This window comes from Solea senegalensis, linkage group LG1, assembly GCF_019176455.1.
Source record: "Solea senegalensis isolate Sse05_10M linkage group LG1, IFAPA_SoseM_1, whole genome shotgun sequence".
Classification (NCBI taxonomy): domain Eukaryota; kingdom Metazoa; phylum Chordata; class Actinopteri; order Pleuronectiformes; family Soleidae; genus Solea; species Solea senegalensis.
Genome location: NC_058021.1, coordinates 11,022,762 through 11,165,567, shown reverse-complemented (window position 1 = coordinate 11,165,567; position 142,806 = coordinate 11,022,762). Strand labels below are relative to the sequence as shown.

The following is a 142,806-nucleotide window of genomic DNA, read 5'->3' as shown; positions in this document are numbered from 1 at the left end:
TTTCGACATCACATAACCTTTCTATCAGCTGAGGTGAATTGGAAGAGGCCTCTTTCAGACCTTGCAGTTGGGGAGGTGCGATTTTAATGATTCATGAACTGATTTGCCATATTGTGAATATAGCACTTGAACACTTCGCAAGAATGAAGCGTTTTCCGGAGGAGGTTTAGAGGCGGCTTTTTTCTGAGGCTGATTCAGTAGCTTTTTAAAGCAGCAGTTTTACCTCTCACTACATTCGGTATACCTGGAAGCTTTTGGCGAGGGTAAAATGGGGTCAGCCGCAGCCTAGCTGTAGTGAGGTCACCTCTCTCTCTCTCTCTCTCTCTCTCTCTCTCTCTCCACCGTTCACCCCATCTTACAATAAGAACCTGAAGACCCTGACCCCTTTTAGAGTCACATTACTGAAAACACATGCACAGGCTGTACTTTGTCAGTCACACTGTCTTACAAAACATGTTTTCTTTGCTCTCTTTTTCTCTCTCTTAACCGTCCTTAGCCCTTCAAAGTTGTCCTGACAAGGTCAATATGTCCTCACAAATCAAAAATGTGCCCTCACAGCCTACGACAGACATGCACACACACACACACACACACACACACATACAGAGTTAAATGGAATTGAACGGATGACACATTTCCAGAGAACAGCCAATTTCTCTAATTTCAATATTTTTAAACCTTCTCAGATATATACATATATACACAGTATATATGTATATATATATATATATATATATATATATATATATATATATATATATATATATATATATATGTATGTGTGTGCTGTCTGAAAGAGCATCCATCTTGACCGAGCCCTCGTTGTACTAGTGTCACATGATCGATGTTTTCCCTGGCCTCCCGGCATCCTTGGGGGTCACATGGGTCTCTGTCAAGCTTGGTTAATTTTGCACTCTCAGCTTCACTGCTATTAGCATATGAATATCCTCATAGCCATACATATTCTACAGCCATGCAATGGGATTTCAAAAAGTGGCCCTTTTTATGGGGGGAATTTGAAAAGACCGGAGGGGACGAAGAAGGGGAAGGAGTGGATGGGGGCTTGGCAGGATGTTTTCACAGCTGTCATGGTGATGAATTAGGCCCTTATGATTAATCTGTATTTAAATGTAACATTTCCATCTCCAGACAGTGCGACCCGGCCCATTTTCATTGGGATGTTGCATTCCGACAGCGAAATATGTTGAATATGTTGATTACAGCCAGTACATTGTTGTCTTCTAGAATACGATATAGCAGTCAACTGAATTTTCTACTTTCAAAAGGTCTGTGAAATGAATTTCGGTGAATCTCAGCCTCATAATACCTGTGTTGTAGTGAACTGGAGAGAGGGTTGAATGGATCGCTATAAAGGTTTCCTCACCCATTGACTCTGTTAGGACAAACTCTCCTCCCATCTCTATTGTGCATCGACATGTCAGCCTTTTCGAGCCAAGATAGCGTTAAAGCGAGAGCCGGGCTCCACCCCTGCCATTTCGTTCCCACACGACCTTGTGCAGATGCAAAGGCAGCCACGCCAAACAGCTGCCCACTGGGGTGATAGATTTATGTGGGGCTAAATCAAACCTCTTAAACTTCAACAGCTGACCTGAGAAATAAAAATCACCATGTGCATATTATTGCTCTTGCGAGGCTCTCGTCCTCTTCCATTGAGCTCACTTTCAGCTTCAGCTGTCATTAGTGTTCATAATAGAAACTTTCCCATGTGCTTCTGTCCACAGATGTTATGATTGGGACATAACATGTTATGACTGGTCATTTCCAAACAATGTCAGGGGTCAAGTGAGGGACAGCTTTAGAAAGATTGCTTAAGGGAACAAGTTGCCAGTAAGCCAGAGAGTTGTGGTCACAGATGCTGACAGAAAGCAAACATGATCTGATATTAACTGTGCTTGGCAGGCTGAAGTGACAGAATGTCTACGCTGACTCTGCCTTTTTAGGTCAAAGTGAGAAGGAAAAAGGTCTTACCCTGGGGCTTTTTCATGAAGATCATGCCTGCCACAGAAGGAATAGTTTTTGATGCCTATGTGCGGGCCACAAGGTTGGTGTTGTGGTTAGCACTGTTGCCTTTGCAAAAAAAGACCCGGTCAGAACAAGGGTCTTTCTACATGGAGTTTGCATGTTCTCCCCATGTGTGCATGCACATGTATTCTCCCCATTCTCTGGCCTCCTCCCACAGTCCGAAAACATGCAGAGGTTAATTGGACACGCTAAACCAGAGGTGTCAAACTCAAATGAACTGGGTGCCAGTGAGTGTCTAGTCTGGTCAAGAGGGGGGCGGACTGGAGAAAAAAAGTGGGACTGAGCAATATGATCTTAAAAGTATAACACACCATTCCATCACCATAAAGTAAAAGTCTTTGTTTTGATATGGAATGATGCATACTTCACAACAAAAACATGTATATGACACCAAATAAATCTATTAATGTGAAATGAAGTAAATAACAGCATGGACAGTTGTAATTAAAACACTAAATAAGCTTATGTATAGAATGTACTGCTGAATGTAATACATTTGATGGACGGTGTACCTCGTCAGCTGGGATTTGGCGCCTGCGACCCTCATGTGCAGGACAAAGTGGTCGACAATGAATGAATTAAATAATTCCAAACAACCTGTTAAACTGAGCTGGTCGTTTTCAGCGAGGACATTTTCGTTTCTCGGTAAAGAAAAACATTTTTATTATCAAAGAATATTGTACTGAATGTATCAAGAGTCATCGTATACCTTCAAGGCAGTGCCCTGCTAATAACTAACCAGTGCCATAAACATGTCCCGTTAACACCGGTATACTGTATATAGTCCTTCATCTGATGCCAAACTAATCCACAGGCTGTTTTTACTGGTATTGTTTATTTTGCCTCTGCTGGATGTTCTTCTGACGATTCCTTATTGCCAAGCACCATGAAAACCATCTGCTTTGCAGACATCCTGTGGCATTGTATATCACCTTGGGGGTATTTCAGTGTTGATGAAATTGCTGCCATTTACTGTATTTGTGAAATGAGATGGTCAGACCCACTTCTGAATTTGTGGCCATGAATTTACAATGAGTTTTGAGTCATCTAAAGGTGCCTGATTGAAGGGTCCACAGACAGTCAAACTTCCTCTTGGCTGAGCTGATAGGAGAAAGGGAGACCAGAATGGCAGTCATGAATGTGATTAATGGTTGGTATGGGTACCCATCTCATGCAAACCAGCAGATACTGTGTAAATTAGGCTTAAAATACAGTATAAAACTGTCTGCGAAAGGAAACAAAACAAAATTTCTGCCTGAGGCGCTGCCTGTTTTTACTGTGCAATTGTGACATCAGAACAGAAAGAGTGGGAGTGATTTGACAAACATGTGGCAGGTGGATATTTTTTAAAGACAGGAGCGAAGAGAATGGGACACATTTTGACGAAGCCAGAGAGTCTGTACTGTATGTGGCTCAGGGAAAAAAAAAATCAGATATAAAGTCACATCACCCTACTTTGAATTTCCATTGACTCACCGTGAATGCCGACATTTTCTGACCTTGCCTTTTATTCTTCATGCTAATTTATACAAATGTAAGCATTTTCTTTACCCTTCATGCTCCATCACTGGGGTTTGTTCTCTGTTAGGGTGGGTGGAGGTCTTGCCTTTAAACACCCAAATCTCTTCCCCTCTCTCACTCTTTCCCATGGGAGTGTGGGGGGGGGGGCTCATACGCAATTAAATTAACCAAAATTAAAACTTAACATCTCACTGCCTCTTCTCTTAAATTAAAAAAAAAATATTGATGCATTTTGTGACAAATCCTTAATGCTTTGGTAATTGGAGATGGGCAAGGCGTAGTCAAACATTGAACTGCACTGTATATTAATGAATAAAAATGTAAACAATTGACCGTCGTTGTATGTAATTGAGTACCTAAGACAATATGAAGGAGCGAAGAAGTGTTTTGCATCGGGTGGGTGGTCCAAGGACAATTTTGTTTCAATTTGATTAATTGATTCACTGTCCAACTCTATTGCCGTCTGCAGACCCGAAAGAACATCCATGAAGAATCCCTGCACAATATTAATTAGCTGTGTCTCTAACATGTACAGGTTAATGAGAAGAAGAGCTGTATGTGGCCTGTATACGTGATGTAACCATATGGTGCAATTCCTGGAAAGTCCAACGCGACAGTGTTTCTTAGAATGAGCAGTGGTAATGTAGAAAAGATGAACACTTATATGTAGAAGAATTATTACTGCAGAAGAAGAAAATAAATACATAGAATGGGAAATTCCTTTACTTAAATGTCTTGTGGGCTCTCATCTCATAAAGAACTTGTTGAAGCACAGAATAAAGAGAAACACAAATACCTGGCAGATGTTAATGCAAATGGAAAATGATCATAGAACCTCATTAAATAAGGCTCTAGTGTTCAACAGAGTGCTGAAGGAACAATAGCTGCTATTCTTCTGCATTTTGTGTGCAATATAATGTGTCTGGGCATACAAGCTAGAAACTGAACTCCAATCACAAAACAGGTAAGAAAGAAACAAAGCACAATAAACACATGGACATGTTCATACATTCTCCAGCACTGGTTGAAAAAGCAAGCATTCATTTGTGGAATACCTCAAAATTAGCGGCGGAGATGAATGAATGAGCAGTGGAAGGGAGGAAGCAGCCGATAAGATGCTACTGCTCTGCTTCCATGTCGAACCACGTCTTCACCAAGCTGCCCGTGACATCAGGCAGCAGCAGATGGCAGTGACAGGTCTGCATTGGTTTGAGGCCACAGAGAGAGAGCGAGAAAAACACTTATCACATGGCTGTATGGTTACAGAGAACATGGACGACTGTGGAGAAAGCGCCTAATGTTTGGCAGCTGATGACAGTCACACAATAGGTGGTTTGGATAAATGTACAGATACCAGTATGAGCAGGTCGACCCTGAGACAGTAGGTCCTGTTAATGATGGACACATTAACGGTTGAACAGACATCTGTTTTTACTTAAACGTGTCATTGTGATTTTAAAACTGATTCCACAGTGTAATGTAGGACTGAACCATTTAGGGGAAATATCAAATTGCAATATTTTATTTCTGTCAGATATTTCAAATGCAATGTGATTTTTGGTATTCAAGCTTACCTTCAGTATTGAAATACTAGTGCCTTGTTTCAAATTGGAATTTTTAATTTGAATGTCTCAGCCGTCGAGCAATGGCAGTACAAAAACATCATCATGTTATTCTCCAACTAACCAGGATGGTCTTTATTTTTTCAGTAAAATTGTGAGTGGATTGATAGTACAACAAAACTATATTAAAACACTATATAATCAAAACACTGCAGAAAATATTATTCACATCATATTTACACGGTTGCATTTTTTATGACACACCCACATCAGCTCGAAGGAAACGTAGCATTTTGCTACTGCTGTGTCTTTACAACGGGGACCAAACAGAAACCACTTGAGACATGGAAGTTGTCTATTGCACATATTACATATATCCCTCTGAATAGGAATTATTACCCTTGAAATCATACAGCAACATTTACTTGTCTCTGTACATTTAAAGTCTACTCAAGGATGAGATTCCTTTTTTTTATTATTTAAAAACCCCAGAATTGCGGCCCCTTTCTCTGCAGACATTATGGTGCTGTTGGCTTCATCAGGCCATGACCTTCAGTGCACAGTGGGACACTTTGCAGCAAAGTGTGAAGTGATTGTGATGAGTGTCAGCACCTCCAAATCTGAGGCCATGGTCCTCTGTCGGAAGCAGTGGAGATTGCGCCCTCTGGTTTGGGGCTGAGTTGCTGCCCTCAGTGTTCAAGTATCACTGGATTTTGTCTTTAAGTGAATGAAGGATGTGGTCAGAGATGAACAGAGGGACTGGGCTTTGTACCAGACTGTTGTGGTGGTGGTGGTGTGGGGGCTGCATAAGAAGGCAAAACTTTAAATTTACCATCCGTCTTTCTGCATATTCTGAGTTTGCATGTTCTCCTTGTGTGTGTGTGGGTTTTCTCTGGGTTCTCAGCTTCCTCCCAGAGTCCAAAAATATGCAATATGGAGATGAGGTAAATTGGACACTCTAAATTGACCATATGTGAGTGTGAGCGTGAATGGTTGTTTGTCATTACGTGGCCCTGTGATAGACTGACGATCTGTCCCCCGCTTATCACCCTATGTCAGCTGAGATTGGCACGGCGCCCCCCCCCCCCACGACCCTCATGTGGGGGATAAAGTGGTAGAAGATGGATGGATGGATATTATGTACCCCATCTGCCTTTAGAAGGTTTCAGGATAACGCAGGAGCTGGAGATTGTTGCTGGGATGAGGGACATCCAGAATTATCCAGAATCCATCCAGTTATTTTTTTTTATTTTTATCTTGCAACCGATGGAGGATCTGACCTCAGATTATAATATATTACACATCACTCAATTACTTGTGTTTTAAAGTAATAAGCTGTTGCAAAATAACACTTTACATTCCTCTGCAAAACACTGCTTACAACTCATCATGCACGTCTACTTCACAGGAAATCATTTAATTTGTAATTGATTTCATTTTGTTACACATTTAGTGTTTATTAATATGACAACTGTAGACCTTTTTATACTCACCAATAAAGGATACCGGGAAATGTAAGCGTTTGGGGGGAAATCAGAGTTGAATGAATATTACTGAAACATTTGACAGCCTGTAATCTCTGTAACAGAGAATACACTAATCCATTCATGAACATTTTATCATCTGCAAAACAAGTGGACAGTTCTGAAAAAAAGACCACAAAAGCATCATCCTCTGTGTTTTATACTCCCGTTGATCCGTCGTTATTTCAGGGTTGGATGATATGATGCATCCTGAACCCGATACTTTAATATCATGTGAAATGAATGAACAATGTTTTTTGTGAATTCATCATGGTCATCACGTAAATTGAATAGTGTGTAGAACCTTCTTCTTTATCTATGAATCGAAATCTCTCACTGAGAATATCAGGAAAATAAAAAAATAAACAGGAAAATGACAGCGGTGTTTTGGGTGCATTTTAATCCCAAAATTATTTTTTTGTGACCCTGAAAACGACACTGAAAACGTCATGCTCACTAACTAACCTACAAAAAACAACCCACTATACTGTTAGATGAAATGCAGTAACACATTCTTCCTCTATCCATGATCAGAGTCATAAGCTCCCAGCATTATTGCAAATTATTATTAGTGGGAAATCAATTATCAGAAATGTTGGCGAGTGCATATCTCACCTCAGAGTGTTTACTCCTTGTTCTGGAGTGGAGTGGGAGGATGGACCGTTGTCATGTTGCACAGCAGCTGTAGCACTTTCCCTGGGGATTTTTTATTATATATTTATTTATTTATTTATTTTCTCCCAAGCATGCTATGTACAGCACATAGCAACTGCAATGTGAGTCACGATGCTCGCATACAGGCAGTCTTGCTTCAGTCAGACGATATTGATTCATTCAAGGGTGAGGGATATTGCACTGGGTCCCAACAGAAATAGAGAGACAGCATCATTGCATCTTTTTTTTTTTTCTCTCTCTCACCATTTGTGTGGGTTTCATTAACACTGGTAATTTTGTTACGTGAAAAAGACTCCTCGCATCAGATTTTAAATCAAGAGCCATGCATAATTTATTGAATGGAAATATTAAAATATACCCTTTGCTGCAATGTTAAAGAAGGTGGGTAAACGTAAACAAACAAACAATGGTGGTAGTAGGGGCTCCATGATTAAGATAACTAATATTTGATGCATTTACAGAAGACGTTTATAGCACGTTTTTGGAGATATTACGTTTGAAATGTGCTTTTTTTGTTTCCTGCAATGACAAGACTATTGTTCTAGAGAGAATGTGTTTGTTCTAATAAATGTATTGGGCCACAGAAACTGATTCAAGCCAAAAAGTGAAGATTACAAATGCTGTTCATTTATACTGTAGGGGGATTAGAGTTAATGTAAATACATGTTTTCTTTAATTCACACCAAAAATGAAAGATAACAAGGTGGATGCTGCAGTTATTATGTCGTAAAGTTTGGCACTATGGTCAGACACTGCTGTGCAATTTCAATCGGCGATATTTCATCCACATACAAAGCATAGCTCATTACCACTCGCCTCTGTGGATATCCTGTTTTGTTCCCTTGATTTAAGGGTCTCAGCTCCAATTAATATCTTAGAAGGCGGGCATTTGAAAGGAGGCTCCGTCCTTGCTTGTTTGGAGCACACTGCCTCATTTAATGAAGGTGTATAAACAGGAATTCCTTGTGTGGAAAGGTAGATGTTTTTCTTTGTGTGAACAGCAGGTCTGCTTTATGATAAGGTACACAAAGTGTTATTGATTCATTTATTGCAGTGTTCTGTTTTAACTATACCTTTTTAACATACTGGATATGAGAAACCTGGTATTCCATTACAGATATCAAAAATTAGGTTGAGAACATTTGAGATTTAAAAGACAAAAGTGAATTCATACATAAATAAATGAAACTCTCTCTCTCTCCTAATGTAGCTTAAGCTGACAGTGCTGTTTTAGTGATGTCACGCTGGGTCACACATGTGATGCTTTTTCACCTCCCCCTTGCGCCAGGCCCAACAGGTCATTTAGCATTTCAGACAGGGCTCTTGTGTTGCTTTGCAACCAAGCACAAGGGTGCTTAGGGATGTCATCTCCTCAAGGCTAATTACTGTGCCCTTCTTGCAACGAAACAAGCCCAGGAAATAAATAACAAATGTGCCCCTCGGTACGCTCATTAGCTAACTGCAAATTTGCTGTTGCACAACTTTTTTGCTCTAACCATCTCACTCAATTTCAATCTTCCTCTTTTCTCCAAACCCACCTACCACACACACACAACCACACCACTTGACTTCATTTAACTTCAACTCCATTTTTCCTTTGTCACATTATTTCTTTCCCTCTGCCGGAGATCAGCATAATGAGGACATTAAAGAGTCTTTCTGCAATTCCATTCAGAGCCATTTAAAAACAAACAGCTCCATCCGGTAGACACTAGATCTTGGTATCTGTTCTTGACATTGACGTTAATAAAGTCACTGAAATGTGACGTTGTCTTTATGCAGATTTCAATAATTTATGCACATGCCATGAATTGTAAGAGCACAGATAGTTTCTCCCTCTCATGAAATTAATGGTGAAAAGGTAAACAGGCACCTTTAACCTGCCCTGGCACGTCGTATGAAGTGGTTTGTTTTGTGCATACTCTCACCTTTACATAAACACCTCTGGGCGCGCATGGTCTTAATCAGCCAAACATGATATTGTTGATTGTGTACGTAAGGAAAGGACAGATTTTTCAACTCAGAGGTCCCCACGGTAACCTCCTTTCACTACAAACGACACAGGTTGCTAATTCTGCATGTAAATGTTGCAGGAAATAATGCCATCATTATTATCAGTTAACCAGTCAGAAACCAGGGCTGACGGCAGGTATTGTTTGTTTTAGGTAAGTATTAGACATATGGCTCTAACAAACACTTTTCCTTAAAAGGAAACCAGACTCATTTTATCAGGAAATGTGCAAGAAAAATTAAGACTGATTTTTGAACTACTAAGAAAGAGAAGTATAAAGCAAGATAAAGGTCTCTGGCCCTTTTTTTCCCTTGAATTTACCTTTTTTTAAGATGTGCTAGCTGTTTCTCTTAAATGCAAATTGCCTGATCAATTATAGGAAAATATGTTCTGCATGAGTAGATTTAGCAAAACCTTTTCTGTCTTGTGATACAGAGAGATTTTTAATAAGTTTCTCTAGGAAAGGATTAGTTCTGCACCAACCTGTAATTTCTTTTTTTTCTTCTTTTTTTTAAAAAAAACCTTGTACCTAGGACATGTAATATGGTTAGTGTCGCACAGATTTGCTGTGCACAGGGTGAGTCTGTGATACTCAGCCTGTAGTTTGTTTTTTATTATTATTATTTATTTGCTGTATGATTATGTGGTGTGGGCGACCGGACAGCAGAACAGGGAGTAGACAGACAAGGGAAGGGAAAGAGAGACAGATAGATAGACAGAGTCAGGGACAAAAATGTATATCTTGCCATTGAACTGACAGAGGTCAGTAATGGGAACCTTAAACCTTAAGGGCATTAATTATGATACTGTTCTGTTAGTGTAAGGTTATGTGAAAGCACTCACAGTCCAGAATGTTCCACAGTGTTCCCCCCCCCATGTCTTGCAAGGTTAACAATAGTTTTTTATAAAACCCTGAACCACATCACTGCCAAAATGATTTCTTCCTTGAGCCATAAGCTGCATCCCTGCAAAATGTAATCAATATCTGAATTGTAACTGAACTGCGCTCCTCACAAACAGACATACACTCCTCGCTGGCCGTCATAACAATAATAATAACATTCAATATACTGTATAAGCATATGAGTGTGCACTTTCAGCTATAATGCATATGGTTGCTGTTAATGTAACCTCACAGGTGTTTATGTTTCTCTGTTTAACAAGTGTCTGTTGTTTTCTCATGATACAGTTTTACGATTTATCATCGTAATGAGTTTTATCACGATAATACAAGTTTTCAGTATGTTCAGCGAGTCTCTCCCAGTTCTCCTAAGATGGGCTGAATGTCCCTCTGTATCACATCTGTGATCCATCCATAACTAGACTGTAAACCCATGGGAAAATGTGAACTGATTGGTTTTGAAAATTGTGAATCTGTGGAGTAAAGTCTGGCTTAAAGAGCTCAAATCTAAGATGAGGGAATACGTCTACCTAACCCTGCAAATAGTCAAATAATACTGTATATCGCGATGTTTGATTTTTACTACAATAGTAATGCAGACCTTATGTTGCCGGGACATTTTCCATTAATGATAAATCATCAAATGGAATGACTCGTGAGTATAAACCCTACAATGTCACCTTATAGTTATCCCTTTTATATATCTTTCTTATTGTAACCCACCTCAGAAGCATCCTTGTGTTACTGGTAAGTTTAACAATGAAAATGTCATACACATACACACCAGCACAAAGAGTAAAAGAAGATAAGAGAGCATTACCTAAAGCACAGGTCCCAGTGGACCGTGTGTTCGTGTAGAGAGTAGCGGGATTCTCTCAAACACACCTCCTGTGGGAAAATGGAATAATGTAAATATGTCTCTGCATATCAAAGCACACATTCCTACCTGTAGTGCACATTTACACAGATGGACACACACTGCTCTCCAATGGGTCCACATTCGGCTAATGAATTACTGACAGACAAACATGAATCCCCATTTGTCGCTAATGGCTAACTTTTAAAACACAACCTCAGACTACAATCGAGAAAAATATTGATTGCTTAAAGGGGAAAATGTCTATAGAATTAATTCTCTTGTTTGGATCTTGTCACTAAAGCCTGACTAATGTCCTATTTAGCTATACAGCATGTAACCTGCTTTCAGAGACCATGACAATGAGGAATGTCCTGCGTGACACAGCAGTGGATGTTGATTACTCATGTTCTCGAACTCCAGGTCAGTGATGTACTAGGAATCAATAGAAAACCTGTATCAGCGTAGTTTAGATTTACCGTGCACATGGTGAGGCTGAGCAGTTTGTCTCAGGTAATGGTAGGAGCCAGACCATTTTCGGAATTAATTTTTCAACTCAAACCTAATCAGGGTTTTACAATGCTTTGCTTTTATGCATTTCCCGCAATCTCACTACACACACATACACAAACACACACACAGGTTTGCACAGCTTTTCTACTGAGGACGCTGCACTGACTTCTGTTCATTTGGACATGCCTTAACAAAGCATTTCCCCTAACCTTAACAGTTTATCACTAACCCAAACCATAACCTAACCATAATTCAAACCTTAAACCAATTCCTCAGAAATGTACATATGTATTAAATGTGTTAATTTATTTTATCTTTGAGGGTCAGTTTGATTCCAGCTATATTCAAATTTACTAGTTAAGCCTTATACAACACACCAAGCTACAGCTTGCCATTGATTGGGGCCACACAGCCACGTTTGCCAGGCATATGTTTTTTTAAGCATTCAGCAGATTCAGCATGTTGCCTTTGGCGGTACTCTGCCTATGGATTTAATTGGTTTTCATTGGTGTGTGGTTTCTTCCTAATTTTACTCAAAAGCAAACAACAAATGTGGCCCTGACAACATTAGTTTTAATTATATTAAATTGTTCTACATCTGCAAAGGTGCTCCTGCATGTTGGTTTGTGGATGTCAAAACAACAACCCTCCTTTTACTATCTTTTTTTTATGTTATGTTTTTAACACAATGTACAGAACAAATCAATAAAGTTGCATACCCGAAAAGAAGTACCACAAAGAAATGGCAGAGAAAATATTCAAACAATATGCAAACAAAATGTACAGAACAAATAAATAAAGTTGCATCGTCGAAAAAGGAGTGAGACAAAGTATAACTTATTAGCTCCCACCCCTACTCCATGAATTATTATGCAACAGAAATAGTCTGCTTCCTCTCAATTACTGTCAATTTCCCAAGTAAATGTGTAACATATTATATAAATGTACATGTGTTTTCTTCAAAGGCGCAGCAAATAATTGATCTCAACAATTTAAAAGTCCAGAAACTGATTACAACAGCAGCTAATTTGCCAGGTACATAATTTTTCTTCAAAGAACACATTTGCAGGTGAATGTCATGCTCCCTATTAATTTAGGAAAAGTTATTATGGAGAAAATCAGTATGTAAATGATGCATTTGAAAACAGTACAAATGCGTTTGACCCTGAAGACATTGAGGGTTCACGGTGGAGGGTTCACTCACTGTGTCTTTGCGACGTGTTGACATCAACTTGGTGTGCCATAACTTGACTATATATATATATATCTATATATATATATAGATATATATATATATCAAATTTCAATGATGTGTTGAAATTTGTATGGATGGATGTGGAGAGTCAGGAAATGAAAACACATTTTTGCAGCAGACTTATGCTACTGGCAATGTTCAAGAAAACATGTCTTTTCAAAATCTCATTACACTGCGAAACTAACTAAGAAAATGCACTCCCTCTGTGTATAAGACATTTAAATGGACCACTTTGACTTGCAGCCCAACGAGAGCCAAAATTGCTAAATCTCTAAAGGGCAGCTTTCTTATCCTGCCAGTAGATACCATCTTCTGTGTTCTGCTCTTGAGCTTTTTGTCATACAATGTATGGCCACTTATTTACAGCCAGGGCTGCTGAGATACATTTAAATTTGTTTTTCTCCTCTATAGGCTCTCAAAGGTAAGAGGGAGTTGTGGTTGTATTGTCAGACTGGAGTGAGTCGGGCCACTCTGCAGTGCAAAACGGAGTTACAGACTGATGTCTCCCATTGGAAAAAGCTTATCTGTCTTGTTTGAGACAGCCAGAGTCTGTATTTTGTATCTAAAGGCATCATCGACAAAATCTTTACTCTATCTGTGTCTGGGTGTTTGAAGAAAAACTCATGAGAAAGAGATTATCACTCTGTGAGACCAGTCAAATCAATTCTCCAAAGAAACACAATTTCATACTTTTAATTTGAATATTTTTACGATTCCACATTGGATATCTGAGAATTAAGAGTAAAAAAAGAAAGTACATATCACTCCTCATGAAACACTAGACGTCTGTAAACATCCCACGAAGACGGGATACATAGAATTTTTGTCCCGGGGGGGAAAATTATTTCAAAAACACCTCCATATTATTTTTCAGAACATGAAACACATGTCCAGCAGGTGGGGAAAAAAATTTGGGTTAATGTTACGACCCTGCCTCGCAGTATGTTTTTGAGAACCAGCGAGGACAATGGCAACCTGTGCCCACCCTAATATTAATGCACATAATCATACACTCAAGCCACCAGAGCTACCTGTCAAAATCAGGAACCAATCTGCACAAGTGATTAGTTATGCCTGACTGAGTTTGCTGAACATTCTCCATCTGCATGCACTAGTTGTATGTGGAATAAGCAGAGCTGGTAATAAGGTTGGAGACTGACAAGGTTAAGCTGATGCAGATGAAGAATAAACAGCCTGGTATATGGACAGAGGTCACTGAGGTTGAACTTTTCTTTTTCTAGGAAAATAACAAAATGGCCAAATACATGTCATACTGTCATGGCTGAGCTGAAGCCCACATGTTCTGTTGCGGCTTCCAAACACAAACCTTTTAGCCGCTGAGAGTCTATGAGGTTTGGGTCCTCAGGTACGTAGATTTGTAACGCGCTATAGTAGATTATGATAAAGATACGCTGAGATCCAAATATGCTTAGGTGCATTTATTGTAACAAACAGCGCAGCAAGGATGGATAAACATAAAAATGAGACTGGCGGATTAAACAGGAAAAAAGGGTGATAAATGAATGAATGAGTAGCGGTAGCGGTCAACAAAAATTACGGCTACTCCCAACCCTGACTCTCTCTCTCTCTCTGCGTCACCGGTGAGTGCCCACCTTTACGCACACACACTTCCGCACCGTGCACACGCCCACTCCCAGGTGAACCATGCCCTCTGCAACACACACACACACTCTAACACACCGTGCTGCTCATCTTCAGCCTGTATGTCTCTTACACACCAGCCCCTAATTATTAGGTCTCACATAATAATTCACATTTCAAAACACAATAGGAGACATAATAAATCATCATATCAATTTCAATGATAATGCAAAAATGTCTAATAAATTGCTCAAGTCCATGAAGTCATTACAACGAATAGTCCTTCTTCTGGTCGTCATGACCGATTAGTGCAAAGTCCATCTGACGTCCGAAAACACAAAGTCCATATAGAGGTCAGCAACGTCCTCATGCTGCCTCCTCCTTCTCCAGCAACAAACACACCTTGGATATGGGTCTGTCCAAGCAACTGGTTCTTGTCTTAATCCGAATTTGACGCACAAATCCCTTGCGATCTGGAAAAGTTTGCAAGACACGTCCCATAATCCAAGAATTACGAGGTGCAGTACTGTCCATTAGCAAAACTAGATCTCCTGCGACAAGGTTTCTCTGGACTCCAGTCCATCTCTGTCGTTCCTGTAACAGAGGCAGGTACTCCTTTGTCCAGCGCTTCCAGAACAGATCAGCCATGATGACCACAGGTTCCCTCCTGAACCTGGTCACAACTCCAATCAGTGAGCTGGTTAGATCGGGCCCTTGCAACAGCTCTTCATTCAGAGATTGTCCTTTGTAACTGGCACCACAATCAAAAACAACTCTGAGCTTTCCCTTTGTCGGGTGGTAGACACCATGGTGCGGTATGTACCAGACCCTGCCATCACTTCTTTCCAGCTCTGCATCAGGAACCTTTTCAGCATAACCTTTACCAAGTAGATCGTTAATAAAGGTGTTATACTCCCTGTAAAACACTGGATCCCTCTGGAGCCTCCTCTTCAGATGGGTTTGACGCTGTTCCACCACTTTCCTGTTATTTGGCATGCTGACGTTTGGATTTTTCAAAGGCAGGGCGACCTGGTAGTGACCATTGACATGTTTGGCTGACTTTGTGACCATGTCCATGAACCTCAGATCTTCCCTGGACAGACCCACTTGTTCCTCCACAGCAGATTCTGGAAAGTCCATCTTAAATTGCTGTTGCCACAGTTCATCCAAATTTACAATGGACACACGGTTCACAGTTACTGGCTGCTCACAGTAATTGGCCTCTCCACCGTTTCCTGTCAGTGGTCCATTTACCGTCCAGCCCAGCGCCGTCCTTATAGCGTAGGGTCCATTGTGCTCACTGCGGATAACTTCCAGCGGTTCCATGGCTCGTGGAACATTCGTTCCAATCAGCAACTCAATTCCAGCCTCAATCTGTGGTAAGGAGATGTGTTTTAAATATGGCCACCTTGTCAGATCCTTATTTGTGGGTATGTTTGCTTTGTGGACTGGCATTGACAACTGAGTATACGCTTTTGGCAACTCAATGAAGCTGTCATCTTCAAGTGCTGCCACCTCCAGCTCTGGCACAATGTAGCTACTGACCACCTTCTCCTGCCCCATGGTCCTGAGAAGAATGTTGGCTCTCTTCCCAGACAGATTGAGCTTCTGCTTCAGACTCTCAGTACAGAACACCGCAGTACTTCCCTGGTCCAAAAAGGCGTATGTCAGAATGATTTTATTGCCCTTCTTCGCCTTCACTTGGATCGGCACGATAGGAAGCTTGCAATCCATCTCACCAGCCCCTGTAAGCCCACTGGAAACCAAGGTGTCGTCCACTGTAACCTGGATGCTTCTCTCAGCTGGTTCTGCCGTTGCCACACTATCCTTATGGAGCACAGTTGGATGTCTTAGGCCACACTTTGAGCAGGAAATCTTCCTTTGGCAATTTTTGCTTATGTGTCCTATACACAGGCAGCGAAAACAAGCACCATTTTCCTTCAGGAAGTCAATTTTCTCTTTGTGTGCCATTTTTTCCAACCGCGCACACACATCCAATGTGTGTCCTCCGGTGCAGCAGGGACAGATCTTCTTGGCTGGTGGTTTTATGTATGTAGCTTTCACAGGTTGAGCTGTTCTCTCCACACGATTCACTGTGGTAGCGAAGCTGGTTCCTCTGATGCTGGAGCGAGGGGGAGGTTTGTGTTTCATTTGTTTCGTTGTTATAACAGTGTCCTGAATGTTTCCAAACACAGGGTCTGTCAAGATTTTTACCTGTTTTTCAACAAAGTTGGCAATATCCACAAACCTTGCTCTCCTATTGTACCTTTCCTGCAGGTCACATGCGTCGCACCTCCAGCGGTCTCGGAGTTTGTACGGCAGTTTTTTAATGATTTCCACCATGTTTGTGGGTGTGTCCAGATCACTTAAATACTGCACATCCTCCAAAGCGTTGCAGCATCCACGCAGAAAGAGGCTGTACTCCTGGAGGGCTTTCACATCTTCTGTTTTAATAGTGGGCCATGACAAAGCTCTCTCCATGTATGCTGCTGCCACCTTTTGCTCATTGCCATAGTGCTCTTTCAATAGAGCCTTCGCCTTCACATATCCTCTACTCGACTCAATGTGCTGACAGCTCCTCACTAGTCCCTTTGCATGCCCTTTGGTGTATTGTTCAAGGAAGTAGAGTCTGTCACAGTTGTTACTGGTGTTTCGCTCAACTCCATTTTCAAATGCTTTAATAAACGAATGGTATTTGAGTGGGTTACCATCGAAAATGGGAATTTCCCTTTTTGGGAGTGCTGAGAGGCATTGTTGTTGCATCAAGAATGTTGAAATTTCATTTTGTTTTCTCATTATGTCCAGCACACTGTCATTTTGTGATGCATCAGTTTGTGTGACATTGGTCACAGGATCTTCAGGAATGGTTAGATAACGTTGGAGCATGTAAGAAGGACCTGGGAGATGTTTTATGTCAGGTAAGTGAGTGACTTTAGGCTTCACAACTGTCTGTGTGGTTTCAATTGCGTTGGATTTTAGTTTAACTGGCAGTGATGGGACATATTCCATAGCATTTTTGTTAAGTTGTTGTTTTGAGCATGTCTTTTCATAGTATGAGTTCATCCCATCTGAAACCTTTGACTTTGATTTACTGCCAACACTGCTTTGTGATTTTATAACACTTAGTTTTGCCATTTCCTCAGCGATTTCATTCTCCAGTAAAAGCTGTTCTCTTCTTTTGCGTAGCTTTAACTCCTCTTCATCCAATGCATGTTTTTCCTTTAATGCCTTTTGTTTTATTGCCAAAATTGCAAGATTTGTTTCAGTTTTTAAGCGAGCAGATGAGCGTGAAGCCAAGGATGAGGAATGATGTGAGCGTGATTTCTTGGTTGCATTTGAGATGCTGTCACAGGGCTGTAGTTCATCCTGAGGATCTTGTCCAGTGGAAACAGATACTGGAGGGTCAGCAACAGACAAATCCTTACTTTTTTCGACAGGAATTTGTTCTGCATAATTTATTTCCTTTGTTGGTTGCTCAGAAGTATTTGTCTGTAGTGGTAATTCATTTGAGTTTTCATGCGGATTTTCCTTTATCCATTTTTCCACTTGTTCCTTGAATGCATCACTGTAATCCATAATGCTAGAAAACCACTCTTTTTGTTTTTTATGTTCATCATCAGGAAGAAGTTGCAATACTTCGTTGTGCAGGTCAGTGGCCTTTTTACACAGTGCATTCAAGTTATTCAGTTGTGAGGGGATTTCAGTTACATTTTCTTTTGATTTCATGTGCGTTTTTATTTGCGGAATAAGCTCTTTGATTTTATTAACGGCACCTTTGCGCTCATGCTGCGACCGTTCAATTTTATTTTCCATTGCTTTGGCCGTCAGTTTGATTTCCCTCTTTTCACGTTCCATGTTTGAACATTCAGCATCAGCGTTTATTTGACTCATTTTCGTTAGATTGTATTTTTGTATGAAACAACACAATCACATTTCATTCAAGAGCGTATTCAAATCCATCCATAGACGTGGTATTTAAATTCATTGACAGAGCGGATTCGATCCAAGCACATCAACAACAGCAGAATGGTTGTTTAACAGGGGAAAGTAAAGAACAGTTCCTGTTTGATGATCTTCCGTGGCACCTTTTTAAGCTAATGAGCTCCACTGCAGAAATGAACGCTGTAACTGGAGAGAGAGAGAGTCAGGGTTGGGAGTAGCCGTAATTTTTTGTTGACAAATGTTGCGGCTTCCAAACACAAACCTTTTAGCCGCTGAGAGTCTATGAGGTTTGGGTCCTCAGGTACGTAGATTTGTAACGCGCTATAGTAGATTATGATAAAGATACGCTGAGATCCAAATATGCTTAGGTGCATTTATTGTAACAAACAGCGCAGCAAGGATGGATAAACATAAAAATGAGACTGGCGGATTAAACAGGAAAAAAGGGTGATAAATGAATGAATGAGTAGCGGTAGCGGTCAACAAAAATTACGGCTACTCCCAACCCTGACTCTCTCTCTCTCTCTCTCTCTCTGCGTCACCGGTGAGTGCCCACCTTTACGCACACACACTTCCGCACCGTGCACACGCCCACTCCCAGGTGAACCATGCCCTCTGCAACACACACACACACTCTAACACACCGTGCTGCTCATCTTCAGCCTGTATGTCTCTTACATGTTCTATAATCGTTGTTGTGGATTTTTTTTTTTTCTGATACAGAGGAGTCTCGACAGTGGAATGTGGCAGCAGCTGTGGTGACAAGAGCGTATGTTTTCTGCACTGTAAAAGTTTGAGTGTGAGTGCACAAAGGCCAGACAGATGTGCACTGCTGGGTCTACGCAAATATAAATATAAATATAGATATACATAAATATATATATATATATATATAAAAGATATAAAAATGAAGTGTGAATCAAAAAGATGTAAAAGGTTACTTTTAAAACCGTTGTATGATCAGTAAAGATAAGTTACCCAGTCAAGCTTAGTGGAAAGGTCACCACGAAAGACACTTGTTTTAAAGTACCTCATTAATGGTCTCTGCCTCAGATTTAAACACCATAATATTCCACATTTGTAAAACTATCATGGTGTTAGTTATTTATATTGGTACTGATTGGTTGAGAGTGAACTCCTCCACTGCAAACTATTTTTTATTGGCAATTCTTACTATGTACCCTGCCTGTCGCCCTTTGTCGGCTGAAATTGACACAACACCCCTTACGACCCTCCTGTGGAGGATAAAGCGGTAGAAAATGGATGGATGTATTTTCTTTTTCCAGTGTAGTACAATTTGCTCCTCCACAAACCAATATAACCAATATGACAGTCCAGGGATTGGTTTCCCTGATAACCCTTTTATGTGAACAATGTATATGGTTCCCAAGCCAGCATGTCCATGTGGGCCCCATACGGGTTATATTTGTCCTGATAATATGGGTCCCCATCTGTGTTTGCACTCATGGGCTCTCCATGTGGGGCACATGTTGATAAAACCATATGGGGCCTGCATAATTTGCCAACTTCAAGCCCATTCCCACTTAGTACGCAGGTAGTCTGGAAAGGTGGGTATGGACTTGAAGTGGGCAAACATGGATGAGGTCACCATGGACAAACCCTCTTGGGACCCATATTGTCAGCCCAAATATAACCCTTATGGGGCCCATATGGATGTGCTGGCTGGGTTTTATCACCTGTAAATTAAAACAAATAAATGTGAATATTTTGCCTCAGGGTGTGTATGAGCTCAAAATGGCAGTAGAAGCTAAAGCTGTAACATTATAGTATGTTAATTCTGCTTTATGGCGATGATGATAATGATGATGATGATGATGGAGTCCTTTTATAAATTTTATAAAATTTGATCTCTCTGAAAACCACATTGATAATTGGGTGAACTGAGGAATCTCGTAGCTGAAAAGCAGAAATGTGAGAGAACCACCATCTCCCTGAGTCAGTAAGAACAGTACCAATAGGAAATGACACATGAGATGGCCACATACTGTGTCTGCTTAGTGGGTTAAAGGAAAATGTTTAAAATCCCCTGCACCTTAATATGATTTGCTTTAAACTGCAACAGGCCTTTATGGCACATAGGAATTACTTCAGGATTGTGGTGTCCAGGGATGAGGACTTCTCAGACCCCAGACTGTTAGGGAACCCTTTGTCAGTTGTCAGTCAAAACAACCCAGACAAAGATATTGATCTACAGTGTCCAAGGCTCTGACACTCCCTGTGCAATCATTCACAAGGGGAGTCTTGTTCACAAAAGCGGTGATTTTGTAAGAGTTGTTCCTGTTAGACGACATTACGACGATTATTATTGTTGTTATTATAATACTACTACTACTACTACTAATAATAATAATAGTAAATAGCAACAGAACGGAGGGCAGCTGTAATTCCACTTCTTCTGGATCCAAAAATTTAATTATCAATTGAATTGACAAAACGACAAAACCTCTTTGAACAGCACGCAGATATAACCAGCGGTAGCCTTGCAGTCGACCACCAGCCATTTCCTCCCCCACAAAAGAGATGAGAGTCTGTGTGATTCTTCCTTCGGAACAGACTCAGTCTCTTGCACAATCTTTTCAGAGTCCTGATGCTAATGATAATGTGGTGCTGATGTGCCAAAAGATTCAATATTTCCTCATTTGTGAAGCCCAACCCAAAGTATAACTTCACCAAATTCTCCATGGTGCTCATCTTGAATAATAATTCTGACTTTATTCTCGCAATATTATGACTTTATTCTCATAATGTTAAGACTTTTTTGCCTAGCTGAACCAGCTCATCATGAGAGCAACACAGTCAGACCTTGGCCTCACGAAAGTAATTGGGTTGAAGCAAAATGTAAGCGTATTTTCTCTTGCTGAGTTGACAAAACTGACTTGCGCCACTGGAAATGTCAATAATTAAACACTGGCATGGCAAAAACTTCTTCATTCACAGCTTGCATCTTCATTCTGTTTGATCTTCAAGGCCGGTGCAGTCTGGCATCGTCAGTCTTTAATGTGGGTTCAGAGTGGATGCCGGGGACTGAAGCCCGTCCTCTAAAGGCTTTCCGTCTTTCCAGTTTATTCGCATCGGGCCTAGCAGGAGGCTGAGATTTGCCTTTTGCGTCAAGCCTCTGAAAGTGCCCCCGCACTGAACGTATTTCTCCTGCTGTGTAGAGACACCTCAGGGCTTTAACCACACATACAAACACACCAATGAGCACCAAGCAAGTTTATTTTTGCCTGCATTTATGCATGCGCACTTTATAGTCTCGTGCACTCATGACACCTGTGCACATATATTTACATGTTATTATCCTAAAAAAATAACAAACAACATAGCCTAATGCTAATCAGCCTGAGAAAGGGAATCTTTTATTCAGCCATTCATTTTTACAATTACAAGTTCTTAAAATTAATTGATTGATTGACTGATTTTTTTTCATGATCATACAAACAAAAATTAAATGTATATGTGGGAAGGAAATGACACAAAAAATCCACACTACCCTTCAACAAAGGACTATCTTATCTTATCTTATCTTATCTTATCTTATCTTATCTTATCTTATCTTATCCATCCATTGTCTAGCTAAACATGACTACTAACATAATAACAAATGAATTACACTGAATATGGTCTTCATAGATTTATGTATGTCACTGCAGTAGGTGTGTGTCTGTGTGTGTTTGTGTTTGTGTGTGTGTGTGCGCGTGTGTATTGGCAGCCATTATGTATAGCTGTGTGGGGAAGAACAGGTGATTCAGTAAACAGGAGAGCCAGGCATGAACAACTAGATGTGGTTAACCATCTCCACTGTGCCAACGGTGTAATCATGTGGAAAGTCATTAGAAATGTGGCCTCATTTGAAAACTGTGCACAGTAGCAAGTCGTTATATAAAATCAAAACTAATCGATAATTCCACAGTGTCTGACCCAGCCAGCTGTTTCACATGAAGATAATGCCTTTTGCTTTTAAATGATGGCTCATTTCTATGAGGGAGAGGAGGAAAGCTGTGGGATTTGGGTGAGAGACATGCTCTGTGCCTTTTCTTTGTTTCCCCAGTTTTGCTTTTTTGAGTCCGTTAATCCCCTGGCAAACGCCGATGAGACTGCAACTCCCTGGGAGAGCTAACAGCACATCAATAATACATCCAGTCCAGCTGCATCCACTTAAGACTCCACACACACATCTCAGACATGCATGTTGCATCTCCCTCACACGTAAAGTACATAAGATTAAGATTGCAGTAAACTTGTCGGGAGCCTAATTGTGACAGATATTTTAGTAAATTGTTAACCTACGTAAAACTCCATGCCATTCCAACTAGGAATGGCATGTTGGGAGATTATTAATTGGGGCTTCCAGGCTGTAAATGGTATTTAATGGTGTATTGTGAAAAATGACTTCAGGACTACCATTGAAAGAAAAATAACATAAGAGTACATGTTGTGTTTGACAATATGCCAAAGTGGATAAGCTGTTTGCCACTGGAAAAAAGTTGGTATTCTTTGTTGGTATATTTGTGCCTAACAAGCAGCTTTCACAAGAGCACAGTTTGACAGAGACAATTAAAGCAAGGTTTGTGGAGAGCGAGTAGTTATTAAGTGTTTGCCTTTTTGTTGCACTTTATCTGCAGGCACTGGACAAAATAAAGTTTTGCCTTTCCGATTCTATCGTGCTTTCTTTAGGCAATATTCACTCCTAACTGTTCATTGTTAATGCACGTGATATTTGACTGTATTTATCTATGAAGCTGGATGATACAATGTAAATCTTGAGAAAGAGATATGGCACTTTGCCACTGTACAGTTCTAGCGCAACTTGGCTCAACTCGATGTTAGATTAGAATTCTTAAGACTTTTAATTTGATCTACAGTTCGGCATTGTGCGGTTTGATTCCTGTGTCGCTCTTCACGCTCATGACTCTTCCAGTGATGACACTCTCTGACAATCAGTGGCCGGCAGTCTGTTGATGTCACATTTTCGTATCGGCTCGCTTGGATCCTCGTCAGAGCAGCTGCCTGCCTTTTATTTACTTGTTGTGCTTGCCCTGCCTGAGAAAAAATTCTATGTAATTTATTTGGCTTCACATCACTGGAAATGAAGGAGTCTACTGCAGGAGCTAGACAGCTTCTCTACATTTAGGCTTAGGCTTCAAACTATCCTCTTCGGTAAAGCTTATAGTCACTGTGTAGAGCCCTGAATCATCCCTTAGTTTTGCTGCTATGTGACGAGGCTGCTGTGGGAACTCCCATCATGCACTTAGCATTTCACACTTCTCTAGTTTGTTGTTTTCCTCTGCGACCTCTCTTCTGTGAGGTCACACCACTCTCTTTCATTCCATCTCTCATCTCTCACTCTCTCTCTCTTTTTCATTTTGCAGGTTCCCGGCTGTTAGACAGGAGTATTTCCTCCCCACTGTCACACCGTACTTGCTCACAGTGTGAACTGTTGGGTCTTTCTCACTAATATTGTAATATAGTAAGGGCTCAACCTTACTCTGAAAAGTGCCCTGAGATAATATGTGATGGATTTGGTGCTATACAAACTAAACAATTGAAATGAATGCTCCCTTCAACCATGGCTCCACTCCTTGCTGTTACTATCATATTGCATCATTTATTCATTGCAGCCCCGAAATATGAGCTAAACTTGTCCGGAGAGGCACTTTGTATTGGCTGCTGTGTCATTCAAGAACAGACAAACTGCTTACCCTGAAAGGAAAGTGACAAATTGTGTTTATTCTTCTTTGTATTACACTGCATATGCACTGTGGTGAATTTCTTAAGCCTCTACAAGTCGACATCAGCAAAGTGTTAACTTAGCAATATGGCATGCTGCAACACAAAGAAATATTTATTTCCCTGCACACGGTATTGTTTGACACAGTTCACTGTCAACTGAGATTATTAGAGCTGTTATTGCAAGTCTGGTGAACAATGCGAAGAAATTGCTGAAATAATGTGTATTAGACTTTAGACACTGGATGTCTCTTAACAAAGGCTGTGTGTGTTTTTTTTTGCAGACAACATTTAACCTGTATTTGCTATCTTAAAATATGTATCTGTGGCTGTTACATGACAGGGAGCAAAGCTGTGAATGCAAAATCTACCTTTTCTTGTTATTCCATCCAGCAAGGTCAAATAAAAGTCAACTTCTCACAGAAATGCAGTGGCAACTATCCAAATTAACTGTAATTCCTTTCATTGCATATGGTAAGTGCATCTTTTGTCTAGTTCTGACGGTTTATAATTTATGGAGACCATAGTCAAGGTCATAGTGGAAATAGCTAATTTTACTTAACTGAAACCCAATTATTCCACTCCCAGTCTAGGCATTTGCTTCTCCTTGCAACTGAAACCAAGGTTGAAAATAAAACAAAAGGACGTTGTTAAAACAAATAAAAAGTATGCATGTTCTCATACAGCCTGTGCTGTCAAAAGACATAAGAACACGTAGTCAAAGAGGCTGCTTCTGATTTCTTCTTCCACTTCAAAGCAGCCCAAATCAACATTAACAGTATTACATTAGACAGTAAGTACATGTAATTGTGTTAATCAATTGGATTAATCAAGTTATAGTCCTTAAAACTGTGAAACTTTTCAAGGCTATTTTCCACAGACAGCGTTTACGGAAATAATAATATAATGTCTTGCACATCTGATTGATGAAATCTATCAGATAAACATGTTGATTGATGGGGCTGTTTATGTCTTTGCACAAACAAACCTTTAAGTGTTCTGCTTGAATAATACCTGAATCATAAATATAACCCCACAATCTAATTTAATCTTCTCGGAAAACATTTGCTGATCTTTTTCATTTAGTTGCTTTTCATTAGTCCGTTTACAGATAAAAGGACTCATTTTAAAGACAAAAACAACCAAAACCTTTGGTAAATACATTCTTTTCCTCCCGCCCCCCCCGTTTTCATCTCTCATTGTTCACACATTTTAAAAATATCAATGCAGCACACAGTTTAAGAAGAAAAGAAACCATCTTACAGTAATAATAACACGCTGACATGAGACCAACCACTTTACTTTTCCTTTCATTGTAAAGTTTTTTGCAGTGGGTTAAAATAGCTTGTTTTTTAAAAAAAAAAAAAAAATGGCTAGGAAACCACATGGTAATGAAATTGTCATTCTTAAAGATGATGTGAAATAGTTTGGTTAATGTGTTAATATTAATCAAAATAGCACACATTACTAGAACATGAACATCCCCCCCCCACACACACACACCTCATCCACAAGGCAAAATATTTTGGATTTATTATGTGGCCATATTTCACTTATGTCAAAAGTCATAGGTATAGTATACCGCCCAAAACTCAGTCAAAAAATTCATAGGTTAGTATGTCGTCCAAAATGTGTCAAAAAAGTCATAGTATAGTATGTCGTTCAAAATGACCCAAAAAAGTCATAGGTTAGTATGTCGTCCAAAATCAGTCAAAAAAGTCATAGGTTAGTATAGTAGATTGCAGTGTAACAAAAAGCTCAGTCCTCCCTTTCCAAAGTGTTTAAGGGAACTATGGTGGCCTCTCCTTCTCTACCTACTCATTGGCCCTCTCCTTTGTACTCCAGTTTATGCGTCCTGTTAATGTGGGCAGAGCTGGTCTTCAGCCTGCTGTAGGAACATGGCTTTAAACGTCTTTGTTTCCCTTCTATTTGTAGCCCGGCGATCACACCGGTACCGACGACACCACCACAATCAGCACCATGAACGCCACAGCCACAGGAGACATGGAGGAGGAGAGGGACACAAGGCCAGAGAGGACACACACAGCTTCTACTGAACCAAATAACACAACGTCTGCAATGCCTAGGTGCTAACCATGGCCTTTAAAGAAAGACAGTCGTTTATATCACTCGCTTTTCTTTTCCCGCTTTATGATCATGCTCTCCGTTTAACCGATAACAGGTTTTCTTACTGTCTCATGACGTTTATCTCTACAATCACACCACTTTGGGTGTTTTGATGCTTTTTTTTTTTGGTTTGCGATCTCTCTTCCTTTTTAACCAAGGTCCATGCGAACACTAACTCTTAGCACTAACTCAACTGAACGCCGTATGCATGTAGGAGAGAGACATCTATAAGTGCTGAGTCACTTTAATTTCTAAAAGTTAACCTCTTCTACATTAAAACCCGACTCACATCCTAGTATTCTGTTTACAAGCACAGATGTAATTGATGCAAGACAGCATTCAGTCCTTGGTAGCCCTGTCTCTTTTTTTTGTACGTGTACTGTAGCTGTTACTTCTTTTTTGTTTCCATAGAGTAACTGAATAGTTGTTCTGTCTTAATCTTACTGACATTTGCTGTTTTTTGTGTACTGTTACTATTTATTATTGATCATTTGCAAGTGAATATGCTTTATTAACTCCAGAGGAACCAATGTAACATCTTTTTCTATACAAGTCCAACAATCAATCAGTAATAAAAATTAATCATTTGATTGCCTCTAATCTCTGTATTGTAAATATTGTGGTGTTTGTTATTGGCTGATCTTGGTCAATCATCGTGTCCAATCCAATAGACGCCCTCTAACTCCATATAAAAGCACCCTCAACTAATACATATAATCCAGGGACAGTTAGTTTGGATGGGATTATACTCTACTTTCTTGAGGTAACTACTTGATTGTATCTGAATTGCTAAATTCTTTTGATCTTTGCACGGCTATATTTACATGATGGGTAGAATGTCACACTTTTTTTTGTCTCTGGTCCTTTTTGATATTTGATGGGTCATCCACTATTTTGGTGTTCTTATGACTTTTTGTCCTGCTGTTGTATTTCATTCTTAATAAAGTGAGAAAAAAATGAACACGCTTACCGTTTATTCTTCATTTGCCTTGAATTTAACTAAATGTCTTCAGATGAGCACCAAGGAGAAAAACTGCCCGGACCAAGCATGGCTGTAGCGCATCATGTGACCATTTGTGTTGCAGCAGTGTGTCATCGCTCGTCTGATCCCTGGTTCACTGCTTATCAGTTTGACAGCAGCAGCAGTTCAGTGCACATAGGGCACAGTGATATCACCGGATGACAATATTGACTTCTGCAGAAAGTGTGTCATCTGTCGGTTTCATACATAATTATAAAACCTTAAAGGTTCACATATGTTCAGAGACTCACAGATATTGCAACATTTGGTTTTATTTTTACAAAATAAAAACTACAGCAGACACAGACACAACCATTACTTAAATTAGTCGAATCAATGGACAGAATTTTTAAGTCATTCATCAACCAAAAACACAGAATCGTTTCTAATTTCAGCTCAATGAAATCTTAAAATCTCAGGTAGATGTAGCTCTAGTGGCAACATGTGCAACCAGACACTGCACAGTTTCAGTTTCACCAGCTAAACTACCATTTTCCATGTCACAAAGTCTGAAGTTATTTATTTTCCGGTGAAAGTTACTGGTTGTGTTCATTTATCCTCATAGTTTTGGATCAGTAAAAACAAAGTCTAAGCTGTCCTGACTTTATTTTCCAGCAGTGTGTTGTCAACCTGTATATTCAGGTAGTTTGTGAAGACACCATCTGGGTATCTATATGAGTCACCTCAAAGCTGTGCAAGATGATCACAGCCCTCAACTTCATCTACTGCTTTCTTATCAGAGTCCAATAGTCCATGCAGGGAGTGCTGTTCGTCGTGATTGATGCTTTGAGATTTTCTCCGGGTTTTACGGCCAAAAATGTGTGTTTTTGAAGCAGTTTGTGCACTAAAGAGAGTCCCCAGAAAACATTAGCCTTGTCATGGTGTGAGGTATTCTTTTAGAGTCTGCGGCCAGTGTACCGTTCAGTCTTTCTTCTTCTCGTTGCTGGTCTGGCCCTTGGGAACAGGTTTCATAAAAAAGGCAGGATTGGTGTAGCAGCGCAGGGCCAGCAGAATTGGCACAGCAGCAAGCAACACGTTGAGGGTGATAACAGGCCACCTTTTGTCGACTGGGACCCGGTACGTGTAGGGAGTGCGTGAGTGCAAAGATGCACCAATATGACACCACTGGCTCTGAAGAGAATAATGGCACAAGCAGAAGAAAGATAACATCAGACATTTTTAAAATAAGGTTTTCAAACCCCATTTCTTTTTTCTTTTTTTGAAAAAACACTTTTAAACTGCAATTTCACTTCTTTTTTTTAATTTAAAAATTTGAAATTTGATTATTTATTTGTATAGGACAATAAAGCTCCCATATCTTGTATCATGAACAAGATTACAACAGCAAAATCGAATAATAACCAGTTACCTGAGCCATGGCTCCGGCAAAAAAGATAGTCCAGTCCAACATCCAGCTGCACCCAGGTGTTTTCAGACCATAGATGAGAACAGCCAGCAGGGGCAGAGCATAAAATAAATACACCAGCATCTAAAAGAAGTGTGCAGAATGATGAGCAAGAATATACAGTCCATTTTAAATATATATAGTATTGTGCAAAGGTCTTAAAGCACCACCAGACTGTCAAAATCAGTGTTTATTGGCATATGGATTTGAATATGGATTTGATGTGACTGAACGTTGGTCTTATATATATATATATATATATATACATATATATACATACACATACTGTATATACACATATACATACATGTATATATATATATACACACACACACACACATGTGTATATATATATATATACATATATATATAAGCACAACATGTGTATGAATGGCTAAAGCATGTCTTGAACACACTGGTGAAATAGACCTTTTTCACAGCAGATGTTTTACGGCATGAAATAGTAGGACAAACACAGGATTTTACAGTAATATTAATTAAGATTCCACTCATGTCTCATGCTATTGTTTAAGTCTGAGGGGAGGTCACACTAAATACTCGACACTTTAACCCGTTATTTAAAAACTGCACACACGTTTCCCAGAATTTCTGGATGTGTTCCAATAAAGTGATTGAGAAATAATTATACAGCATCGCTAGAAACACTAAAACATACCGTAACTCTGGGGAAGCCAACTGGGTCTTTGAGATATGGCTCATACTGATAGATGTAGGTGAAACAGGTGTCCAGAGGACAGTCGAGCACCACCTGGGGCAGAGCATGTGGAGAGACACTGTATTAATGTCATACATGTTCACTAATATCAGCGTGACTTAAGGCAGGAACACTTAAAAAACGCTGACTCGGTTTTACTCACAAAGCCTCTGAAGACAGAGAAGGCCATCGCTCCCATCAACAGAAGAGAGAGGAGCAGGTCGACCGGTCGGGACAGCAAACCTTTCTTCTGCTCTTCTGCAACCTTCTCAACACACAGGCATTCTCATTTAATGTGTAAAGTGGGTTTAATACCATAAAAGTGATTCATGCCAAGGTAATACATCAAACGGGCAACGATTGATTTAGCAAATATGTTGTCAGTCACAGTCCAATAACATGATTTATATGTGTGACAATAGAAAAAAAAAAACATTTTTGATGTACCAAAAATCACTCTTTTAGGTGATATTTTTAATCACAGAAGTTAATACAAAATCTAAAAAGGGGGAAAAGGGTCCAGACCTCTATTCAGATGTTTAGAATACTGTAAACGTCTCTAAATTTGTAATTTACCTTGTCTGCTGTGATAACTGGCATCTCTCTGGGTCTGGTAAAGAGCAGGGAGGCGGCCCAGAAAGGCACCACAAAGAATGGCACGTTCCTCCAAAAGGCTGGTCGAATGTCTGAGCCATATTTACCTGCACAACATGTTTACACCATCAGCAGACATGGTCTCAGACAAGACTCCGTGATCTACAGTACATCCACACTTCAGGCAGCTCTCACCAATGACCACTCCGGGAATGAGAACAATTTGATGGGCGATGGAGGAGCCGGCCCACAGCAGGCCCAGGCTCCGATACGACTTCCTGAATAGAAAGAAAATCAACACATTTTATTAAGAGCGGACTCGAGACAAACACAGACAGAGGTCATACCACAGCTTACCCTTTGAACATGCGATGGATGATTGTTTGGAAGAGGACAAAGTGGACAATTCCTTCCCAGTAAGACATCATAACAGCGTAGGCAGAGCTCAGATGGGGCTCACCCTGAAGAGATGGCAACATATAACAAAGACAACCTTTACTTTGAACCCAGGGAGAAATCTTTTAGAAGCGTGCTGTAAGTTATCTTACCATCTTTAGATAAAAGCCCATGAAGCCAGAAATGACGCCGTCCTGCTCTAAAGCGTTGGTCAGGCCGACCATGCAGGTGAAGGAGAACTCTGCAAACACTGCAGAAACACACAAAACACAACATTGCTGCATCTTCACGCCACCTTCACACTGCTGATAAATGTGTCTGTATCTTACTGTACCATAGAATAAAGGGTCCACTTTGTTCTTGTGCTGCACGGTGACGAGGAGGACGAAAAGAACGGACCCTAAAATGACCATTCCCATCCCCAGGATAGGTAAAGGTCTGAGGAACGAGAGTAAGAGTTCATGTGGACACTGCAAGAATTTAACTCAAAATAACTCTGTCAAGGAGGTCATGTTTGTGTTTGTCTGTTTGTGAGCAGCATGACTCCAAAGTCATGGCAGAGGTTTGAAAAAATGCATTGGTGTGAAAACAGCCAATTTCAAGACACTCCCAGTTATGAGACTCTTCTAAAGTCTATTAAGTGGATCAGTGGATCTATGGTGCAACGCATCCAGACAGCAGGCTGACTCAGTGGGAGCACACGCACGCACGCACACACACGCACGACTTCAGAAGACATTACACTGACTGGCATTCATTTTTCTGGAGACTTACTCTAACCCTGACCCCACATCCTCCTGACCATACAACATGTCTTTTGCTTAAAATGTAATATTTTATTTTTACTTGCTGTTTGTCCTTATAAGGAAGACAAGTCCCCATAATGTGACTTTGTAAACATATTTAGGTTTCTTCAATATAATACCATAATACCTGGAACACACACACACACTTACTCCTGAAGTGCAGGGATGTTGTTCAAGGTGTATAAAACTCCAGGAGCCAAGAGGGAAATGAGAAACACGGAGACCTCCACCGGCGGGATCATTGTTCAAACTTATTGTCTGACCTACTGGGGGGTAAAAAGAGAAACGTCCAGAATAATATTCCCAGGTAAACGACGCGCCTAAAGAGGCATGTTGGAAACCAGCGTCCTCTCCGCCACTGCTCGCCAAAGGAAGGGGACACTTTAAAGGAGTGTCAGCCCCGTTGGCTTTTGATCTGTGATGAAACAACACACTGCTGCTCCAATTTTCTGCTATCTATCAGGTCTCAAAGTTCAACCGTGCACTTGTGTCTGACTGCTGACGATCTAAAAGACACGTGCGCAAAGTGCAGGTAATGATTGCCGATCCGTGCGTAAAATACGCATTTATCTTTCTTTGATGGATTTAATATTTGGTTACTGTTGATTACCATTAAAGTCCACAACAGGAGACTCCACGTGTTGCTGGTGAATCCTCTAGACCACTAAGGATTATTCAGCATTCACTTTAGTAGAGACTGCCCCCTGCTGGAGGCGCCTTTCTACCCCTGAACCATTTTTTTGTGCTTTTGTGTTTTAGCAGCCTTCACTATTTGGATTCTAGGTACCTGATGAGTCTGTTAAGACTTTTTTCCCCCAGCTTTTTTAATCATTGCCACATTGCATAGGTTGGATTGTTGTCTCCTGTGGCCCCAGGAGTTCTTTTAAGGAGCCATCTGTCCTGTTTGGTGTAAGATTAAGATTAACTACTCCATCTGATGTCTCTGGTCTTTAATTCTGGATTATATTATAATTATGTGAGAGAGAACATACATATCAGACCAAATATTGTATTGGATTATGTTGTTGTTTGGCTAGTGTGTTGTTTAAAACAAATCATATCATATAAATTTATTGCATTAATAGTGGCTGATGCCACTGCAGATCATGACCACGTGCATTATGCAACAACATCTTATGGATGAACAACATTTGTAAAGCAGGCCTTCATCTAATGCAACTTTATCTTCTGTAACAAAGCGGCTGAAGAGGATTATGCTGCTGTAGCCACAGAAACTTAGTGACCAGTGGAAAGAGAGAGCAGAGGGGTGGGGACTTCACAAAGAGAGAAGAAGCTCACTGATTCAATCAGACGTACAGATAACCCTTGGCCCACACAGCAGACAGCTTTTTTAAATTGTCATCTTATTTTGCCACGATGCTGCACCCTTTAATCATCGGCATCATGACAGTAAACACCTCTCTAACCGTCGTCTACTGGATGTTCATCCTGGGAGATGCTTACTTAAAGTGGGTAATGGAGCCAGAAGACAAACCGAAGAAGGTGGTCACCCCGGCCTGAGGGAGTCACTGTCAATATGGACCTACTTGACTGAGTGACTAGGTGTTATTTTGCTTAAAGCTAGTGCAGCTTGTAGTGCTTTTCTGAAGAAACTCTAGAACCCGACCGTGGACGTGAATGGATGGTACAGTAAATAAGAAAGCAGTCCTCATCACAGGTAGAGTCTGGCATTCATTTAAACCTTTTACACACGAGAATATGTTGATGATTTATTGTCTGTGAATTTGTCTTGTAGCAATATTCTTGGCACCAGCTCAAACAGGTCAACAGGTACCTCAGGTGATGGTACTGTAAATGAACTCCATCCTGTGTTTTGCTGTTTGCTGACTCTGGGAAAGGGTGTTGCTTATGACGGTGGCATGAGTCAACCAAATCCTTCCAAGGATTACCATAGAAGATACAGCCTTATTCTCCTGACCATCTCCGTCCTGAGACACCCTCAGATACCTCACTGCTTTACCTTCCGTCGCACACACATTCATCTCATTTGTTTTTCCTTCACCTTGATTTTCTTCTTCAAACGTACCTCTTTTTTTTAACATCGCTCAACATGACGCATATCTTCTACTACGGCCTCCACCCAGTCTCTTGGTTCATTCTCTTTGCGAATGTAGCCATCACCATCGTAGAATGGCATTTCCTTGTTTCTCAGTTTTTGCAAATGCAAAAGTCTACAAAGGAGGATGAGTCTAAATCCTAGAGAGAGAGCGACCTATGGCTCACCACGATGCTCCACCAACAGTGAATGGATGAAAGTGCATTTTAAAATCAGAATTTACTTGTAGCGCAAATCATTGATGGTGGGTTTTATTTTTCATTCCGGGTATGCAGTGAGAGAGCACCTTCTACGGTAAGCCTTTTGTGTGCATGACCTTAACCTTCTGTCATGTTTGTGGTTATTTCTAGAGCGATCTGTGTACAACACATGCTAAATTGAAAGTCCTTGTCATGGACAAGTCAAAGAAAAAAGTAGAGGAGCTGTGTCAAGTCTTGACTTCAAGGTAAGGAGGTTTTTTTGTATTTGTATTGAAGGGCTGGTTGCCATATTTCTCTTTATTAATGTCATGTGACTCTTTCATAAGTGGAAGATATATACACACCCAAGGGAATATTTACTGCCCATCTGTTCTGTTACAAAGCAAGAAATGAGCTGTAAAAATCTAATTTCATACAGTATTAGTGAAATGATGTGACAGGATATTTATGGAATGTGTGGTGGTTAAAGCATGTGGTGTAAAATGATGTCAGTTTAAACCCAAGAGGAATGGTTTTACTGTAATATGCTGTATATATCCTATGTATCCATATGCAATATGGTCATGGAGGACCATAAGCCTCTTTGGCATATTACTGCCTACCTCTCCTCACTCATATCTCTAATCCCTGCAGATGGAAAGCTGATATAACTCTGTGACAGACTCAATCCTATTAACTATGTCTGTCCTATATTCACCTCTCCTTCATCTCACATTCTTTGCTCCACTGGATATTTAACTAAGAATCCCCCTTTCTGAAAATCTTATAGGGGGAGTGCTGGGATTTAAGTCTAGACGCCAGATTATGAGAAGTGGCACACTTATGCTGTGAGATTCTTCTTGTCTGCTGAACTATGCATTGGTAGCACTCTTCTGTGACATTCGCACCTGAGAGACAGTATGATAGCTTTTTAACAATAAACACTTTGTCATCCCTGCCATTCTTTTCAAGTTCCAGAAAATGTTGTAAATCTTCTAATACTCAGTTCCTCTTCACCCTCCTCCTCCTCCTCGTCCCCTCTGATGCACCTGTATCACCAGTTTTCCACTGATGGAGCTCGGATCTACTACAAGACAATGAATCGGAGAAAGAAATGAATCTGGTGTCACTCAAAGAAACTGCCCTAAAGTTACATCGTAGTCATAGCCAGCCTCTCCTTTTAAAAGGAGCAGCTGACCTTTTAGTCAAAATCAACTCTACCAAATAACCCACAAGCCAACAATCAGTCATGTCCCTGAACGCCTCGGGAGGAGCTTCACTTTTGAACCTCACACTGATGGTGTTTGAGCAGCGACGACTCCTCCAGCTGCCCAGAGGAAAGGAGGAGGAGGCCTATTTTGTGGACTACATCCCCCCAGCAAGAGACGCTGTAACTCTGCCACAGAATGTGGTCTATGTTCTCATTGGGGTGGTGTTGGTTTTAGTGGCCACTTACGCAATAGTGGGACACCTGATTAAAGATTTGATGCATGACCTGGCAGGTAACCCCAGGCTGTGTCTTCTCCTTCCCACTGCCCCATGTTGGTGTCCGTGTTTGTGGCGTCACCAAGACCTTTTTCTTACTCTATATCGTGGAATCAAAGTGGTGTGAACATTTCGTCTTCCCATTTTTTGTCCTTTTTGGTGACCGTGTTTGTTTGATGACTTTCCTTCAGATTTATCCTGTTTGTGTGTTAACGTGTTAAAGTTGCCCTACCGTTTCTCTGTCATATCATTAAGATACATAATAAAACAAAGAGTGTACAATCATGTTATTATATTAACTGTTGTTTTTCATTACCCAGAATTACCCATTTTGACCACAATGTTTTTACAGTAGCCCACAATAGAAAAAAACTAAACACGTTTAAGCTAACTGAAGGTTCTCACTTGGAAGTAAAGGGTAAAGTGAGGGATATTCAGCTGCAACGTTCACCAATTAATATTACTAAATTTCACACACTGTACCTTTAAGCAACATAGACATGCCGACATTTCATCGAAGATCATTTATTTCCCCAAATTCAATTAGATATTTCTTGCATACCAAAGTGCTACATTCTTGCAAACTCGTACATACTCATACATTTGTGTAGCATAGAAAATGGGATCTAAATGCATGTTTAGACGACATCATTATTTTACTTCCAGAGCCACAGAAAATATAAAATTACATATATATATATCTATATATATATAGATATATATATACATACATATATGTGTATATATGATTCTTTACAGGCTTCACACAATAATTGAATTAAACTTCATGTATATTTAAAAACATTATTATTAACTGAGAAAATTCTCTCTCACAGACTGGATTCTTGGTCCCAAACCAGTGGAGGATGACACAGAGGAAGGCAGAGCAGACAGTGAAGAAGAATGACGACTGACTATCTCTAGTGCACTAATGGGAAAAGACATGCTGAGGATGGAGAAGGAAAAAGATGGGCTGCTGCCCAGTTTCCACCTGGGAGATGGAGAGTTTCATCATCCATCCACTCACTCCTGCTCCACTGAGAAGTGCCATCTCGTCATTGTACCCTGGAGAAAAAAGGATATCTCATAGCGTGACCTTCACCTGCCCTGTGGCTCCTTATGTCACTTCCCTCTGAGTTTTTAGTGAATCAAATTTAGTCACAGACGTAGTTGACGTGCATTTTTGTCACATCTTATCCCGGTGCAGTGCACAGTGTTGTCTCTTTGCCGTAGTGATGCTGAAGCTTGTTGTAGTTTGTGCTGAACTGACAAGAAAATGTCGTCTCCTAACGACATCGTCAATGAAAAAGTTGATGAAACCGCGGTCTACTGTCAATCGTCTCATTATCATGCATTTGATTTTGAGATTGTAAATCTAAAAATTGCATAACTTGAAGGCACTTCAATGGATGGGAAAAATCTGTAACATATTAATCATTTTAATTATGAAATTGAATAACATTTCTGTCATTTAATCGTGTTCATGCTTGTTGCTGTAATGTGTTACCGATGATAACGTACATGTGTTTTCCTGTTCTGATTTCTGGATCAAACTTTCTCTCCAGTAAACAACCCACTAATACAGTTGTGTCTTGTCCGCTTTCATTAATCCATCTTACCTCACTCTAAACCCTGGCTGAGTCAGCGGCAGTGACCTTCGTTCATATATGCCAGGGATTAGTCTATATCAGCCATATTAAACACTGTCTGTGTAGATTCTCATTCACCCAGGTCATCGTTATCCAAAAGTCATCTCCAAGAAAAAACTTTTGAGTCCAGCTGCTATCGATTCAATGTGTTTTGGATGTCCAGTAATGAGGCACACAGAGACAGCATTCGTAGACAGACAGATAGATGTTTCTCTGTATCCTTGGAAGATGCCTCCGCAGCCATTCCTCTGACCTTGAATGACCTCAAGCCACTGCAGCTAATCTTTTTTTTTCCAACTGAGCAGCTCGACATGCAGACAGACTGGCAGAGAAACAAAATGAAAACACCATCAGGGTGAGAGATACGGATGTACTTTCCTTAGAAGGTTAACTTAAAGACAGTTAATGAAGTTGGTTATTCATGTTCTAGTTACCTGAAGTAACAGGGATTTCCAGGGAAAGCTTTTGTGCATGGCGTCTTACTGACACGACAGTGATGAAACAGAAATATTAAGTGGATATCCCACTGGCTGACTGTAGCAGACTTCTGAAGACTACCACGCGACGATGGACGGGACGACGGAGAGCTTGAATATTCTTTACAAGGAGGATGACGGGACCGTGTTATTTGAGTCGTATATACCTCCATCTCGGGACGCCATCCACCTGCCTAAATATGTCCTCTACCTGCTCATGGCTGTCTTCATCTTGCTGGCTGTTCTTTATGCCATCATAGGGCACCTCATCAAGGACCTCTTCCACGACTGTGCAGGTTTGTTACTCAACCTGTGTGCTTCAGTGCATTCATTTGACATTTATCCCTTCATTTCCTTATGTTTTCTCTCCTGTGTATATGCATGTTGGTATAGATTATATGTACAGGAGTGTATATGTCTGGTTTTATTTATATACATATATATATACTGTATATATGAGTAAGAATTATGTGATGAAATGTTGATGTCAACAGGAAGCCACATTTCAAGGAGAAGGGGTGAAATGTTTTAAACTTCTTCTCACTCCTTTTCAATCATGAGAAGAAGCTAATGAATGTGAATGATTTGATTTGTATGTCTGCTTGCAAAGTGAGCATTTGCTCTTCATTATGTTCAAAATAAAATAATTCTTCTTCTTCTTCTTCTCCTCCGGCTGTGTTCCAGATTGGATGCTTGGAGAACAGCCTGAGGAAGTGGTGGTAAACTATTGTGAGGCAAAGGATAAGTTTGTGGCTGACTGGTGCCCGGAGACCTCGCCTGAACTGGAGGCGATGGCTCGGGCTGAGGAGAACAAGAACGTTGACAGGGACTTCATTAAAGCCCCTGCCATCTGGATCATCTCCACCGAGCCTCAGGTGTCCAGGACAGGACCCCGAGTGGCTTTTGGGAGGAGTACTCAGTGAAGAAATGAATGAGGAGGATCGCATTTTTTTCAAAGACTTGTTGTTATCTTATTTGCTTAATCTGTGATAAATACATTATTCCTGTGAGATTTTTCTATTGTGTAATGATGGTCAGGTTATTCCGCTCATGTTGGGGCTAAAGCTTGGTCTTAGAAGGACATCTAGTGTTGGTTGTGGTAACTGATTTACAACAGCACAGTAATCATACTGTAGTATATACACACACACACACACACACAGTGAGCAGTCTTTGCCATTACATCTCAGATTATTTCAAATCTCATCACAATCTTGCATAAATATGTGTAATGTACATCTGTACAGTATGTCTCTGTAGCATCTATTCATGCTCATCCTAAGAATGAATATGCACAGTTGTAAAAATCAGTACAATTATATACAATACGGTTAGAAATACTGCACTAAAACAAACATAAAAGGAAAAACAAACCCATTTAGCTAATGTCATAATAATAATAATAATAATAATAATACAATACTTAATTTTATATACATATGTAGCATGGATGAATCCATTACACATATTCATGGGTCAAATGTATGAATATAAAACATGTGTAATAATATATTTTAAATATATCAAATGTCCACATGTTGCACATCAGATTGTTTTACCAGCATTTTGGAATGATTCTTTAAAGATGTCACACTAGAGGACGTGTCTGTACAATATCATTTATAAATGCAGTAGCATAGAATGATGAAAAGATATTAAACTGATATTGATTTTAATCACAGTATAATAATGATGACAATACTACTGCTGCTCATGATAATAATAATAATAGCCTTGCAACTGGACACACACACGGGAGAGAAGGAATATGGTAAATATGATTTAAACCAGCAGAGGGCAGTATCTGAGATCCCAAGAGTCTGCTTCAGTCTCTGTAATAGAATCCATTCCAACTATTTGGATATTTGGGGCATTTGAATAACATTGTGAACCTTGACCCTGTCTCAAGAATGGCATAAAACAACCCTAATGAGAACAGTTAGCCCTTGTTTGTGTACAATAATCATGTCATAATATGGGGTACTGTGGTTCATAGAGGGCTCGTATGTTTCCTGCAACCACAGCTGAAACAGTAAAGGAAATACAGGGATCTTTTCACATGTACAGTATTTTCTCTTTCATAAAAATGATTCATTCTCGAGACTCATGTCTGAGGCCTTCGTCCTTCTTGTCCAAAGCTGTTTCTGTCTCGTCTTAAAGACAAAACACACATTAGTTCTTCTGTGGCTTCTAACATGATTATCAAAGCAACTGTTCACATCCTCGGGACAAATTGTTACTGAGTGTAAGGCAAACAATGACATAATCTTATTAACTTTGTCCCCCTAGAGCACGACCCCTGAGTTGACTTCACTACCTTCACTTTGATAAAAGATGAAAGATGTTGGAGCGACCAAAAAAAAAATACATGATCAAAACCATAATGGATCTTGAGATAGCATCAAAACAAATAAAATCAACAAAACCTCCCAAACACATGAAGAGGCACAAGAGGAAAACCCTTTGGAAATATTAAAAATCATGATAAGGAGCGTGTGTTGTTTAATTCAGTCAATAAAGAAAAACATGCTCATCTGCTTGCATGATTTAAGACTGGTGGGATTTCTAATGTGAGAAAGTAAATAGTACCAACATAGAGATATATATTCAGAATCTGGCTGTTTTGAGATGATGAGGATTGCTGACTCACCTTGTAATTAAAATGAAGAATAAACTTAAAATCATTATGATGCTGCCGTGTTTGTTAAATTTGACCAAATTTGACATTTGTTCAATTTTTTTTATTTTATTCTATCAGATCTTGTATTCATAAAACTTGACAGAACACACAACTTCCTCTGTTGACATGTGTCTCAGGTCCCACTGTCTGATCATCAAATAACACACTTATCTCTGGAAATGAGTAAAACAGTGTATTTCTTTGGGCTGAAGTGGCCCTTTAAGTTAGTATGTTTAAAAGTGTGATGGTGGTTATGACTGAGCTCAGCAGCAGCAGCAGCTCTGCTCTCTCTGTTCTGATAGGAAGGGGAGGGGGGACTTTCCCTCTCCATCCCACTGCTGTTTCAGGGGCGCGCATCCTCACATACACACACACACACACACACACGGCACGGCAAACCTGCCCTGAGTGCGCGGTGTGCGGTGCGTCGACGGCGTAGACAATGTTCCTGAGTGGTCGTGTTTGACCGTGATGATGGCTCCGTTAAGATGACTGATACACGGGTGATTTGAAGGCTGCGGCTCACCGGCATGGATGCCCGTTGTCTGAAGAATTAGCCTTTATGGATTGGAGCTCGTCATCGGCGGAGCTGACCTGGGGACAGTCAGAGAGGTGAGGAGAGGCGTGCGTGCGTGCGCGTGTGTCGCTCTTTGGGCATTTTAACATAACCATCACGGTTCGATCTTTGATTCGAGGTAATCACACACACTGTGTTGATGTTAATGCCACTTGTGTGTCTAACAATAAGCACTAACAATAAAGGCCTTTCCTCCACAAAGGACGTGACTGTGTCAACACAGTGGCCATCTGCAATTCTCTGCATGCTTTACAGATCAGTGAGAGCCATGAAGCCATGATCGGTGATTTCGGTTCAGACACCGAGTGTCGTAGTGCGCCACATGCACACTATTTTTACCCTCGTGCTTTCATGATCGGATTTTCCTCTGAGGTGTAATTGCATTCAAAGAGGCTAATTTGACCCAATTTGCGCTGAAGAGCACTCCGCAGTACAGTGACACACGTGTCCAGTTGTGTGTGTGTGTGTGTGTAGGTGATTGTGTCAAGGAGACACTTAACCAGAGCCGGACCAAGACTTTATGGGGCCCAAAGTGAAAATGTGATTTGAGCCTCTTTATATTGAGTACATGACGTTAATAACATTAATTATTGTGTTAGACCAACTAAAACCTGACTTCAAATACTTGTACAGTTAAACCTGTGTGAGGATAATTGGCCAGATTTCGGTCCCCGTCTGGACCTTCTGACAATCGTGGGTGACGGACGATTTTAAGATGATTTGAACAGATTATCTGGCGAAATTATCCTGTAGTGTCAGGGGTTAACGGTCATTGGACGCATCTGAGTCTTTCCAAATTCAAATTGTAAGTATTAAACATGTTTTGATCAGCGTGAGCAGAACCCCGCGTCGTTAACTTTGGCAAGCTCACCGATGAGATGCTTTTGTTTAGAACTATAACTTGTATAAACCAAGTTGACTCTGTCTTCTCAGCCATGACTTCATCCACAGTTTTTTTGTGTTTCTCAGCATAAAACATTGCACCCACAACAGCTATTATTAACTGATGACGTCTACAGTCCGGGTTTCTGTGAGATCCCAAGTCTCCTCCCTGATATTATTTGATTAAATGCCAAGTGTGTTCGTCTAGTCTGTTCTTTCTCAAGATTAAAACAAAATCTGTTACAAAGTTCGTTGTGTCTGTGGTCTCCCACGATTTTTAAAATCTAGTCAGATTTGAAAATCTGGGACAGGCTTGAGTCAGACTGAAATTTTACTCGAAGTCAGACCCAAAATAATCTGTTGGGAGTCATGTTCAAGCCTAGTCACTCCATCCCAGGCTTTGACCAGGAACCAGGAAGTCCATCCATAGAATAATAATACTAGTGAGAAAAACAAACAAATCCAGACTAGTGCATTTAGGTATTTGTTTAAATTTATTGACATTATATTGCATCTTTGTATGATTATTCTTATTTTTATTCTTATTATTAATAATAATAATAATAATAATAATATAGAATAAGGTTAGCCCTGCTGCCTCACAGCAAGAAGGTACAGACTCCTAGTCTGGGACCATCCTGTGTGATATTTGCATGTTCTCCCCGTGTCTGCGTGGGTTTCCTCCCACCATCAAAAAATTGACGTTAGAATGTTGGACACATGTGGTCAGGTTGGTCCCTTAGGACAGTGCGCTCAGTCGTCCTCCATCTGACCTAGACATTTCGGTTGTATAAATATAATTTCCTTCTTTAAGTGCTCTTGGGGGCCCCATTGTGGCCACTCAGGCCCTAAGCAGCCGCTATGTTAGCATGTGTGTTTTGCTGACTCTGCTCAACACAGAGGGCCCCGATGTAATAAGGTAAGATTCTGATCATAAAATCATCATCATGTTTTGTTCCTCTCCCATCATCATCTATGTTATTTTGTTGCTTACTGTGATACAAGGTTACTTGTTTTGATTCAGAGTTATGGCGTCCTCACTCGACTCAAACTCTTGACTCAGACCCATGGACCATGTCAGATATGTGGAGTAAAATATAGAGTACTGGTACTGCACCCACCTGGTGAATATTTAAATCTCTGGCACGCAGCAACAACTGTCTTTACATTTTGTGTCACAGCAGCTGACAGCAGGAATTTACAATGTGCAGAGTGTGGAATGAGGAGGACTGATGGGCAGTAAAGCAGCAATGTAAAAGACGCCGTGATATGGCAAAAATAGTGTTTCTCTAAGGCGACGCATGGTGTGGTCCTTGCACTGCCCTGTTTTTGTATGCTCTCGCTTTAAGGTGTTAATTTCATTATTGTATTGTTTTGTGTTAAAATGCTCTCTCAGAGCAGATTAAAGGATTAAAAAACATTCCACTGATAAGAATCTTACTTGAGAGACAGACAGTTGGGTAGTCTGTAGCTGACCCCCTGCACCCCCACCTCCACACAATCACCCTTCACTGATGTGACCCCCATTCTCCCACAGAGATGCAAATTGAATGGTGCTATTACAGTGAAAAGGTTTTAGTGGCTTTTTCCAGTTAAAGTCTCAGCTTGCAGGAATGACAAAGGCAGTCAGTGGGTGATTTTGTGTGATATTCATGCCTCTAGAAATGGAAAGGATAGGCTGCTGTGGGCGTGCGATATTTGTCACAGGTTTATTTCTCTCTCTCGCTCACTCATGTGCTAAGTATATTGATCAGTACCTTTTTTTGTTTCACTGGACAGCGCTGTGGAACAGGACGTTTCATCCAAGAACACAGGTCACATGACAGGTACATAGCTCTTATTTGAAATTTGAAATAGATTGTTAATTCTTTTATATCTGGCAATTTATTTATACATATATATATTCTCTCCTCTGTTTAGATTTGTGCAGTGATGAAACAGGCAACTCCCTTCCTCTCCAGCTGCACACACTCAAGGAGTTTGAGCAGGTAAGAGCCTTTATTTTGAATGATCACAGAGTTTGATGTCAGTGGCCCAGTCTGGTCCTCTGGTATGATAAACATCACTGTGGCTGAGTCTGATTATGGGCTCCACAGGGCCATCTTGTGGATACACGTGTTACTACATGATTTGATGACCTGATTCAGTGACGTTGCATTCAGACGCCAGAAAACACAATGACGCATGCTCAGTATGTGTCTTTAATAAAATACTGTGCTGAAAAGGAGGATGGAAAACACCCTGGACTGTCCTGGTGGTTAAAGTCTGCTTCTGGCTACAGCGTGGCCTAATTTCTCATCAGTAAAAATAAAACTGTGTAGCGTGGTTGGAATAAAAACGGTAGCTAATGACTCCCGAAAAAAATTGACCTTTTACAAAATACGTTCTAGCATGAAGATAATGGATATATGTATAGTAGATGTGCATTTGTGTCAAACAACTCATTCTCTCTAATTAACACGCTCTAATCATTGAAACAATTTGTGGACCATCCAAATTGGTTGTGGTTTTAGTTTTAGGTTTTAGTCACCTTATAATTCAAACCTATCTTAGGTTTTTTAGTCTACAGCAGTATATATAAACATTATGTGTGTATATATAAGTTATACACATATATATACAGTATATGTATAGCTTTTTACTTCTTTTGCCATTTGAAGACAACCTTCACCCCTTGAGTCCACTGTCCAGCAAAGGTCCAATGAGGAGCATCTGCCCTCTTTGTAAAAAATAGTGCCATTAACATAAGGCTGATTATCTCATACAGTCAAACAGTATGACATTGATCACCAAATCAAACACACTAATCTTCAATACTAGGGATTAAAGTTCTCCATTGCCCTGAGACAGACCGTCATCAGACGGATTTCATCTTCATGCTGGAGGGGAGGGAGGTGTGGCACTGTGTGTGAGCCCAAATGGCTGTTTAAAATATTAGATGCACAGGGTAGTACATTTTGTACAGCTTTATCCTTCGCATGAGGGTCGCTGGTGCAGACATAGGGCAACAGGCGGGGGAAACAAACACAGAGTGGTCACACTGTGAAAGCACAGTGGCACCTGCCTTTTCTAAAAACAAGCATGACAGTGTGAACATGCAGAGGCAATCTGAGTCAGGAATACCTGGATAATCCTGGTGGGTTGATAAATCGGGCGGCTGGTTGACTGTCAAATAACACTGCTTGTCTTTGTATGCCTGTCATTCAGTACTGGACTTGTCAGAATCACTGTGTGTCGGTGTTCTAGTTGTGTGCAACAATGTAACATGTAATCAATCCCCCACCAACCAAACCACTGCATCCCACTCGGCACCGAGTCAGAAGATCATTCGCTTTAATCGCTGTAATAGACACCTCACTGAACTACTCCAACTGCTGCTAACGTTTCAGACAAAGAAGTCGCGATTAAAGGTTAGATTAAAAGACAAAAGCTTCCACTGAGTCATAAGTAGTTCAAAAACACACTTTATGATCATGACGTCATGTAGAGACTGTGCTTGGTGCCCAGCCTATCTTCTCTTTGAATTATTTAGCAGCAGCATGTAATGTGACACTTTAATAGCCACACTCACGGAGAGCATCCAGATCTAATAATGACATAACCGCATGTGTAGGTTACATGTCTCAAACACATTAATGTGAGACATGATTTTAGTGAAGATGAAATCGTTTATCATGGAGCCTGTCTCCTTTCTGATTCTCTTTTGCCATTCACTCATCTCTGAGGAACATTCTGGGATTCTCTGCTCTGTGAGATTCAGGACAACCTTCCTATTAATAGCACCATGGCTCAGTGGTCCCAGCCAGCTCTCCTATTTCATCTAGCCTCTCACCTGTCTTCCCCACTCCCATCACCAGCTCTGATCACAGGGAGAATCAGTGACACATATGACAAATCCACTAAGGGACTCGGGTCTGGCAGCAGGCATGACCATGGAGGTCACCACAAAATACAAACATTTGATTTTATTAGATTATATGAATATGATCTGTGACTTGGGGACTGTATGATTTTGTGAGCCATTCTGATTAATGACAGCCATTTTGTGTCTTTCCATCGTTCCGTCTTCCATCTTCTACCGCTTTAGCCTCCACATGAGGGTCGCAGGGGGTTCTGTGCCAATCTCAGCTGACATAGGGCGATAGGCGGGGTTCACCCTGGACAATAGCCACAATATATATACTTCTTTTTTTTCATTTTACCATCTCGAGTGCCTCAGATTTTGTTGTTTCTCAAACTAAAGAGCACCAGAGGGACATATTATTCAGCACACTTGAGTAGCACTTCTCGCATGTTGTATGTTTGTTTATTGACTGCACTTATGGTTGGATTATAGTTTGGTGGACTAGTAATATTGTGGGTATAATGTTATGCCATAAAATAATGCATAGATCGTCAGTTCATCACAAGGCAAACTTACAGAAATAAACACACCTACAGTCACGTGGCTAATGCACGTAACCTCTGCATGTTTTTTGGACTCACGCACACACTGGGAGAACATGCAAACTCCACACTAAAAAGGTCCTGTGGGATTACTGTATGGCCTGGATTATTGTATAGTATCTCCGGAAAAAATGAAACCTACATAAGAACTGTGTTTCCTGGCTTGATACATTTGTTTTAAGCAGCCCAAGTTAGTTCTATTACCAGAATAAAACAAATATAATGGAGACAGTCATACCCTCAATGTAACTGAGACTAAATGGCAGTAATTGAGTGTTGAGGTTACATAAGATGGAGGCTGAGACTCTCAGCTGTTCCCTCAACAGGAATCAATCCTCAGACTCAAACAAAAATTTAAGGGGGGATAGGGTCATTTTTTAAACTGGACACATACGATTCATTCTCAAGAGAAAGTAGACAACATGAAAACATCAAAAAGGGATCTTCTTCCTCTCTCTTCATTTCTTTACCTTTCAACAGCTGTGTGTTTTGCACACAGTGAGATTTGCCTTCATATCACAAGTGCTTGTGAACCCTGAGCCTTTTTACACCCCCTCCCTCCCTCTCTCCCTCCCCCCCTCTCTTCTCCCCTTCCACCCATCATGTCCCTTGGCAGTCTGAAATTCCAGGGATGTCTCCTCCAGTAAGATAAGCCGCTGTCCGGTCTCATAGTAGACCAGATCTCACCATGGAGCTGACATGGCTGCATCTCTGACCGTCCGGGCTGCAGAGTCGCCCTCTGCACTGCAAACGCCCTATTAGACTTTAGTGTGTGTGTGTGTGTGTGTGCGTGTGTGTGTGAATGTCTTAGTTTTTAAGTGTGTGTAAACGTGTGGTTTTGTAGATGGTATCTCAACGGCCTGTTAGAAGCTGGGATGCTGCTTTGTAAATATTTGTACAGCATCATGCTCTTTTGGAGAAGGAGGTAGCATGTCTAACGGTTACCTGGCTCTAATACAAGGACATGGCAGGACAGTCAGTGTCCTTTAAAATGGACTCTGTGTGCCCATACAGTACGGAGACGTCGTCAAAAACGACGACCGTTTATTTCTGACCTATACATACGGACATGTGGAGAAGTGTCAGTGCTCTCTGATGGACATGTCTAACGGTTACCGAACTTTGTCACAGCACCTGAATGACCTGAAGAAGGAGAACTTCAGCCTCAAGCTCCGCATCTACTTCCTGGAGGAGAGGATTCAGCAGAAGTACGAGGAGAGCAGTGAGGATGTTTACCGCACGGTGAGTACAGCTCCCACGATGTATGAGGACGTTAATGTCAATCTGATTGATTGATGGTGAATGAGATTATGCTCTTCAGTAACATTACCACACTCACATGGTTAGCATTAGTTCATTTGTGCTTTGTTGAACAGCCGAGTAGGTACTTTGGTACCTTCAGATGATAACTTTATTAATACAGTCCAAAAGAGGCAATCACCCACTTTCACTGTGTGTTGACGCAGCTGAGGTGGTGGGACCCGTCGGGTGTTTGTTTTACCAAGTGCTTGCCACTAGTAAAGGACTACACAACTTTAAATCACTTTGTGCGTGTGTGTGTGTGTGCTTGGTTTCCAGTCACATTTCTGTGGCAGTGTTTTGTCGTCTTATACTGAGGTTTATGACAATTGAATGTCCTTTATTAAGACAGACATAAAGGATTTCTCAGACAGACTGACATGTGGCAGAAATGATTAAAAACATGTTTTAATCATTAAACATGTTAAACATGTTTAAGTACCTTTTATAGCTCTTTCTTTATAGGTTAAGTCAATATTATTTTATATTTAATAGATTACACAGTTACAGAAACAATAGTTATACTTTAAAAAAAAGTTACAGTCCTACATTTTTCATATTTATCTTTAGTAATGTCCCTTTCCAACAAAGATCCTACTGCTCTATTGAAATACATACATTTGTTCCAGTGTGATTTTTATATTATATCTCTGCAACGACCTCTGCTGCCAAACAACAACACAACTCCATGTTTGGAGCTTTTGTAGAGAGGAGTGTGGCAGAAAAATAGGGCAACATTTCTGCCTTGAACAGTAAATAGAGCTGAGTGTTTGAGTGTGTGTAGTGTGCACCGACAACAAGGTGACCCTGCTCAGCTAATGTCTGTTTACATGAGCCACTCGGAGCATTTCAAACTCTTCCCTCCTCCCTTCATTCCAAATCCCTGCAGCTAATTGACATGGTATGAGAAAATGAAACATCAGCTGAACAAGTCCTCGATGTCCAGACTCTTAATGTCCATAGTTACTGTTTATCAGCACTGACTATGTAAAGTGCATGGAGCATGAAAAAATAACTCATATGGTGCTGCTAGTGCACTTTTTTATATTTTATCTACAAGATCTACAGAGAACTGTTTTCTGAGCCAGGCAGAAGTAGTCGAACTGACTCAGATCTGTAACCAATCCTGCTCTAGACTGAGCCCCAGACCCTCCTACTTCATTTGCATAGGACACAGAAATACCAACATAAATACATGTGTGAATAAATAAATGAGTAAGAGAAATAAATGAATGAATGAATAAATCTAATTATTTCAGTACTTATTTATTCATTTTGAGTATTTATTGATTTGACCCTAACCCCTAACCCTAACCCACAGTGGCTGAACGTTAATCATTGTAATCACTTTTTTTTATTGGAGACTTAATCATTGCACCATTGTGTTATCAGACCTGAGCTGCTCGTAGGAACATAGTGATCTCTCCCCGACACTATTTATAGAGCCGGCTTGACTCCACTGATTTATTTAGCACATGTATGCTTACGAGGATCAATATGACACAAGACACACTTTGTTACGTGTGTGTGTGTGTGTGTGTGTATCCTTTCACTGTAGGATGTATTGCAATGGCTTATTTTGTAAATTCAGTCAAATCACTTCAATACTCACATTACGATTTAGGCATGCTATTTGAAATAAATGGTAGTAAATTGTTATGTTGGTTTTAAAGTACCAGTACCAAAGGTATTTATTAAGAGCAGGGGCAATATTCATTTGTATGCTGTCTTATTTATATCATGTGTATTGTATGTTCTTTGCTGGCTGTTTGTTGTCTGCTGTCTATTGTTCGGCAGCTGTTGTTACCCACTATTGCCCCCCAAAATAATTGTGTCATAAAGTATATTTTATCTGATTTGACTGGTATTACTTTTGCATAGATGTTAAGCAAATCATTTGTACATAATATATATATATACTTTTTTTTTTTACTTTAAAATGATAATGTTTCATGTCAGTTAAAGTTGAAGGTCCAGTGTGTAAGAATGACTGAGGTTTAACAGTAAAACTGCAGGTTGTAAGAAAGTTATTTATTTCTCCTGCAGAAACATGGCAGCACAAGCTGGCTGCCTCTGTAAAGCAACCTATGTCAAAGCTACAAAGTGATTATACACTATTGTACATATATTTATGTTCAATTTCTGCCAATAAACGCTCCAAAATGTTACACACTGGACCAGATATTAATCTTATCTCCATAATAAAGCAGAATGATTATGCTTATACAGGTATGTGTGTGATACACTGATGTACGATGATATACGTATGTGTCAGTGCAGTCATCTTTCTCCTCCTTCACTGAATGGTTATTAGTGAATCTGTTGCTGAGGCCCAACAGGCCAGGAGGGACAGGAATAGCAGGTGCACTGTGATGGGTCTAACTGTCTATATTTAGAGTTGTTTTCAAGATGGGACTATGTCTCTCTTAGTGTAAACCACTTTGACACAGACAGAGAAATACATGGACATCTCACATGTGTGCTACATTATTTATTGTTGAAGCACTTGGATTAGCAGTTGCTATAATTAGCTTTGCGGAATGCTACATATGTTGCATGTAGGGCTGCAACTAATGATTATTTTCATAATAAGCAAAGGTTTGGTTCCCAACACTGGAAATGTTAATGTATTCAGTTCTTCTTCTTCAGCCTACACTCAGCCTAGTTTACTATTCAAGAAAAAAAATGCAGAAGTTTATTTAATTTAAATGCATGTATTATTTTTCATTTCTGCTTTTGTATTTGTCTTGACTGTTGAATATGAACCAAAATAAGTGTCTTTTATTTGCATTGATTGGAACACCATGTGTTCTCTAGTCACATGTGCAGGACAAATGTACCTGTACTATGTGTATATGTTGTGTTGAGCATTCATAGAGACTTTCAGAAATATGGTTGTTTAAAAAAAAAAGTTAGGTTGATTTCATTCTAAGAGGGTTACGGCACGAACATATAGGGACAGGGACAGTGGGAGGACAGCAGACTTGGACATGCATGTCCAACATTTCTAGCATGGAGACAAATCTGAGCTGCAGTAACACACTGTTGGTGGCTGAAGCAATAACAGCAATTATCTGATCTGAGTGCATCACTCAGACCGACAGATAAACTGTTCTCTCTCTAAGGTCAGAATGGAAAGAATGGGCCCCACCATTCCCCACTGTTTAAATCTTCTAATCCACTGTAAGAGTTCTGATTGGCCCACAAATGTCCCCCCATGGAGCCAAGCAGGTAAACAAACTGCAGAGTTTAGCCTTTGGACTCTCAGTGCTGAGTATCTGAGCTGCCCCGAGTCCTCCAGCTCTAAATATACCAGCCATGACAGCACGGTCAGATGCTAATGATACACAACACCCACCAGCCGGGATTCACACAGCAACAACACCAGAGAAGAAGAAGAAGAAAAAAGGAGGATGAGATTCGGACAAACACAGTGAAGATAGAAACAATGATTACTTCTCAGGTTTAGACAGGAAGACGGACTGTACCTGCAACATTTGACATGTATTATCCTCATAAAGATTTGAGGCAATCCAAATGAATTCAGTTTTGCTATATTGTAGGGATGGGAATCGGTATCGGTCAGTATCTGTATCAGTATCGGTCTAATATTGGTCAAAATCACTGGATCGGATATCGGACAGATAAAAATGTAGAATTCGATACAATCCAAAAATCCTACATAGACTGTAAAAATGAACATAAAAAGCAGCAAAACCATTTTAGCTGAGTCAAGTTTGGGCTGTTTTCTTGATATTTGTTACACAAATGTTGAAATGACTCAGCACAAATGTGTTGTTCACAGCTTTGTGCGTTCATAAATGCTCTAAAATGACTGTGTCGGAATAATATTGGTATTGGTAGATACTCCAGTGTCTGATATCGGTACCACAGTCCTGATTGTGAGTGGGTGAAAGATTTCTTGAAGATTTCAAGTATTTTCTCGTCCACTTAGACAGTCACAGATGGCACTGAAAACTAAAAGGCAAGAGTAAAACTACATACACTAATTGTGTTAATAAGCATTGTGCCAGATGCAGTGGCTATAATGACAATTTAAGTTGTGCAGATTAACTTGCAGTTTGTTTTCTTTATATTAGAAAGTCTTAGTGCCATATGTTGTGAATGTGCCTGTGGACAAATAATATGCTGAGAACGTCTGGTGGTGCACAGACAAAGTGGGAGGACCATGTCGAATAATAACGATGATTGACTGACTTCACTGTTCTTCTTCGTCTGTTGCAGAACATCGAGCTGAAAGTGGAAGTAGAGAGCTTGAAGCAGGAGCTCCAGGAAAAACAGCAGCTTCTGGACAAAGCCCTGTATGTATTAATACTAATCCTCTACTCTGTCAGTGTGACCTTCAGTCTAACCACAGACTAGACCAACGACAGTGTGTATAAATACGTCCCGTTACATCATTGTTTTCTTAGTGCAGTGTATAGTGTGCATCGGGCACATACTCTCAACAAATTACTGCAGCGGATTAGGATATTTACAACGCAGATGAAATATCTGCTGTGTTCAGTATTTATCTGTCGCGTGTCTGATATGTGTGGTTGTGCACTTTCCTCCATGGAAGGTAGCGGTCGTGTTTAAGCTGGGATTCTCTACGTAGGTCGTGTTTTATTGTTGTTCAATTGTTTAATCTAATAACAACCTCCTGACTCGGATTGTTGTATAAACGGTTAGTTATGTCTGCATGATGTGATGATGTCTTTTATACAAGTTTGATTTTACTCCATGTTGTCATTTTATAGTGAGGGAAACACTGGTGTGAGCCTGAAAATGCTGCAGGGCGTTAATAATCTTAGATGTGAAGACATTGTTGAAGCTTTTGCTGACACTCACACAGTATTGTCCTCACACCCCGCGACTGTCGGCCCTGAACGACTCTGACATGAAGAGAGAATCATTACTCGCTACTGAAAGTGTTGACAGATGCTGGTTAAAGGTCATGCTTGTTGAACTTTAAATTCATCAGCATCATCATTGGCATCATTTGCAAAAAAGATACACAGGCTCTCATTACTTGTCTCTATTTTAGTCGCTGTTGTCGCTCCCTTCCTGCACATCCTTTACTTTGGTTTTATGTTACCTGATGTGAGAAAACGGACTTTCTGCTATACTCACATAACAGACCCCTCGAAAATGTGTTTCATGAAAAACACATTTTCAGTCGTGTCAAAGTTCAGCTGGAACAGTGATGTGTCTGATTGGTGGAGCTCATCGTTACCGTGGCAATGTTTACCACAACTGCAAAAATCAGATTTTTAGCATTAACATTACATTAACAGAACCATGTGCACCTTTTCTGCATAAATTACAATATACTACAATACCTTATCAAATACAAGTTTAGATTCATGACAAGGTGCTGAAAAGGTGTCATTTGCAATGGTTTATGAGTGTTTTTTAGTCCTTTTTTTTATTTTCCAATATATTTTCTTTGGTCCGATTTCAGTTTTAATGGCCATGACTGATCCCATTATTTTATTCAGATTATTAAATGTTATATTATTATAATAAATACATTTTTGGGAGAAAAAAATGGTAATTTACAGCTCATCTATCCTCATCCATAAATGGAAAACATTGTAAATTTGATGTAAAAAGAAGTAAATACATTGATCTTCCGTCATCAACCTTTAATCACAACATATTCTAATTTTCACTTCAAAGAAAGCCTCTCTTGCTAAAACACCCCGGTGCTGTAAACCCAGACTGAAGATCTCGTCCACTACACATAAAGGACACGTGTCCATGAGACAGACTTTGGTATTACTCAGACTGGTTCAGAATATCTCAGTTATTTGAGCTGTTGCATGTGGTGGACCGAGTTAAAAATGTATGTCGAGAGCGTCCAGAACGGGAGTCATGGGCGACAGAGTGGCGTGTGCCATTCTGGGAGAGGGAATTCTGGGATTGTTGGAGGACTAAGTGATATAGACAGATGCTCGCACCGTTGGAATCCAAAGACATGAGATAAACACTTACGTCATGAGCTGCAGTTGTTGGAGAAGACAAAGACACGGGATGTTTTAAGGCATCAAATATTCATCATGAATTTATGACTTCTCCTCCGGGATGGTACAGCTAATGATTTACCACTAAAATACATTCTTTGAACCTTCACTTAAGTCATATAAGTGTCTGGTTGAATCCTGCTTAAGTAATCCTTTCAAATATGCCTTTTGGATTCCTGTCAAAAACAATCGCAATTAGATATTTATTCAAACTCGTTCAGGCCTAGTTCAAACCTTTGTCACTACTGTCTATCTGACTGATTTCTCTTATTGTTTAACTTATTCGTTTGAGACTTATTAAGTCTTTCTCGTTGATAGCACATCTGCAGAGAGCTTGACCAATCACAATGAAGCAGAGCTGCAGAGAAGATGTCAGGAGAGACAGCAGGAAATCGATCACATGCAGCAAGTGCTTGAGACCAAGATTCAGCTCCTGCAGGAGGTCAGTCCCCCTCGTTCAGCCGTTTAAAGTCACGCAGAGCTTCCTCAGACTTTCAGATTATAACCACTTCACTTGTGTGTGTGTGTGTGTGTGTGTTGTAGGAGGCCCAGCTCGCACGCAGCGAGGCAGAGCGGATGGTCTCACTGGCTGGATCACACTCCCAGGCCTCTGTCCTCTCCTTAGACAACCCTATGGAGGACATCCCAGAGGATGAGAGCCCTCCAAGCATCCTGTCCCCATCCAGCACCAACAAAGACAGGTGCAATATCAAACTACATCCATCTCCAATATCCTAGTACCACTCGTCATAAATTGTGTTTAATCCTGGGAAAATGGGTTTTTCATCAACTTCTGGATCGTATGATTGCAATGTATGCAGGTTTTAATATTGGTTTTGGCTGCGCTCGGCAATAATGGGATGGAGCTAAGTTTATATTTGTTTGCTTCATTTTTTTTTGCAGCAATACCTCATTTGCACTGTAACGCACATTCATCTTCTGGCCGAGAGCTATTAGTGTTTGCCGCCAATGTTTACAACTTGGGACAGCGCCCAATCCTCTGTATTTTATCAATCAGATCAAGTGAAATTAAAATGATTCAAAGAGCAATGAAAGTTAAAGATACAAAAAAGTTGCCACCATCACCGAGGCATGGTGCTGTTTTCCATTTTGTTTGTTTTTTTCCTCTGACACACACAATTCACACACAGGTGTCACAGTCATGAAAGAAACAACCACTCACGACTTTTTTTAGCAGCTTTACCTTCAAAGATCTTAATTTTAATGTGAAAGAAGCTCAAGTGTCACTGACTTGTCTTGTTCCTGTCTGTCTTCAGGTTGATAGAGGATCTGACCAAAGAGCTTCGCTCCAAAGAGGCTCTCATCTCAGAGCTCAGCGGAGAGAAGACGACGCTCACGCTCAGGGTGGGAGAGCTGGAGGGACAAGTGCAGGAGCTGTCTTCATCTCTGCTGCAGAAGGACAAGGATGTGGAGGTATGGATGTCCCCTTTAAGTGACAAACAACAAACAACAGAGACTGTCATATACCTTTGTATAACCCGGGGAAGCCTTTTAACACACAGTTTCTCCTTCATGGAGAGTATGTCAGTTATATGAGTGAAGAACACACATCAATTACACCACACTTTCATTATTACCACGTTCTTCAACATGTTTTTCTGGTCAGACCGGCTGCTCATGGAGCATATGTGACATTCCTCTGCCTTTTTTTAAACAGCTATTCGTGTAGGTCACAGTTTACACGCTGACGTATGCAGATGCATATGAACGTACCGACATACTCTCGCACGCACCAAAAATAAACCCCAAAAACATGAGGTCATCTGATTTATCCACTGCTGTATCTGTATATTTTAGTATGTACAGTAGATTTATAGTCTCCCCTCTCTTTTTTTCACAGTACTATCAGGAGGAACTTGGTCAAGAGAGGCTGCGCATCGAAGAGGAAATGCAGGTACGTGAATCCCTGAGATGGATCTCTTCAGTCGTTGTAAACAAAACACCGTTTGCTCTTTGTTCTTCACGTGCTAGGCCCACAGTCTGCTTTCACTGAGTGTCAGAGCAGCATCACTTTTCACATCACTGTAGAGCTGCAGAGCACTGGATTGGACAGACTCTGCCTCCTTATGGAGAAGTGACACATAGCATTGTAAGGAGCTGAGGACTTTAGATATAACATGGCACGAGCAGCATTTGAATCATTTCACCCACTGATCATTTACGGACCACGCGGAAAGAAAATGATTTATTTTACAACAGTTGATTCTGAGCAAATGATTTACAACTGTTTTTTTGCTAGTTTAATACTACATCGTTAGGAACAACATTTTTCTGGATAAACATTTGAGTTGAATTATGAAGGAAGGAGCAGGATACAGAACATGATGACTTATAATACACCACTCAGTCAATACAGTCTATTCTACAATTTGCCTAATCCCTAAATCTGCATGTGTTGGAAGGGTTGGGAGGAAACCAGAGAAATATAATACACCATTGACACAAAAAAAGAGCAGCATACTGTTGGAATAATCTAGTAATTTACCAGATTCATAAAGATGACCAAAAGGCACTTTTTTTTCCTCAGGCTGCCCAATAAATGAACACAAAGTAAACTAGTGTGCAGGAGTATGCTTGTTGTTTGTGTTGCTCGGCAACAGTCAAGTCGGCTCTGTCGATGGTCTATTTGTTGTTGGTGGAGCCAAATAATTGATTAAATGTAAAAACAAACAATCTGTTGTAGCTCCTCACTGTCAAGAGCAATAATAGACTGTGTTTGTTGTACAACATCAGTCTCAGTCTCTCTCTCTCCGGCGATATTGCTTGCTGATTAAAATGTGTTCAGCTTGTCACAGCTTGAGTGTACGACTACAGACATTCAGTGAAACAGTTTTGTCCTGATGAGTAAGTGCATCTAAAACTCACATTTAGAGCAGGAGCACGACAGTGACAGAGATTATCACACCTGCGGGCGGAAGGAGTATTACGCGATGCTCCCAGTGAAAGTATTTATTTCATCAGTGTAAGTGCCACAATCTCATTACATTTACAGGCTTCACCTGCACTGACATCCCACGGGACACATGTCTCCCCAGATACATGTCTCTCTCTGTCTCTCTCTCAACCCAGAGTAATAATCATAACAATAACTGTAGCATAACCAGTGTAGTGTTGGTTCATGTCATTTGGATATGGCCCGGATGTGTCACAGTGTTTATTTGCCAGTATATTTGTTGTCTCCATGTTTTAACTTGTAAATCAGGTTTGGATGAAGTATGTAAATGTGCTCACCACTGCACACTTTGTTCAATGATGGACATGGACATGCACTGTTTATGAAAGACATGTAGTCGCCAAGGTAACGGTGGGACTTTTTGCTATTATTATATTATAATTTCCATAGGATGAAAAATCTGTTGTGTTGGCATGTTTAGGGTTTATGTACGCGAGGAAAACACGTTGTTGTAAAACAACAAAATAACAATAATTCAGTATATGTATATAATGTATCATACAAATCATATATATACACATTCATAAGTTCATGTGAGGATCTGTGTGTGTGTGTTTGCCTGGTATTCCTTATGTTGTGGGGACCTAAATCTGTTTACACAGTGGCATTATGGGGACCTGTCTTCCTTATGGAGACAAAAATCAAGTCCCCATAACATAAATGACTACATTTTAAGGTGAAGACATGTTGAGCTGAGGCTGAGGTCAGGGTTAGGATGAGAGTGAAAGTCTCCAGGAAATGAATGTCAGTCAATGCAATGTCTTCTGAAGTGATGGAAACCAGGGTGTGTGTGTGTGTGGACACATTCCCATGGGGTGCCCTCTTTCACATGTGATGCAGGCATCTTACTGGTTAGCAGTTTTGTGGCTCTGGTTTCAGCGGGGTTGTCGATAGGTCAGGTTGACCTTAACGTGATCTGTGACCCCCGATGCAGATAAATCAAGTTGTGTCGTTTCAGGGGGACGCCCACCACAAAGGCTCCTAATTAGTTCCACGGGCTGGGAAGAAAACAAGAGCCAGGATTGATTGTTAAAACACTTTTTGAAATGCACTTTATAATGTAGACATGTATAAACATTAATTATTATTTAGCACAGAATGTTCATGGCTGGGCTGTGTCCAGCGCTGGTGCCTCATCGCAAGAAGGTTCATGTGTATGAATCCTGGTTAAACTGAAGCCTTTCTGTGTACAGTATGCATGGGTTTTCTCCGGCTTCTTCTCACAGTCCAAAGACATGTAGAGTGGAGTTAGGTTAGATGGAGTGAGTGGGAATTGTTGTCTCCTGGTTTGCTGGCTGAGGACGAACCCAGTGAGAATTTATTGGATATTCACGGGGGAGCAACTCCAGTAAATGCAAAAAGACAAAGTCTATGGGGAAAATGCCTACTTCTCACATTTCTTAACATTTTTCTGAGGAGTTAATGGTCCCAATTGCTACTTTCATGTTATGAAAGCACAGCACGTATGAGTGGACACCCACATCGTCCAGGAGGTGCCTGATTGCAGGTGACATCTGTGAACATCAGGTTACAAAAACTGTCTTGGTGCTGGATTGGTTCCAGCTGCCGTTTTAACACTTGAAAAATTGCTTTTTTAATTCAGCTGGATTCCTCTTACATTACTCTTGTAAAATATCTGCCTTGAAAGTGACTTAAGCCTATGAATTAAACTTCAAATAATCAATAATCGAGGACCACAAAGCAGACTTATGGACTCTGTCCTGAAACACCAGGAAGCGCTTTCAGGGTGAAAGCGTATGAACGAACGTCACTGGATGTTTTTCCATGTTTTATCTGAGGGGAAGTCACACTGTAGCTGCATGATCCGGGACCCATGTGCGCCCTCAGGAAAACAAAAACTGTGGTCACTGCAGGGACAAAGATGCACAGTCAAATGCAAGAGAAAGACCTGGCTGTGGGATCGTCACAGTCAAAGTGCCACTGAAATATCTGCACCATGACGACAGGAAATATTGACAACAATAATCCTGAAGCAAGAGCATGTTTTACACTCTGTGCTGGTGAAGTTACACCAGCCTATCAAAACTAATACACAAAGCAGTATGACTAAACTGTATATTATATCTTCTACATATTAAATTCCATTTTTGTCAATTGTTTCAATTAGGACAGATCATTTAATTATGTATTTAGTTATGAACCAGTCCTGTATTTATTCCTGTATTTATATATCATAACCTAATCATTATTATCTTTGATTAAACCAGTTGGTGTGCTTTGTAGTTCAAAATAGTGTGCAGTTCTATATACAATTGTTAGTTACATACACCAGTAGTTTCTAAAGTGTAGTTATTAGGCCATGTGTTGTCATGGTGACTGACCATTTTGTGAAAGTAGATTTTTAGTTGGAATCAGTGCTGTAACGGATTAAGGATTATTGATTAATATGTTAATGTTTTAAAAATAGATTGGTCTTAAAATAATGTATTTATTCTAATGTATTTAAATAGCATATTACAATAAGTATAAGGTAAAATACTATACAATAATAAATATTGTTACAATGAGTAGATATTTGAAGACAGATTATATGTCTAAGTCTCAGTTGTATTTAATTTTCAGGGCGTCACTAATGTCATCATCACCATGATGCTACTCAGTTTTGAGCTGTTCAGTGAGGCGAACCGGGCAGGGGGAAGTTACAGACTCCCAGGGGAACAACGCTCCTTCTTTTTTAACAATAAACCACCAAATGAAGCTTATCTTCGCTGTATCTGTGCTCCATTCGTCATTGCGTGTCACATTAAATACGTATCAGTGAGTAGGACTCACAGTGAATGTTAAATCGTCCTCCTCCGTGTAGGATTGCACCGGGCTTCCCCACCCCCGTGTTTCCTGAATAGTTCGCTCCGCCGCTGCAGGTCTGGTCGAGCCAGCCACAGCCTTATCTGCCCGAAGGATCTCCGTCCGCGCGCAGCTCAGGCTCGCGGTCTCCGTGTCTCCGTCTGTGGTGGTCGGTGGCGGCACTGGAATAAATGAGGAGTCCGTTCTTCCGACGCAGATACCGGGGAAAGACTCAGACGACCGTCCCGGGACGCTTGTTATTGCTCCGTGTCCGTCTAAAGGGCAGTGGATTATTATCGATCACTGCTGGTGATGGACGTGACAGCAGCGGTGCGGTGCAGCGCGTGTGTCCGTGATGATGCAGAGGATTGTGCGGTGCTCTGTTGTCGGGGAAATGTTGAACATTTCTGCGGATAACATAAACCATTAGTATACCTGGGTGTGCGCCATTATTCCCCACGCACCTGCACCTTCAGGAAATGATCCTGTGATTCTGAGGTGATGGTGACACAACAGTGTCTTAGTGTTCGTGACATTCATTAACATCAACCAACAACAACCACCTGTGCTACCATTTTGTACAAGCCTATTTTGTTTCTACCTCTTTTTATTTATCTTAAAGTTTTTGAATGAACTGTCATTGTAAGGAAGATTTCCTCTACATCACAAGCTTTTATTGTGATATGTTTGTGTGTGCTGTTTTTTTTGGATGGAAATCCTCATAATGAGCGAGGCGTCTTCACACTAGAGCAAATGAGACATTGTTTTCCAAACCTGGATGAGAATAAACCTGTGGAATGCTTGATCTCAAGATGAAGGAAACGTGTCGCATCTGTGGCCGTGAGCTCTGCGGTAACCAGAGGCGATGGATTTTCCACCCGACCGCCAAACTCAACCTGCAGGTGCTGCTGTCCCACGCTCTGGGGAAAGAGCTGACCCGGGACGGCCGTGGAGAGTTCGCCTGCTCCAAATGCACCTTCATGCTGGACCGCATGTACCGCTTTGACACGGTCATTGCTCGTGTGGAGGCCCTGTCCATCGAAAGGTTGCAGCGGCTCCTGCAGGAGAAACATAGACTGAGACAGTGCATCGGTGGACTCTATCGGAAAACAAATTCCGAGGATGGAGCTGTAACAGTGGGTGGAGGCGAAGAAGGGCCAGTTGATGGCATGGTGGACTTTTCAGGCCTCGCTCATGCAAAGTACTGTGCCCTGCTCCAGGACGACATGGTCTACTCTTTGTACGAGTCTTGGGCTGACGACAGCCTGGACTGTCACCATCACCACCACCACCACCACCCAGCAGGTCCAGGGTCAGAGGTTACAGTTGCAGGCTCACAACGCTGTCTGTCCAGCACTCCCAGGAGGTGCCAAGGATGTTCCTACTGGAGAGTGACAGACTCTGATTATGAGGCTGTTTGTAAGGTGCCCAGGAAGTTGGCACGGAGTATTTCATGTGGCCCGTCAACCAGATATTCAGCCAGTGTTATCGGAGGCAGTGTGGTTGGAGGGGTGGGAACTGCTGAAGAAGAAGAAGAAGACAGAAAAAGTGTGGACAATTCAGAAGAACCCCCATCTTCTTTAACTCTGGTCCCTGGTTCTCAGGACCCCTCAAGGAGATCAGACAGTGATCGCACACTGGCTGGACATGCCAGCTCCAGCCCCTCTGTAACATCTCTGGAGACAGCTGAGGAGTATGTCCAGCCTACAGCCATAACAGATGGTCCTCTGAGTTCCCCTAGGGAACCCATGGATGACCGGATATTTGACTCCCTCTCTGAAGAGCACATGGGAGCCCCACACAGTCAGTCCTCATCTGGGCTCAGCCTCTCTCTGTCCCTGTGTTTGCTGCAGAGCTATAGCATCTACCGGCCAGTCAGGACCTCCAAGGGGAGCAAACTGCCAGTACTGCTCAGACGGAGCTTCAGTAATGGAGGCACAAGGCTGGGATACTCGGATCCTGCCTTTGGAATTACTTATGGAACTCCAGACAAGGAAAGAGACAACAGCATGCCAGTGCCTGGGCTGGAGACCCCTCTGATCAAGCTGGAACAGGATCTGAACATGGCTTACATGGCGGATCTTTTTGAAGATTTGTACAAAGAGTATCCTCGCCCACCTCCCCACCAGGTATTAAACCTTGATGAGGATAGTGATGAGGCTGAAGTCTTCCACTACTGTAGAATGATAGCACTTGGTGTGGGAGGGATAGTCTGCATTATCTGCAACACTAAACCACCCTAACAGGCTTGGATGTTTGACATACAAACAGTGACGCCGTCCCACAAAATGATCATTTTCACCATTTTTAAGCTGGGTTAGCCATATGATCCAGCTGTCAGTCACTGAAAAGCTTTTCCTCATGAGCATGTAAACTGTAGTGGGCTTTTTGCAGAGTTGTCTGTGATTCAATTCATAACGTGAGTGCTCAGGTGTGTGGGTAAGCAGTGACACACAACATGACCTAATTACCTTATAGCGTATGTGTGCACTAAGGGGTCAGTGGTCATGGCAACAAAGTAGAAAATACAGAATATAGCGTAAAAATTGATGGATCCACAGTGACATAATATGATGCTGTTGAATACTCTGCAGCATGAACACAGCCTGCAGACAAAAAAGTCTCCCTGTTTTTCCAGTTATAAATGATGTTGCAGCACAGGATTTTCTGCCTCAATACACAAACACAAAGATGCAAAAAAAAAAAAAGCTAAGCTAAGTTAATATTTATCTTTTTATTGCCACAGTGTTGAAACAGCGATAATTTTACTAGGACTAGGAATATTTAATAAGAGTGTGTGATGTTGGTGAAGGGACGGCTGACTGAAGTAGGTTAGATGCGGGGAGACGGTAACACAAAGTGACCCCACCACTGGCCTATTTTCACTCGGAGACCTTGAGGCAAAGTGATCCACGCAATGTCAGACCTCCCTGTCATGGCTACTACAGTATCATTATTTAATCTCATCTATATGCAATGACATCTCCATGAATAGATGTTTAAGTCAGAGTGCATCATATTGTTTTCTGTCCTCTTAGCTTTTGAGAGTTGGCACTGTTTAACACTGGTTATGTAAAGACAATAGTAGCACAATGCAGTTTGAACCCACTGAGATGTGCTAACTCATGCGTGCAGATGCTCACGCACCACTCAAGAGGTTCTCTCTGCATCTAAGCCTTTTATAAAGTCCACACATGAATGAGCACAGTCTTACACAACCCACTGTGAAAATGAAGCAGCCCCTGGCCTCAAAATATTGGTCACATTACAAAGCCAGCAGTTTGTCGATTTGGTGTCTGTTAACTCTCACTTCCTGCATTATTGTCCTCGTTCCAGAGTCTTGTCGAGGAGCAGCAAAGCCAGCTGAACCAGTATGAGTGTGCGGCCGGTCAGTGTGTGAGTGAGCTGCAGAAGGCCCAGCTCCAGGTCCAGTCCCTGCAGGCCAAGATCCATGAGAGCGAGGCCAATAACATGGTATGACACATGGAAGCGCCACATTACAGTTGAATTTGTTTGAAGACCTAACAATGACCTCTGTTTCTGTCTGCAGAAGCTGCAGGAAAAGCTGAATGAAATGGAGTGTGAGCTGCGTTCACTTCGCCAGGCGGCTCACAGTCAGGAGAGAACCATCCAGGGCCTCACCGAGTCTATTGGTACAAAAGACAGTGAGGTGCGTGTGTTGCTGTTTTTTTGAATAAAAGGGCAGGAAGATATACAAGATATGGAACGTGTTCTTGTTGAGAAAGTGCTCATACATGCGATTCACTGTGGTGTCAGGCTCAGGAGCTGTATCAACTCATCGAAGGGCAAAACGCCACTCTGTGCAAGCTGCAAGAAATAGCCCATCGCAACCAGCTCACGCAATGCAAGGTAAGGCCTGATTAACACAAAGACATCATGACGTTGCTCTTGGAGCATGAGTAGCTTCTGCATATTTGCATGTTTTTGGTGAAAACAAGCGGCGAGCGGCACTAGTCTCCAGTGGCGCTACTGCTGCAGCTACGACTCATGGGTGAACATGGAAGACACTACTCACTCACATCTCCTACAGTACATCTACTGTGTTATCAGAGGAGTAAGCTGTGAGTCATGTTTCTGAGGAGGAGGATGATGATAATAATGCCAGAGGAGCTGTTGAGGAGGTAGAGACTCGAACGATGCAGGCTCATCTGCATAATGTAGTTGATGCATCAGAATATGTCAGGTTGGGGTGGCACAGGCACACTTGAGTACAAGATGAGTCATCAGAACCATGTCATGACGACTTACTAGAGGTGCGAATCCAGAATTATTCTTTTGGATGAAAATTGGATTTGATTCTGTCTGTGTGACCTTGATCTGTTGTCATTCCATTTCTAGGTTCCAGAGGGGGTCAGCGAGTCCTTGACCCTCGCCCAGCTGCAGGGCGAGTTGGTGGGCATGCAGAGTTCGCTGTTCACCCTTGGGCTGGAGCTCGAGGCCAGCCAGCGGAGTCTCAGACAGAGTCAGAGACAAGGAGACGACTTAGTGAGGTTCAAGAACAGACTGAACTCTGATCTACAGGAGGCACTGCAGCACAGGGAGGTCACTGAAAAACATAACCAGGTTAGTAGTGCGTCTGTCATCATGTTATTGCGAGCGAACAATGCAGCATATGTAATATGCCCTGTCCCCCGCGCTGCAGGACTTGCACTGTGCCCTTCAGAAAAGTCGCTCTGAGCTTCAGGCCAAAGAAGCCGCTCTGAAGGAGAGCGAGGCAGAGAAAGTCTCTGTGGTGCAGGAAAAGGACAAGACCATTGCACAACTCAAGCACTCTCTGCAAGACAAGGAGCAGCAATTACAAGTAATGCACCTTGTGCATGCCTATAGTATGTGGAGACAAAGGTATGCACACATGTACAGATATCTGATGTCTCTCATATCTTTATAGGAATACTCGGATATGCTGGAAACAACAGCAAACTCCAAATCAAGAGATGCCCTGCTGGAGAAACTAAGAGAGCGGATTAAAGATAGAGACAGGGCTTTGGAGGTAAAACACAAATACACACACGCACCTAAAAATGAAAAGACAAGTCCACATGTCAAAGATCATTGTTCATATTGGTCTACAAAGCTAAACACTGTGTGGAACACAATGACTATCAGTCTAGGGTGAACAAAAATAGCAGCAGTGTGATTTTTCTCCCTCCCCTCGCTGTCTGCAGCGCTCCATCGACGACAAGTTCCGCAGTCTGGAGGAGCGTGAGGGTCAGGTGAGGAGGCTCCAACTGGCCCTCAGGGAGAAGGAACGGGACTTGGAGAGACTGCGCTGCATCCTGTCCAACAACGAAGAGACCATCACGGTATGCTTATTACACTCGATACAAAGATGAGCCCTGAGAGTTGCACATTCCAGGCGTACATTTTCACACCTGTCCCATGACTATTCTGTCAGAGTCTGGATGGTTTGGTGCGTAGTAAAGAGCTAGAGCTGGAGCAGGCGGCAGAGGCCTACAGGAACCTGCAGTGGCTGAAGCAGCAGAGTGAAGAGCAGGAGAGAAACACACTGAGAGAAAAAGAGACCATCATCAAGCAGCTGCAGGCAACTCTGCAGAGCCACAGCCAGGAGACCCAGGTAACACACACACACACACACACACACATTTAACGTGAAAGTGAAGACAAGTAACACAGGTTTGTCTACCTGAGCTGGTTTTCAAGGGCTTTGAAAAGGACACACCAAACAATTCAAGGACAATAAAAGCCATAAAGCCTTCACTCTCTCTCCCTCTCTTTATTTCTGTCTCTTTCTTTTCTCGCTGTCTCTTTGTGTGCAGGACCTGACGGCAGCCCTAATTGCCCGAGTTCAGTCTGGTCCCACTGATATTGTGGAGGAGCTGAAGGCTCGTCTGGCCCTGAAGGAGAAACTGTTCCAGGAGCTGCTGTCTGACCGTAGCCGCCAGTCTAATCATCACCAAGCACAGGTCCAGGATCTGTTCAACGCGCTCAGCTCCAAAGACCAGTATCTGCAGGTAGACCATGTCGCTGGTACTTTCACAAAAAGACATTTTGAAAACCTTTAACCGCTTCACGCCTCCTCTCTCCAGGACCACACCTACAGACTGTCCTTAGTGATCAGCGAGCGGAGCAGCCAGCTGCAGGAGCTGCGCAGCCAACTGTCGCTTAAAGAACAGGAGCTGTGCGAGGTGAGACGGGACAAGGAGAGAGACATGGGAGGAGAGACGGAGCATCTGCGGGGTCTGCTCAAAGAGAAGGAGGCCTTCATCAAGGTACCATTCCGTGCATGATTGTTTTTCCTCCTCCGTCTCCTGGATGCCTGATCTTCACAGTGTACTTTTTCTCACTAGGAGCTGATGCAGAGCCAGGAAGAGGCGATGCAGCTGTCATCTAAAGAGAGTGACGGAGAGATGAAGGCTCTACAGGAGGAGCTGCAACTGGCAATGAAGAAGGAGCGGGCGGCTCAGGTATGTGTGAGATCATGCATAACCATTGTCCTTGTGTATAATTTTCATTCTGACAGCTACAAGTCCCATCTTTATTCCCTCGCCTTGCAGGAGGAGCTCTCTGCTCTGCATTTATCTTTGGCTCACCAGCAAGTCCAAGGAGATGCCCAAAAAGCCAGCGGTGATCAGCAAGTAAGATTTGTCTTCATCCTGCAGCCAATTACACTGTTTTTAGGAGTACTGACACAGAACGACAGATTTATTTATTTATATATCTCTGTCCTTCTCGACCCCGACCCTGTCTACCAATCTGACTCAGTGCGTGCTGGAGCAGCTTGTATCAGAGTACAACAAGCTGAATGATGCCCTGAGGGCAGAGAAGAGACTATACCAGAATCTCATGCATGTGCACAACAAGAGTGACAGGTAGAGAAACGTATAACCTTTTTTTCTTTTTCTTTTTTTTTTTTTAATTTGAATAATTTATAATGTATGCCCTAAAATGCTTCTCTTTCCTCTCCTCCTCGTGGCAGCAGCTCAGAGAAGATCCAGGCACTCCACACTGAGCTAGACTCAGTGCAGGCACTGCGTGGACAGTTGGAGGAAGTCCTGGCCAGGACCTGTAACATGGCCCTGGCACTGGAAAGGGCAGCCAAGCGGCAGCCTGACTTTGGAGGTGGGGACAGGCGGGGTGGAGCATCCAGGCCTGCAGGGGCCGCTGTTACTAACATTCAGTGATGTCACAACAGCACGACGTGTGGTGGCAGTTGTATGTTGAGAGGAAGCAGCCTGTAGCCACTGACGGTCATTGTTATGATGGAAACAAAAACCTCATGAGAAATAACATAGAGTGTTGAGTGGAAATGAAAATGACCGTCAGTGTAGGCTACAGAAAGCTTCACATAGCACAAGTACTGCTCACAGCTGTGTGCTCACGTTAATCTCACCCAGTATGAAGTGACAACATGCAACTCAGAGTTTTTATTTCTTAATATATTCAGTGAGTGTGGTGTGGAAAAGTTTTTTTTATCTTGTTTTATGAAAACTGCCTGCGTGTTTCTTTGCAGTGTGACTGTTCTGTACTGCCATTTCTGTGTACTGTCTCTCAGCGTCCGGCCTTACTGTCACAGTGAAGTCACGTCTTGTGGAGAAACTCAAGCTCATGCCTTGAAACGTCTCACCATCCCTCATTTATTTTATATCATCTTGTTTGTGAACCGGACGTGCACACGTAACACGCCCCCCCCCTCACCAAAAGAAACAACAAATCAAAAAAAAAGATGACTGAGTCATTCCCCGCAGCTTAGTTGGACCTTTGCTTTTTTTTGCTTTCATTCGCACTCTAACAAACCTGCTCTGCTGTAGTGGCCGTTTAGTCTGTGTGAAACATAAAGTCAGAAGATACTAAGCAGTAGCTGATATGTCACAGTAACGTGAAAATGAAATGCATTGTTTGTAGTTTACTTGCTAGTTGAACCACCGTTCGGCTTTGTTCCAAGATAATAGTGAAATATAGTATGAAGTTATTCTACAGTTATATCACACGAGACGTGAATGCCAGAAATAACTCTCACTTATTATTATTATTATTATTATTAATAATACATTTGAGGCAAAGTTTGTTGTCCTTATCTCTCATCTAGTAATCCTTGTCAACACATCTTTTTTTTTTTGTATGTTAAATTAAACAAAAATAAACGTGCTGGCTTTTTATCAAAAGCACTTCTGTTATGGATTTTTCTTCATTGTATTAAATTGGTTTAGAAATGTCGCAAACCTAAACCCCTCCCCCCCACTTGGTCCCTTGATATACAGTATATTCTCTTTTCCCTGTGAACAACCCACACTGTTCAATCCACGTGAACCATACATGCCTGCTATAAACACTACTGACTTCCTTTGTCCTCAAAAGCATTTAAGCTACAAGTAAACACACTATTAATAGTTTGAAATATTGACAATAAATATCAAAAGCTGTATATGGCATTTCCAGATCTAAATCCGTTGTGTTGTTTATGTCCTTGCTCCCTCGTGCATGAGACTGTGGCATGGTTTTCCCGTTTGCATGGCTGTTCCATTGTAACACCGAGTTAAAAGTGTCCAGGATTGTTACACATTTAACCAAACAAGGGACGCACTTTCAAACTATTAGAATATAACATAGTACAGAAAATACACACAATGATATATCTTATTTTAAATGACAGATGCACCCCTGAACAGACACGGCGCACAGCCACATGACACCAGAATAGAAGTGTTGACAGTACGTAGTGTCTCGGTATGTAAACAGGGCCCCACATTCACTCAGTTCAGCTTACAGAGCACATTGTTCGATCGATAATAACCCGGAGGTTTGACTCGAATTACCTGCCCATTGCGACACTACAAAGACACATCATAACATTTAACTGTCGTCTATTTTTAGGATCTTTTCATTGGTCATTTTTGAACTTCCCCTGATTGTTAATAATCCCATATTACGTGTGAACAATACACTGAGCAGCTGAAGCGATACACACCCATAGTCACACCTATAGACGTGCACAGTGTCACATAGTGAGTGTGTGTGTGAATATTGAATATCATGAAGACTGTACCACAGTTTTCCTTTGGAAATTCCTGCGTGCTTCTTTCCACTGAGCCTCTGCTTCCTGGCAGCAAACCAGCGTGCATTTATGTGCGCCTCACTGGCTCTTTCTGCGAGTGAGTGTGTGTGTTCAGTATTCACTCATAAACACCCCCAAACATTCATGTAGGGGAATATAAATGAACCACAAGCCAATTAATAAACCTGTTGGTTTTTTTTTTACTTGAAATGGTTTGACGTTATCGTCATGAACACACACACACACACACACTGGGTTGTACTGCCTTGAGTGTACTGTTGGCTGGTTCACAGTGTATGACATAACATTTCCCTTTAGTCCCATGACTTCCAAAGTGGTGATGCAGAGTGCAGACGGAAACAGAATGAACACCAGACAAGGACACATCACAGACAACGCACGACTAACTAGAAAAACGTTGGGATTCTGATTCGGACAAAAGAGGGACTCAGTTGAGTGAATGTTTTTTTTGTGATTCTAGAGCTCAATACAGAGGACGAGGAGGAGGAAGGAGACGATGAAGACGGCGGCAACAGCAGCAGCGATGAGTTCACCGACAGCATAGAGGAGGATGATGCTAAAGCGACGGCCATCGCTCAGGTAGAATGTTTGAGTGTCCTTCAGAGAGTAACGTCCTCACGTTCAGACTGTTTGTGGCCACATATTTATTTAATTGCATACTTACTTAAACTTTTAACCGATAATAGAAATGTGACTTTTTTTTTTGTTAGGGGTCTGAGAAGTCATGTGAAGCCAGGGGTGTGGCTGCAGAGCTGGTGAGGGGAGTGCTGTCCCAGAGAGCTGATGTAAAGCAGCTTGAGGAAGCGAGGAGGATGCTTGAAGGCCAGCTTGAGGAAATAAGGTCACACCTGGAGAGCGATGGCTTCACATCAGTGGCCCAGATGAGGTGCATATTTGTACTGTACTATTGTTGTCTCTGTGTCCGGATTTTACACCTGACATCTCCTGTATACTAACACCGGAGTGGCTTCATGTCTCACAGGAGTGCACTGCAGAACCTGCAGGAGGAGAACCAGGCTTTGAAAGAATGCCAAGAACGAGCCGGAGTCCTGGGACTGAGGACGAACACACAGAAGAATCTCAGAAGACTCGCCTGGGAAGAGGAGGAGGATATTGAGGAGGAAGAGGAAGAGGAGGAGGAGGAGGAGGAGGAGGAGGAAACACCTCAGCGATGGAAGAGACAGTGCACAAGGCCTTGCTCTCTGGACCTGGAGCAGCAGATTGAGAAGGTACCACATACACACTGAAATATAAATCAAATAACGTAGACCCACTTTTTAAAGATGACAAACCGTTGTGATCCGATTCACAATATAAGTCATGATATAATGTTTCTGACTATTTTAACTGCCATTTCTGTAATATCTAATGTTATTTTAAATAGATACATTAATCACTGCTTTATTTTATACATGTGTTAATATTTCATAATTTAAAAATGAAGAGAAAGTCTGGCTGATTTGGCTTATTTTCTCCATCCTTCGTACCGCATAGACGTGTTTATTAAGATGCAAAGATCATTTTTCCGTCATATGTGACAGTGTTTGACAGTAATAGTACGGCAAAACTGTAATACATGACAAAAAGGGTTAATCAAGTTAATCAAAACTGACTAAATGAAGATTTATATAGTAAAAAAAAGGGCCTTTCCCACCTTTGTTAGTGAGGCCATGACCAGCAGACTCTAAGAACAGCTCTTTTCTCATTGCACTCGTCTGTTATTCTTGTTGTTATTTATGTAACTTGTGGATATAAAGGGACATCAGTTAGTATCATGCTCACTGTGATTAAAACATAAACCCCTGTGTGTGTGTGTTAAGTGATGGAAATGACATTCCTGTGACATCTGATCTTTGTAAACGCGACACTCTCGCAGGAGGCGGAGCCTGCTGGTAACACGAGTGAAGTGGGAGCACTGTGGCAGGACATCGATGAGGGCCTCCGCGAGCAGGCAGCTCACCTACGCTCCGATCTGGCTCTGAGCCACCAGGAGAACAGAGAACTGCAGGAGAGGCTGATGGTGTCGGAGGCCACGGTCCACGCTCAGGCAGAACAGCTCAAGGACTACAGAGACCTGCTCAGTGAGTCGCTGGCAAAAGTGTGAAGACACACATACGTGACTCAAACATGCACAAAACATCAACGATCATTTCTTTCCGCAGCAGAGACGTCAGTCCAGCAAGCCAGTAAACAGGTGCAGGTGGATCTTCAGGATCTGGGTTATGAGACATGCGGTCGCAGTGAGAATGAGGCAGAGAGAGAAGACACCAGCAGCCCAGGTAACAAATGGATACGATGACTGACATTATTGTATCCATGTTAAATGCAACTACTAATCACACAACAATAATATCTTCCTCCCGCAGAGTTCGATGACCTGGAGATGTGCACGTCGCTGTCCCATCAGCAGGACTACGACGGCGTGGGCAGCAGCTGGTACTCTGCAAACAGTGGAGGTTATGAAGTGGGCGATGACACCTCGCACCAGCATCTGGTCCTCGATCTGCGCTCACAGCTGACACGCTGCCACAAAGTGATCCGCGGGCTGCAGCTGCGCGTCCGCTCCCTGTCCGCCACCAGCGACTACGCCTCCAGTCTGGAGCGCACGCCTCGCAAGGTAAATGCGACGCCAGGTTACTGCTGGGCATCACTGGACAGTACAGTAACGTCACTGACCCTTCACGAAACTCGTTTTCTAAGGTAAACTGGGCCTTTGAGACGTCACCTGCCCCCAGCGGTGCGGAAGAAGATGAAGGCTGGATGTCTGACTCGCAGGCGATTCGCTCTGGGTCCAAACCCAGGAGGGAGCTCGAAGAACTGATGGCACGAGTCACATCACTGGAGGCACAACTAAAAAGCCCCGGCCTGGAGGGAAAGGGTCAAGCAGAAGAGGGGAAATGTGCTACTTGGCCTGGGTGAGTGGACAGTGTTACTTCTGGTGCCTCTGTAAACCTTTACATTAGTCTCCACAATCGTCCCCATCAGTCCTCGTGTCCCTTTAAATGCTTTTCCTTCCTATACAGGAAGTACAACACTCTGATCCAGGCACAAGCTCGTGAGCTGTCCCACCTGAGGCAGAGGATGAGAGAGGGACAGGGAGTCTGCCATATCCTCACCCAGCACCTGGGTGACACCACTAAGGTTTCCACAAGCTATCCTGCATGAACTAACTCATTTAATGATATCAGTTTTAATGATATATATGTATATATATATATATATATATATATATATGTATATATATATATATATATATATATATATATATATAAAACGACAGCAAAGCAACAAGAGCAATATATATATAGACAGTATTTTCTTGCATGCTGGCTTGCATCACCATCACACATCACAATATAGGCCAGAGGACGATCTATGGCTAATATTTGTGTAGTTCATCAAACGCTCTACACCTCTCAGGCCTTCGAGGAGCTGCTGCGAGCTAACGATATTGATTACTACATGGGTCAGAGCTTTAGAGAGCAGCTGGCACAGAGCACCACGCTGGCACAAAGAGTGGTCACCAAGATCAGCGGACGTAAGAAACTCCTTCCCCCTTTACTTCACCCGCAAAACAAACAAAAAGTCTTCATATCTCACGCGACACTGCGGTGGTCTTGCTTTTAATGCCTACAATGATTCTTTTTCTCCTCTGTTACACAGGTGACTGTGCAGAGAGCCCCGATGAAAAGATGGGCCACGAGTTGCTTGCCTTGCGGTGAGTTGACAACGTGGATAAATTCCAGACCGTGTGTTGTGTTGATCTCAGTTGAGCACCAGCTCTGACCCGCTGATTAGTTTACTTTGTGTCATGTGACACTGCAGCACGCGAGAAGCCTTTCACATGTAGAGAGGAGACACGAGGTTACTGTTAATCCACATACGGGCATTAACTGTTAAGTTGCTTTAGTTTGACACATTCACAGGTGTCCCACCAGCCAGGCTTAAGAAGCCTTTCCTGTGTCTCACTCTCTTGAATGTGAGACTGTTGGACCACAACGTCTTCTTCTTTTTAATTCATTCATGTTTCGTTTATATCTTGGGAAAGAACCAGAAGACATTTTTAAAGAAGTGGCCCGTGTTTGGCCGGCTCAGCTCATTGAGAATACATACTGTATGGACTGGACTTGCAGGGAACATGGCTCCGTTGTGGAAATCTATGGTTCCTAAGAGCAGCCACATGTACAGGGATTCCCTGTGGTCAGTCTCTGTGAGTCGGAGCCAAACCAGAGAAACAGCCTTTGTTAGAATGCTGCTGGAGAGAAACAGAGAGTTAATGCATCAGCTGAAACAGTAAGAGATGTCTTTCACTTACACGGGCTGCTTTGTTAAATGGTGGCAGATTCAAATGCAGCAAAAGGATTCTTTTTTTTTTTTACTACAAAATATTGATTTTGTCTGGATCCGAAACTCAAAACATGTTCAGTGTATGTCATGTGTGGAAAAGGATAAAAAAAAAAAAGCATAAGCACAAGTTTAGACAAAGTGCTGCAGTGGTGGTATTGTCCTTATCAAATGAAACATATCATGTTTATTCAAAATGTAATAAACAGTTTCACTAGTATAAACCATAACAAGTGCAATATACTTATACATATTTATACTGTAAATATCAATATCTTATCTTATCTTATCTTATCTTATAACTAATAACCAGTCTTGCTTCAGCTCAGACTGTAACGTTTGATTCTCGTTGTGTGCACATCACAGGCTGAGTAAGGAGTTGCAGCAGAAAGATAAAATTATTGAGTCGCTTCACACCAAGCTGCAGCAGCGTCCCGAGACCCCGTCCAGCTGCCACGCCCTCTCGGAGACCACCGACCAATCAGACAGGACCTCCTTGGTGTCCGAAGAGTACAGAACCAACGAAGACCTGGAGCTGTGCTCGGATTTAGATGCCCGAGAGTTTCAGGAGGAGCAGCAGCCAAGACAAGGATCAGAACCAGACGGTATTGTTGCTGCTAAATTCTTTCTCTTTCTGTGTGTGCGTAATACTTCCTGTTCTATCCTTTCACCTTCCATTCCCCTCTTTTAGTTCGTCCATCTTTTCCTCCTCCTCCTCCTCCTCCTCACGGACTTCTCAAGTCCTCCAACAGCTGTCCCAACATGCATTACTCAGCCCCTGTGACTTTGACCAGTCAGGCCTCTAGAGGTACGGCACCCACAGATGGCGATGACTTGCAAAGATTTTGATCAAATCAGACGTTCTTTTCCTCCTCTTCCTTGGTGTTCTGTTTTGTCACTTCCTGTCATTCTCCTCCAGCCCTTTTCAGTGAGCCCGTTTCCTCCTTCTTCCCTGTCCCTTCTGGCCCTGACGTCTGGGGTAAAGAAGTCACTTCTGACCCCCGGCCCAGGGCCTTGTCTGTGATCGCTGTTCGCCCAGAGCTGGACACGCTGTACAAACAGATGAATGAACAGAACAGGGGTGAGGGTTCAGGGAGAGTGTGTCCTGTGTGAAATTCATTCAACTTAACTGTACTTAGGGTTGGGCAATAATTCAATCATGATATACAATATCATTTTCTCCAATATTTATATGACAAAGGTTGGATATACTGTAGGCCAATATAATGTGTGAATTGTGAAGTTTTAAGAACTAATCTTTAATTATCTGACATTTAATCGAGATTATTATCAATATCTTCTTGTGTTTCCCGCACTTGTTTAATTTGAATGTGTGTGTGTGTGTGTGTGTGTGTGTGTGTGTGTTTATGATGAACAGGCTTTGCAGTTCCCAGTGACAAGGCCACGTTCCCTCTCTCACCCGGTGCTCACAACCAGAACGACCTCTCCAGCTACAGCCTGCTGTCCCATCATGCCTTTCAACAGTATCAGCTGGGCGGCATCCCTGAGGACCGCTCCCTGAAGTCTGACGTCGGGACTTTGTGGGACATGGAGAACATGGTTCAGCAAGTAGGGAGCTACGCTGGATCGTCTGGGCTCCGGCCAGGTGTGATTAAAAGTTTGTGCGGTAATGTTAACCCCCAGGATTATGAGCTGATCGCTGTAAGCGGCAACAGTTTATTTCATCATTTTTGTCTATAGGGGTGAATGTGATAGAGGAGCACCTGCAGGAGGTGAGGTGTCTCCGTCAGCGTCTAGAAGAGTCCATCAGGACGAACGAGAGGCTCCGCCAGCAGCTGGAAGAAAGACTTGCTCGTGGTGGGCATGGTGGAGGTCAGTGACCCCTCTGTAATTGAGAAACACCAAACAAGATCTCAAACAAGATATGAACCGTTTGTATTCTTTTTTTCAGGGGCCCCAACAAACATCTACATACAGGGGCTGGACTCAGTCACACAACTGTCCAACGAGATTAGAGTCCTGAAGCAAGAAAACCTGGCCCTGCAGTCACGTTTGCAGGCTAGCACAGGTACGCTGTCTGAAAGCCAACTACAAATGTTCCTGCCGTAAAATATTCTGTATAACTCACTTTGTCTCCCCTCAGACACTTGTGAGGAGGTCGTACAGTTGCGGGAGGCTGTGTTTACGGCACAGGCTCGCCTGAAACAAGCAGAGCTGGAGGCCCAGCAGTGGAAGGAGGAGCTGCGACGACTTCAGAGTTACAGGCAGGAGCAAGGGGAGCAGATCCACACGTTAAGGCAGGAGAGACAGGCCAGTCAGGAGAGAACCAACAGGTTGGCGCGTTCGGCTTCAGCATATTAAAATAACGCTGGTCTGTAGCAGTATAATCATGTATGTTCATCCTCAGGCTCCAACATGAGGTGTCGCTGCTGCAGCAGCAGCTGTGTGAGGGCAGGGAGCTCATCCACTCCCTGCAGAGTGAACTGCAGGTCTACGATCGAGTGTGTTTCACTGCAAAGGCCAACAAAGGTCAGAATGTTCACTGTACACAAGCCATGGTAGATATGTAACCCTTTTTAAATATGAAAAACTTTGAATTCATTTTGTCAAATGTGTTACTTTAGCACCATCCTGTGGTAGTATGAAGAATGACACTGTGGCCGCTCATACAGCACAAACACTTCTTTGGGTATCATGTGTACCTAAATGTGTACCAGAGTTATTGTTATTGCACACACAATTTCTGCAAAGCACACAATCACGAATAATATTCATATACAAATAAGACAAATTAGGGTGGCTTGGATCATTTAAAATACCCTTAGCTTTGTTCATATTCTCCTGCACAACTATTTGAGTTACTGTTGCAATTCTATTGTTTTGAACCAGTCTAACCGTCCTCCTCCGACCTCTGGCACCAACAAAGACATTTTTGCCCAGAACACTGTCTCACAAAGGATATTTTCTCTTTTTTGAACATTCTCTGTAAACCCTAGACATGGTTTTGCAAGAAAATCCCAGTAGATCAGCAGTTTCTGAAATACAATGCCACATTGAAGACTCACTTAAATCACATTTCCTCCCCAGTTTGAACTTCAGCAGGCCATCTTCACCATGTCTTGCACTGCTGCCATGTGATTTGCTCATTAGAACAACAAGCAGTTGAGCTGGTGTTGAATGCAAAGAGTAAGTTGGAGGGGTCAACGTGTTTTGGATATTTTGTTCTTCAGGCTACATGTGTGGTGTGCCAGTGGAGCTGGGGGAGCTGCTTGGAGAGGTGAGGAGTCTCCGGGCACAACTGCAAACCAGTGTCCAGGAGAACAGTGCTCTCAAACAACTGGAGCTCCACAAGCAGCTGGAGCAGAAGCTGGGTGTGGGCTCTCCTCGCTCCCCCTCCCTCTCTGCGCTCACTGCCAGCCCTCAACGGGAAAACTTCTACAGGCGACAGCTGCTGCACGGTAAGACTCAAACGTAGCATAGCACAAGCTGGTTGTGAGGCTTCAGTGTGCCGTGGTGTGGTTTGCTCTGTGTCCAAGCCTGGTTTGTGTATGTGTGTGCTCCACAGACCCAGCTCCGTCTCCACCAGTCAGGGACATTGGTCTGTTTAACTGTGGATCACCTGGTCCTCCCTTCTCAGACCTGGACGACAGCCATAGCACTGCTAATGGTGTGACTCACAACTGCATGACGACAGCTTAATATGCCTTCACTGTGTTGGTTTCATTGCTCGCAACCAATTTGACTCACTGCTGTGATTCTACTTTGCTTTTTTGTCATTTGCTTGTGAAACTGCACAACATTATTTCCTACCATACCAACAATGTCATTTTAAAGTCCACTTTTCCTCCAGTAGACTCTCTGGACCCTCACTGTGAGCTCGAGGGGGAGGCCCCCGACGGATCGTTTGCAAACCGCAACGGTCGCCACGCCATCGGTCATGTGGATGACTTCAGTGCTCTGCAACAGCAAGTCCTAGAGGGGCGGAGCCTCATCCAACGCATGGAGACGACCCTGCAGGCCTGCCTTGGCCCGACTCTGCTGGACGGCAATGAGAAACACAGTGGTGAAATGGTGCGAGCCAGAGGGCCAGAGGAACATTTGAACTCATCGTTAAGTGATAACAATATCTAACTGAGCTCTTGATGCAGGTTGTGGACTCTGGATGTGTGAAGAGTCTGCTGTCCAGCACCAGGACTCTGAGGCAGATCCTGGAGGAGTCCATGTCTCTGCTGAAGATGTTCTGGAGGGCAGCTCTGCCCGGCAATGATCTCACCATCCAAAACCTTAAGAAGGTTTGGAAACACTGATATTCTGTCATGGATCTGAACTTGGAATAGCGTCGACAGATAACCATGTTTTGTAACAAGGTTTTCTGTGTGTGTGTGTGTGTGTGTGTGTGTGTGTGTGTGTGTGTGTAGGAGCAGTGTATGCAGGAAGAAATCTTGTCCCTGAAACTGCGTATTTCAGAGCAGGAAGAGGTTCTAAAAGGGACGATTCAAAGACTGAGAAGCACCAGCCGCACCAAGGAGAGCATGGAGCACTTCATAGTTAATCAGTGTAAGTGTCTACGGGTCCATGTGTGCATGCACGGTAGAAATATAAAGCGGACAAGAGTAAAACAACACACCTTAAGAAGCTAAAGAAAGTGCAACAGAAATATTCTAAGACTATGTCTCACTCTCTGCAGTGTCAAGGACTCGTGATGTCCTGAAGAAAGCGAGGACAAATTTAGAGGTCAGTCTAAGATAATAATGTATATTCCACAGGTCACAGTATGATGTAAATCAGAATTGTGTGTTAACATGTGCCTTCCTGTTGTCCCAAACATCCTCAAGTATTCGTATTTTGATGTAAATTCATCATTTTTTGGATTTCTGTCTCTCTTGTTTCCTCCATTCTGTATTTGCCTCTCCTCCTCTCGTCTCGTCTTTAAAACCTCCAGAAGAATGAGCAGAGACTTTCCTCTCTAAGCTCGTCCTCCTCCTCTCCTCATGCTGGTAAACTGTCTGACATCACGTGGCCTTTGTTCATAGGTAGATGTTGTCCCAGACACGCATTGAATTAGTATCAGTAAAAGTATTTAGCCTATTTCCTCTGGCTAAACTGTAAGTGTTAAAGTACCTTTCTGTTATCTGGGGCAGCCTTTACCTAAGTGTGGCGTTGGTTTTGTCGTCTCATGCTCACGTCACCGCTTCATGATCACGTCCAACAAGCGAGTTCCATCCTGATTGAACAGTTTATTGTCATGACTGACCAACTAGTAACTGAATGCATGTTTTCAGGTCTTACACAAAGAAAACACCCATATCTACCAAGACAGCACAGTGCTCAACACTATGTTTAAGTCTATTTCGAGTGTCAAGATCCCCACAGTGACCTCCATGCTATGCATAGTTCCCATGTGTGTGCGTGTACACCGTAACAGTATCGCACAAACATGTGCGACAGCTTCCTGCCGTCTTAGGATTTTGTTGGTGTCATAAACATCTAAATTCCTCCACACCTCACACCAGGATACACAGCACACAGACAGAAACAGCAGGTGTGTGTGTGTGTTTGTGAGAGAGAGACTAACAGCACTGCTTATTCTCTAACGTCTCATTCTCAGCATTTCATCTGCAAACAGTTGCCTTTTGGGAATTTTATTAAATCTAATTAAACAGTTGTGTTTTATTATTTCCTGCTAAGAGAGGTCAGATTGCTATATTACTCTATTGTCTCTTAGTTAAATGTGACAGTAGAGCCAATTAAATTCAATTAAATTAGAATTATTTCAAAGTACAAATGAATAAAATAGGTGGCAGACTTCCATATTTATAAAAGTAAAACAAAAAAGAGTTAAAAGAAATGAGTTTGTCTTCAAATCATCATTTAATTTTTTTTTTTACTTATATACTTCCTGTTATATATATGTTTTTACTCCAGAATCATGACATCTTTCTAGCAGAACATAAACTAAAGCATATGCAGCGTGACAACCTTCAGTAGACCTGTATGTAACCTGAACCCAGAGCCAAAGTGTTGTATCTAGTGTCACTTTGAAGGCTGCAGAGTATGAACACACAACAACACAAAAGAAAATCAAGTAAGGACACAAAAAAAGTGTTATTGTGAAAATATGGCCTCATCCCTAGTGGACATGACATGCTGGCTTTAGTTTCTTATTGACCATACAATCCCAAGAGCACTATTAATGTCCACTCTGCAACAAAGTAAATCAGCATGCTTCCTAAAATGCTGAACTGCACCTTTGACATTTCACTTCACTAGCAGTTGTGTCTGCTCTTCGGTTGAGTACACCTGTGACTTAGACCTCTCTTCTTTTGTCCCTCACTGAAGCTGAGGAGCCAGGAGTTGTTGCCAGAGAGTGGCCTTCTGATCGCACTGTCCTGAAGACCAGCGCTGCTTCCGGAGCCGCAGCCCATCTGCGCCCGGCAACGAGGAAGCGCAACAGCCAATGTCTGCTCTAGACTTTTCAAGAACCAGCCTCAATGCTACCACCTCTGACCTCTATGCTCCAACAGCCAAGACCCACAGAACACCCCCACCCCCCCACACGCCCCTCAACAGCTGCCATGAGAGTGTGTCCACCCTTCACTCCTCTGGGCAACGTGTGAAGTTTACTCCGCACCTTGAGCCTTAGCAGACTCCCCTCACTTGCTCACCTCCCTCCCTCCCTCCGTCCTGCACCACCAGTGTTCTTGTCTTTGAGTGATGTAGTCAGCAGTCTGCCTTGTGTGTGACAGAAGAAGGTGTTCGAAATGTTCTCCTGATGGATTCGGTGTCGTGTGTCCTACTGATGGAGCTGGTAGACGATGCTCTTACACACTGATCTCAGACCAGATTTAGTCTTTTCTTAATCTGGTGTCAGTGGAGCTGTATTAAACGCGGTCATTTGGCTTGATCTCAGAGATTGAAACGACGGCATTTTTATATCAAATAATTCAAAATGTAGCCTTAAAATGAAGGGAATTGGCATCAAATACAAAGTTTCTGTAATACACTGTCCGCCCCTTAGATCAGTCTCCGTGAGCATCCTCTCCTGAGAGCCTGTGGACAGAGCAGATGTTCATGCATGTTTAAAAAGACTTGTGGGAGGAATTCTGCACACGTTTTCACACACACATCTTTATGTGTGTGTGTGATCAGTCGAAGCTCACTCAAAGACAAGACACCTGTCAACTTTGACTGCCACACAAATGTTTACCTCTTGTGGTACGCTTATTAACAAGGACATCTCTTCTTTTTTTTTGCCAATGCAATGCAAAGAAAAACGACGCCCACGGTGTGTCACTTGACACAGTGGAGGAATGTAGAGGAGGTCGGTGGCCACTGCTACACAGTTATGTGCTATATATCTGTATTTGTGGAGGAAGCTTTGGAATAATATGTAAGCCATCAGCCAAGAGTGGCGATAGACGCCAGAAGAAAGTTCCACTTGAGTTCCACGCCTCCGTTTTTAGCTGTTAATGTGTTTTGTTTTGTGTTTTTTTTAGCACAAAAGTGCAGTTGTGAAAACTGAAGACGTGCGATTTGGATCAGTTCTTAAAGCCAGCTTCTGTTTGATCGATTGTTATTGGATGTACACTGCAATATGTCCAAGTGCTCAAATGGAACCAGGCTAAACACGCGTATTCAAGCTCCTCTGTAGGAGTTCTCATACGAGCATGTGCAATAATAATGTTTCTTGAATAATCATGCTGCACCAGGATAGTATTATTATTATTTCTTTGCCTGACACTGGAGTATTAGTCACACTCATAATGGTAATGTTATGACTTCAATGAGTGTTACGATTGTACCTTTTTTTCTGGAGTGCCGATGCATGACAAAGACTGATGAATGGTCAAAACTGAGCTATGGAACAGGGGATTACCAATACTTGCCCAAAGGTTTGAAATTTAAACTCTTTATTTCACTTTGACTTGCCTTGACCATGCGAATGACAAACTGTCTGATGAGACAAATAGACAAATGCAGATGTACCGTCCGTGTCGACGAGGATTAAGAACCACAGAGACGGTAACCGTTAGACAGCCGATTTGGTTTATTTTTGAATTGTTCTCCTTTTTTGGACCAAAACAAAAAGAACGGCGTGTTGTTGTTTTTTTGCACGACATTATATGCTACAGTGGTCATGTTATATCTTTTGGTTCAGGCCGTCTTAACATTCCCATGGCAATGGCAATATAGGTTCTAAAGTTTTTATAGATGACACAAACTTTGGCAGGGTACTGGTATGATCATTGTTCTATAATTCACTCACTTGTATCAGTTCTGTTTCACTTGTAGTTTGATGTGGGGTTTTTCTTTTGCTGTACATTTGCCATTTCATGCTGTAAATAACCTGCTTGTTGTGTGTGTATGCGAGCGTGTGCGTGCGTGTGTGCGTTTGTAAAAAAAGAAAGAAAAAAAAAACCATCCAACATTTGCTTTTTGCAAAGTTGATTATCTGGGTAGCTGTGCAATAGCTTTATAAAATACTTCATTTTGATGTTAAACATCATTGTATTACAAGTATGTTTGCTACACTCATTATATGCAATGTACATTAGAGGATTGTGTCACTTTGAATCAGTTCGTCACAGCGATGAGGGAAAACATAAACAATGCCTTCAAGACATTGATTACATCATCTACAAGTAGTTTATTCGCTTGCCTTTACATTTAGCCCGAGAGCTTCTCTAGTCTGCTCTCTGTGGTAGCGCTCGTCTACCTGATATCTGCCAAATTAGGTTTTATTTGTGCTTGAGTCTTCTGGGAAAAAAAAAAGTTGCCAAATATTTAAATGAAAGGTAAAAAGTTTGATATTTCCTTTGTAAATTGAAGACATTAAAGAGAAATGTTTTGAAGACTCGTCTGCTGTAAGGAAAAAGCCAATGACTGAAAAGACTATGGAGCGGTGAATCCACAAAGCACCTTTTTAGAGCGTAAACAAAGCCTTATTGCTATTTATTAAGAAGGGAATTAGTGAGGGGAATTAAACGGCAGTTTGAAACAGTGTATTGTTGGTCCTGCGTTGCGTTTGTATATACCGCTATTTGATTGGTGCAGCCTTTATTTGATTGGAAAGCAGCTTTGTTTCTGATTGTATGTATAATGAAGTAGAAAGCCGATACAGGACTCATATTGATCTTGTCTCTGATGACAGTTAAGAGTGTGTTGTGTTGGCACAGGTAGTTATCAGTAAAAGAGTTTGGAAAAGATGGAATAAAACCATTGAAAGCATGTGTGGTTTATTTTTTGTTTTCCTCTGAATCTACTGTATAACGTTATAATTCATAATATAATAATAATAATAATCTACAGAGCACTTTTCTAAACACGTTACACAGTGTTTGACATTAAACAAAAAAAAAACATCCCCCATATAGTTCAAAAAATACATAATCAAAAGGACAACCAATAAAATAAAAGCAGAGAAATAAATAAAACCAGTAGTTCCTTGACTACTTACATACTGCAGCTCTAAAGCAGCTTAATGGTGCACGTTTTGTATGTTTTCTTCGCAAATGTGTACGAGGCTTTACGACGCAATCCAAAAACGTACTCCAATGTATTCATTCGTTTTGTAGTCATTCCAACTATAAAACTGTAGAGCTGACATGTACAATACTCTTCTAAAAAACAAAACATAAATGCACCATAAACTACACAGTGAGTTTGTAACCCAGATTCAATTGTTGCACTAGATAGAAAGACAAAAACAGAAGTCAGGACCAGCTTGTCCTCTCTTTATTTACATACAAGTAAAACTATGCAAAGTGGATCTTCACACTGGTTCTCCAATGACTATTAAAACATTCATGAAACTGTTGCAAAATTCAAGTTTTGGTTTTAGCCCTACATAACCACTGCTATGGCATTAGTCCAGACCCCCTTATTACATCTGTCTAAAAAAAACAACCTCTGGACAACATTTCATAATTTTAGCACTCACAAAATCCTTTCACTCTCACGGAGTCACTTAATAGCTCTCTGTACACTAAGTCAACTGAGGATTTATACTGTACTGTAAGTGCAGGCGATTAATGATACAACTTACAGTTCAAAATACAGATGACCTTCTATGTATAAAAATGTAATATTCAAAATCATGGTGATATTCATCCTCATAGCCCTATGTTTTCTGGAAAACACCTTTTGAGGTGTGAGTGGTCAAGCTGCTTCTGCACATGCACCACAGAGTGCCATTTCTTTGAACATTGCAGGACAGTCAACACATGCATTTGAAACAGCTTGGAGATCCACGCGTCTAAATACGATGATACATGTAACATATAGTACATTTCTATTTGATAAACACTGTCAAGTTCACCATATCCAGAGAAAAGAGAAAGCACAAATGGGCCCTACAGTCCAGAGAAAGACTTGTCTGCTGCATAGACTCTTTTGCTTTTGTCAACACTCCTGCTCACAGGATGGTAAAGTGCTCGCAAAATGCCAAGGTAAAAGGCAATAGGACTAAACTTCCACCTTTCACCACCGTTTGATATTTGGAAAGCAAGTTTTCCTTTTAAAATATAAAAGACGTACAGAAAGTCAATGTAACGCCTGCTAATACCAACTGCTGCTTCCAGAACAATATTCAGTACTTATCTTCCACAACATTATTGCACTTCATATTCAAGCAAAGCCAAGTCTGCTGCTCCCTTCAGTGGCTTGAACATGACGGGGACGCCGAACAAAGTCATTCTGTGACTCAGCACCAACTCTTCAACAAACATGACAAGTCACTTCAAAACTTCAACAGAGTTTCAGGATGATACGATGTCAAAAAGAATACTTTCAAGTCAAACTGTCGATCCACACCAGAAACCCTCAAAATCCCTCACATAATGATGAGATCATTCATGAAAAGGATCAATTCTGCCTACCAAGATGGCACATGACAAAGATACTCACCCAAAGGATACCATCTTTACACACACAAGCATGCAGGACAATCACATGGTGCAGCAAACAATCAAAAGCACACAGTGATTTTAGTCTCTTACTGTATCTGTCTGTAGTAATCACAGGTAAAAGCCACAGTATGGTTTTAATCTTGTCGACAACCTCCAAACACATAGGTCCTATGTAGCAAGAAAGCCACGGCTAGAAGCCTCAAGCTCACCTGTAAACTTGTTTCAGTGCAAGATTTGGCTAAATGTGATTATAGATAAAGAAAAACCGCAGAATACAAACAGACTGCTTTCTAAAAACACCATGGTGAACCCACATTGAATTAGATAGGCTTGTAAAGCAGAGAAGTGACATATTTCTTCTTGTATCTGTGCGTCGCACTCAGCACCATCACTCCATCCTACACACAGAGAAAGACAACATACAGGCAAGTTGCCATTAGTGAGACAAAATCCCCTTTAATAGAATAAACAGAGAAGGAAGACTGAGGAGTATTTCAGCTGTTTATAATGATCCTACCTTTATTGAGAGAGCATAGAGGTGATTTAGCATGACATGGTTGGGCTCAGGCAGCAGAGCAGGGTCACACTAGGAAGTAAAAAAAGTGAGAAAAGGTTACAATAAAATCAAAAAATGATAAGACAAACAAATCAAAGCCTCGGGAGACAGCACTGGGAACCGTGTAGACACTGACGGATATATTGGTATCTTTGTTGAGTATGACTTGAAGGAGGTGAGGAGGGAGGATCGGCGGGGCTTTGAAATGCTCCTCAGGTCTGCAGACATACTGTTCCTGTCCATATGGACCTGGTGGAGAACTGGACAGATCTGTGAACACAATACACACACAATCACACTACTGATAAAACTTCAAATATTTCCTAAAATGTTCCAGTGTTCACTGCAAATCAGTTAATAATCCAAAGCTGTCCAAGTTAGAGCCAAAGCCAGCAACAAGCAGGTTTCAGACTCACTAAACAAATCTCTTCAGCTGGTTTATTTCTGGTGAGAGGATTGTGTCCAATCACACACTTGTTTCATCATCGCAAAGCCAGCAACATTTCAAATATTGCACAATCGACATTTATTTTTTATTTTTCACTCTATTAATATTTGAACAAAACCAGTGTGTGAATGTTCAAGGACGGCTCCAAACCATCCATGTTTGTTTGTGTGACTTAGAATTAAACATTAAACTTCACTGATTAAACATCATTAGAATTATCAGAACCAGAAGAGTCTTGATGCAGACTGACCTGATGTGTCTGAGCACTCCAGAGAATCAACCTGAAGGGCGTCAAACACCTCAAAGTCAGACTTCTTCACTTGGATCAGGTTGTTGATGGTGCCGAGCTGGCTGGTGACCACTGGCTGCAAAAAATAAAGTGTTCCCAAAGTTCATGATAGAGCATTTTATAATTATTATTTATAATAATTTGAACATAGACTGCTACTCTTTCATCTTTATAACTTCATAGTATGTTGCAGCATTTCAAAATACTTTCTGAGATAAGATTAACTAGACGACTACTAAACGAACAGGCTTAACTAGTAACACGATGATGATGATGATGATGATGATGTACCTCCGAGGGATCATGGACCCACTGCCCATCAACAAAAAACTTGTACTGGTGCTCTCCTTCAGGCAGGTCCAGGATCGCTACAAAATCATTATGGCTTTCAAAAGAGGAAAAGTATTAGTGCAAAACAAGGCCTCAGTTAATCAAGTGGTATTTGTGGTTGCACATATGCTGTAATGCAGACTGACATCCACAACTAAAACCACTCAGTTTACCTCTTATTTAGCGGTATCTTTGTGCCCCAGCTATTAAAGGAACCAGCTATGTAGACCTCCTTTCCTCCACCTGCCCATCGGATCACAGTGGGCCGAGCCTGAGGACCAGTCTTCACCAGGTCATCCAGATCTGGAGTGAATTCTTTCTCTCCTGGTGTCTAAAACAATCAATTCATTACAAATAGAAACAACTGTATTGAAACTTGACATGTGTTCTTAAAGAAAATGCCTAATTCTCCATTATAATCCATATTTCTCTTCCAGCACTACCTTGGATTCAGACCCGTGTGTGTTGAAGATGTTGGGGTCATCTGTGCTATCCATCATCTTGTTGCTGGGTTCCTGTTCTTTGTGACTGCCACTGCTGTCCGAGCGATGGGCTTTGGCTCCATGGCGATCACTAGACACCCGGTCACTTGTGTTCCCCATAATGCTTCACTATTTTAAGTGCTAATGAAGAGAAAAGTGTGAACTATCAGGGACAACTTTACTGAAAAACTGATGGTTAATTGCAGCCCTTCATAATACTATCCACAGTTTTTAGTAACCATGTAATATATTATTATATTATTGTCATATACATTATTACAATGTGGAATGACATGACATGGACAATTGGGGCTGTCCACAGTGTCATAACTACATGCACATCGTTGATATTAAATGTCGTCATTATATTAATGACGGCATTTAACATTAATTGGGCAATAGGGATGTAATACCTATTACATGCAAACTCGAGTATCTGCTGATATACCGATATCATCCAGTACAGTCAATTTACACCTAAACGATAACGCTGATAACAACACATTTGTGCTACACATTTCAAGCTATTGCCCAACTGTGTGACAAATGTTCTACTACCATAGAGAAGCCTAAAATGCTGTTGACATATATAAGAATTTGGGATTTTTGGATTGTATTGTAGATCCAGTGATTTTGACGAATATCGACTTCATTCCCACTGGGTAACAGTTTCAAGGTACCTCAATTACGAACATAGCAGCAGTCCAGTTCCATCACTAGGATTTCTAAAACAAAATCTTATCAACAGATGAGACAGATAACTGTGAACCTGGACTTGCCAGAACATATCACACCAGACCACAACACCGCGTTCATACTGAGAGTTACAAAACATAGTAAACACGCTTTATCTTATTAGATAAGCTTCACTTAACACACTGAAACACATTGAAGTTCAGAGCAAACATATTAGCAGTAACCTACCACAGTGTCCCCGCGGTCTGCTCAGCTGTGTCCACCCACTGGAGACTATTTTTAGCTGCTTAACTAAGCTAGCCGCTAGCTGTCACTTTATGGCAAACAACAAAATAAATATTTTGTTCCCAGCGTCGGTGTAGACTAAGACAAAGCGCCGGAAACTACCCGCAATCACTGTGTAAACATAGGCAGAGTGGACAAACCCTGTAGCCGTGACTCTTATGTTACTCCGTAGCTAGTTTTCGGCAGCGCAGGGACGAAGTATGGGACAATCCTCCTGGCATCAACAACGGCTGCAACGCCACCGCGGTGCTGTAACTACGGTGCGCAGCAAGGACAAAAAGGCCCACTTCACATCAGCCGCCACAAACTAACTAAACTAAAACAGAAACCAGCAAAAGGTCACGTCCTGATGTCCTCACACACATGCAACCCAGATATACTGAGACCTTTGATCTGCCTTCATAAAACGTACTGTTGCATTTAATCTATTTCATTTCCTGTGGGAAAAGTTGCAGGAAATAGGGACTTTTTCAGATTTCAGATATCCAAATGGAATAAAAACAAAACCACTGTTATTTTTTGCTGGCTTTTTCTTTACATTAAGTATAAAAGAAAGTAATCATATAATAATATGAATTAGACTCATCTTATCTCTCACTCCATCTTAATTGAATTTGGCGATACCAATGTGTGAATAAGAGGATGACGAGAGAGCAAAATATCATATTAGGAATTAATCTCTCTCCTGTGAACAGTCCATAGCCTTTAGTCCTTTGCTCGGCCTATTTACACCAATTTATTTTAATGTTGGCGATAATTGTGTTACTTCAAGAGTTCAATATTTTCACTGGTGGTACTTGGAATAAAAAGTTTGAGAATCACTGCTCTAGAGAATGTCGAGAGTGCCTTGAATGAGCCGAATGTTTTGATATTTGATGTAACAATAGTTGGAAATGCTGACTCGGTATTAACAACTGATAAAGGAAACAACAGTTAGGAATCACCACCTCAATATTCCCAATTGATAAAGTTAGACTTAAGATCCAATAGTGCTGTACTTGATTTTATGTCAAACTGTTTAGTTTTGACTCCAAACATCTGATGATAGTCATGTCTAAACCCTGGGCTAGCAGAGTCTAATCGTGTACTGGCTTTAAAGCAGGAGGGCTGTTCTTGATTTTGTGTCAGACTAGAGTGACTTTCTCTAAACCTCACATTTTTGTTGATAATGATATCCATAAACATTGGGGGAAAAAAAGGTTTGTTTTAATTGTTGACTGAATATATGGCTAAACCTGAGACAGGCGATACCCATTTAGATATCAGTACACTGACTCCTCACAGTGTTGTGTCTTTACAGAACACAGACATAAAACAAAAACATATTGTCCTCTAGTTTATGAGGAGGCAACAACCTCTGCTACAAACGAAGAAATCTGCTGGTAACTCTCTATTATGTCGTATTATGACTTAAGTTACCCATACAGTACAAAGTGCATGTTATGCCTTCATGCTGTACACTATTTATCTGCTCAATTACATTAATTTATTAGGGTAGTTAAAGTGTGTCATTGTTATTTCAGAGTTTCTATTGCAGCCCATATTGTCATTATACATGCTACTGCTTTGGTTAAACTATTCAGTAGGAAAAAGAAGGAACCAGAGGTCTAACACCACAATGCAAATATAACATTGGTTTGTTTACTGTAATGCCATTAAAATAGTATTTTACTTGTTGTTCTGCTTTGTTTTATTAGGGTTCGAGCGCAAAGTGCGTAGAACCCCATTGAAACTGAAGGAGTTATTCTTATTCTTCCGCAGCAGAGAACGAAACTCTTATAACTTCATGATGTAAGGTCTGATCTGAACAAAACTTGCTGTGGTTGATGATGGGCCATGGCTGAAGACGTCTATGCAAAAACAGTACATTTTGAAAACAGCGCATCCTGGTAGTGAAAAAATTTGAGAATAACTTTTACACAGATCACCTTATCAAACTCAAAATTGGTGAAAACCTGTCCTGAACATGTCCGTAAAAGATTACCTCCCCACAGGAAGTAGAAGCCTGAAGCAGGAAGTAAAGTCTAACATTGTCCGATCTACAGGAAACTTGATGTGAGTCAAGGGACCTTCCCTGAACACGTTTACGGACAAGCCTTCCGCCCAAAAGGAAGTCGGCCATTTTAAACAAGAAGTACCCTCTAACATTGTGAAGGGACGCCGCTTAAAATAATTAGCACTGAAAATAACTAGCAATGAAAATAACTAGCACTGAAAATAACTAGAACCGCAAGGTGAACAAGACATTTGAGAACATCATTTCCAGGTTCGAGAAACAGTGATAAACATTTTTCAACATTTTCTAGTCCAAGAAATCGAAAATAAATTATTGAATTGTGAATTGATTAGAAAAAGGAAAAAAAAAAATCAGCCCCACACAACCAAAATGTCAGTCATCTCTTTTTCCTGTCGAATTCATGATGCACTGGATGCTGAGACTGGAAGAATCGTCTACTCGCCCCTCTCTCCATCTTGGGTCACCAGTGTTTGCAGCTTGCAATAAGCCACTGACTTCTTTGTCTATCACTCACACTAAAGACAGAATTTAGAGATAAAATGAAAAACCAAATGAAATAAAAAAGTAAAAATACATTTGTAGTTAAAAGAAGCCATTTTAAAGCAAAGTAGTCTAATGTTCAATAGCATATTGTTATTAGTGTTTATGAGCCATATTTAGTGTTAGTGGCTAGAAGTAAGGAAGTTGTGAGAATGGGGCAAGTAGCAGCATCACCATCCACTGTAGCATTCCCTGCTTTAGAGTCCAATTTATTATATTCCCTTTAAAACCTTGTACAAATCCATAAAGGGTTGGAGTTTTCTGGTTAAGATCAACCGAACACTTGGAGCAGTGCCAAGTCTACAGTAACAGATCAGTGCAATTTGTTTTAAAAGAATTCCACATCTTTAAGTTCAAAGCACTAACTTGTCAAAATAACACTCATCACAGAAAAAAATACAAGTCAACCATAAAGTTAAGAACAAAAGTTTTACTTGATATAAACAAGGCAATACATACAAGTTTTCAAGTTTCCAAGCCTTTGTTTCGGAGGAAGATAAATGCATATCATGACAGGCCGAGTCACAAAATCAGATGGATCCTTGTCTGATTTTGGAAACTGCACAGCCATGGTATGCCACTCAGTCAGGATCTGTGGCCAGATTTCCTCACACACAGAGAAGAAGGGGAAGGACGAAATGCCTTACCATGTTACGAGTCGACTCAATTTACCTTGTTCTCTGTTGTGTGAAGAAACCCAGCTCATAAAATCTTGACTGATTTAAAAATTTGCAATTAAATAACTCAAACATCGATGCTGTTGGGTCATCCAGAGGGCTTGCGATCTTTTACAGACTGAAACAGGCTGAAATTAGCAGTGTCTGTATTTTAGTGTGGTGAAGCATGACATGCACAGTGTTTTGTCATGTATGGTCGAGGGTCAGTGGGGACGGGGGGGTTAAAGTCCATTTAGAAAAAAAAAAATCTCGGTGACCATGTCCTGTTGAGTGACGTAGCAGCCATTGAGGCGTGTGTACAGTTTGGCAAGGTCCAGCATCTAACAAAAAAATAAAAATAAATCAGAGTCAGCACACTTTTGTATTAAGTAAATATGGATTAAACATATTGAGTACCATCTGAAAGAACGTACCTGAAGACGTCCCGTGGAAAAAAGGGGGAAAAGGTCAGTTTATCTTGGGCGAAGTCCTCGTCGTAGAAGGGTCAGTTCATCTTGGGCTAGGTCATCACCGCAGCCATCCATGACGGGACTTCTCCAGGTCGTGGTGTCCAACATGGAGTCCTCTGATCCAGGAATGTGCTGCAGCCTTCGTCTCTTCAAAACAATGAAGAATTTGATAAGTCACAAGAAAAAAAAAGAAGTAAACAAATAACAAATCTTCAGGTAGCTCACCTGGTCAAGTGTGACAGGTCCTCACATCCAGTCAGAGCTCACCGATAGATGCCCACCCTAACCTATACCTGCCTTTCCTGTCCTACACTGACAGTTACAAGCAATCTTTGCCAGCCATTTGGGATGCTAATCCCAATGTCTTGGTTGGCCACATGAAAAACTGTGAATCTCCCAGTTGCCCAGACAAACGTTCCTTCTGATTCTGTAGCCTCGCCACAAAAAGGTCCTCTGCTGAAACCCTCATTTTGCTAAGCATGAAATCAATTCCACTTTCCTGTCCTCAGATCTCACTTTCTCTCCCTGCAGCCTTTCAACAGCCATTGCTGTTGTAACATCTGCAAGAGGCAGCAGTTTCACAATTCAGAGCTTCTTGTGTGTTTAGCAAGACGTGGCACCAGAGTACTGACAAAGCAGACACCTGAAAATGCTTGACCCCAATTTAAACAAATGCTTCACTACCTACAAGTGATGTGATTTACACTACAAACCTGTCCATTCCAATCCTTTGTTTCAGAGGAAGATACATGCATATCATGACAGGCCGAGTCACAAAATCAGATGGATCCTTATCTGATTTTGGAAACAGCACAGCCATGATATGCCACTCAGTCAGGATCCGTGGCCAGATTTCATCACACACAGAGAAGAAGGGGAAAGACGAAATGCCTTACCATGTTAAGAGTCGACTCAATTTACCTTGTTCTCTGTTGTGTGAAGAAGACCCAGCTCATAAAATCTTGATTGATTTAAAAATTGAGCAATTAAATAACTCAAACATCGATGCTGTTGGGTCATGCAGAGAGCTTACGATCTTTGCATGGTTTCCCAAACATTTAGAGGTCAGGTTACTGACCCCAAGAATGTCAAATTCAATGATTTTCTGTCCTAAACTGATGAACCATTTGGGTAAATTAGATCAAGCATTTAAAAGGTGTTTACATTGTTAGTAGTCTAATGACACTTCTTACCCAACACATGAAGACGCAGTGAATCAGGATACGGCTACCTTTAGCAGATGCAACAGCAGCAGTGGGTGGTGGAAGGCTGCAGGGAGAAAAAAATTGATATGGAGACAAGTTGGAGGAATCATTTAATGCATAGCTCAACAAGAGTTAAAGCAGGAGAAACTTTAGGGCAAGTCTACAAAAATCAGAGGAACTTCACCAACACAACTAAGAGATAGCAGTTTCTCATGCAACCAACCAAGATATTGGGATTAAGCACCTTCCTAATGACTCTACAAGCTGCCTAAATTGTGAAATTTGAAAGAAAGTCATGGGTAATAACAGACTATAGATGCTTGTTTGCTGAAATAGCTAGTGTATGGTGAGGTGTTAACCCTATGCTCTATCAAAAATCCCACTTTGGGAAAGCCATAAAGTCCTATCATCTAAACCAGCTGCCAGCTTTGCAAATAAGAGGCAAAAGACCACTTGTGTTTACACGTTTACATGATCCCTGTTAACCACAAAGCTCCGGACACAAAGTCAATCCAAGAAACAAATCAAATAACGAAAAATAAATTAAAAAGCTGCAGCTGCTCACTCCTGCTACAAGAGAGTACTTGCACAACAGTCTTTAACATTAAGCCAAATTCTGTCTGATTTGTCTGAATTCAGCCGACAGAATAAAAGTTTTATTTCAAGTCATCGTATCGAGAAATAAAAAGTTTGATCATTTGGCGCAACTTTTACTTAAATAATCCGAGTTGTCTCTCTGCCAGGTTTGTGTCCCCCTAAAGAAAAGAAACACGCTCTAATCCTGCAACCTACAATCTCCTTTTGGAAAGAAATCATGCAAGATAGCCCTGCATCCCTAAGGCGAGTAACGCATAGTTTTGCAAGGGAAGATAAAAATCCCCTGCTGGGAGGCCTCCCAACATGACGCGCAAAAAGACTATGAACACAAAAAGGTTCAACTCCTTTAGAGGGAAATAAACTTGGCAGAGTGAGACAAGTCAGCATTAATATTGAATTTGATTTCAGTTAGCGACTACAAAGGCTGATGGCAGTGCGTGAAGTTTATGACTTAAATGGATATCAAAAGTGTGCCAACAAATGCCATATTTAAAGTTTATCATAACATTATCCATGGACTGAATAACCCCTACAATCTAATGTGACTACACTTGCATATAAATCAAAAGTTATCAAAGGAACCAGTTATCTAATCAAAGCAATTACCAGTTGAGAATAAAGAAAGACCTGGTCTAGCTCATCATAATCAATTACTACATTTTTACAGCACTATGAAAGAACTTTAGACAAGCTACAGTAAACTTTGATGCGTTTACTACATAATTCATCAGCTTCCACGTTTGTCAACAGTCCAAGTTGCAACTATGATAACTGAGATTCAAGACCAAAATTAAATGTTTAAATTAAAGCCATTTCAAAATAAGGTACCCTAATTTCCTGCAGAAATCAGACGCCTCAAGACTAATCAACTTTAAAATCATCCATTTATGTTGAGACTAAAAAAAGTGACTAAATCCGACACACAGGACAGACAGACGGATACCAGACACACTAGACAGACAGAAACCAGACAGACAGAAAGACACACAGGACAGACAGACCAACAAGAGAGAGACAGAACAGTGAGAGAGAGACAGACAGAACAGCGAGAGAGAGACAGTGACACATGCCATGACGGCAGTCTTGGCATGCGTCAGTGTGTAAATCAAGGCCTTTGCACTCAGTTACGCAAAACAAAAACATTAGATTATTGTAATGCCATTGTGTCAGGCATTGTAAATGTTTAGATGCAAATTAACTTTATAAATTGAGTGGACACGATTTACCCACAAAGATCATGTGGCAAAGGCCTTTAATACTTACCTAAAAGATAAAAATGTTACCTGTTTTTGAAAGAAATTAAATTTACTTGTTGTCTAATTGGTGGGCATCTTGCCAGTCTTGCAGCACAAATTTTGTTCACCTTTCTGGTGCAGTAAAGTCAATTGGAGTGTTAGTCTCGGTCCAAAGGTCAGATTAACGTCAGTCCAAGTCAGTCATCACACACACTCAGTCATCACAGTCATCACACACACACACACTCTCAGTCGTCACAGTCGTCTCACACACACACACACACACACACACACACACACTCAGTCATCACAGTCGTCACACACATCACACACTCAGTCATCACAGTGTCACACACACACACTCAGTCATCACACACACACATCACACTCAGTCACACACACACACACTCACACACACACACTCAGTCATCACACACACACTCACACACACATCAGTCATCACACACACACACACTCAGTCATCATGCACACACTCAGTCATCACACACACACACACACACACACGAAAACTTAGTAGGAAAAACAGATCAGAAATTATAGACTGGCATAAAGCCCAAGTACAGTCATGACACAGTGGCCATGAAGAATCAAGACTCAGGTCAGAGCAGGTATAGTAATGGCACAGCGGCCAAGCAAGAAAGAAAAACTGCACTCACCATTCGAAATTTTAACTAAACTAAAACGCAATCTAATTAAGATGGACATGCAGTGATGTCGTTGCTCCTCTTGACTGATGCTAGAAGAAAAGTACAGGTTAGTTCACTTACTGTGCATGGACGCGGGAGGCACCCATGTTTGTCTATGTAAAATGACTATACGCGCAAGGCCAGACGTACAAGAACACAAGTAGGCGATGAAGGCACGGGCACAGTTAGCGATCAGGGCCTACTTGCATTAAGGGACGTATGGCCATACAAAGGCAATGGCACAGCTGCCATCCAAAGCCAGGTAATGTAGATCACCAGGATCTATTTTAACGTTCTAGGGCTAACGGTAGATTAATGGCCACGATGGAAAAGAGAGTAAAAAAAAAAAGGCACAGCGGCCAAGAAGTCTAAGCCTTGTGACAGAGTGTACAAGGCACAACATTAATTTTATTCCTACCATCTAGCTTTAACTGTACACCAACATCCATTTAAACCTCATTTAAGATCTGGTCCTTCAACATCACTATATTTTAGAGCTAAAGAAAACAGTTCAAGTTGATTTTTTTTTCCCTTTTAGAAGAGAGGAAAGGCACAAGGAGGGCCAGGACAGATCGACACGGCGGCCGGAAGAGCGATGGCCCGCGGCCTGCGTGTGACTTACCGTCTTAAGAAACAGTTGGAAAGAAAAAGTACCTTTGCATGTAAATTGTCAGTGTGATTTGGCAGTTGCCGACACCTAACAAAAGTTTTCTTTTGTTTATTTCCCTACTCTGCAAAAGTAATTAAAAAATATGGACTCACCCTTTGTAGACGGACCTAAAAAGGAAATGTTAGTGCATTATAACTTATCAAGCATCTAAGCCCTTCAAGACACCATATCTACTTTAATGTGAACTGCTGAACATAATCATATTCTCAGACCATCTTAACTATTCAATCCAGGAATCTCAGTTACACACAACCCATTCTTTCAGAGAGAGAATTTTAACCACTCCATCAGTCACCTCATTCTTTCAAATCACTCGCTCAGCAGTTCCACAAAAATATAACCAACAAGGACCAGATTTCAGACCACCTAATAAAGTGGACAGGAACATACAAAACCAACCTGTGGCAAATGCTCCATGTAAAACCCTCAGCTATTTGACAGATGGAGAGCAGGAGAGTAGAAAGAACGTGGCCATGTTGGACAAAGCAGATAGATTTAGGCACAGCGGCCAAGAAAGAGTGGGGACACAGCGGCCACCCAGAATTAAATCATGAAACCTACTATTTGACAGTCTTCATGAAGATCAATCTGGGGAGAAAAAAACAAAAAACAAAAAAATGTTTGAGTCCAGTCTCCAGCCTTGACAATGTTCAAGTTCATACTGTTACAGGTATAAAATAACTAGGTAAGGTGTTCTACAATGTGTTTGTATGAGGTACAGACATGGTTCACCCAGCCTGAGATATACAGACTCACTTTCAGTGAAAACATTGCTGCCAGCACAAATTCTATTCTAACAGTGAAACAAAGACATTAACATAATCACAATTGATGTAGAATAAATTTGATTAAGATTTAAGGAATGCCTTTTAAGTTCAAGTATAGATATGTCAGTACCTCATACAGCCACACTCTTTAAAAACACAAAAAACTTATATTATACATGTGTGATTAAATTAATATGATATATTGCCATCAGTGAAATACATTATGAAAATTAGCCATAACATTTTCAATGATGTAGTAAACTATCGCTAAAGGTGTCACTCACCTTTTTTTGACAGCCTCAGGCTTTTGTATATGGCGGGTCCGACCAGGTCTCCGTGAGCAGGAAGCAGGTTGTTCCTTTAAAAATAAAAAGATTGTATTTTAATGACTACATTGAAAGTTTAGAATTAGAAAAGACAAGTATAACCCTAAATCTGTTTTTAAACATTTAACATAAAGAAATAAGTCTTTAATAAATTAAACTCAATAGTAATGACCATGAGTGGAACAGTGAGTTAACATAGCACAGCGGCCATTTTAACTTGTTTTTAGTAAGGCTAAGATTAAGCTAAAATTGTGCTATAAAATTATTATTATTATTATTGTTATTATTTGTATGCTATATTATATAAATTAAGCTTAAAATGAAGCACAGCTCAAGCTAATGCTGAAATTGAGCAAATAACTAAGGCAGAATTAAAAATGAAGGCAGAATTGAGCGGACAATGAGCAGGGCTACATTTGAGCAAACAGAATCACCATTAAGATAACTTGACAAAAGTTACTCACCATTCTGAACGGGCCACCAATCTGGACCAGGTCGAACACGCCATCCCGGAGCGCCTTGCTGAGTTTTTATTCTGGAGCTGATGCACGCGGCCACATCTCGGCGTCTGACGTCACGCCGCGGTAGTTTTCTTTTCTTTTTTTATCTTCTTTTTAAAAGTTCCCTCGTTCTTAATTGAGGTTTTGGGGCGGTTGGTGCATTAACGCCAAAAGTTCCCTCCTCCCGGAACAGTTTCAATAGTTAAGCAGCGATATTTTTTCTTCGCGTCTTTTTTTTCGTTCCACGGCTCGTGCAGCTTCTCTTCGAAGTGACATCAAAAACACCTGCGTGAAGATGAGCAGGTGTTATGCTTCTTCTTCTTCTTTTCTGAGGTTCGATAGCGGTTGGCAAACAACGATTTGGTGCATTACCGCCACCATCTGGTATGGAGTAGAATCGAAATGTTGATGGGGGGGGGGTGAGGTGCACGGTGAGGTGTCAGGGGGCGTGAGAGGCAGGGCGGGACAACTCATACAGTGGTTTATACAACTAAATAAATAAATATCATCAGGTTCACAAGAGTATTTCAATTCAGCGGGGGGCGTGACAACATTTCTGTCCTCTGGGGCGGGGCATGACAGAAAATGATTGAGAACCACTGATCTAACTGAACTATTACTTAAAAGTAAAAATAATAAAATAAATAATAATTATATATGTATATATATACACACACAGATATACATACTACAAAAAAACCTATATATGCATACATATACATATACAAGTAATATCTTGTAACACTCACTCCGGTTCTTCCGCAATAGATCTACCAACTCCAATTCCTCATCAATGTCTCTCAAGTTTTTAATCATTACTCTCTCTCTCTCTTTGGTATTTCTGACATTGTTTTATAACATGATGAATGGATTCCTCCTGCCCACAGTGATCACATCTGTGTGTATTGTGTTTATTGATGAGAAATAATGTGTTGTTCAATCCTGTATGGCCAAATCTGATCATCTCCATATTATATTTTCCTCTTTCCTGCTTCTTTCTGTGTGCCTAGCTGCTCCCACTTTTCTTTGGATACTGTAAAACCATCTAACTTTCCTCTCCTCCTCCCATTGTTTTTGCCATCTCTCCTTTAGTTTTTGTTTAATGATGCTGTTCATCTCTGTTTTGCTTAATTTTATTGCTAAATGTATATATATATATATATATATATATATATATATATATATATATATATATATATATTATTATTATTATTATGTCCTGTTGCTGCTTTTGCCACCTTGTCTGCTATTTCGTTCCCTTTAACCCCAATGTGTGCTGGTATCCATAAACATATTACTGTCCCATCATCTGAATTCTATATAATGTTTGTTGTATTTGAGGTTTTGTCTGCTTTCAGAATGGCTGGACTGTAGGCTTGTGAGCAGTGTTGGGTAGTAATGCGCTATAAGGATCGCCGTTAGGTTATTACTGTAGTTACTGAATAAAGTAACGACGTAGCGCTTTAACGCGTTGTTTTTTAAATTCAGTAACTCCGTTTCCGCTACCAAATGTTGCGTTACACCGTTCCTTTTGGTGAGGTTTTACAGCGGCATACAGTTCTCATAATATTTTAGCGATCAATAAAGTTTAATTGAATTGAAAAAAAAAAGCACTTGTCCCACACGTAATCCAACACGCGCCATGAAGAGGACTGGACAGGTCAGAACACGGCATGATGGCGAGCGAGAGGGGAAGATAAGTTTCATAAGCAATCTGCTGAAGCACCTGGAGAAGCGGCATGCTTCGACAAAGTTAGTTAGGTCATCTGCTGTCGGGTATAACGTACATGAATGAAACTTGGTACACACGTTCATTAGGTGGGGGCGGTCAAAAAAGTCGACGACGACTTTCCTGTGACTCCTACAGGAAGGCCGCCATCTTGGATTGCACGCACCAATGGTATTTGAACGAACTTGTCCTACAGCCTTTGTGTGGTCACTGTGGACAAGTTCACATGGTGTACAAGAACGGGGCCGGCAAAGTTGGCGAAAATTTCAAATTTTTTCCAACACAGGAAGAATGGAAGGTCCGATCTCAACCAAACTTGCGATGATCGATGATGGGCCATTGCTGGAGATGCAAAAACATCGCCTCCTGGTGGTGGCAGAAAATAAACAAAAAGCACCAGTAAAACTAGTTCTTTATTATCTTTCCACAGAGTGGAACTCTTAACATGCCTCATAATCTTTAAACCAGCAGTGATACCGTTCTTAATAAAGCCTTCAATCAAAGACCATGTTCAACTTCGATATGAAGTTTCCACATGTTCAGGGTAATGACATGAGTGTTATTCATTACATTCATTACAAAAGAAAGTCCACACTCACAACTCATGAAGGAAAACAAAAACCTGAGTGCAAATGGCAAATCACAACCACTTGTGACACACAGTGACAGAACAATAAACAAAAGTAATAAGATCACACTGTGGATGTTTATGGTGGTGATGGAAGACACAAATGTGCTTTCAACAAGCTTTTCAATTCAGTGATAAAACACAGTAGTGTTGCTTTAAAAATGCATCAAACCGTAGTAACCATCACTCAAACCATAAATAATCAGAACTATAAAATATACTGTATACATACACAAATATACAGTATACTTATAAATGTTAAAAAGAAACAAATATCTGCTGATGTGAGAAAGTTCACATCGAGTGGCTGTAAGGCACATTTACATGATAACATGGCCCTTTGAATTACTGGTGTTTGCATTGCACAACATGTGTGTGTGTGTGCATTTGTGTGTGTGTTTTCATACACTCAGTATTCCAGCGTTAACAAGTATTGATTTTCAAGGCCATTTATTTTTAGCCGACAGCCGTAGACTGGAGCAGTATTTGTCTGGAGCTAAAGTCCCTCCAGGGCAGATGTTTATTTTGAGGTATTCAATTACCTTCAACCAGTGGGAACTTAAAAACATCCACAAGTTGGCCTGGTGTAAAATATCCTGAATAGGAATCAAATAAGATATTAATCCTAGCATGTACAGGCTTCATCTTTCTCTGAAGAAAACATTTTCTTTATGGGAGCACAAATATGGATCCCACAGAGATTCAACTTTGGTTGATCACAGTCTCAAAAGAAAAACAGTAGGATAAATGAAATAGAAAATTGTAATTGCAGGCATGTTTGACAATGTGTACAGCTTCCTCAAGTATTGCTTTGGACAATATGTTATGTGTAATAGCAGAAATAAAAATGAAAGCATGCTCACCACAAATCATTAATGCTTATGCTACAGACAGACAACCCTGGAGTACATGCAGTTTTCCATTTACTGAACTCCTGTGCAAGCTCAAGGTAGTCATGCTCCGCGTGTTTCACGGCCATCTCTTTTTGGACTTCAGACAATTATGGTAAATGTTCTTATTCTATTTGCTTGCATTATCGTTTGGAGATTCCTAAGCCAGTCTTCATATATTCGTAAACTACATAGCTAATGCTGACAGCAGGAATGACTTTCATGAAGTTTGGCAGGATGCCCCTGTAGAGTCCGAAAAAACCATCTCTGGCAACAATCCTCTTCACGAGAGAACTCATGGAGGGCTGGTCTGATGGATCCAGAGATGCTGTAAAGAAACATATAGTTACAACTTGTTTCCAAATCTCACTCCTTCATATTATTGTCCAAGAGACAGTTAAACCTTTATGGAATTCTAAGGGTTTTTTTCTTCCTATTTATCCAGGCTTGGGACCAGATGCGGCTGGGGGCAATTTACAGCAGGGGTGTCAAACATACGGCCCACGGGCCAGAACCGGCCCGCCAGAGGGTCCAATCTGGCCCGCAAGATTAGAATCTACTCCTAGTGTGAAATGCTATGTTTTTCACTTCCAGATACCTGTGACTAAATGTTTGTGCCTTTTATTAGATCCATTGTGATCTGTAGGTTGTAATGCACATGTGTAAATGATAAATTTAGGCGTAATACTTTGAAAAATGCATTTATTTTTCTCTAATCCATCCGTTATTATGCTATTATTTTATTGGTCCGGCCCACTTGTGCCCTCAAAATTATGCCGTATGTGGCCCCTGAACTAAAATTATTTTGACACCCCGAGTGTCCAGTTAATCTGGCTGGGCTTCGAGCTGGCAACCCTCTGGTCACAAGGCCAATTCCCTTCCACTGGGCCATGGGCTGCCCCCTTTACATGCATAATGTAAATAAACCAGTATTTAAGCGGTCATGATTCATCTGTTTTAGTTTACACCACAAAGTACTTAAACTGTAGTGTGTAACTTTTGAATACAAACAAAATGTCCTTGACATTAAAATCATGGTCAAATGAGTTCACACAATGCTGATTAAGCCTGTCAGCTCCACACGACTTTCAAACGCTCCCTAAGTCCGGTGTGGTAGTTGACAGAGCCCGTTTTCAAATGAAGGACGCAGCATACAAACTGATGTTACACTGTTTCTGTTTATAGAGACTAAACAGAGGCAGAACAACAACATCAACAACAAACATGACCAAAAGTCACCCACTGCAGCTTTAAATCAATAAAGACCATTCATCACAGTGTGTACAATTAATTATAATGTCTTGCTTCTGATGAAGAAAACATGTTGTGTCTGTGTAATAACTTATGTACATACTGTAAATAATAGATGTATGTGTATGGATTATTAATATTCATTTGGAACACTTGGAAGGCATAGAGTTGATCTCTTCGGGACAGGTTGGGAGTGGTGGCACTGTTGCTATTGTGATATAACATGACATAAAACAGTTTTACAAGCTAGAAAAGCCACGTGTATGGAGTAAATTTGTCCAGATAAGTTTTATCAAGTCTAGAAACTTGGCTTTGGTTTATCAAGTCATTTTATGGCTTTGAGAGGCAATAATCACCACAGTTGAGTTTACCTTGTGCCTGCATTCGTGTGCGTACAAGTGCAAGTGGATAGCTGGCCAGCTGGCCACAGGTACTAGAGATGGTCCCGCAGCCCAGCAACACCAGAACTCCGGGGTTAGCCGAGTCTTTGGCATGGTACGACAACCATGTGTTCTTTAGACTCTGAGAAAAAGAAGAGAGCGCGTACATCAGCAAAACACAGAAATAGACTTCTCTGATTTGATTAAATGCAGCCTTGCAATTCTAGATGATTTGTTTTTTTGTCATGATGAATTAGTTCATTAAACAAAGTGCAAAATATCATTAATTACAAAGCCTGCATACCTCATAAACAGCGAGGTCTATCCCAGCGTAGGGAATGATGCCCAATAAGTTTGGAATGTAGCCCTTGTAGAAAGCTTTAACACCCTCCTTCCTCAGGATATTCTTGGCACAGTCAAACACTCCTGAATACTGGCCGGTCTTTCTCAAAGTCAGTCGTGTTTTCAAAACCTTAACATTATAAAAGAAGATAAGGTTGTTGATATTTGTGACATTTTATTTATTTTGGGGAAGAGACTTGATTCAGTCGCAGTCTTACCTCCATTGGGTAGATGGCTGTCTGTGCTGTGGCTCCTGCCAGAGAGCCAGCCATAAATCTCTTGTAAGTCTCAATATTTTTGCCTTCTGATGATAACAACTTCTTATACTGAAACAAAGCCACATAGCGAGAAACAATCAGCATGCCAAATATTTGTCAGAAATGTGTCTCTTCATAGAGGCGATCTCTCACTTGTTCATAGGCCATAAATTTGATCGCCGTCTCAGGTGCAATCTTTAAAACGTTGATTCCATTTCCCCTCCAGAGTGAACGCAGACCTCCCTCTGTTATCATTTGCCTGAAGCCTCCGACCAGGCCTATCCTGTTGTTCTTAGAGGAATGAACCTGCAGTAGAAAAGATGATAATGATGTCAGATGTTGACATGGCTTGTTCATCTATGGAGAAACAAAAAAAAGAGACATTTGGTCATTTTCTTTTACACATTTCACCTGCATGAAGACTTTCATCCTGTCCAGAGGGGCAGTGCCAGTGCGAGAGATGGCTCCTGCCACAGCGCCAGCAAAAAGCTGCTTCCACCAGCCACCAGAGCTTTTCTCTTCTTCGGTGAACTCATCGGGAATGGCGAGGCTGTCGCCTATATCCAGCATCTAGTGTGTTAAAAACAAACAAACAAACGTGCTTACTCACTGACTTGTATTGTCTTTAAATCCTCATGTTTATATTGTTTTATTTAAAGGGTGAGGCAATTGCTGGCATAAGAATTTTGGAATATATAATTGTGATAATAGATGCACCACAAATTAACTGGAATGGAAAGAATGCTTTTTAATCAATGCCGTCATTGAGAAAACAATTTGTATAAGAGTCAAACGAACTGATCAATGTTTTATAATCAATCAAATAATGAAAATAATGGAATATTGTAGTGAGAGTGTAGTGAGTGTACAGCGGGTTGCCTTCCCACCAGAAGGTATTCAGGGTTTGATTGTAGGCCCTGCTAGTGCAGATTGAAATTGAACTGTATGAATGTGTGTGTGTGTGTGTGTGTGTGAATGAGTCAACGGCAAAACTGTGACACTCTAATCGTCAAGACTAGAAAAGTGCTGCATAAACAGGCCATTTACATACAGGCCATTTACATGTACTCTGTTTCTCTTTCTCTCTTTTTGTGGTTGTCATTGTGGCCAAGAAAAAACTCACAGGGTAATGTCACACTTCTCCTTTTGAGATCTAGTTCAAAGCAGAGTGCCAGACTGTGTACCAAAGAGACGACACTATTTACAAAACCTTGAAGGACCTCTTTTTTTAATGTAATCATTTGTTTTTTTAAAAAAGGCCACATTATGGGGAAACACTGTGGTGCTGTAGCAGTCACAATTTTACTAAATCAACAAAGAAAGCATTTAACTTCTTATCCTTTAGCTGGAGGTGCTTGTGAAATCATAATCACTGACCTGACCCAGCCCCCATCATGCATGTTTTAGCCGTTTCAGATAAACAAGTTCACTGTTTTCCTAAAAGCATTAAGGTGTCTATTACAAACATGGTATATGGCAGCAATTTAATACAATGCAAGACAGGAGCTGCGGTTGAGTCATGCACATGTACTGCACATAAAATATGATACAGGAAGTTATTCCCCTGCACTGCCCTCTATATCTGTGGGTGGATTGTTTGTTATGTGTGACTCTTGTACCTACCGAGGAGTGTTTCCAGTAGCGTATGATCTCTTCCAGGTTGTGACCAGGGTAAAACAGGAAGTGTTCCCTCCACTCAGTCCAGTCCACCATCATAGTGCCATCAATGTCCATACTGAGAAACAAACACAGAGAACAGGTTACTTTTTTTTTTTTTTTTGGTTAAACTAGATAAAAACATGTGGGAAAAGGTGGAAACCTCTGTAAGATTTTCAGGGCATCCTCTCTGCTGACGTCCATGCCCAACTCTGCAAGACTCTGCTGGATCTCTGTGGCATCAATGCGGCCTGAGGCAATAAAGAAAGAGCAACCCTGTACTGAAACGTGTGCCACTATAAACAATAGACACATGGCCTAGTAAACATTCTCTGGAATTATTTGTCATTAGGTGTGAGCACTCGTGCCAAGCACTTTAGCAATGAGGCAACATTTCACTCACTGCCTACCGTCATTGTTTCGGTCTAAACTCTTGAACGTCAGCCGCAGCCTCTTCTCATGCTCTTTCAGGTATCTGGTGAACTCGTTGAAGTCCAGACTCCCATCTTTGTTCTGGTCTCCAGACGACACGATCTTCTGCAGAGACCAAAGACCAAAGATCAAACATTAAAGATCATCTGTCTATAGGTCACAACTACGTCAACAGATTGGGAGCTTCCAGCTGTGCAGGGCGGAGTTGCACTTTTTAAGTGTACAGCCTGCTGGAAATGATTAGATTAATGAGTTGGCTGGTAAATTGGAACAGTTTTCAGAATTGTTTTCAATATTCGGCATCGGCCAAAGTTCCCAAAAAATGTGTCACTTATGTTTTTTGAACACCTCTTACCACAGAGTATTAACTAAAACACATGCTGTCTCCTCAAATGCCACATACCTGGGTGATCTCCCACTAACCTGTCCATCTACTTTCTGTCAAACTGCTGAATGTCCAGTTTTTTTTTGTTTTTCGACATAGTTCGACTATACATGCGGGGGAGAAAATCAATTTATTGGCCGTGTATGTCTGACTTCCCCTCCGTAGGTGGCGCTGTATTTCCTATAAGCTAGTGTGTATCCATTTCCTGTAGACCTTTACATCACAGAAAGGCGAATGGTGAAATGGATGTTTCGTACCCATCTCTTCTCTTCGTCCAAAAGTGGGTCTTCTGTGGAGCTTCCGCTCTCCCCGACGCTATCGTGTTGTTTGTTTTTTTTCCAGGAAACAGAACTGCAGTTTATACTTTGTCCCCTACTTCCTGGTCAAAGACCAGGGAGGAAATTTTGGTGCATGCGCAGAACACCAAGTCCGACTTCAGTCTGACTAATCGTGTACATGCAGGAATAATCGGACTATGTGTCGCATTATCCAGGTATGTTAGACTGTTTAACACTGTTTAACATGTAAATCAGACTTTTAACATGCATGTAAACGCACTGCCTCACTCCTACCTTTCCCAAGGGTTGCAGGAAACCTGGACGGTTGATGCTATATAAACATGGCGGGGCAAAATGACTGCCTCCTTAAAGTAAGGGCCTTACAAGTATGTATTTAGTTTTCTCGCACTGCAGTGCAGACACAAAAAATGTGAGAGTTTGTTTTTAAATGGCCAAAGATATCAGCCAAAAATAAATAGCACCAAGCAGTAAATATACAGTTAATGCCATGGGCTGCCCTGATATCTACAGCTCAGCATTGGTCATAAAAACGGACATATCGGTCGAAAGTCTCGGATATGAATATGCAACAACAGCAGAGCAGGATCTTACGCCCTGACTACACCTCGACTCTACCTTCTCGTGTCCCATTATGTTTGTTTATTTCACCTGTGCAGCCCCCTGGCGGAACATGCCCATCGCTTTAAGGCCCGCTCGCAGTTCAGCGACATCCACCTTCCCATCTTTGTTGGTGTCGAGTCTCTCGAACAACTCCTGGTATGACTTGCTACTGTCGGCATCCCAGCACCGAGCGCTGGACAGTAACGCTGCGCGTAACGCCTCATACATGGTCACCCTGAATGTGTAGCGTCCGAACACACGAGCCCTCCTTCCTGTTGTCAGGTCAGGTTATTGATGTTGTTTTTTAATCCATGCTGAAAACCATCCGTGAATCCCGGAGAAACCCTGACACTGACGACCGCGCTGAAAACACTTGTCCTCTGCAGTTACTTTATTTTGCAGCAGCTCGCCCCGCGCGGAGGAGAAGGAGGTGTAATCGTAGTGATTCTGTTCTGCAGCAGTCGATGAGGGCGGAGTCAAGGAGGTGACGTAGCTCCTCGGCGTTTAATGAAAAAAAGCAGGAATTTTGAGAATGTAAGAGATGTGTGTAATAAACAAACACCGGATTAACTGAAACTATAATCTGAGTCATGCCTCTAAATGTGGCGTTATTTTACACTCAAATCCGTTTTACATGTGCAGCTTCATGACAAATTTGAACTAATCTGAAAGGACGTGTCATTTCACAACAGTATCCTATTCCCTGCTCGCCACTAGAGAGCAGTGTTTCATCAGACAAACGCCACTACGACAATTACTAATGTGGGCCACTTTTCACCATTGGTGGAAAGAGTACTGAAATATTCTACTCAAGTAAAAGTACCACTATTTTGATAAGATTTGACTTAAGTGTAAGTAAAAGTACTGGTCTAAAAATGTACTCAAGTTAAAGTCAAAAAGAGTAAATGTTAGTTACTCGGCATAAAAGAAGAAGAAGAACAAGTCCGATACAGTCATTTTATACCTTTTAAACAAAGACACAGTTCTCCAACTGTGTAACTATTATTCTTCTCCCATGAAAAAGAAATAAACACAAAATGACTGAAGAATGCAATATACAGGAATTTTTATACTTTTCAAGACTGATCTGATAAAAAAATACATGACTCTTTGAAGCTTGATTGTTACTGACATTGATTTCAAATCTTAAAGTCTAATATTTCCTTTTTTCAGTTATTTTTCATTGACCTCAGGTCCATGAAAAAATTACAGGTGTGAACCACCTGTAATACCCAGACCACTGCAAGATAAAAGGTATTCCAAGGAATGTATTTGCTTGGAATCTTTTGGCTATACATTTATTTGATTTATTTCATGCTATTTTAAAAGGGACAAAGCATATTTAAGAACATCAATATGCCAGAGTTAACAGAAGTATGGCAGGTGACAGACAATACATACTGCACAATTTATTTTTTTCAGAACATACATACGACAATTGCTAATATTTGCTCCTCGTCTTCCCATTCAATGTTCTGCAAAGATGAAAGTATAGATCAAAGATCAAATCTGTCATGTTCTCTGTCTGTTTATGTGCCTCACACACAGTCACACAGATAATCAGTGGCTGGTTGATTCAGCCTTTGTGACAAACTTAAATACTGTGGCATGCTGATTGAATCAGATCTTTAAACAGGTCAGTGGGAATCTTTAGTGGTGCTGAGGAAGATGTTGAGTATTACAGATATAGTGATTAGTCTGTTTCATTTATATTTCAGGATTTTATGTATTTGAAACACAAACAAACAAACATTTATCGTAATCATTTGATATGAAGGCCACATCCAGTTTCATTAATCACAGGGTGCTGGGTAGGATTGACAAAATGACAAGCAGCAAAAGATGCTTCCTGCCTGTTAGGATATGAAGGAGCGCTTGATTGGTATTACAGTTTTTTACTTGCTCTCATCAGACATATCTGCGACGGAGTATTAGGACCAAACTGAAAAGAATATTGAGAATAAACTCATAACATTATAAAAATAAAGTCATAAAATTACAAGAATAAAGTCGTAACATAAATAACATAACATAATAACATAAATCGTAAATTTGCAAGTGCAAGTTTGTTTGGAAGAAAGAATCACACATACATCATCTCTTTTGTGGAGGAGGAAATGGCTGGTATTTTATTTAAAATGAATTGAAATAATGATACAAAATCTCGTAATATTATAACTTTATTCTCGAATGATTTTATTTCTTTTCCCTTTAATGTTTGGCCATACGACTCCGCCTTACATATCCGTGTTCTCACCAGATAATAAATTATGCCTAAATGAAAATCAAGAGGTTTTGCAAGATAGATGTGTTGGTTCGCTCCTCCAGTGAGGCCCCACCCACAGCTGTTGGCCCCACCCACAGCTGCTGTCCTTACGCCTGTAAACGCCCCTGTACACAAGCATGTTGTTCTCTCATTATTCAGTGATTATGTAAGGAATAATGTCAATCACTGATACTACAGAGAGTTATTTTTCCTATAAGTGGACGTGAGTGTAAAAGTCATTTTAGTCGTGGCCTCATAGTTCACTCTCTTTTCTTTTTTCTTTTTCTTTTCAGTGTCCAATGAAACCGCAGAATCTTCTTCACGTCATGAACCTTACATGTCAGTGGGTGTGAAGGAGGAGATTTGAACTTTGAGACTTCATCACAGCAACAGTGTCAGTGCAGTGACAGCTTTATAAGAGCAGCACAGCTGTCTGTCTGTTTCTGTGTGTGTGTGTGAGTGAGAGTCACCAGCAAACACCATGTCGTTCATACTCATGAAGAAAAAGAGGTTTAAATTTAAAGTAGACTTTGACCTGGAGGAGTTGTCGTCGGTTCCTTTCGTTAACGGAGTTTTGTTCTGTAAAGTCAGGCTTTTAGATGGAGGCTTCGCCCAAGAGTCGACTCGGTGAGCATGTTTGCTATTTATAGTTTGACTGCTGGAGTTAAATTTAAGCTTAACTTGTTTTGTCCACTGTGTGTTTACTTCACTAAATTATATGGTTAATTCGCGTATAGTCTCGAATTTTACTTTTCTTTTCGCTTGGAAATTCCCCAGCCTCCAAACAAACACGTGTAACTTATTAGTCAGCTACATAAACTCAACCTCAAACTAGCTAACTAACTAAGCTATACTGTATATTTGTATTGGCTAAAGGCTAAAGCTAACAGAGATCTGTTTTATATTAACTTACCTTGTCATCAACTGAAGAAATGATGCAGAAAAAGCTGTGATTTGATATATCAAAAATATCATTAAAAAAGGAATAATTAGTTCACACCGCAAGGAAAGAAAGAAAGAAGTTTAACAGTTCACATAATGAGCAAATTATTATTTTTAATCTTCTATTATTGTCATTATTGTTATTATTAGTGGCTGTAGTTTAATAGTAGATAGTGTATCATGACTACAATGGCTGAAGAACCTATACTTTTTTTGTTTGTATGTTATCTATTTGTTTTCCTATTGTTTTGCATTGACTTGTGTTTCAAAGGAACTCACATGGTCAGTCCTTCCTTTGGGTCTATGATTATAACTGTTCGTAGCTTGTAGCACTTAAGTGAGTCACTCTGGAAAAAACAGACACAGGCTCATTGCTTTGCCATGGCAACCGTCTGCTGCAACAAACTGTAGCGTAAACACTGTCAATTTGATTTTACCCACGCTCCAACCACAGCTTTCCCTTTTTTTTCTTATTGTTTAATTACAACATTATGCAGTTTTATATTATTTCTAGGTATGTTATTAATAATAATAAGAACTAAATAATCTAGAAATATTAAAGATTTGACATTTTGACATTTTGTCATTTTATCCAAATAGCACAAAATCAAATAACACATTTTCAGTTTTCAATCTGTCTTTTGCCAGAATAAACTTAAGTGTGTTTCTCTCTCAGGGAGCCAGTCCAAGTCCACTGTGTGCACTGGAGGAAACGATTCACTTTCCTGTGTAAGATGAGTGCTAATACTGGGACAGGTGTACTAGACCCCTGTGTGTGCCGGGTGTCTGTGCGCAAGGTAATGGGAAATGCCTTTGTTGCCATCATCATGTGTTTCTGACACCACATAAATGCATTGTAGTGCTTTTTTGTATCTGTACTGCTACTATCACAGCACCTAAGTGTGCTGCCATTAGTCTCAAATATTTTAATGGCAAATTTAACCCCACTTATTTTTGTGTTTTGTCATTTTCAGGAGTTGAAGGGTGGGAAATCTTTTGCAAAGGTAATACCACATCTAAAATGTACTTACTGCCATTTGTTGTGAACAGTGGCTTCAGTACAGATGACCCATTAGAACAGTCTTGCTAGTTTCCGGCTTTAGTTACTGATTTAAAAATCGGTGAAACAAAACTCACACCATGTTAATCAATAACTTAAATGATCAGTTAAAGAATGAGGTATTTCAAGGTGTTATGTCAGAAACCCGCACTGTTTCCTTAAATCTGAAGGTGGATTGCTTTTCTCAAATGTAGTTTATTGTATTAACAATGAAAACCTCAGGACTATGTTTTGGCCTGATATTTGTGAACACTTGCTCTGCACTTAAGTGCATGAGTGCTATTAAGTACTGTTTCAATCGAGTCATTTTTTTGAACACCTTAAACAGACGGATAAACAGTTCACACTGATCTGATCTTGTGTGCAGCTGGGCTTTGCTGACTTAAACCTGTCAGAGTTTGCCGGGTCTGGCAGCATGACTCGACGGTGTCTCCTAGAGGGATATGACACAAAGAACACAAGACAGGACAACTCAATTCTCAAGGTATGGTGATGAAGCAACACACACAGTCCCACAACCCTCCATTTTATAGTGTGGGAAATGCCCTCAGGAGTCTCTACCACACTGTCATTGTTTGGTTTCTTGAGTCCAGTAGTGATCCTTTAACATGATAATCATACAAGACCTCTTATCCTATGTGTGGATCTAAATCAAATCACCAGTTCTTGAGTTTACTAGCAACAATCAACACTCTTGTGTTTGGGACCGTGTAACTGATGAGATTGATGGAAAAGTTGAACGTCCTGATTGTTAATACAAGACATGCCTGAGCCTGTTACCTGGTTGTTACATGGGGACAAATTTAAAGTATGCAGATTATACCTGAGGCGCAGATTTACCATTATCCTACTTGTATCAAAGTCTCTATTCTGAATTACAGAAAATTGTTAGTGACTCTTTTTTGCCTTTTTCTGCCTCAATGCTTCAATAGCATGCCACTTTAAAACTAACTGGTATTACTGGTTTTTTTTTTTACAGGTCATCATTACCACACAACTTATGTCTGGAGATCCCTGTTTTAAAACGTAAGTGCTCCTCTTGACCTCAGTCGTCTTCTTTATTTATTCAGTTTGATAAATGTAAGTAAGGAAGTCGGTTTTACATTTAACTTTATTCAAATATATAGTTTTCATTACCAAAAGCACACTCTCTTGCCTGACACCAAGTTATGACCCATTATTTCGTAGCTGGGATCTTACCACATTCTTATCTAAGAGCTAATCACACCTTGGTCGGACATTAATCTGCCCAACCTCAGCAGTGAGCTGCAGCTGATGTTGTATTTTCATTAACGTCAAGAGCTGTGCGTTGGGCGGCTTGTCACACAGGAGATGATATTTTATGACACTCCTGGCAGACCGTCACTCACCGGAGTATTTACCTGCATTCTTTAATGTTCCAACACCCGCTCTGCTGTCTAGGCAAATATTAAGTCGAGGATAGCACCGTCATTCATCCCACGCAGTGTTACTCATTGTGTGTGTAAGACTTAACAGCTCACAGCCCAAAGATGACGTTCAGTTCAACTTTTTTTTCACTGTCTTGCATTTTTCGTCTTTGTCCACGCCTTCACTTTTGTCAAACCTCAGTAACAGAGAAGTGAGGGTGTTAGTGTCTGCTAAACTGGAAGTTGTTAAAAAGTAATCCAATAAAAAAATGTATGTATTTATTACCTCTGCACTTATACAGTAACTTAGACATAACTTGATCACTAGACTGCTGGCTGTGTTGTTTTGATGTGTTTCAAACACTTTGCCATAATAGTTTTATCCACCGTCTACTGTATGTGGTTTCAATCATTTAAAACCATTACATTACAATCTGTGTGTGGAATGTTTTAAGTGTAATTTCTTCCAACCTATATAAACTGGTTTAGACAGTTTTGTTTATGTGTCATTAGAGATTGACAAATTACTTTAGAAACCCGATGACACATTTGATTTAGCTGCCATCTGTGTTGCCCACAGTCCTCCATCTACAGCCATGACTCTGGGAATCCCACAGGATGAAGGAGAGCGCCTCCTAGAGGACAGAAAGGGAGGCAACATGCATATATTCCATTCACTCACTGGTATGTGCGTGTGTTGTATGGCATTTCACCATGAAGAACCAACAATATCTGAGGAAAGCAGTTTAAATGTAGGTTTGTGCACAGTTTGACCTTTTCTGATATTTTTAGAGATCCCAAAGAAGTCAGTATCAGTCCCAGAGGAGCTGGTCATCTATGGCCACTCGAGAAAGTCCAGCTATGCAAGTCAAAAGTCAAAAATCTCAGGTACTACACATTGAAGCACATACTTATTTATTTTCCCGTTTTTAACAGTTTCACAATCCATAAACTTAGTCTATCACACCTGTAGGTTACAGCTCAAATCACTCCAGTTTAATAGACCTGAGCCATCGGAGGAGTGCATCAGGAAGTTCGGCCTCCACAGGCACTGGCTGCGTCCTGGAACCCGTTAATCAGCAGGTAGACAAAGGAGAGAAGGAGAGCAGATCCATTCCACCTGTCTCTGCTACCAGTCAGCATGCACCTGAAAACCCAACTACCCCTGTCAAGCCTTTTAGGTAAAACACTCATTTACAATGACTGACTGAAACCAACATCCACTCTTTTTCCACTAAAAAGTCGTGTTGGTTTCACAGCGAACTGTTAAGACATGCTAAGTGCTATCATACAAACAGTATGTGATACCATGTACTTAAAATTGTTAAAAGACATGACAATGAAGTTATTTTAAAATGTATGTAATGATTTCTTTCTTTTTTACTTATTTCCTTTTTTCACGTATATATATATTTATATGTATATATATATACAACCTATATAAACTGGTTTATATACACACATGTATGTATGCGTATATATATATATATATATATATATATTCCATCTTCTGTTTCCCCAGTAGACATCCTGTAAAGCAAAACTCCATGGAGAATCAGTTGAAGAGAGTCGATGCCACCAGGGTGGACGCTGATGACATAATAGAGAAAATCCTGCAGAGCCAGGATTTCAGTCATGGCATCTTGGACTCCAGTGCAGAGGGTGTGTACTCAATCTGTGGATTTGTCTATGCTCGCCTGGAAGGTTTCCTACTATCCTGCTGATGGGATCAAATTACTGTCAGGCATTGCAGTGCAACACAACACAAATACTCTTTGACACGATGAGTGATGATTTAATGCATATGTTGGTGAATTTATAAATTAGACATTAGGTTGAAAGTATTTATTGGTAGAAATGTTATGTACTACCCATATGTTTATTTGTATTTGGTATTAGGTTTTCAAAGACTTAGATTAGGCTTTAGGATAAGGTCACTGTAGATTCCTCACATGCCTGGACAAGGGAGGAGTGAGCCAAGGAATACCATTTTGGTTCCACTCCTCAGCCTCACCATTGGATGTCACTAATTCTTACACACTGGATCTTTAAGGTTGTTTATCAGTTATGATGTATAGTACAGCACAACATGCTCCTGCCCTGTTGTTGTCCTTCCTCATTGATATTGATGTAGCACACAATTTTAGGTGAAGAAATATATGTCTTTTTATCCTATACCTTTTTTTCCAACTCTTTTTATTTGGATTATACAAAGGGTAAAAAAAATGACAATTGGTGGTATAAAACAGTGAATAACAGTGAGACACTCCAGACCCCAGAGTATCCCTAATCTTTAGTCATTTATTTCTAGAAATCTTTTTTATTTTTTTATTTTTTTCAAATCCAACTGTGTAAATTGGGTGACAGTATCTTTACGTTTTGGATGTATGTGCTTGTGGTTACAGAGGAGGGGCTCAGCTTGTTTGTTGGTCCTGGTGGGAGTACTGCCTTGGGAAGCCAGCACACGAGGTGGGTGCGATTATCTAACTGGAAAGTGTTGTTGCTGTGAAGACATAGGCATTTACGATAAATATTACCTATACTATTTATACTAAATACTTGAATTGCAAACTTGCTTAACTGTGGGCAACACAACTGGCCATAACACTGCCTGTTTCTAAAATGTACTAAGTCGTACTAATGTACTTTCAGTGCCAATAGATAGTTAGATTTGCCCATAAAAGAATGCCCACAGTCCGATCAGATAACCACCCCGCTTCCTGTCATATAAGAAACATTGCGAAATTCTCTTTCAGGGTTGCAGCAGGAGTCTTTGAGCAGGTGGTGTTCAAGCGCTAGGCTATGGTAAGCACTCTGTGGCTGTGGTAAGCATGTCCCGCCCATAAGGGTTGTTGCATTACACTAATGCAGAGGAAAAAAGACTGAGTAGGGGAGATGCCAGAGGAATTTACTCAGGCTTCACTCCAGGACATTTCATTTCTCTTATGTAATCCCTTCTGTTGATCAGGAGAGTCCTCTAGTGTTCATGTTGAGTATGTGAAGGCCACATTATTGGAACATTAAACTGTAGTGATGGAAATAACTGGTGTACTGACATGTCTTCTTGTAATTTAAAAAAGTGTATTGAACCATTGTCTTTTTTACTATGTTAATTTGTATATATTGTTAAATGAAGGGATTGTGATTGAGTTATTACAGGTGACAACAAGTGCTAAAGTTATTTAAAATAAAAAAATAAAATATTTACTGTGTAACAGATAATGTTGGAAATTGGGACACATGTTGTCCTCAGTGTCATATATCTTGGTAAATAGAAAATTGACCATGTGGTATTAATGTTAAGTGGCACTGCTGTGTGTCTGTAACCCAAAACACCTCTGTTCACCTGGTTGTGAGGGGGCATATATGCAAATACTTATTTTGTATGTGCATGGGTATGTGTGTGTTGTCTGTAATCAAAGTAATTTAAGCACATTTTTCTTTTTTTATAATTGGCAAACCTTAACTGTATATTTGTTTATCATATTTTAAGTAAGCTATGGTCCATGTAATGAATGTAAGCTGTGTAAAACAAATGATATTTTTTTTAAGATATCTATGAGATTCTGAATGTTGACTGTATATTTAAGGCCAAATCTGTAAATAAAAAAAGATATGCACTCTTGATAAGAATCACTTCCAGCTACTCATTGCACTAATTCTCAGTAATAAATGTTTGTAATAAAATAAAAGTTGGGAAAAAAAGATTTTATATTTATATCAGGAGGCCACCATTTTGGATCATCATGTTTTAATAGTAGCTGCCAATTAATAAACTAATCATCTTCTATGGTATCCTGCTAAGTGTAGGATACGTAGGTCCTCCTATGTGAGGAATGTAGAACTGCAACATGCAACTTTACCAATAGATTTAGCTAAGATTTACACATTACACCTTTAATTACACTATGATTTTTATATAATCTATAATCTTGTTGTATATACAGTATACTGTAAGCATATTTGTAGCATAACTATATTTAATTTCTAGAGCTGAAACGAACAATAATCAATGAATCGATTATTAATCGATTACTAAATTAATCGACAACTATTTTGATAATTGATTAATCGGTTTGAAGCTTTATTCATGATTATTAATATATTATATGATTATGATATTGATATTTTCTTCATTACTTTGCTCTGGATAACAAAGAAATCATTAAAAGTCAATCATTTTGGTTTGTGGACGAAACAAGACATTTGAGAACATCATCATTTCCAGGTTTTACAAACACTGATCAACATTTTTTAACGGTTTTCTTATATTTTATGGACCAAACGATTAATTGATTAATCGATTATGAAATAATCGTTAGCTGCAACTCTATTCGTTTCACACTATTACTGTATACTTGTATTACATCCTTTTACTATACCGTAGCTTACTATAATGTTAAATATGTCATACTCTTGTAATACCTGTAATACCAGTATTTCCCTTTTTAATATTTCACTGCTATTAAAGTTTGGGAAGTATTTCCAATCCAAATTATTTGTAAAGCACATTTAAAACAGCATATTTGACCAAAAAAAGCAAATATTTTAAAAACACAAATCACAAACAAAGCACAACTCACATACCAAGTGGAAAAATTTATTGATTTGATCAATACATTCTTGCATGATTACAGAGATTATAAGTAATTGGGGATATGGTATGTTTGCAGATCTATTCCACGTAAATCACACATGTAAACATTGTGTTTTTTATTCAGAAAGCTGCTCCTCCATTTATTTCTAAATTATTACATTCTATTTTTGTCCAGACCAATATGGCAATGACAAGGGGAGGAATATTAGGAATGTGAATCAGTAACGTCAATGGTGTTTTCATTAGATCCCAAAGTTGATCATTTTTTTCAATTACAAAGTGCGAATATAGAAAAAGTTAAGAAGGAGACAAGGACCAAAAACGGAACGGTAACCGTGGTGACGGAAATATAGTCACAGTAGCACTTCCTCTCATACTGCACCAACATCGGTACACTTCCGGTTCCACCTCGCGTCAGGACTCAAGCTACGCCGACGGCGGGAAGCTGTTATTATCGATTTAGCCACAGATAGTCATCAGCTGAACCACCAAAATTGTTCGAAATCGACAATTCATCATCTTACATTAATGGACCTGTAGACGGAAACACGCTAACTGCACGCAAGTATAGCGGCTTGGGATTCGTCTAGCATGGCTAGCGTCGGAAACCAGCTGCCAACACAGGCCGTTAGCAAGTCTGCGCCAGGGAAACATGGAAATGTACTGCCCCTGTGGGGCAACGAAAAGACTATGAACCTCAATCCCATGATTCTAACCAATGTGCTGTCCTCTCCGTATTTCAAAGTCCAGCTTTACGAGCTGAAGACCTACCATGAAGTTGTGGACGAAATCTATTTCAAGGTAACATTAGCGACTGCTAACCCGCATGCTAGTTAGGTAACCAGTGACCGCATTACTGAAACAGTAGTGTGCTGCAGTAGCCAAAGACAAGAAACCCGTACCAGATAGGGTTACATTCATGTAATTTAACTGTCCACTTATTTTACCTACCTGATTTAGTAATTACGATTTATTTTTATGTACATGTCAAATATTTATTGGCGATCGGTGACTGCCATTGTAAACAGCATCGTTCAAAGTGGCGCCTGTTTCCCTCAGAAATTATTTTAATAGTTGTACTGTTTTGATCATGTGCATGTTAGCTTCATGCTTTAAGAAGTTATTAAGAAGTTCTTGGACAGATGAACATTATTATTATGGACACGAAATAAGCCATTTTATTAAAATGTTACAGGCCACATGCCAGTCTCACTGTTTCTCGTACAGGCGCACCAGGGATATAAAGATTCGAGATGAATAGCTCTTAACCGCCACCTATCTGGGAGTTCTTAAAAAAGAGAGCTGTTAATAATTTGTGATAGGGATGATTACTACTCCATTTTCTGATTTCAGCTTGTTTGCTCTGTACAGAACTGTAATGTTTGTGGACAAAACAAGACAGTTTATGTATTTAGAGGTACAACTAATGATTAATTTCATTGTCTTTTCAAATCTGTTCATTATTTTCTCAGTTTATTGATTGGTTGTTTGGTCCATAATGGACTCTGAAATTATCCATATATTATCAGTTCTCAACTATTTTAATAATTAATTTGATCCGTTGGATTACAGATAATAAAAAGATAATAATTCATTAAAATTTTCACATTTTTTTTAGCTCCTCCTAGGTCTTTGGCTACATCTGCTCCTATACATCTTGCTATATTTTGAGCTCTGCTACTGTGACGGGGGAGGTTGTAAACTCTCTGTTATTACCATTGTGGTCTTTTAGCTTTACAGAATTTAGTTTCATTTTGCAATGTATCAAATTTTTTTCAGGTTTTTAATCTTAACGTCAAATGGCTTTTCATAATCACACTTCCTAGTGTGTAGTTAAGGCTTATTGTTTCTGTGCCCACAGGTGACTCATGTTGAGCCTTGGGAAAAGGGAAGCAGAAAGACTGCAGGCCAGACTGGAATGTGCGGAGGGGTAAGTGAGAAGTACGTGCCTTTTATTCCCCATCTCTTACCCCTTGTATATTCTCTTGAGTAGCTTGGGTGGAGTTTCAGATCCTTCTGAAACTTCACCGGATCCCATGTTTCTTTGGATTGTCGTGATAGACCCACACTGAATGATTTGCAGTGCTTTATAACTTTGTCATCTCCTTTTAGGTGCGTGGAGTCGGAACTGGTGGTATTGTGTCTACTGCTTTCTGTCTTCTATACAAACTGTTTACTCTCAAGTTGACTCGCAAGCAGCTGATGGGTCTGATCACTCACACAGACTCACCGTACATCAGAGCACTTGGTTTCATGTACATAAGGTATGTCTTTGTATCATCATATTATGTGAAGGTGTATATTAGCCTCTAATGAGAAGCCGTGGACTACAGTGAATATAGAACTGATGCATACAAATTGAATAAGATAAATGCAGCACGATTGTGTGATTTGAGCTCTATTTTATTCTCCCTCAGGTACACTCAGCCCCCAAATGACTTAATTGACTGGTACGATGGGTTCCTGGATGATGAGGAGGTATGTCATCTCGGGTAATAATTTAATGTTTCTTTCTCTCCATTTAATACCCTTCTACGACACCCGTCAAAAGCTGTCCGTTTCCCCAGTGTGATGCTCATAACTGATTTTTCACCTTTGCCTTCATTTGGCTTAATTGTCCTCAGTTTTTGTCATCTAAACCTCAGTAGCTATGTTACTTGCTCACTGCTCTACTGCTGAGTTTTATCAGGGTAAGTACCATATATATAATGATGAGTCAATTATTTAGTCCAATGTGATATCAAGGCATGCTTTCTTTTTATGAAAAGATGTTCTCAGGACTTGTTGCACAAATCAAAATTTTGATAAATTACAATTGGGGAATTCGTACAAACACACTGATTACACATGTCAAACTTGGCATTATTCTAGTCTTTTTAAACTGATCTTTTTCAAAATGTAATTTGATCCCATGCTGTGCAACCAGGCCTCCTCTGATGTTCTGTTGCATTATATTTGAAGTGATCATTTGAAATCCTATTCAACTGGTTAATTGCCCTGTTTTTTTCTTTAGATGCCTATTGTGCGGCAGGTGAATTGGATATTGTATCTCAGCACTGTGTTGGTTTGTGTGTGTGAGTGCAAAGCAGCTGTTCCCTACCATTTTCAGTAGATAACTATTCAACTGGTGTGCACTTACCTACCTGTTCAAATCTGTGCTTACACTGTGAGCATTTCTATTCACCCAAATGTTGTTAGGAGAATAAAATGGAAGCCATGGCTTCTTTGACTTTGCCCCTCACACTAATTGTTTTAGTGTTATGCACTCTGTTCCCTTTATGTATGGTTTTTATCCTGTTCAACCCGGCGCAGACTCACTCACTGTGACACATGCATATCAAAGGCATGTTTACCTTTGATTGTTCTTGACATGCAGCATACCCACAGAAAGCTGAGAAACTCAGCTAAAAGCTCATAAAAAACATTCTTATGTTACAAAGACTAAACGCCAAGTGATCAAAACACCATAACACTGTAAACATAAAAAAATGGCACCGTAGAAAAGTCTGATCGACAGTGGAGACTTAACAGATTACAACGTGACCATTTATTAGGGATGCACCGATATGACTATTTCCGCCGATACGATATCCAATATTAATATTGCTGCTATGGCCGATAAACGATATCTACTGATATCGATATATGTTTTAAACTGTCATATGCCCAAACAAATGCCGCCTGGCCTCCCCTTCCCGACACACATACACAAACAGCAATTAGACGGGTATAAACATCGGTTGTTAAAACCGGCGCAGTTTTACTCATTGAACCGATGCTGATATGTTAAAAAATGACGAACATCGGCCGATAACAATATTAATGCCGATATATCGTGCATCCCTACCATTTATATCACTCTACAACCAAAACTCACGGATCCAGCTGCAAAATAAGAGCAAAACAACACACTTTCAAGAAATACAACCACAAATGTTGTCTTACCTTTGCCGTTGAGCAAAACAACACCACAACAAAACCGCTTCTATTGGAGAAGACTACCCAGTATGCTTTGGGGACTGTTCCTGGTCTGATTGGTCATTCCAGACGGCCATTAGCTTGTTTTGATTGGAGAAGTGCGAATGTCTGTCAAACTACGTCATACGCATTTGCGTCCTTCTGACATGCGAACGGAGGGTGCTACGTGCATTTGGGGACTGCAGCCTGATTCTATTGGTTTAGAGGATTAAAACAAGCTGTCAATCTAGACCTGACCTAGATTGGTCAATGCTAGCCGGAGCTATGGCCCTGAACAGGCTGAGGCTCAGAGTTGTCTCTGACGCTCCAGAGAAAAATGCCCCAATTTTTTTATTATTATTTTTTTAATTCAAAACAAGTTTTTATTAGACCAACAGTGACATGTAAATAAAATTAAATGGGTTTAACAATTTTTTTACCCATAGTAATCTTAAATGGCATAGATACTGCCCAACTACTGTAATTTTAGTCTGCTTCACTTCAGCATCATCAGAGTTTTTAAGCTCCTAATGCACATTTTTAAAGGTGGTATTTTAATTGAAAGGTGATAATTGCAGAGATGTACTCTATTTAGTTTGGGCATGTCATTTTCAAACAGGGACCCTAAAAAGAGGGTCAGGGTTGAAGAGGTTTTAAATAGTTAATTGGCTAGCTTGATCAACAAAGCTCACTTTGTAAATACAGACTTTTGGAATTAACAGGCAGGTTAGTTAAGGCAAACAGTTGTTATATTGATAATATTGTTTCCTCTAGGCAGAAATTGTAAAAGAAAAAGAAAAAATTGCATTTTATTGATATGCAAGATTAAGCTAGATGAACAGAGGTGAAGGTTCAGTATTTGGTCATCACAAATTGCATTTTGATTTGAGGCAAATTTGTAAAAAACAAACAAACAAATACAACTTCCTGCTTGTGTGCTAACTGTCTCTTTATGGCTCTTGGCCATTGTTTCCTTATAGGAGCTTGATGTAAAGGCAGGAGGTGGTTGTGTGATGACCATAGGAGAGATGCTGCGCTCATTCCTAACCAAGCTGGAGTGGTTCTCTACTCTTTTCCCCCGGATCCCCGTGCCTGTGCAGAAGAGTATTGACCAGCAGATGAAGGCGAGGCCACGTAAGATTGTTCAGAAGGAGGAGGTGCAGGAAGAGGAGGAGGAGGAGGAGGAAGAAGAAGAAGAAGGAGCACCAGCAGCAGCAGCAGCCACATTTGCAGATTCAGGAAAGCAAGGGGAACGGTGGCGCTCCAGGTGAAAGATTGACAATATTGTGCTGGGCGAGAGTTATTGTGATTGTATGGGTTAGGGTTGAGTTAAGTTTATTTTGCCTGACAGTTGTGGTTCCTTTGTTTGTAGGACACCCAGACGAACGCCCAGCCCACGAAAGTCGCCCAAACGGTCAAGGAGCAGGAGCCACCAGCGTGAGCGTGACCGTCACGGCCCCAGCTTCGACCGAGAGCTGGAGAGGGAGCGTGATCGCCAAAAGAAGGAGCGAGACGGCAGGGACCGAGATAGGGACAGAGAGAGACGGCGATCCCGCAGCGCAGACAGAAACCACGACCGACGAGAACGTAGAAAAAGTCGCAGTGGCAGCCGAGAACGAAGAGGCGAACGCAGAGACAAAGAGAGAGATGGAGCGGAAGACAGAAACAAGAGGAAGGACAGGGAGCACCATAAGGATAGAGGCACAGAAAGAGAGAGGTCCAGGGATAAGAAAAGTAGGGGAGAAACTGATGACAGGAGGCACAAGGATGACAGGGAGAGGCACAGAGAAGAGAGGAAGGCCAAAAGGACGAGTCGGAGTCGAAGCAAGGAAAGGAAGCACAAGAGTGGAGAGGAGAAGAACAGGAAAAGAGAGCGCAGCCACAGCAGAGATAGAGACAGAGATGGGGAACGGCGTTCTCACAAACGTAGTCGTAGCAAAGACAAGAGTCATCACCAGCGCGAGACCAGTAATGATCATAGTAAACATAGTGAACGCAGAAGGAGTCACAGCACTGACTAAATGTCGCCTTGCAGCAATATTACTCCTTCAGTTCCCCATTGGTTTCTTCTTTTTATCTTTACCCAGTTGTCTGATCCGTCACTTGTGTTAAAGACTAAGTATGTGAGCACGCCGGACCTCTGGATGTGTCGTCTTTGGCCAATGCAACGTTACTTTACCTTTCTGTGTTTCCTGCCTTTTTTCACTCAAGATTAGATCCTTGATAGTCTTCACTTGAAATTCGAAAGGAGGCAAAAAATGGCATTTTAATTTCTACGGTTGTTGTTTTTTTTTCTTGCCCCAGGATGAAATTGGGTTTGTATATAATGTTTTTGAAGCTGTCTACACATCACAAGTGGTCAGGGTGGCCTTATTCACCGTTGTGGGTGCGGTCCATGTAGGAAACTCAGCTCCACACTGTTGTCATATAGATTATGAAGAATAGTTGTTATGTTCAGGCCGCACGAAAGCCATTTTTTACTATATTACAGTGATGTCTTCATACCTAAGCTGTTTTATCTGTTGTTTTTCAATTAAACATGCTTTGAACAGTCGAATGCCGATGTTAAAGATTCATACTTGAGTGGTGATGTGGCTCACTGGCTTGAGATATCTGTCACTGATTGTGTGTACACAGCCTGAAAATGTTTAATTCCTCCAAAGGGCAGTATGCAAAGGGTAATTCATTTTTTTATTACCACACACACTTGAGCCCTGCTTGTGCTGTGATTGGGGTTGTTGCTCTGTTGCATTTTGTTTTCTATTAAAACACTTTTACTAACTTGCATTTTGTTTTTGAATGCCACACAATCGCAGCGCGCTGTAGGAACAGTCAGACGGTGGAAATAGAAACGCTGAATGCAAACGAGGGGTTTTAAAAAGCAGTTTTATTTGCATGTAGTGTGAAAATAATCTCATTGTTAAATATACATTCAGAAAGGTGTATACACATGTGAACCTGTTATCACCAATACATAAATTACAAAACGTGAATAAAATATAATGAAGCCCCAGAGAAAAGATGTATAACCTCAACCAAAGGCAAACAAATCATTTACCTCTTACACACACATTTAACTTTGACATCTTTGGTCATTTGAATCGTAAATTGTAGTAATCCCAGTCTAACATTTCATTACACGACTGAGATGCAGTATCTGTCAGAGGAAACCCGCACTAACGCCCATGGTCTACCAGCTCTAAAGTTACTGTTCATTTTTGAGCGAATGTCAGAAAGTGCTTTTTGATAACTACATCACATTTATGTGCACAGGCCTCCCAATAAGTCAACAGTAGTTCATCCCCTGCCATGTCTTGGTTCCTGGTTGAAATAGTAAACTGACTATACCAGAGGTGTCAAAGGGGTGGCTTGTGGGCCTCATGTGGCCCACCACTTAATATATTGTTATGAAAACATGGCCCACAAGAGACTTAACAGAATATAATACTAAATATATTTGCCAGCAATATTTTTTATAATAGTAATAAGAAGACCTTTTTTTGTAATTATCACATTATTAACAGTAGAATATGTCTGGTGTCTCAATTACAGTTGTCCACAGTATTTTATACTTAGTTTTAGATTCATTTCTCTGTCTTTGCTACGACTAGATTTATTTTGCATCATAAATTTGTTATTATCAGTAAGTCGCGTGTCGTTCCATAACGAAACAAGCGCTGCTACTTGGAAAGTTTGTGAAATTTGATCTATTGTGTTAGAATTTTAACATCATATTGCCCACCCTCTACTGAACTGTTGTTTCCCCTTGACCAGACTAGATGCCCGTTGGCCCCCAGGTCATCGGCGTTTGACACCCCTGCACTATACATTCCTCATCATTGGTGGAGTTGTTTGTGTGATGTGAAGAGTTGGAGCTGGGAGGTCCTCTGTTTGGGGAAAGAAGAATTAGTGAATTGTGACCAATGACTTTTAGATTGTATTAAGTATATTACTGTATATTAACTGCTGCAAAAAAAAAGGGGGGGGTGGGGTGAGGACTGAAAAAACATACACCCACCATTCTGCATTCCAGTAAGAGCTCCCCTAGCTGCGTAGTTATGGTGCTATGGAGAAAAAGGCTCACATCATTTAATTTGCTTTTGAAAAATGCAGCTGAATGCATTTCTCACCATGCACATCAGTTCCTACCAGAATTGATAATGGAAACTTCACTCTCTCCAGCTGCATTGCTGGCTGTGACGACCAGGTTACTGGAAGTGATGTTTGAGAGGTTGCAGGACAGCCCCGACACCCTGCACATCTGAATCCATGGTGTGACACTGTTGTCATACACTGTGTATGCTGAAGCAAACACTGATGCATCCCACATGATGGAGGATACGGGGCCGCTACTTGAGTACATTGCATTTGTTGGTGGACAAGGAGCTGGGAGAAGAGAGATGAAGAATTATTTAAAGCACCTGAAACGAAGTCAAGCTTTTAGTACAAATGTTGACAAATCAAACACAATACAATCAATGGCAGCTTGTCATACGTTTTAGTTACAATTGTAACACACTTATAATAAAAATTAATTAATACAAAGTGAGAATTATGAACATTTCTATCCATATATGACTCCTGAGTGGCCAGGATGATTGACAGTATGTACATTTAAAGAAGAAAAGGAATGATGTATTCAAAGTCCTGGGAAGTGTCTCTGGTCCTGTCATTATGGGCTAGGAGCCTGAAAAGTTTGGGAACCCCTGGCTTAAATACTGTTAGTTATTAGATTGTTTCAAGTTGGCCTGTGAAGTAGTACTTGGCATATATTTGAAAAAAATGATCGAACAATGGATGAGTTCCATTGTGCTTCCTCAGTTTCAGTTGTTGATGTGTCTAATTATTGCTTTCACTGCGAAAATGTGGCAAAAATGTCTGCTATTCAAAAGGCCCACGGATAAACAATGAATTAAACGAGACTAAATGTTCAATTGCAGCCTTGACTGGAGTTACTATTTGTTACAATGGCATGTTTAATGTACAGTGGAAGCTTTGGTCCGTTAAGAGATCATCAGTCTTTAACAGACATTAAAGTATTGGTGATATCTAGTGGGGAAAAAGCACAAGATGGATAGTTCTCTAAAGCAAGGCCCTTGCCTTAAGTACTTCTTTTAAGAAGAAACAAACATTTTTATGTGATTATACACTTACTCAAACATGTGTATTTAATGTCTGCCCTTTGCACGTCAACTGCAACATGAATAAAAGACAGCATGTCAGCGTCATGTACCTGTCAGTCCACTGAGAGTCTCAGAAGGATCGCTGGTACCGGCACTGTTTCTGCTGTGCACTGTGGCGTTGTAGGACGACCCGCAGGGAAGTGGAATCTCAAAATACAAGCTGTTTGTCCAATAGGAGAGTATCTGAAACAGGGCCATGCTCTCTCCCAGGAGACTCCCTGTTAATGTCACCAAGTACCAACTGTCATTACAGGAGACCTGGTTCCAGCTGAATAGCAGCGCCTGGGCCTCCATCTGCATTGGCAGCACCTGCACCTCAACACCATCTGGAGGGCAGGGAACTGAGGGAGAGACAGGAGGATTGAATTGATATATTAACACACATCGCATTACAAAGTTTAAACAGAAGCGTCAAGAAGTGACGTTCCGGTTATTTTACCTGCCCCCTGCTGCACTGGGTCACTCAAGGAGCTGTTGCATGTGCCATCTGAGGCCTGGACGGTGAAATTGTAAACTTCTCCACAGTCCAGTCCCTCAATGGTACAAGTGGGAGACGTGCTGTAACAATACAGCATGTCTCCATTCTCAGACTGAGCACAGCCGTAGTACTCGACAGCGCTCACGCCGGGCATCCACGACAACTCTGCAGACCCGTTGTTGCAGTGGAACGTGACGGAGACTCCACTGGGCGCGCAGGGACCTGGATAGGAAAATGTTAGATTCTTACTGTCCTGAAACTGCCAATAATTTGGTTTTAAGTGTATGCACCGCAACCTAGTTGTTGAAATGGAACTGGCAGAAATTAGCAAAATAAGACAAGATGATCCAGAAGTGGTGTAAATGTAAATGTGACTTTTTTTCTAGACTCCTTGGTGTTTTTTTTATTTTTTATTTTTTTAACCGCCAGTAAGATATTGAATCAGATTTTAAACCTTTGAGTCTGATCTGGAAAGGTGACGCTCATGTAGTGAGGCAGCACTGGTGTAGCAAAGTAAAGAAAATGTCCTGGTTGAAGCGCACGACTGTGGTGCACTGCATGAACTAACTAACAAAGGACCAATTTGTATGAAGACAACTACCTGTGTTCAGTGTTGCGTTTTCACTGGCTTCACTGGAGCAATTCTCATGACTGGCAGTGACAAAAAACGTATACTGCTGGTCACAGTGGAGCGCTGATATGCTGCAGTTACTGCTGGACGACGTGGTGTTGCAAGTGTGCACGTGTGCGTCTGCGGCCATGGCGACAACGCTGTAGGCTTCAGCCACAGGAGAAGGAGTCCAGGACACCATCACACTTTGTTCCTCACAAGAGGAACTGAGGCTCATGTTCTGAGGTGGACAGGGCTCTGAGTGGAAGAATTCCATCAGCATTAGCACGCTTGTAAAAACATAAAACCACACTAATACATCAGTAGCGATGTATCATATTACAAAACGTATTATTATGAACTAGTAGTTCATGCAATGTCAACAACATTATGCCCAAGTTTACCATTTACACATGTGCATGACAACGTGCATATTATAGTATATGACATTATGAAATTTCATAATACGTCATCATACGTTTGACACCACTGGAATAAAGGAAACTCAGTTATTAATTCAAATGCAAATATTAGCACGTGACCGGTGTTTTGTGATTGTGAGTAAACAAACATGTACCCATGTTAATTCTGTAGGGTGGACTTCTCATGCTGCTGCATTGGTCCGATGAAGCAGCTACGATGATGGTATACCGGAGGTCACACTGTGCTCCGTGCAGATAGCAGCTAATGCCCGTGTCATTGCAGGACAGGGTGGTGTTATCGCTTGCTTTTGCTGTTGCAATGTACACAGTGTTTCCTACGCTGCCCTCCATCAGTTCCCACACGACGAGGATGGAGGAATTGTGGCACTGGGGGAAGGCCGTGATAGCAGAGAGGGAGCAGGGCGCTGGAGGAAGAGGAGCCAAGGAACATGTCATTAACTGTGTTGTGTTTTGTTTTTTGTGGCAACAATCATGGCACTACTGTGACTAAAATCTACCTGTGTGCAGGTTGATGGTGGCACTTGGCTGACTCTCACACTGGCTGTTCTCAGCAGTCACATTGAAATCATAACGTACACCACATGCCAGGTCTTCTACCTCGCATGTCGTGTTGCTGGAGGTGGTGCAGTTAGCCGTGTAGTCTTCTCCACCCACAGCAGACACTGTGTAGCTGTCCGCCCCCAGAGCTGCGCTCCACGATATCCAAGCAGAATTGGTGACACAGTCGATGTTGCCGCTGATTCCCTGAGGCTGGCAGGGGGCTAGATAGCAGATATGAAAGTTAAAGCAATAGTGTGTAATGTTTAAATATAATGTACTTTCAGATCATTGTCATATGAGTCCACAAAATAGTGATTCAATATTGCAAAACAAAATGTTGTTTGTTCATTTACTGACAGGGTAACACTTTAGATTAGGAAACACATATTCACCAAAAAATGAGTAACCTAATTAGTAACATATTGGCTCTTAATTAGTCATTATTAAGTACTTATGAATGCTTTATTCTGCAAGGCCTTATTATACAACCAGTAAGCCATTAACTAAGAGATTTCCCTCAATGCTTATTAGTAGTAAGTAAGGAAGTCATTGTATATGAATTACTATCTAAATATGGACTTTATAAGGTGGTAGAATTCTCCCTTAATAACACCTAATGAATATAATCTGTTCTTATATAACAAAACACAAAACTACAAGTGTTAATAGTGTCCAAATAACTGTAAATTAAGTCTTCGTTAGTGACATCTTGATCACTACTAATTCACTAGTAGTTGAACAATTATTAACCAACACATGTTTCCTAATCTAAAGTTGCCTCCTTTTTCCTTTACCACCTCACAATAAGCAAAGCACATTGAGATTGTAATTCGTATACAACAACTATAACAACTAACTATATATAACAACTTCCTTACTTATACTTCTAATAAGCAATAATTCTGAGGGAAAACTCTTATTTACTGGTTGTATAACAAGGCCATGCAGAATAAGGCATTCATAAGTACTTAAAAATGATTAATTAAGAGCCAATATGTTACTAATTAGGTTACTCATTTTCTTTTTTTTTTATTTTCTTTTTTTATTTTTTATTTATTTTTTTTTTAATTTTTTTTTTATTTATTTTTTTTTTATATATTTTTTAATTTCTTTTATTTTTTATATATATATATATATTTTTTTTTATAAAAAATAAATAAATAAAAACAAAAAAGAGCCAATATGTTACTCATGTGCATGCTAATAAGCAACTAATTAATGGTGAATATGTGTTCCCTAATCTAAAGTGTTACCAAAGACGCATACACAACTTACTGAAGTACAGTAGAAACAAAAAGGGAGTGGTGGTATATTGGTTATAACTGGAAACTCCATTCATTCATTCATCTTCTACCACTTTATCCTGCAAATGAGGGGAGCTGGGGCCACACACTTGATGAAGTGGTTAGCACTTGCTGCAAAAACCGTGTTCGCGACCCAGTCGGAACAGGGGCCTTTCTGCATGGTTTGCATGTTCTCCTTGTGTGTGTATGTGTGTGTGTGTGTGTGGGGGGGGGTTCTCCAGGTTCTGTGGTTTCCTCCCACATTTCAAAGACATGCAGATTTGGGGATAAGGTAAATTGGACACAAATTGACCGTAGGTGTGAGTGTGAGAGTGGTGTCCACATATGGGTGTCCAATTTAATCTAACCCCACATCTGCATGTTCTTGGGCTGTGGGAGGGAGCTGGAGAACCTGGAGAAAACCCATGCACACACAGGGAGAACATACAAACTCCTTGCTGCACAACAAGAGTGCTAACCACTACACCAACTGTGTGCATTTGAGCTTCAGATCTGTGACTTTTCTGAGTATGAATAAGCTTTAATGTTTAATACCTGACAGGATGCTGCAGGTCTGACTGGGCTGGCTGTGGCAGTTGCCTCTGACAGAAGTGACATGGACAGTGAAGGTTTTTCCACAGCTCACGTTGCTGAAGGAGCACCGTGTGTTTGTGGTGTTGCATGATTCACTGATTCCACTGTTGTCTGCAGTTGCTGACACCAGAAAGTGGTCGGCCTCTCCAACAGCATCCCAAGAAATGGTCATGTCATTTGAGGAACAGCTGAACTGGGCACTCACGTTCTGTGGAGGGCAGGGGGCTGTTGATGAAAAGAGTTATTGATTACAAAGCTGTGACCTTTAAAGTGATCGTTTAGGTTGTTGGAGGTGTGGAGATTATATTAAAGGCTTTATCCTGCTAGTAGGTGGTCTTTTTCAACTGAAAACTAAAGTGTCTTTGTCAACAGCTCACTCTCCTGCACCAAAGACTATTGAAAAGAACAGGACGTTTTACATCACGACACACAGGAGGTGTTGATGCATTGCTGCCTCCATCACTAAGTTAATATGTTATTTTGTGACTTCAGTGTTTCAAATCCTTCATTCAGATTTATCTAAGTGACACAAATGAGGCAGCAGTAGACCAGCAGCTCCCATGCGCCTGCAAGCTAAAAACACAGATTCACAGAATGGACTTTGGTGGGGGGGAGACACAAACTTCACTTTACAGTTAGAAAAGCATATTTTAAAGATTGCATCCTCGTAAGCTGGCAAAGATGTTATTGATGCATGTTAAGCGGCTAAAGTCTGTTTTACACCATCGGGACAGCACAGTCATGACGCAGATTACGTCAGTGCCTGAACTTGTTTGTTTTTGGTTGCATGTCTCACCTGAGTCTAACGTCACTTCCAGGCTTGGGGCACTTGAGCAGCTGTCATCCATGGCCAGTACGTGAATGGTGTAGCTGCTGCCACATGTGAGGTTGTCAAGGTTATAGCTGAGGTCAGACGTCTGGTAGCTGACGGTGCCATTACTACAGTGGGCTGCCACGGAGTACTGTAAAGCCCCACGACTTGCAGACCAGGACACAAGAGCAGTGTTGTTGACGCAGTCCCTCACGACTGTGACATTAGTGGGAACACATGGCACTGCAGACGAAGAGTAAGTAAGTGAATGAGTGTGTGTAATAACTGACTTAATATTCAGCTCAGTTACAAATGATGTATTTAAGTGTAACACAGAGATTTAATATAGATCAACCTTCAGTGGAGTAAAGATAAACAAAACCTGATAACACTGTTATTTTTCTGAACGTAAACATCCTTTTTTATATTTATTTGTGTATTAATTTATTAGTTAAATAATGGTTTCATTTGATTTCCAGTTGTGTGCTCCGATTTCATATAAGTTCTGGATTACCAGGAGTTTGAATGGTATACACATATGCTGCTTAGATGTGGCCAACGTGTTTTCAATTTGTGATGTTATTAAAAAATAAATACGGCGTGTATTTCCCTTTGTAAACCACCGCTTCATGCTCACCTGACTGCAGAAATATGTTTTGACTGGAGGTGGCGTTACACTGCTGATTGTAAGCTGTGACCGACACAGAGAAGTTGTACCCACAGTCCAAGTCTGTGACATTCAAATGACTCCCAGCAGACACAGCTGTAGTGGAGACGCCGCGATCACTCTGCAAGGAGACTGTGTGGCTTTCTGACCCATTGCTGGCCTGCCATAATATGATGGCGAAGTCAGTGAGACTGTTGTGAAGAATTACGATTTCTGAAGGTGCACACGGCCCTGATGAAAGAAATAATGTTAGACCTGTTTGACCTTTAAACTAAACTCATAAAAAGGTGTTTCACCTACATGTCTGTATGAAAGCCTGTTCACTAGAGCTGCCAGCACAGTGATTACTATGAGGTGTGACGGTGAGGTTGTAGTCTTGTCCACAGGCTAAGTCGAAAAAGTCGACTGTGGTGACGTTAGTGAGCTGAGTCGTTGTGTTTTCTGCCTCAGCAGTTACATAATATGTTTCTGAACCATTACTTGCACCCCAGCTCAGAGAAACAACTTTCATGTTGCAGTCCGCAGAAGCAAACACATTCTCGGGCACACAGGGATCTGGGAAAAAGAGGGATGGCAATGATGTTTCAGAGACCTTTCGGAAGTATTCCTGTAAATGCATGCACCAAATGTTGCGTAACATACCCATGTGGATGACTGCGCTGGAGCTGGGCAGACTGGTGCAGTTGTCATCTTTCGCTCTCACTACGACGGTGTAGCTCTCCCCACAGTGCAGGTCGTTCCAGGTGCAGGAGGTGGTGTTGGTGGGACACTGGTGATTGTGTCCGTCCAGGCCTGTCGCCTCGGCCACGTATGTTTCCGCACCGTCGCTTGAGTCCCAGCTGACGGACCCCTTATTTAACTCACACTGCATATCGGTCGTCACATTCTGGGGGACACACAGGCCTGTGGAGAGAGGAGGCGCGTAAACATACGACCACTACTGTGAGTGCTGTGGCAAAAAAAATAGAAACAGCGTACCAGTCTTGAAGAAGGCAGGACTGCTGGGGATACTTTCACACACATAGCCCTGTCCTTGCACTGTGACATTATAGTGCTGTCCGCATGGCAGAGGGACGGACAGAATGGTCCCCGTTGTATTGTAGTCTTTTACAAACTCAAGGTTTCCTTTGACTGTGATTGCGTAATTCACAACACCGCTCGTCTGACCCCAGGAGATCTGGACCTGCTCACTCTGACACAGTGTCTGAACTGATGTAATCACAGGCTGGCAAGGCTCTGAGACGGGAAAGAGAAAAAACACTCAGAAAGATTCAAACTATTCATTATATGAGTTAATCAGATCGCCCTGTGATGGACTGGTGACCTGTCCAGGGTGTACCCCACCTATGGCCCCACTGTCAGCTGAGATTGGTAGAAAATGGATGGATGGAGTTAATCAGATATACCTGTTTGGAGGGACACAGTAGTGCTGTCCTGGCTGCAGCAGTCTTGACTCAGAGCTGTGACTGTAAAGTTGTAGGTCTCTCCACAGACCAGGCTTGGGAAGTGACAGGTAGAGCCGGTGGAGTTACACTTCTTCACCTCTCCTCCTGATGCCTTTATAGCAGTTGCTTTGTACAGTTCAACATCAGATGTGCCCACCCAGGACAAGACTGTGGTGCTGGAGCCACACACCAGGTCAACAGTTACACCCTGTGGTGGACAAGGACCTGAACAGAGGATATGGGTCCGATTTTGAAAACCAAATACAGAATAAGAAAGTCCACCAATGACTTAAGAAAAAAAATTAAAAAAGGCTCACGTGTGGTGACGTTAGTGGGCATCATGGCTGTGAGGCTGCACTCTTCGTTGCTGGCAGTGATGTTGAGGTTGTACGTTTCCCCACATGCTAGATTTGTCACATTACAGCTGTTCTCCTGAGTCGTACACAGAGTCTGAACACTTCCACTGACAAAGGCTGTCAGGGAAAAGTTTGCAGCTCCAGAAATTGTATTCCAGGACACATTGGCAGCACCATCAGAGTTACAGTTGGCTACTGTCACAATATCTCCAGGCAGGCATGGAGCTGAGGAAACAGCGTGAGTATTAGTGGATGCAAATCAATCCTAAATGCAAAAACAAAATAATGACATACAGTACCTTCTCGATGGGTCATTACCTGATGTAAGATAAACTATTGTGCTGTCAGAGCTGTTGTACTCTTGTCCCAAAGCTTTGACCCAGACATCATACACTGTGCCACATGTCAGTCCTGAGACTGTACACTGGGTGTTAGTGGCAGCACAGGAAATGCAGGGGCCACTTTGGTTGTCAACGTAAGCAACATAACCCACAGCGAGGGCACTCTGGTCCCAAGAAACAGTTGCAGTGAGCTGTTCACACACCATGTTGGCCTGAACATTGGTGGGTGGACAGGGTTCTGGATGAAGAGATACAACACACACACATTTATATGTGAAAGACAGACATACTTGACAGACATGCTTTCAGGCATTTCACATGCAGTGACATCACATCAGGTGACACACCTGTCATAATGCGGTGCGATTGCGAAGTCACAGTGTTGTTGCAGGCCCAGTTTTGTGCCATCACAGTGACGTTGTAAATCTGACTACACTGCAGGCCAGTCAGGATGCAGACGGTTGTTGTGGTGTTGCACGACACCAGTGGTCCCTGATCGGTCACAGCCTCAACACAGTAATAGCTGGCACCACTGGCTGCACTCCACATCACCTGGGCAGTGGTTGCATTGTAGTGGCTGGAGAGATTTGTGGGGACACACGGCTCTGAGGGGGGCAGAAGTACAGAAGTAACACAGCAGTGAGGGCATTCAGCGTGTTAACAAATGAAATGCTGAAATTGGTGCGGAAAACCAGCATATCTTTGTGTCTGTCTGCCACAAGCAGCTGGAATGCTACAGACACCGCACAGGTGAGAGTAGTGTACCTGTGGTGAGGTGTCCTGCCATCTGAGCACTGCTGTTGCAGGTTTCCCCCAGAGCCATCACAGTGACGTTATATTCCTCTCCACACTGCAAAGAGCTCACCTCACAGTGGGTGTGGTTTGTGGTGCAGCCCGTGGCGTGGCCCGATGTAGATGTCAGCTCAGCAGCGTAGGACACAGCTCCAACACTGAGCTGCCAGGATATGGTAGCAAAGCGAGCCTCGCAGTTCATCACAGCGTCTATGCTGCTTGGTTGGCAAGGCCCTGTGGAATTATGGAGGAATGTGAACTTAACATTTAGAATTAAATCATATCTAACAGTTTCTTAGCTCCAACATTCACCTAATTCCTATTTACAGCTTAAAACATACAGTCCTCACTATTTCCGAATGTTATTACTGACATTCTTTTTGACATATTTTACTCACTTTTCCAGCCTTATGATCAGTTTTAGGGGCTCAAAGTACTTTAATTTTACCACCTCTGTGTTAAAGGTCCACTGTGTATGGAATAGTGCCATCTATTGGTGAGCCTGCAGACTATAACAATCTCCCCTGCTCACCCCGCCCTTTCCCAACAGCAGCAACAGCCTGCAAAGATGCCACTGTCTCCTATGACTTTACCTGATGTAAGAGACACCACTGTGCTGTCAGAGCTGTTGTACACTTGTCCCAGAGCCTTGACCCAGACATCGTACACTGCACCACACATCACTCCTGAGACTGTACACTGGGTATTTGTGGCAACACAGGAAGTGTAGTGGCCACTCTGGCTGTCAACGTAAGCAACGTAACCCACAGCGAGGGCACTCTGGTCCCAGGAGACAGTCACAGTCAGACTTTCACAGGCTATATTGGCCTGGACATTTGTCGGTGGACAGGGTTCTGGATAAAAAGTCAAACACATTTATTTAAAAAAAGAAGAAGAAGAAGAAAACAAAGACTTTATCCTAGTAATAAACATGATGATGTAACCAACCTGTTAGGAGCTGATGAGTTCCAGACACTGAGCTGTCACACGCTTCATTGTGCGCTATTACAGTCACGTTGTAGACCTGACTACACTGCAGGCCAGTCAGGAGGCAGCTGGTGTTGTTGGTGTCACAGGTGACCGCTGGGCCCTGGTCGGTCACAGCTTCGACAGAGTAGGAGTCGGCGCCACTTGCTGTGCCCCACATCACCTGGGCGGTGCTTGCGTTGTATTGGACAGAGAGAGACGTGGGAACACAAGGCTCTGAAGAGAGTGAACATGAACACTTTTGGCATAAATTGAATATAATACCAGTAGGTGTGTTTGTATAAGTGTATATTTGCTTGACACTGTGTGACGTGCAGCTAATAGAAATGGCAAAGACATCAAGCATGATGCATATAGATTGTACAATGTTGACACATGTCTATGAGCAACATTATCGACTGTAATGCAACTTGGCCATGTCACATAACACGCACCAGAGAAAAATCCAAAGAAAAAAAAGGTGTCCTTTCCAGTACTGTAATTCCCTGACACACTAGAGAAAGTGGAGGAGTCTCACCGTTAGATTACTTGCACAGTGGCCTCTAACAGTCCAAGGTTTTGAGCTATACTCACCAGTAGTAAACGTGACCGGGGAGCTGACAGGCCCAGGACAGCCAGTGTCCAGTGGCTCAACAACAGCTGAGTACTCCTCACCACAGACCAGACTGTCAAGGTTGCACGATGTCCCAGCCACACTGCAGGAGGAGCCATGTCCACTGGTGGAGTTTGCCTGGACGTTATAAGCTTCAGCTCCAGCTGCACTACTCCAGCTGAGCAGAGCGTCGTGTGTGGTACAGTTCATATTAGCTGACACATTGGTAGGAGCACACGGGGCTGTAAAAAGAGAAAAGCACAGCGTAGGAGACCAGTAAAAATGTGAAACTATTTTTAAAGTTATTTTCTTTTACTTGCAAATTGTTTTGTTTTTTTAAAGCAAACTTGAATATACCAGTCATCTTCTCTATTGGTGTACTCATTTCGCTCATGCACACATTAGTGTGTCCCATCACGGTGAATGTGTAGAGTTGACCACAGCTCAGGTCCAGGAAGGAGCAGCTGCTCCCAGTGGAGACACAGGTGGAGTTAACACCCGATGCAGGAGAGGCGGTAACGGTGTAGTTCTGAGCCGTGTTCCCCTCGTCCCACGTTACTGTCATGACGTTGCTGCTACAGTTCTGCTCAGCAGCGGTGTTCTCAGGTTTACAGGGAGCTGGAGAACGGTGAAAGACGGAACCCTTTTATTTATTGTTCTTCATCATAATCATACATACAGTGTATACATATATATGAAGGAGCAGTACACACCAGCCTGAACCCTGTAGTCAGAGGCAGCAATGACGCTGCATTGAGTGGTGGACGGGGTGACAGACACGTCATAGACTTTGCCACACTGCAGGCCACTGATGCTGCAGGAGTCGGATGTAGCATTACAAGAGGCATTGTGTCCGTCTGTGCCGATCGCCCAGGCAGTGTAGTCACCCGAGCCAGTTGTCTGTGCCCAACTCACAGCCATCACATTAGTGTTACACTGTACTTCTGCTGAGACGTTTTCTGGGAGGCAGGGAGCTGCAGGAGAGAGTTTGATCACAGATTAGCACGTGCTAGTAGGAGCTTTCAGATTTGTGGTTAATTGTGGTTAATAACGGATATTTAGTTAAAGTTAAACAAGTAGTGACCAGTTGTGACGTCACCTATCAGAACCCGACATTCACGTTTTTGTAGACATTTGTTGACATTTACAATTTGGCTGATGTTCTAAACAGGAGTTCAGACTGAAACCAGGCACGTCAATGGTGTCCACTCACAAGCGTCGTGTTTTATTGTCAATTTTCCTCTAGATGGGAACGTACTACTAAAGTGACATCATGTCCTACAATACAAATAATCCTATCATACAAATATAAGCTAAAATAAAAATGATTCCCTGTGATCGATCATCACGAAGAGGAACCCAACTTCACTGCAGCCGATTCTCACCTGTCGTCAGCACCACGGCTGAGCTTGGTTCGCTGAAGCAGCCCCTGTCCACTGTTTGTACAGTGACGGAGTAGGTTTCCCCACAATGGAGATCAGTGAAATGACATGTGTTGGAGGAGTTTGAGCTGCAAGTGTGAGTATGTCCATCATCTGCACTTGCGGTTGCTATGTACATTTCTGCCCCTGGCACTAGAGACCAAGAGACAGTGTTGTCCTCACAATTTGGAGACACACTGACATTACTGGGAGGACAAAGACCTGAAGAAAATTGTTAAAAAAAAAACAATAGTCAATCTTTGTTTTCTGATGTGTAATCTGCCAGTTACAAATGGGTGATCAAGTCTTAGTGCACCTGAGCTGAAGCTGTAGGCAGCACTTTGGTTTCCTGTGCACGTCATCGAGAACGGTGTGACTGTGATGCTGTAGGTTTCGCCACAGTGGATATCAGGTACATCACAGCTGGAAGTGTCGCTGTGGCAGTGGTGTGTGTGTCCATCCTGGCTTGTTAATGTCACATTGTATCCTATCGCACTCGGGCTTCCTGCCCACGTCACCGAGGCTGAGTGATTCAAACACCCCAGTGTGGCACTCACGTTCTGAGGGATGCACGGGACTGCGGAGGGAAGAGACGTGAGTGATGACAAAGGCATCAACTCACAACTGACGGTCAATGTTGACATACGAATACAGTTTGCATCTTCTCCCCCGTGTGTGTGGGGGTTTCTCTCAGGAACTCCAGTTTCCTCCCATGGTCCAAAACCATGCAGACGTTAATTGGACTGGCTGGGATTGGCTCCCACTCCCCATTGATGGTGGGCTTATTATCATTATCTACCGCTTTATCCTCCACCAGAGGGTCGCGGGGGGTGCTGTGCCAATCTCAGCTACATCGGGTGATAGGTGGGGTACACCCTGGACAGTTAGTTCACCAGTCCATTGCAGGGCCACACACAGCTAGAGACAAACAACCGTTCACTCTCACACGCACTCCTATGGTCAATTTAGAGTGTCCAATTTACCTAATCCCCACACTGCATGTTTTTGGACTGTGGGAGGAAGCCGGAGAACCCGGAGAGCACCCACACACACACGGGGAGAACATGCAAACTCCATGCAGAAAGGCCCTTGTTCCAACCGGGGCTCGAACCCGGGTCTTCTCGCTGCAAGGCGAGAGTGCTAACCACTATACCACCATAAAAAAAAATCAATGAAATAATTTTTAGTGGAAGTTAATTATGTTTTTAAACGTCTTTATTTCCCAAATCTGAGGTAAAACAGTCAAAGCTATTATATGTGTCATAACTGTTGTTAGCAGTATGTTAGTGGAATAATTACCTGTTTCCATGGATTCAATGACACTTGGGAGACTGCTGCATTGGGATCCCTGAGCTTGGACAGTTATATTCAAACACAAATCACAGGGAAGGTTGTGAAACACACAGCTGGTGTCTGTAGTGTCGCAGTCATCCTGATAGCCCTCCCCTGCTATATGAGCCACAAAGCCGAGGCTTCCTGCGGGGTTAGTCCAGCTGAACACAGCTGTGCTGGTGTTACAGGTGTAATGCTTAGATATGACAGAGGGAGAACAGGGTTCTGAAAGGAAAACAGGAGACACAGTAACACGACCAGTGTTAACTTGGTGGACGAAGCAAGAGTTGATTCTGGTTTCCATGACTTTAGAGGACATTACATTGACTTACATTCTTTTCCTGGAGGCTTACGCTGACCTTAACTATAACTAGTTTTGGAAAATGAAGCCCAGGAAGTAGTAGTTAGACACTAGGGGCCGGCTCCACTGGTTGTAGAAATAACTACATTTCAATAGAGGTCTATGGGGAATTTCTAATTCTCACTTGATTTTTAACTCCAGTACCTAAACATTTTCCTGGTCTCAGTTGCTACTTGCGGCAGGAGGCAGTTCTTCTTTTTCTTGTTTTTCTTCCCCACTTCATTTCCTCATATCTCTACTTAATTTCCCTTTATGAATTAAAATAAAAGTGGCTTTTCTTTTAAAGACACATTTTCAGGACAAAGACATCTCACCTAACTCGCAAACCAGAGGCATTAGTGTGGGAGCAGCACTTTCAAAATTAAAAGGGTAAAAGCTGATAAAGTGCATTTTTAGTGAGGGTTTTATGAATTACCATCAGAATTATGGTAAATCTGGGTTTGCATGTGCAAAATATCCCCTCACGTCTAATTTTGATACACAAGTTCCTGAGTGGTGATAATGTTTGACATTTCAAGATGGCGGAGAGTCACGCCTAAAAACATCCTGAACAGAAGACTGGAGATAAAGTGTTTCCAGTCTTCACTCCATAATTCTTTTCGCTTCGCCTTTACCTTTTTCACGTTCTCAACCACCATTTTTCTGGTCCAGGGACCACGGCTGTTACAAATCAGCTCATCATCAAGCGCTGCCAAAGCCTGATAACGACCCATTCATTTGAATCAGGTGTGTTGCAGCAGGGCAAAACACTGTTCTAACACACGTGTGAAGAGGAGAAACACTGCATTTGCTTTACATACACTTTAACCATCACAACTACGTGCCTAACCTAAACCTAATTCTAACCCTGACTCTAAAACTCACTCACACTAATTCATTCATGCACACACTCACCTGTCGAAAAGTTGGAGCTAGGTCCAGGTGTGCTGTCACACTGGCTTCCTTGTGCGACGACTGTGGCAGTGTAGGTCTCACTACACTGGACATTTGTTAGGGTGCATGTAGTGGTCGCTGAGCTGCACGATACCTGGTGCCCGCTTGTAGCTGTCGCGTTAACTGTGTAACCTACTGCGTCAGCCATTGACTCCCATGACAGGGAGGAAGAACTGGTGCCACAGATGTTGGTGCTGTTATGGATGGAGGGAGCGCAAGGAGCTGAGAGGGCAAACAGACAGGGCTAAGGATCAGTAACGTTAGACTTGTTGTACTCTTAAGTCTGTCAAGCTGTCCCCTCGCCTTTACCTGTCATCAGCACCGCTTCAGTGTTTCCGGTGCTGTTACAGCTGGCATCCTCGGCCACTACAGTCAGGTTGTAAACTCTGCCGCACTGAAGCTGGCTCAGCTGACAGGAAGTTGTACTACTTCTACAGGAAGTAGAACTCTGAGAGCTGGTATCTTGGGCTACAACAGTGTAGGCCACAGCCCCAGCAGAGGCAACCCAGGACACTGTGGCCATGTCTGAGCCACAGTGAAGACTGCTGGTCACATTGGCAGGGTCACATGGTCCTGCCAGAGGAGGAAATGAGTTGTGTGTCACAACATGTGTTCCAAGTCAACAATATATGTCAAATATGTAAACACCACCTGTTGTTAAAACAGTTTGAATGGGAGCGCTGGTGCAGTGGCCATCTTGGGACGTTAATGTGACATTGTACTGACTGGAGCACTGCAGACCAAAGACAGAGCATGTGAGGCTTGATGAGGAGCAACTGTCAGAGAAGCCTTCGGGGCCGGTCACTGTCGCTGTGTAGGTGGTGGCACCAAGAGATGAGTTCCACGAGGCCAGGAGAGAGTTTGTGCCGCACTGGGCCTCTGCTGTTAGGCTCTGAGGGGGGCAGGGTGCTGCACAGGGCATCACAGTCCGTCAAACACACCAAACTAACAGACTTGGTTAGATATTATTGTTGCATTTCTATTACCTGTCTGAATAGTTTGTGGGGCGCTGTATGCTCCACTGCAGCTGCCAGAGGAAGCTTTGACTGTGACATTATAGGTCCCTCCACACTGAAGACCACTCAGACTCAAGCTGGCATTGCTGGTGTAGTAAGTCACTGCACTCCCACTCAGTGGCAAAGCAGTCACAGTGTAGTTAAGGGGATTCAGAGATGGGACCCAGCTGACCATTAAATCATTGGTTCCACACAGCAGATTCATGGTGATGTTCTGTGGAGCGCATGGAACTAAGAGAAACAATAAAAACACATAAAAACGTAAGAAACGGTAAGAAAGTAGTTGATTCACGTTGGATACAGTGTGAACTTTTGTTGCAGTTTTGAAAAGCAGAACAACAAACTAAATCTCTCAAAGGGATTTTGTAATCCTCATAGTAACCAGTGTACGGTTAAATTGTCATTTTATTGGGTGAAATATGGATGACTTTCTTGGTGTGGCACAAAGATTACCCATCGACAGTGTCCCCTTACTGTTCCCAAAATGGTGAACTATTCCTTTAATATGTGTCATTATATGTTATGTTATAATGTCAGCTGAGTTCTTAACAGTTAACTGCTATTGAATCGTCATTATTATTTCATGTTTTATGTGATTAAAGGCCTCTACAACAAATCTCCCCATGTTACGTCACGTTACGTCACATTAGACGTTTTAAGAGTGGTAGGTCTATTCAACTGTACCTGGGTCTTGGCTGAAGACAGCGCTGTAACTGCTGACGCACACGCCATCAGTGGCAGTTACTTGAATGTCATAAGCGTGGTCACAGACCAGGTTGCTCAGTGTGCAGTTAGGGCTGGAGCTGCTGCAGGTGAGAGTCTGTCCATTGCTGGTGGCCGTCACGTTATAGCTCACTGCATTTGCAGCGGGGGTCCAGAACACGTCAGCAATGCCGGCATCACACATCAGCTGGCTGGACACATTAGAGGGAGTGCATGGCTCTGGAGAGGAAATGCACACATACATACATACATACAAATAACCTTTATTTATACTCCAACAAATCATGGAGGGGTGACCCTCATCTGCAACGATATTGAGAAAATGAGACAAGAACACAGTGCAGTGTTTCCCACGTAGTTTAGGATACATCTAATTGAGCTGTTTATTACAGAAGTCAGTGGTCAGTGTTTTGTTACCTGTATCCAGAGTGACAGTGTTGCTCAGTTGACCTGTACAGTTGTCACTGGCTCCCGAGACACCAATAGTGTAAACCTCTCCGCACTGGAGCCCAGCAAGGCTGCAGGAAGTCTGGTTGGTTGAGCAGTCTGTGCTGTGACCCCCGCTGCTCGTGGCAACGGCAGTGTAATATTTAGCACCGTCACTAGCTGTCCACGACACAGGAACAGGAGCTGAAGAACATGTGTGAGTGACTGTGACGTTGGTGGGAGGACACGGCCCTGAAGGGAAACAAGCATGAAGCAGAGGCTTGAGGCTGTTCAGAGAGCCAAGCGGTACATATCAGTTTCTGCACTTTATGCAGTTATTTGCTTTTTTACCGTCAAAAGCAGTTGTTTTAAGGTACAATAACAGACAGTTTTAATTTTCTTTTTCTGTTTTTTGTATTTGGGCAAGCACCTAAAGGGTGGAGCTAGACACAGTGTGCAGTCTATGAAGAACCATCACTTCTGGGCAAAATGTGCCAATTTTAAATGTTTGTTTACAGTGTTGTGCTCTAATTCTGCACTTAATTCTTATGGTGTCACCCTATTTGCACTGTGGTCATAACATTCATGTTCTCACATGTCTGCACGGTGACCTCTGTACTCGGCTGGCTTGAGCACGTCCCAGTGGTGGACGAGACAGTCACACTGTAGGAGCTTCCGCACAACAACCCTCCCGTGGTGCACTGTGTCCCTATAGAGTTACACTGCAGTGCGGGACCCGTCTCGCCGGTAATGACAGCGGTGAAGTTGTCAGCGGGGAGGGAGATGTTCCAGGTGAGTGTCAGCTCTTCAGTATCGCAGGCCACACTGGCCATCACATCCTCAGGACCACACGGCACTGAGAGAAGACGACACACATGATTTAAGATTCTGGACATTACTCTTACAAAGAGGGCCGCACGTTTGGTGTTTTCTGCATGGAGTTTGCATGTTCTCCGGTTTCCTCCCACAATCTAAAAACATGCAACAGTTCTGAGTCTATTACCTGAGTCCATGCTGATAGGCGTCGAGGTGGACGCACAGTTTCCTTCTGAATAGGTAACAGTGACGTTGTATGTCTTCCCACAGGGTAGAGAGCTGATTGTACAGTAGTTGACTGTGTCATTGGTGCAGGTGAGTTGAGCGCCACTTTGATCCTCTATTGTTGCCGTGTAGAGGCCATTGGGCTGATGGTTCTGCCACTCTATCCGAGCCAAGTTTTCATCACAGGATCTAAGTGCCTGGACGCTAGCTGGAGCACACGGTGCTGGAGAACAGGCGGAGGATTGAGTCAGGCAAGATGCAGTGAATCTGACTTTGCCATACTGTGAGGAGCAAGAACAATCACATTTGGTGCCAATACAACCTACCTGTCGAGAAGGTAAACTCCTCGTTGTTTGTGCTGTTGCACTCGATATTTGTGGCAATAACTTTACCCGTGTAATTATTTCCACATGTCAGGGTGTTGATCAAGCAGTTGGAGCCCATTGAAAAGCACCCGTGGATGTTTCCATTTGAATCCTGAGCAATGACAATGTAGTATATGGCACCAGCGCTTGTGGTCCAGTTGACCCTTGCAGAGTCTTGGCTGCAGTCAACTGAAGCAGAGGCATTTTCCGGAGTACAGGGAACTGAGGGGAGTTTAGAGATAATCTTCTTGAGGACGACACAGAAAATAATACCACACAGTTGTGTCGTAGAGCTCCCAGTACATACCCGTCTGAGATATTTCTGCCAGCTCCTCAGGTGTGGTGCACATTTCATTGGATGCGCTGATCCAAACACTGAAGTGTTCACCACATGGCATACCAGTAATCTCACAGCTATTGGAGGTTGTGGTGCAGTTGTAGGTTTCGTCAGTGTTTCCCTTTATCTCCACAGTGTAGGAATCAGCTCCATCAGTGAGGTCCCAGGCTGTGATGAGCTTGTCAGAGAGACACTCATATGTTGTCTGTACATTTTCTGGTTGACAAGGAGCTGCAGGGCGGAAAATACGAGGGAAGCATCAAACGGCGTGTGTTGACTTCCCACAAGCTGATATTGTATCGATGATGTTTAAAACAGATTTGTTTTTGTAATCTAATAAATGTCGTTACAATCATGATTTGTTCAGTGGTCAATTGATCTGTACTTAAATCAGGAACCGTTAACGTATTGAACTGACAAATGCCAGTGAAACTGTTTTCCTTGTTTTCTCACTCACATGTTTGGACAGTCTGGGGCTGGCTGACATCGCTGTTGCATTCCGTGCTGACCGCAAACACAGTGAACGTGTACATTTGGCCGCACTCCACATTCGTGAAGTAACAGTTGTTGTTCACCGTCAGGCATGCGCTCTTCACGCCATTGGTGTCCTCTGATGTGGCTTCATAGTAAGAGGTTTTGTTGGTGTGATCCCAGCTGAAGACGATTACATTGGTGGAGCATGTGTGATCAGTCTGGACATTAGCTGGAGCACAGGGCACTGCAGGTGACAGAAAGTGGAGAGAATATGGCATAATAAATGAAAAAAAAGTAAGCAACAGTTCACCTTCTGCTGTGTCAGTGTCCACAAACATCCCATCCTAGAAACCAGAACTCAATGATTTCCTTGGGCAAAATT

The 142,806-nt window shown here is 41.5% G+C and overlaps 8 protein-coding genes and 2 long non-coding RNA genes across 23 annotated transcripts; 5 read left to right on the top strand and 5 right to left on the bottom strand.

The window, feature by feature from the left end:
- Positions 1-27,562: 27,562 nt before the first annotated feature.
- Positions 27,563-31,661, bottom strand: LOC122771482 (transmembrane 6 superfamily member 2-like). Its single transcript, XM_044029080.1, has 10 exons — positions 31,367-31,661; positions 30,745-30,848; positions 30,563-30,660; positions 30,372-30,475; positions 30,210-30,292; positions 29,997-30,121; positions 29,584-29,685; positions 29,382-29,474; positions 28,670-28,789; positions 27,563-28,431 (listed from the first exon to the last, which is right to left on the bottom strand). The coding sequence occupies exons 1-10, from the start codon at positions 31,456-31,458 to the stop codon at positions 28,222-28,224; spliced, it is 1,131 nt and encodes a 376-aa protein (XP_043885015.1). The 5' UTR covers positions 31,459-31,661; the 3' UTR covers positions 27,563-28,221.
- An 801-nt stretch (positions 31,662-32,462) lies between these two features.
- On the top strand, positions 32,463-36,541 carry LOC122771508. 2 transcript variants are annotated; one of them, XR_006360608.1, is made up of 3 exons: positions 32,463-32,894; positions 33,644-33,738; positions 35,794-36,541. It is a non-coding gene; the product is annotated as an uncharacterized LOC122771508 (long non-coding RNA). The 2 variants fall into 2 exon arrangements; XR_006360609.1 differs by lacking the exon at positions 32,463-32,894 and adding an exon at positions 32,935-33,537.
- Positions 36,542-36,769: 228 nt separating this feature from the next.
- On the top strand, positions 36,770-38,783 carry LOC122771502. Its single transcript, XM_044029114.1, has 2 exons — positions 36,770-37,378; positions 37,767-38,783. Exons 1-2 carry the CDS (start codon positions 37,174-37,176, stop codon positions 38,003-38,005), a joined length of 444 nt encoding a protein of 147 aa, XP_043885049.1. The 5' UTR covers positions 36,770-37,173; the 3' UTR covers positions 38,006-38,783.
- A 1,333-nt stretch (positions 38,784-40,116) lies between these two features.
- On the top strand, positions 40,117-81,359 carry LOC122771422 (myomegalin-like). Of its 11 annotated transcripts, XM_044029072.1 has the most exons (49): positions 40,117-40,374; positions 43,001-43,047; positions 43,142-43,209; positions 46,799-46,909; positions 51,212-51,288; positions 53,311-53,434; positions 53,536-53,693; positions 54,270-54,426; positions 54,854-54,907; positions 62,108-62,245; positions 62,322-62,441; positions 62,549-62,641; positions 63,131-63,355; positions 63,435-63,593; positions 63,681-63,782; positions 63,958-64,095; positions 64,188-64,367; positions 64,570-64,764; positions 64,840-65,022; positions 65,101-65,217; positions 65,308-65,388; positions 65,516-65,622; positions 65,730-65,872; positions 68,287-68,405; positions 68,537-68,712; positions 68,809-69,055; positions 69,703-69,907; positions 69,989-70,105; positions 70,193-70,443; positions 70,527-70,741; positions 70,850-70,967; positions 71,247-71,364; positions 71,490-71,544; positions 72,537-72,775; positions 72,862-72,978; positions 73,090-73,251; positions 73,549-73,797; positions 73,872-74,003; positions 74,083-74,199; positions 74,275-74,464; positions 74,539-74,660; positions 75,362-75,589; positions 75,697-75,798; positions 75,982-76,202; positions 76,280-76,423; positions 76,550-76,688; positions 76,819-76,865; positions 77,074-77,128; positions 78,471-81,359. In XM_044029072.1, exons 1-49 carry the CDS (start codon positions 40,325-40,327, stop codon positions 78,599-78,601), a joined length of 6,843 nt encoding a protein of 2,280 aa, XP_043885007.1. In that variant the 5' UTR covers positions 40,117-40,324; the 3' UTR covers positions 78,602-81,359. The 11 variants fall into 11 exon arrangements, with proteins under 11 accessions (XP_043885007.1, XP_043884951.1, XP_043884958.1 ...); XM_044029016.1 differs by lacking the exons at positions 40,117-40,374; positions 43,001-43,047; positions 43,142-43,209; ... (4 more) ...; positions 54,270-54,426; positions 54,854-54,907 and adding an exon at positions 58,891-60,900 and having other exon boundaries at positions 69,992-70,105; XM_044029023.1 differs by lacking the exons at positions 40,117-40,374; positions 43,001-43,047; positions 43,142-43,209; ... (4 more) ...; positions 54,270-54,426; positions 54,854-54,907 and adding an exon at positions 58,891-60,900 and having other exon boundaries at positions 73,872-73,992; positions 74,081-74,199.
- On the bottom strand, positions 54,377-58,821 carry LOC122771516. The gene is made up of 3 exons (XR_006360610.1): positions 58,760-58,821; positions 56,816-56,964; positions 54,377-54,439 (listed from the first exon to the last, which is right to left on the bottom strand). It is a non-coding gene; the product is annotated as an uncharacterized LOC122771516 (long non-coding RNA).
- Positions 81,360-81,844: 485 nt separating the features above from the next.
- prkab2 (protein kinase, AMP-activated, beta 2 non-catalytic subunit) lies at positions 81,845-86,386 on the bottom strand. 2 transcript variants are annotated; one of them, XM_044029100.1, is made up of 8 exons: positions 86,265-86,386; positions 85,105-85,284; positions 84,835-84,992; positions 84,623-84,716; positions 84,293-84,407; positions 83,731-83,864; positions 83,556-83,624; positions 81,845-83,436 (listed from the first exon to the last, which is right to left on the bottom strand). In XM_044029100.1, the coding sequence occupies exons 2-8, from the start codon at positions 85,261-85,263 to the stop codon at positions 83,359-83,361; spliced, it is 807 nt and encodes a 268-aa protein (XP_043885035.1). In that variant the 5' UTR covers positions 85,264-85,284; positions 86,265-86,386; the 3' UTR covers positions 81,845-83,358. The 2 variants fall into 2 exon arrangements, with proteins under 2 accessions (XP_043885035.1, XP_043885026.1); XM_044029091.1 differs by having other exon boundaries at positions 86,068-86,384.
- Positions 86,387-97,943: 11,557 nt separating this feature from the next.
- Positions 97,944-105,126, bottom strand: LOC122775774 (calcium-binding mitochondrial carrier protein SCaMC-1-like). The gene is made up of 10 exons (XM_044035929.1): positions 104,712-105,126; positions 103,358-103,484; positions 103,111-103,198; positions 102,915-103,026; positions 101,703-101,861; positions 101,445-101,597; positions 101,253-101,360; positions 100,997-101,164; positions 100,684-100,834; positions 97,944-99,389 (listed from the first exon to the last, which is right to left on the bottom strand). Exons 1-10 carry the CDS (start codon positions 104,889-104,891, stop codon positions 99,205-99,207), a joined length of 1,431 nt encoding a protein of 476 aa, XP_043891864.1. The 5' UTR covers positions 104,892-105,126; the 3' UTR covers positions 97,944-99,204.
- Positions 105,127-107,296: 2,170 nt separating this feature from the next.
- On the top strand, positions 107,297-113,944 carry LOC122775780 (protein FAM102B-like). Of its 2 annotated transcripts, none has more exons than XM_044035953.1 (11): positions 107,297-107,556; positions 108,548-108,668; positions 108,846-108,875; positions 109,299-109,415; positions 109,911-109,957; positions 110,900-111,003; positions 111,112-111,207; positions 111,293-111,500; positions 111,845-111,981; positions 112,725-112,788; positions 113,076-113,944. In XM_044035953.1, the coding sequence occupies exons 1-11, from the start codon at positions 107,411-107,413 to the stop codon at positions 113,116-113,118; spliced, it is 1,113 nt and encodes a 370-aa protein (XP_043891888.1). In that variant the 5' UTR covers positions 107,297-107,410; the 3' UTR covers positions 113,119-113,944. The 2 variants fall into 2 exon arrangements, with proteins under 2 accessions (XP_043891888.1, XP_043891878.1); XM_044035943.1 differs by having other exon boundaries at positions 107,298-107,556; positions 111,842-111,981.
- Positions 113,945-115,298: 1,354 nt separating this feature from the next.
- Positions 115,299-121,654, top strand: prpf38b (pre-mRNA processing factor 38B). Its single transcript, XM_044034970.1, has 6 exons — positions 115,299-115,717; positions 116,778-116,846; positions 117,029-117,180; positions 117,334-117,394; positions 119,854-120,140; positions 120,246-121,654. The coding sequence occupies exons 1-6, from the start codon at positions 115,508-115,510 to the stop codon at positions 120,892-120,894; spliced, it is 1,428 nt and encodes a 475-aa protein (XP_043890905.1). The 5' UTR covers positions 115,299-115,507; the 3' UTR covers positions 120,895-121,654.
- Positions 121,655-122,347: 693 nt separating this feature from the next.
- On the bottom strand, positions 122,348-136,904 carry LOC122765900 (fibronectin-like). The gene is made up of 27 exons (XM_044020379.1): positions 136,716-136,904; positions 135,733-135,993; positions 135,381-135,638; positions 134,709-134,969; positions 134,353-134,613; positions 133,977-134,237; positions 133,365-133,619; positions 133,010-133,270; positions 132,390-132,650; positions 131,972-132,229; positions 131,602-131,862; positions 131,245-131,508; positions 130,889-131,152; positions 130,461-130,718; positions 130,125-130,385; positions 129,783-130,037; positions 129,453-129,713; positions 128,801-129,058; positions 127,966-128,229; positions 126,085-126,348; positions 125,722-125,991; positions 125,136-125,402; positions 124,496-124,756; positions 124,107-124,397; positions 123,023-123,259; positions 122,892-122,937; positions 122,348-122,760 (listed from the first exon to the last, which is right to left on the bottom strand). The coding sequence occupies exons 1-26, from the start codon at positions 136,723-136,725 to the stop codon at positions 122,930-122,932; spliced, it is 6,291 nt and encodes a 2,096-aa protein (XP_043876314.1). The 5' UTR covers positions 136,726-136,904; the 3' UTR covers positions 122,348-122,760; positions 122,892-122,929.
- Between the last annotated feature and the right edge of the window lie 5,902 nt (positions 136,905-142,806).

Coding starts and splice junctions, on each gene's coding strand:
- LOC122775774 (XM_044035929.1), bottom strand. CDS start 104,891: ATGTATGAGGCGTTACGCGCAGCGTTACTGTCCAGCGCTCGGTGCTGG. Junction 103,485..104,711: donor TCCGCCAGGGGGCTGCACAG/GTGAAATAAACA, acceptor TGGTCTCTGCAG/AAGATCGTGTCGTCTGGAGA. Junction 101,165..101,252: donor CAGCCATCTACCCAATGGAG/GTAAGACTGCGA, acceptor TATAATGTTAAG/GTTTTGAAAACACGACTGAC.
- LOC122765900 (XM_044020379.1), bottom strand. Junction 128,230..128,800: donor GGAAGTGACGTTAGACTCAG/GTGAGACATGCA, acceptor TTTCATCAACAG/CCCCCTGCCCTCCACAGAAC. Junction 125,403..125,721: donor ACCCTACAGAATTAACATGG/GTACATGTTTGT, acceptor TCTTCCACTCAG/AGCCCTGTCCACCTCAGAAC.
- prpf38b (XM_044034970.1), top strand. CDS start 115,508: ATGGCTAGCGTCGGAAACCAGCTGCCAACACAGGCCGTTAGCAAGTCT. Junction 115,718..116,777: donor TGGACGAAATCTATTTCAAG/GTAACATTAGCG, acceptor CTGTGCCCACAG/GTGACTCATGTTGAGCCTTG. Junction 120,141..120,245: donor GGGGAACGGTGGCGCTCCAG/GTGAAAGATTGA, acceptor CTTTGTTTGTAG/GACACCCAGACGAACGCCCA.
- LOC122771502 (XM_044029114.1), top strand. CDS start 37,174: ATGGACGGGACGACGGAGAGCTTGAATATTCTTTACAAGGAGGATGAC. Junction 37,379..37,766: donor CCTCTTCCACGACTGTGCAG/GTTTGTTACTCA, acceptor GCTGTGTTCCAG/ATTGGATGCTTGGAGAACAG.
- LOC122775780 (XM_044035943.1), top strand. CDS start 107,411: ATGTCGTTCATACTCATGAAGAAAAAGAGGTTTAAATTTAAAGTAGAC. Junction 108,669..108,845: donor GCCGGGTGTCTGTGCGCAAG/GTAATGGGAAAT, acceptor TGTCATTTTCAG/GAGTTGAAGGGTGGGAAATC. Junction 111,208..111,292: donor TCAAAAGTCAAAAATCTCAG/GTACTACACATT, acceptor TCACACCTGTAG/GTTACAGCTCAAATCACTCC.
- prkab2 (XM_044029100.1), bottom strand. CDS start 85,263: ATGGGGAACACAAGTGACCGGGTGTCTAGTGATCGCCATGGAGCCAAA. Junction 84,408..84,622: donor GGGTCCATGATCCCTCGGAG/GTACATCATCAT, acceptor TATTTTTTGCAG/CCAGTGGTCACCAGCCAGCT. Junction 83,625..83,730: donor ACAAAGATACCAATATATCC/GTCAGTGTCTAC, acceptor TTTACTTCCTAG/TGTGACCCTGCTCTGCTGCC.
- LOC122771422 (XM_044028992.1), top strand. CDS start 59,569: ATGCTTGATCTCAAGATGAAGGAAACGTGTCGCATCTGTGGCCGTGAG. Junction 62,442..62,548: donor TTGGTACAAAAGACAGTGAG/GTGCGTGTGTTG, acceptor CTGTGGTGTCAG/GCTCAGGAGCTGTATCAACT. Junction 73,252..73,548: donor GATGAATGAACAGAACAGGG/GTGAGGGTTCAG, acceptor TATGATGAACAG/GCTTTGCAGTTCCCAGTGAC.
- LOC122771482 (XM_044029080.1), bottom strand. CDS start 31,458: ATGATCCCGCCGGTGGAGGTCTCCGTGTTTCTCATTTCCCTCTTGGCT. Junction 30,849..31,366: donor AACATCCCTGCACTTCAGGA/GTAAGTGTGTGT, acceptor CTCGTTCCTCAG/ACCTTTACCTATCCTGGGGA. Junction 30,122..30,209: donor CATTCCCGGAGTGGTCATTG/GTGAGAGCTGCC, acceptor CATGTTGTGCAG/GTAAATATGGCTCAGACATT.